The sequence below is a fragment of the Ostrinia furnacalis genome, unplaced genomic scaffold (assembly GCF_004193835.3).
Source record: "Ostrinia furnacalis isolate ACB-3 unplaced genomic scaffold, ASM419383v2 OfSCF0526, whole genome shotgun sequence".
In the NCBI taxonomy this organism is placed as follows: Eukaryota; Metazoa; Arthropoda; class Insecta; order Lepidoptera; family Crambidae; genus Ostrinia; species Ostrinia furnacalis.
Window position 1 is genome coordinate 179,761 of NW_021130765.1, and position 110,239 is coordinate 289,999.

The window sequence follows — 110,239 nt, forward strand, 5'->3', positions numbered from 1 at the left end:
ACTTTCGCATTTATAATATTAGTAGGATTAAAGATTTAACTCCACACAACATTCTACTGTTGATCCTACACTTTTTGATGGGAATTTCCCACCGAAAAACTCCAAGCCTACCTATACCCGTTCTTAGTAATTTTCGACTGTAAATAAATTAGTAGCCAGTTCTTTTAATAAGCAGGCTTAGCTATCAGTTAACGCGAGCTAATTACCGTCTGGACCTAATAAATTAAGCATGGTAAACGAAGAACCATGTACCCCTTCGCTTGGCTTTTATCTACTAATCATATGGTTTCCCGTTGAAGGTTGAATTAAAAGCTACGGAATAGCTGACTCATTCGTCTACTAAACCGTTCTATTGTATTGTATGTTCTATGTGGGTGTATGAGAAAATTAATTAATTGACCAACTGATACGAGATTATGAATATAAATGTTATTGAAGACAGATGAGATAAATAGTGTTTAGATCTATCACCACGGCTAATGTTGAAATGAAAACCTCTCTGAAAATCTGCAGGTCTTGATCCTAAGTAGAGGTAGTAGGGAGCAAAATCTTTTGAGCTGATTATCATATACCCATGTTCGCAAAATAAATATATTTGATTTGATTTGATTTGAATCATTTCAACCATAAGGACGTCCACTGCTGAACATAGGCCTCCTCCAATGATTTCCATGTTGATCGGTACCGAGGTAGCGATAAACAGTAACTGTCGTGGTGTTGCTCCTTCTATGACAAATATTAAAGTACCTAGGTATCAATAGCAGAACAGATGATGCAAACAATTAACTAGAAAGACAATAGCAAAGTTTTGCTATTTTTTCCCATACTTTAATAAACCTAGATAAATATTACTAAGCTAATAAGTAATTACCTAAACACCTCAGTCTTATCTTAGGATCTCACATTTTTAGCCCCCAAGAAATAAGAAGTCACCGAGTGGGCGTAGTTGTTTTAATTACCGAAGCAATTTAGGAATCGGACGAATAATTGCGTGTAATATTTCAGAGAGAACTAAAAGCAAAATGTTAAGGGTCCGCAGTTGTAATTTGAAACTTTGAGGGTGATCATTTGTCAGGAATTCCGGGACACGTCCCGGCGTTTGGGACGTCGGATTATATCACACTGGCTGCTTCCTCAGCATAAGTGGATTAGAAATTGTTATGGACATTTTTTAAATCCTTTGTTTTATTAGCGAGCGTATCTGACTAACAAATTAGAATCGCAGTGGAGTAAATCATTTAGAAAAAAAAAATAGAAATAGAAAAATATTTTATTGACACTTATTAGGTAACCTGAATTGAGAGGAACCACTCTTTCTCACATGAATAGGTAACATAAATATTAACTCATTTCAAAATTACCAACCCTACTAAAATAGGTAAGAAAATCACATCTTACTTAGAAGCTTTGTCTCTGTTCTGTTTCTTTACTCATGTGGCCAAATGTAGAATGATATTAACCAGTATGAGACCTGGTAAATAATTTACTAAATAGGTAACTTACCCCCTTACTCATTAAAGTTCCACCCGCGTTTAGGACTTATCAGAAATGTCATTTTTTAAACTGTTGTTGAACATGCGTGTAACTTTTTATTAGTAAAAGGGGGTAACATAAAAATAATGTATGAATTTAGCAATCTTATACCTAAATAAGACGTAAATATTTATACTGAAAGAGATAGAACTGTCTCAGTGATCTCAATATTCTCAATACATATTTACGTTGCCATCAAATACAGCTTTGTTCACATAGCTAGACTCATAAACAATTCAGTGCCCTTGGAAGTCTGTCTAGAAAGATTTCTATTGGCACGGACTGTACCATATATTATTCTGTCTATTACGTAATCAAAGATGACGAACGAAAACAAGTTTGAAGCCATAGAAGTTAATTTCTGTAACAGCCAAAGCTGTTGTCAGGCTACGACCCACGTCAAAATACACAAACCACGCAACACTTGAGTTGTCTTTGCCTCAGTAACTTTATTTCATCAACGAACAACTCAATGTATTTCTTAAAATATCACGTACAAATCGTGTCTGTACAATCTACCCTCCAATATCGTTCCTCTTTATAAATCCTGACTTCTTAAAACCCTGCAAAAAGCTCCCCAAAATGAAAAGGATAACACGAGGACACTTTAGCCGTTGGACTTCCCAGGGAAAATAGGCATGCCTTTTTAGAGGCGGCCTTCCTCGGAACCAGGCTTAGCGACGCATCAAGGCGTTAAATTAATCTCCCGCTGCGAAAATTCATACAAACGAAGGCAGTATGTACAGACACAGTGAAAAGCTGGGAAGTTGGTTCATTTTTCATAAATATCTACATAATATGCTAGAGTCAAGACGATCACGTACTGCATCATCGGACGAATTACCCAATTTATGAAAACTCTGGTACTGACGGCGTTATCGAAGGAAATAAAATATCTGCTTGATTAATCATATTAGTAAGACTACTTTTAAGTTTAGTAGGTTGACCGACGATCTGGCAAAGGTCGCGGGAAGAGCCTGGATGCGGGCAGCGCAGGACCGTTCATTATGGAAAACCTTGGGGGAGGCCTTTGTTGGACGTCATTTGGCTGAAACGAACGAACGAACTTTTAAGTTTGCTTTTAATAAAGCATAATTTGATTCTACGATAAGTCGTATACTCGTTATTTTGTATTAATATCAACAACAACGGACAGGACATGCTATCAGTTTCAGGAATTTTCTTCATACGAGTATAACACCGTATATTCTATAGAAACATCATTGAGTAATTCCACGAAGTTAAGTGACCGTACGAAAATGGTTTGTACACAGAAAGGCAAAAGGTTTATTCCATAGAAAGTAATACGACAATGTGGCCTTAAAATATTATCCCAATCATGGACCTATAAAAAAAGTCGGACGGATTCTCATCAACAAAATACTGTGACATTAGGATACACCAGCTTGCCTGTACGTACAGGCCGGCACGCACACATTCACACCCTGTTACACCACTTCGAGTGCAAACTTCACACAGTTGACACATTTAAGCAGCGAAAAAACAACACGAATTCGACATGTCTTGTGTGATGAAATTGTGTAAAAACCGTTCTGTTCGAACAAACAAAAATTAAGGAATCACATTTCACAGGCAAAATAATAATCCAATCACTTATTTCCCGACATTAAAATATTGAAATTAATTGAAATCAAACGTCATTCACTCGAAAAAATAATACGTCAAAGACCAGTGTTCTCAGTTATTTACGTGGGAAAATTACCCGAAATATGGGAAATTAATAATAATTTTAGGACTTTTTAGTTATTTATTACGCATACTATGGAAATAAAATAATTTATCATAATAATTGTGTTTTAATGGGATATATTTTCATAGGCAAATTTGATCCTTCCCAAAAATGTGGAACTGCGAAATTCAAATTTTCTTACATTGATTGCAAGTCAGTGTCAGGTTGTATGTTAAAAAAAATCTATCAGAGATAATAATAATATATTGATGATGCATAAGATTATGATTATAATGTACACAAGATTCGTAATTTGTAACTGCGTGAATCATTTTTGATCAACATTATGTACATAACTACATACCCTGACACACTGACTTGCAAACAATGTAAGAAAATTTGAACATTGAAAATTTCGCGCCTACCTCAACGCACCTTTCATCCTTTTAAAATGGCACGGAATAATTCTGTCTACATTTCCAAGTAACATCTGCCGATCTATGTTTTTCTTAAAATAAATGGGTAAAATGTTTTGGCTAACATGGCATCCCTAAATTCACTCACACAATAGACAAACGCCAAAATTTTGCGTCACAGTTTTGTTGTAGCGCGAGTTCCGTCCGCCTTTTTTTATAGGTCCATGATCCCAATTTGATGATCACGTATCAAAAGATCAAAGAAATCATGAATGACAACATCATTTTTCACGCGTCAAAATTATTATACACCGCACTTTCACAATTTATGGGATGAACATTTCGGGCATATTCCTGGATATTCTCCCAAAATTTCCATCGTAAACTGCGTTGCGGACTAATACACAGCTTCCGAGGAGCTTCGTGAAAAATTGGCGGTCGACTGAGTTTACTATGGAAGGGTTGAAACATCGCCGGTCTTCGCAAACAGTACATAAAGTTCCAGCAATCTCTCGGTTTTTCCGAATTAAGCCGTGAAGGGACATCGGGCCGTAGTGTTGTAGAGCGATCGTGAAACTGTCCATTGTTTATCGATACTGTAATAAAACTAAAAAGTAACCCTACTATTACAAAGAAAAAGTAAAAAATACATTTGCGTTTATGATATTAGATTATTCGTATCATACGTATTACCTATACTAATACTTGACATTAAGTTAAACTACTACTATTAAGGAATACATACTAAAAGTCATCAGCATCAATGCTATCGCTATCATAGCATGTGTATTTATTGATTCAATGTTCTGGTTTTTCTAAGTCAATTATTATCGATTTCAAACTATCGATAGTTCACCAGCACTAAAACCCTTTCGCGAATTTTGTTAGTTCCGTGGCGATCGGACGAATATCAAATTCCACGAAAAAAATCCACGAGGTTTGCTTTAAAATTCCTTGCTGTATTGCTTTCAAGTATTTAGGACATCGATTCAGCTTATTGCGCCATTATTTAAACAAAGGCACATAAAACTGAACATTTTCGATAGCAGAGACGCATCGACTTGATTTACTTTCGCATGTGAGCTTTGTATTTCATCTCTTTTACTGGTTTAGTTGGGTAAATAAGAAAATATACAATATACTGTAAAATTTACATCACATCAGATCAGATTTATTTTGCACCCTTTTTACAAACGTAAGAGACTAGCCGCTTTAGGCACTCAAATGATGTATCCTGAAACCTATCCTGAGTTATCTAGCTCTACTTATACTATAATTGGGAGCAGACAAGTACTCAATTAGATTAAATTGGATGTTAAATTTAATCAACACCTTCCTGTTAACAAGCATCTGACTAACCTAATCACATGTAAACACATATGCTGTGGATAACCACTGACATAACCATCTATAAATTCTATACCCCAATCACACACGGTAATCCATACATCAATTTATTTCTGATCGTCATAGTCTGAATGATTAATTTATAGCTAAATCTAGCATTCTCAAGATGCACCAATTAAATACCTCGAAGGAAATATGAGTCAATTCAAATAGTTCACCCTCAGTCTGAGCAGAGCATCCGCAGGCATGCATTGTCCCTTGGAGACGGTCCAAGTGTGCCATTGTCGGGCCAAGCTGGGCCCTAATGAAAATTGGCGGCCAAGGAATTAAATTGCTCTTGACTTTAATGCACTGGGTAATTAACTTTCAACTGTTTGCCTTTTTCGCTCGCTAAGTTAAGGATAAACGAACCGTTGAATAAGCTTGTTGAGATTGTTGGTTTTATCGATTAACAAAAGTTATGTGGTTAACCTAGTTTAAGAAAATTCGTCTCGGTCATTTAGTTTACACCCTGCATAATGTGAAGTCAAGGGTAATCCAAATCTTATAGCTGTATTCAGCTACAAAAAGACATCATTATGTTAAGTTAAAACCATAATAGGTCATTAACATCTTCAATGAATATATGACCCACTTCCAGCCATAGCAACCAGTTTCAAGTATCATCCGCCTTGAACCTCCCTTATCAGTTAAAACTATGTGACTATCAAATTGCACTTTGACTATTAAATTTTCAAATTGACTTGTAAAAACATCAATTTTAAATCCAACGAATTAAATATTCTCGATTGCCAATCATAAAATCGCCTGCAAAATCGAGAGTTAACACTGAGAATGCATGCATTCCCAAAATTGCATAGTAATTGCTATTATGGCGCGGATTGAAATCCTTTACTGAAAATGCACGTACCGCCTTCGTGCCAAGCGCTTTCATATTTCTGCAGCGCAGCATAAAAAGGAATAAATCTAAAAGGAATAAAAGCTTTTGCTTGTAATGAAAATATCGGCTGGATTTACTGAGTCCTCCACGAGAATCTGCCAAAACGAAACTAAGATCCGTATTCACAATCAGTACCTAATTTTGTACCAACGCAATATTATTTCATTTTGCACCTTACAATATTCACATTTTCTTATAGACAAATTGAAGTTGAGAAGGCTTATTTATCTGTTATATTGAAAATTTACTTAGTTATTAGGTATATGTACGTGGAAACAATGTTAGCACAATTTTTTTTACTATTCCCACCTCTCGTTCCCATGGCTGCAACTCCTGTGTAGCCAGGATCTATAGCTAGGCCGCCAATAAAACCAGTGAAGACCAAGTTTAAAATTAATGTTATAAAAAGTATCGATACTTTCCGGAGGAGTTAAACTGAGGATTCAAAAGTAAAAAAGCATTGGAGATAATAAAATGATGTGTCGCCTTAGAACGTGACGTCAAAATCCCCATTTTCCGTAGACAAACGCATACTTACGACACAAAATTTTCTTCCCCTATTCGCCTTAGCAATGAAGCTATTAAACAACACAATTTGGAATTATCAAGCCGCCTCCAGGCGTCGGAGAAACTCCGGGAAACCAGTATCGGTGCCGTGGCCGCGGGCGGAAGGCTCGTTCACGTTCGCTGAAGTTACATATTTGAACAGTGTTTTAAATGCCAAGTACAATCAGATGGTTGAAGCTCTTTAAGAATTCAAGAGAAAGAGGAAGAATAGATTCTTCATTCTAGCAGAGATAATGCGAATGATAGCGAAATGGAATATTGGAAAGAACATTTCATAATTACAAAACGTATTGTTCTTCGCATCTCATTGAGCGCTTATCAAACAACAATATTTTTTAAATGATTTATGCAAATTCATTTTATTTAAGTTAGAATTTGAATGATTCTGAAAATAAGCTCTCAGAGTTTTTAACTTTTAAACTGCGTATATAAACAGAAAACAATCGCCCACATATACAAAATAAACTTTCGTTTGAAAATGTGAAATTGATTTTATATTTAAAGTCTAGTTTTCAGATACGGGTCGCATTGTTTATGGCATTCCCGTCGAACACAATAGTATGTTAATGCCGTAACTCCCAAAACAAATAAACTGATTAAAATAATGTACTAGTTTGAAACAACCTTTTGATATTTAACGTAACATTTGAACATACAGGAACCATAATTAATCATATTTATCGAATAGCAAACTAAACATTTTAGTGAAATGATTACAATAGCAAAATATGCTTCGGTTAATGATAACTAGTTGGAATATTAAGCATCGCTCTTGTATTTGCATTTGGGTTACAATTGAAATAAAACTTAATTAGGCTATTGCAATAATTAGAGCTCTGTTAGAACGTGTGATTTGACAAATGGAACGATCCAATTAGGGAAGAACGACAATCACAGCTGTAATACTAATATTACATGCTTCTAAAGCATTAGAGATACGAGTATGCACAGCCGAGAGCACATTAGACTACAAAATTTTGATACAACTAGATATAGACATAATATTTTTCCTTTTCAACTTCCTCGTGTTTTGTACTGACGACAGCCCATCCAGCTTAACACTGGAATTTTACCTATGTAGTTTTAATACTTAGGGCCATTTAGCAAACAAAAATGAATATTCATAATGTGATGATGTCTTTAATCTTATGTTATGTGATGTTGGCAAAAAGCGAAACTGACCCCTAATGTTCATCAACTCATGTAATACCTGAACCTTTATTGTAACAAGTGACATGAAAATTTTCCTCAGATTTGTTACCGTATTCCTTTTCCTAAAGAACGTAGGGGTAGCCAGACATAATATCTGTGTAGTGCCTAACCTAACCTTAACTCGAATTTTGTTTAAGGCTTTTAATAGATAAGAGTTGAAATACAAAACCCTTTCAAATCTTGTCAATGCTTTGTGATCATTTTGTGAGTTTATAAAGAAGAAGAAGAAAGAGTTGGGATATAAATTCACACATTATTTTTTTCTGACTAAATGTCAACTTAAGTCCTTGATACAGAACGAAGCTTAAAACTACACTCAATTTCAAAAGATTAGGTAAGAATTTTGTTTTAGTGTAAATAAATTAGACCAAACTTAAGACATAATTATGACAGATTAGATCGATATCTGAGAGATGTTATTAATAGGGACCTAAACTGCTGATTACCTACCGTTATGTTTCAAGTTATCTGGCAGATAAGTTCCTAATAGGATATCAGGGACTTAATTAGGAACTCAAATATGCCTTAGGCAGTTGAGATTTTAAGAACTAAAATAATGCGATGCAAAGCACTGTCTTGTCTATGTATTTGCCTGTATTGGTGTGACATCCATTGTAATAAATGTATCTTTCTTTCTTCCTTTCTTTCTTTCTTTCTCTTTCTTTTTTCTTTCTTTCTTTCTTTCTTTCTTTCTTAGTTTCTTTCTTTCTATGAATATAAATCATAAGCAATTGCACTTGCACGTTCCTACTATTTCTAAGGTCTCCGGCTCCCTTTCAAATGCGTATCCCGATAAAGTTGTCCACGGCTGTGTCGCCCCCGGGGAGACATTACTCCGGCTAAGCACCCCAGTCCTCATCTTCATTCCATACTTACCCTGCATAGGGATGGTCGGAATAACTTTAGCATCGATTTGCATCTTTCAAAAGATTAATCCTTATTCTTTACGGAGTTTACGCAGTTTACATTTATGTCGTTGTATTTATCACTCGAGTAAAGCAGTAACAGTAACAGAGGCTTTTCAGATTTTAAAGTTTACGAATACGTCCAGCTAAGTTTTATAATTTCTATCAGGTTTCCCGTTTTCGTATTGTCATTATGACCGGTATTATTTTCTACTTCATGAATATTTCCCAGACATCTAAAAACTCAAAAGTTCTGATCTACTTTTATATTATTTTACCTAGTTGCTTGTGTTTTTTATAATCGAAAATCAAAACATTTTATCATTGCATCAACAAAACTCTCATCAGCAAACATAGTTATATGTATATCGATAAACCACAAAATCGACATGCATCCACATCCCTGTGCTGTCAAAACCCGCATACCATTATAAACCGTCTCCCCACACACAAAAGACGATAATGGAGTACGCCCCAAACAACATCAGCTGTGTATGCTTTCGGCGTGTCCCCCAAATTGGTTCCGTATTAGGTTTCGATACATTTCAGAGATATGACAAACTTAGCATCTATTTGAGCGTATGAATCAGTATGACGTACATTGTGTTCAATTTTCAGGTCAATGAACTTTAACTAGCCTACAATAACTAGTTGGGTTTGATCACGTCATTGTGAACATTGACATTAGGTTACATTAGAACCTATTAAAGGCTCTTATCGGGGACAGCATAAGTGACTTTAGTGTATTATTAGTAAATGATATAATGATATTCGTAAATTATAAATAACTTGAAGAAATCGAACTGCTTAAAGCGGGAATCGAATGATATTTGTAGTAATATAATAGCAACGTGGCTTATACCCTACCTATCTATTATGTAGCACACTACTTTAAATAAAACCGTGTAGGTATTAAATTGTTAAATACGTAACAAAACATATTAACAGTCTCTACTGCATTACCAACTCAACCATTTTATTCTAAATACCCCGAAGTAGGTTCATTACTACCGTTTCTGCTGAATCAGCGTTCCTAACGGGCAATAAACGGGTGAAAATTATTGATTATCGATCAGATACCCAGTGTTCAGTGATGCGACTGTGTAACGACTCTATACACATTGAAAATGACAATAAATTGCTACCAAAATGTGATTTAACAACATATGCGCGTGATAAATGAGGATTTTCCGTCCAAACAACGCTCCTCCTCTGCTTGCCAAACGCTTAATGGCTTTAACGTAGGATATCGGGACTGAGTAATCCCACTTCAATGTACAAACAGCATATTACACTTTACATTTTTGTGGCAAATTCGTCCCTATTGCAACTACATAAGAGACCTCAGTTTTTAGCTTAACGTGCTCTCGTCTGTACACTGCTCTGAATATCTAATGTGCGCCCCGATTCTTTTATGTTCTCGAAAAGAAATCAGCGTACATGCCCTACATTCAATAATAATTGAGCGTCTCCCAAGGCAGCATATTAGGACCATTGCTACTTCTCATTCCATGTTTATTACTCTTCTCTTTCTACTCGAAAAGTTTATTACACTTACTATCTAAGACTGCGTTCACATGTCTTCGGTGTATATTTGAAGCGAATAGCTGAACACTACATACTCATTTATGGCACTGTGTTGTTGTAATAGGGATGGTTTTGCCAAAAATATAAATAGTCTGACGTACTGATGTTGATCATGCTAATGTTATTCCATGTAGAAAATACTACAAAGTACTTTTGAAAGTAGAATAGCTTCTATATTTTAAAAACAATAGAATAATTTTCAGAAGAGAAAACAATGAAAGTTTGCAAATCCGTATGATAACATCATCATAAATTCATTCGTTCAAGGGGTGCTACGGTTCGCGACCCAACTCTGACAAAACTAGAGACTACAAATTATGTTAAAGTACCAGAGCAAAAATTGCGTCAACACAAGCAACGAGCTAGCTAGACTAATTTGGTAAACAGGGGTCCACTGTTGTTCTGGCGTTTCAAAGGTTACGATAACAAAGTAACTTTTATTAGTGTTACAGACAATCGTTTTTGTTTCGAATTTTCATCTCGTTATGGGTGAGATATTACATTAAAACTCATACCGTTCCTTTTTGAAGATCGTGTGTAACCCTGTGATAATTTCTCTGCTCAATAATTCACGAATCACGATTCAACGGATTCGATTGTAACGTGTTCATTATCGTCAAAACGTTCACGAAGATACAAATTTGATAATTCTTGTGTATCTTTAATGACCCGGTTTTCTTAATTCCGCCTATCAAAAAGAATAATTCGAATTTCGGCATTCCTTGGGATAGATCGTTTCTCTGCAATCGTTTAATGCAAACCGCTAAAACAAATTACCTAATTCCACGTCAACCGGCCCGGCGGCAAAGCCAGTAAATATTTTGATGGCTTGTTACATTTTCATTAACTATGACAGCGTCCGCCCTATGACCTTTTACTCCCTGGGGACTTGCGTCTTGTAGAGAAAATACATAATTTGCTTTCAATACATTCCGGTATCAATTTGCCGTAGGGCACAATATTCATTCCGCATGTTTCGATGAAAATACAAAATATATTAACCAAACTGTTTGGTTCTCCAAAAAATAATGAGGCGAAATACCCTCTTCTTAGAAGGATGTCGTTTGACTCGACGTAGCGCAATAAAATGTTTATTTTAATGGCACCATCAAATACTGCGTTCTCTAATAGCTATGCCAAAGGAATATATGAATGAAAATATGGGAAAATGTGTAACTGCTCGCACTTGCATCTTTAAATTCTAGTAACGTCAATATTATATCATTCATTACTTTGAAGTCTACGCAAATACTTTCTACACTTTCTACATCATCTTCCTAACCGAAATAAATACAATATTATCATTTTCATCATTTAAATGTAGATCATGTCCACAAGCATTTACTTAGATGCCCGTTCTCGAGACACTTGATACAATTCGAAGCTCAACCACGCCTATGCAAGTAGTCTGCGGTCACGGCTAGCCAGTTGGACCGTGTATCCCTCTCATCTCAAGGTATGTGGGTGAAACAAAGCGATCAGTCGCGGACAAGGAATGCTTTGCCAATCGAGCCAGTTAGGCGCCTTTGTACAATTATCATCAACCGCTGCTCAGTTCAATCAGAAAACTGCCACCGACTTTGAAGTAGCTCTTCAGACCAAAGACAGCTTATCGCGGAATTACGGCACTTTGAATTTGTCTTTTAGAAGAAGATAATCAAGTATTTCTTTAACTAGAAGTATATTGGGGAAGTTTTGATAATAATCTTCAATTTGAGAAACAAAATAAAGGAGAGGGTGAAATGAAATCCACAACTTAAGTGGATTTTACATTTTCCGATAGCATATTATTACATAACGTGTTTAAAGGATTTAAATAAATTCAGAAGTCACTAAACACCTCTTATGCACGCAGTTAAATTGTAAAAATTAGAGGTCTGATTAAATTGGTATAGTTCTTGAATAATTCAGACTGATTCCACAATCTGGCAAACAATTTTAAAACGTACGATGTCACGAGCACAGCTAGTGTAATCCAAACATCCCAAATACAATACGAAAACAAAATATAGAGACAACGTTATTCAAATGAGGACGCATCCGTAATAGGATGTAATTCATTCCGTCCTTTTTACGTCATAAATAATTTTATCTTGTAGCCGAACAATAAAAAACACCCGTATCTCGCAACTAATTTTGAAACTGTCCCCTTAATAAAATATACTGTATCGCTGGAGGCAATAAAACAATAATTTTCAGGCAATGATCCGATGGTATCTAGGGTGAGGGTAGTTCGATATTTGATACAGACCTCCGTGCCTCGGGGATGGAGCGGTGTTTTAGATTATGTTCGGTTATGAGTTGCGTTATGACTTTAGATGAGACGGTTTATGTGGACTTGACGGTAGAGACATTGTTGCTTACAGTTCTGTATGGTTAATGTCGTGAATTTAAATTCACTCTCTTAATATTATCATCTTTGTTTTAAACGCTACCATTATCTTACATTGATGGTAAATCCAAAAAGAATTCTATAGCATAAATAAATATTGGTAGGCAGAGCGGTCTTTTAGTAGTTTTTTAACAGTATTTATTGATCTTAGCTCATATAAAATAATTAACTCCATGTTCCATCGAAAACAGTGGGTTTAAAATAAATCTACTTTAAAACGCTCTCTAGTGTAGAGCAGTGAAATTTACACTAACTACCATATACTATCCTATCATAATCATTTCAGAGTCTGGGAGTCGATACATTAAAAATACGAGCCCCCAGAGCCTTTGTTATTCCGCAGTCTAGCCTCGAAGACGCCATCGGATTCTTGAGAAAACACTACAGCATTGCGTATTCCGTTACCGTACAAATACTATTGTTAATGGCTTATGGCCCATTGCAACTTTATCGCGCCAGTCATCAAATGGTACTTGCCAGTCACTTTCGCGTTTACGACAAAGGCTGAATTTTTCCCTCAAACTTGGAGCAATTTGTTTTTGATCGGCAACAAACTTTTCTTGATGTTTGATTTCATTGTGGAATTTAAATGACGTCTGATCGAGACCGAGGTTTCAGTTATTTGAGCTTTGCCAATTGATTCGGGCCATATTCTGGGTCTATTAGACTTTTTCGCATAATTATTCATTTTAGTTGTACTTATTAAACTCGGGCTACCATACCAATTATATTATAAAGCAGATTCTTAGCTTTTACGTCCAATTAAAATTGCTGTTATTGTACGAGATAGGCAATTTCTCACGCTTTTTATTCTGTACTTAAACCAGACATAACTTCATTAAAATATTAAGTAGCGGCTTCAATTAATGTAATAATAGGTGGGACTAATTCTTAAACGTGTAGTAAGAAAAAATAAGTTGAGTAAACTTCGTATTAAAGGAAAGGGGTCTTTGTTATGTGGGCGTAAAGGTTCAAATTGCTTGTTTTATGGAGTCATATCAGGGGAATAGGATCTCGCTATTTGCCACTATCTTAAAAACTTAATCGCGACGAGGTCGAGCCGGTCGCCGTTTAGTCAAGGAAAATGGGCAAGTATTTAATTTATATGCTAATATTGTAAGAAAAAGACCGCTTAGCGGAGCGCGCCGGAATAGGCGCTATGACTTAGGTCAAAAGATTACAAATACAAAATAAATTGGGTAGGAATATCATTTTCCAAGTCGGGGGTTTCTTTGAGATTGGGCAGGGTTGATCGAGCGAGAATGTTTCGATGTTGGTGTTAAAAGTGTTTGGAAAGGAATATCCGTTGGCTTTCACAAAGTTCTTTGAACTTAGGTTGTTGTATAACTTTAGTTTTTCGTTTCACTGTATTGTCATCGAAAAATAATGAAAGAAGCAAAGGTATACTTACTAGAGATGAAACGGATATCCGGTAACTATCCGGTAGGCCGGATATCCGGCCTAAATTTACTATCCGGCCGGATACCAGATATTAAAAAACTACGACAATTTCCTATTAATAAAATGAAATACATTATTCTTTGAGGTTCGTTCGTTTCAGCCAAATGACGTCCACTGCTGGACAAAGGCCTCCCCCAAGGTTTTCCACAATGAACGGTCCTGCGCTGCCCGCATCCAGGCTCTTCCCGCGACCCTTACCAGATCGTCTTCAGATTCAGATTCTTTGAGGTAAACATCAATAAAATGGCTTAACTATAATAATGACGGCTTTTATTTAAAGTTCAAAAAGTTACAAAAAAGCCATTATTAAGGCCTTTCAAAAAACTAATTTATTTTTCTGGGCTATTCACTCTAATGACGAATATGTACATAAATAGTAAATATCTGTCAATGTAGAAATATTGCCAAATAAAAAAGGGCGACCTTTTTTTCACTGATGGTCTGATGACATGATGCATGCAGTTCAGTCAGATTACGCAGCAAGTAAAGTAATTTAATTTTCGCTATTCAATCACACACTCACGATAGCAACCGAAATCGCCCGAATTGATCTGCCCCCTAGACAAGTGGCAAAATCTGACATTCTATTCGGATGGATTCGATTTTAGAAAAGTGTGACTAGTCTAGTCTACTAATAGACTCACTGATCGCGTTCGAAGCACCTGTGCTTTGCTAAACTCGTGACGACATGCAACGAGACAATGGGCCAACTATCCGGCCGCCGGATATCCGGCTATCCGGCCTAGCAGTTGGCCGGATATCCGGTATCCGGTATCCGGCCAAACAACTATCCGTTTCATCTCTAATACTTACCCACTTTTATACATATGTCACTCACATAGTGTTTTGGCGAAGTTTTGGCCTTATCGTGTCACTTTTTGCCCTCGGCTACGGCAGGGAGAGTTTCGGTTTCACAGAAAAGACTGTGTATACCCCTTTCAAAAACCAAGAGAAAAGACTACTTACCTCATGATTTTCCCCGGATTCAAACTATCTGAAAAGCTAAGCTTAAATCGGTCCAGAGGTTTAAACGTGGAAATGTAACAAACAGAGTTACTTTCTTATTAATATTATTAAGAAAGTAAAGTAACAAGGGGACAAGTAAACAGTTACCTAAAACTTCAACTTGAATCAACGCCCTCTTCATAAAGACTGAAGAAAGTCAGCTTCATTTATCTGTACAGCGCAACGTTATTTCCTTGTTAAATGAATTAACTTGCCGTAGCTCGAGCCGCCCGGCATAATTCCGTTCATTGATTGTGTTCTAAACCTTAAGGGCTATATTTCACCGGGACACCATGGCGCACGGTGGGCTGATATTAGAGCTTCATAGACTTAGCGTCGCTCAAAAATCAAGCGCCGAATTTTGAAAAAATAAATATGCCAATGTGTTCCTTTACCAAAAAGGAATATTTTATGTTATGTAACGTTTCTTGATAAAGTTATTATTTAATAAGTTATTGACAATTTCCTTTTTTTTTGTATGGAGCTCAACATTTATTTTTATTTTATTCGTTATTCTCAAGCTTTCTTAAGAAATTGACTTTTGTATTATGTAATGCAACATATAAGCTATGTTATCACCAAGTGTCGCATTTCGGAAATCTTCGGAACATTGTCATTTTGGACTTTAAAATAAAAAAAAATAAAAAAATTAAATAACTGCCAAATTTTGTAAATATAACTACGCCAATGTGTTCCTTTGCCAAAAAGAAATATTTTATGTTATGTAACTTTTTTTGATAAAGTTATTATTTAATAAGTTATTGACAATAATTACTTTTTTTTTGTATGGAGCTCAACATTTATTTTTATTTTATTCGTTATTCTTAAGCTTTCTTAAGAAAATGCTTTTTGTATTATGTAATGCATCATATAAGCTATATTATCACCAAGGGACGAATCCCGGAAACCCTCGGAACATTGTCATTTTCGACTTTAAAATAAAAAAATAATAAAAAGAAAACTGCAATGTTATGTACTTTCTTCCGTACTATTCTAACGAGGTGAAGAACTAAGCACGTTTTTTATAGTGGTGTTCCCAGGAGGCCTAATCCACATGATTACTAAGGTTACTATAATACATATAATATTTGTTTTATGGAAATTAAGCCAGTTTGAAGTTAAATTTATTGGTTAGACTCAAGCGCCACTTTCTGAATCTACAAAAGTAAAGTTTTCTTTCTCAGTATCAGCCTAGACATGAAATTGATCATTTATAGTGGACTTTTTGGTGGTGTTGAAAACCTTTCTTGATGGCAATTACGTCTAAATTATTCATTTCTGTTGATATGGCTTTACAAATATCACATCGCTGCTTGTGCCATTTATCAACGATATTATTTTTCTATCTATCAAGTGAGAATCAGTTATTACGAGATTGTTTTGCTTCCAGAATTTTATTACGATCTATTAAATTTTCAATTTCCGCGTCCATTAAGTTTTTTTCATTGTTAACATTAAAATAGGTCGACAATAAATTAAATGCAGCTTATTTTGAATAAAAAAAAATGGGTCTCCTTCATAAATTTGAAAAAGAAATGAGTCGATAGTAAAAAGTGGAGCTAGAAACCTTATTTTCCCGTATCCATTTTATCTGGAGACATCAAACCGAACGTTCATTTAGGCACTTACAAGTTGCCCTAAAACGCTAGAATCATCATTTTCGCAAATTTTGTTTCGCAGACCAAACTATACTACGTACATGAAGCTCTACATACGTACATGCCTGCAAGCATACAAAATTATTGCTCACGGAAAAGATATTTACTTCCAATCAGAAAGTACTACACCACGCTCGAATTTTGTAGGAGAGCAACTAATGAAGATATTTTACACAATTTATTTTTAAAATCTGATTCTCAGATATAGATAATTAATAATATAAACTTCATAGAAAACACAAAGTTTTATCAACAGCAGCAAAAAGTTAATTAATAAATGATCGATTTGATGATGAGGCTGATACTGATACTGAAAGAAAGCTTTACTTTTGTGGACATTAGCCTATTTCACGGTTCAGAAACTGACTCTGAATAACCAATAAACTTAACTTCACACTGGCTTAATTTCCATAAAACATATTTTAATAATCTTACAAGTGAATTAGGCCTCCTGGAAACACCACTATAAAAAAACGTGCTTAGTTCTTCACCTCGTTAGGGTAGTACGGAAGAAAGTACATAACATTGCAGTAATTTTTTTTTTCGTTTTTTTTATTTTATTTTAAAGTCGAAAATGACAATGTTCCGAGGGTTTCCGGGATTCATCCCTTGGTGATAATATAGCTTATATGATGCATTACATAATACAAAAAGCAATTTCTTAAGAAAGCTTAAGAATAACGAATAAAATAAAAATAAATGTTGAGCTCCATACAAAAAAAAAGTAATTATTGTCAATAACTTATTAAATAATAACTTTATCAAAAAAAGTTACATAACATAAAATATTTCTTTTTGGCAAAGGAACACATTGGCGTAGTTATATTTACAAAATTTGGCAGTTATTTAATTTTTTTATTTTTTTTTATTTTAAAGTCCAAAATGACAATGTTCCGAAGATTTCCGAAATGCGACACTTGGTGATAACATAGCTTATATGTTGCATTACATAATACAAAAGTTAATTTCTTAAGAAAGCTTGAGAATAACGAATAAAATAAAAATAAATGTTGAGCTCCATACAAAAAAAAAGGAAATTGTCAATAACTTATTAAATAATAACTTTATCAAGAAACGTTACATAACATAAAATATTCCTTTTTGGTAAAGGAACACATTGGCATATTTATTTTTTCAAAATTCGGCACTTGATTTTTGAGCGACGCTAAGTCTATGAAGCTCTAATATCAGCCCACCGTGTGGCGGCGCAACCAGTCGCCGGCTACCAACAAAATGTATACAGCTCTATAGAGAGTTACTCACCTGGTGTCCGTTTGGTTGCGCAAAGCTGTATACATTTTATTGGTAGCGGCGACTGGTTGCGCCGCCATGGTGTCCCGGTGAAATATAGCCCTAAAGGTAGCCTTTCGAAGCGAGCGTTTATAGAGTCAGTGGCGCCGCGACTGAGCGACAAATTTTAATAGATGTTCTATGCAAATGTGTGAAATTCTAGGGAACGTCATTCGAACGCAGCGACACTGTTGCGGCGCGTTAGTGACGCGGCGTTGGTGGCACTAAAGGTAGCCTTTCGAACTAAGCGTCACAGACGCAGCGTCTTTAGATTTGGTCTTTAATGCCACCAACGCCGCGTCACTAACGTCGCGACAGTATCGTTGCTTTCGAATGTCGTTCCCTAGAATTTCATACATTTGCATAGTGATAGAACATCTATTTGTCGCTCTGTCGCGGCGTCACAGTCGCGGCGCCACTGACGCTATAGACTCGCTTTGAAAGGCTACCTTTAACTGCGCCTACCTCCGTTAATTATACNTCAATAATCATTTTGAAGCCATAAAAGAGCTTTTGGATTCGGGAGCTATTTCTGAATGCAAACCAAGTAGTGATCAATTTTTATCCAGCTACTTTCTGATAAAAAAGAAAAATGATAAATATCGTTTCATTTTGAATTTAAAATCATTAAATAAATTTATTAGGACTGACCATTTTAAATTAGAAGATCTTAGAACAACTCTGAAATTAGTATCCAAAGACTGTTATATGGCTTCTCTCGATCTAAATAATGCATATTTCTTAATTTCGGTAGACAAACGGTACAGACAGTATTTAAGGTTCCAATGGGACGACAAACTCTTCGAATTCAATGTTCTTCCTTTTGGTTTAAGCACAGCCCCTTACGTTTTTACCAAACTGCTTAAACCTGTCATGTCTGTGCTGAGATCATTAGGTTATCTTTCAACCATTTATTTGGATGACGTATGTTGTATAGCACCGTCGTATCGAGAATGTATGATGAATATGGCACAAACAAGGGCCTTGTTTGAATATTTAGGCTTTCTAATTAATGAGGAAAAGAGTTGTTTTATTCCTTCCAATAGATGCACGTACTTAGGATTCATAATTGACTCCAGAAACTTTCAAGTCTGTTTACCTGATGCTAAAAGACATCACATCTTAACAGAATTAACAAAATTGAGTCGTCTTCAACGTTGCTCAATTCGACACTTTGCTCGTGTTGTTGGTCTTCTTACTGCCGCTTGCCCAGGTGTACAATATGGTTGGCTTTACACAAAGCAGATGGAAAGATGTAAATATCTTGCTCTCCTGCAGTCCGATGATGATTACGATGCTTATATGAATATACCTACATATTTACAAGATGATTTTAAATGGTGGATTGGTTCAATTAAAAATGCAATTAATCCAATTAGAGAAGATATTTACACCTTAGAGATTTTCTCTGATGCAAGTAAAACTGGGTGGGGGGTAGTATGCAATGGAAAGACCGCGAACGGACAATGGAGTGCGGAAGAATCAGACAAACACATTAACTTCCTTGAATTACTAGCTGCGTATTTTGGTCTGAAAATATTTGCGGCGAATTTAAACAACACTCAGATATTGTTACGCATTGATAACACGACTGCTATATCGTATATCAATCGTATGGGAGGAGTAAGATTCCCACACCTGAATAAATTAACAAGAGATATATGGAACTTTTGTGAAACAAGAAACATTTTTATATATGCTTCGTATATACGGTCAAAAGATAACGATATAGCAGACGCGGAATCACGTCGGTTACATCCTGACACGGAATGGGAATTGAGTGACTCTGCTTATAATCTCATTGTTTATAAATTTGGAAAGCCTGAGGTTGATCTTTTTGCAACAAGACTAAACACTAAGTGCCCTAGATACATTTCATGGCATCGAGACCCAGGAGCATATGCTATTAATGCTTTCACGGTTAGCTGGAATAATCTTAATTTTTACGCTTTCCCTCCAGTATCGGTTATAACAAAAGTTATAAGAAAGATTATGTCTGACAGGGCCGAAGGAATAGTAGTAGTTCCCTATTGGCCTACGCAGGCCTGGTTTCCACTATTTAATCGACTTCTAGTGACAAAACCCATCATACTTGAGCCAGTTGAAAAGACACTTACTTTTGTCTCCAGCAGTGTGATGGCGCAGCCTCAGCTCAGACTTATGGCCGGCGTATTATCCGGGAGGCGTTCTCCAGAAGAAGTGTACCATCAAGTTCTTTAGATATTATTTGTGCGTCCCTGTCCGATAGTTCTATATCACAATACACTGTCGCATTTAAACGTTGGATGCTTTTTTGTAATTCAAATAATTTAAATTGTTACGAAGCGTCAATTCCAAATATCATTTACTTTTTCACAAGTGTTTTCAATTCAGGCGCACAATATGGAACTCTGAACAGTTACCGTTCTGCTCTATCACTAATAATAGGTTCACGAGTGAGTACCGATGATCGGATCAACAGACTCTTCAAGGGTTTTTATAAACTTAGACCATCTTTACCCAAATACAATATCACCTGGGATACTTCTATTGTTCTTGATTATTTAACAAATCTGTATCCCAACCAAAACCTACCTTTAGAACAGTTAGCTAAGAAAACACTCACACTCATAGCTCTTATTACAGCACATAGGGTGCAAACATTTTCACTCATTAAAGTTCAAAATATTGTGCGCTGTACAGGCATGATTTCCATTAAAATACCCGATACTATAAAAACTTCGAGACCAGGCGCTTATCAGCCATGCCTTACCATTCCATTTTATGATGCGAAACCCGAAATCTGTCCAGCCAAGACACTATTAGATTACATAGAGATTACTAAATTATTGAGAGGAAATATTGATCGTCTATTTATTAGCTACCGGAAACCATACAAACCAGTATGTAGCCAAACCTTAAGTAAATGGATTAAAAATACTTTAAATGAAAGTGGAATTGACACTTCTATGTTTTCGGCCCACTCCACGCGGCACGCCAGCACGTCCGCGGCCAGCAGGCTAGGCGTCAGCATTGACACAATTAGGAGCACTGCTGGCTGGAGCGGGACGTCTAAAGTCTTTGGAAAATTTTATAACAGACAATTAGATAATCGTCAGAAGCATGATTTTGCCATATCTGTCTTAGTTAGAAGATATTAATGATTAAGTCAAAGGTTGTGATTATTTTTAAATAACCTATCATAATTATGAATTACGATAGAAAATATATGTATTATTATTTATTTTGTATTTTTGTGAAGACACAATAAATAATTTCATTGATTATTATATGATTATTTTATTCAAAAATAATATTTCTCAGACTCTCAAGGTCTACAATTATTCTTCTAATTTCGAGGAATGAAGCTCGATGTATAATTAATGATTAAACGAACTTACCTTAGTGACGTTCTATCATAATTATACGAGGGCTTCATCCGAAGAAATTAGAACCCTCCCACCACATACTTACCCAAGAATACGAAATATTATTTTGTCCATGGTGTTATAGTAACTACGACAACATCTGTAGATGTTGTCTTGTGTATCCTACCACTTTCAACTAAATGAAGTTTGAACGAGCTACCGTTATGACGACTGCTTGGGGATACCAGTTTAGGATTTTATTTTACCTTTGTTATTTTTTTATTACTTTAAACTATTGTGTATGATTAGCGAGTAGTTGCACGAAACTACAATTATTCTTCTAATTTCTTCGGATGAAGCCCTCGTATAATTATGATAGAACGTCACTAAGGTAAGTTCGTTTAATCATTAAAAAAGTGGTTTGAAAAATGTATAATATGTATCGAAGCTATTTTTTAAAATAATTTGTTTGAATTCATTACATATTTGCAGCAAGTTACAGATTTAATTACTGCTAAAAGTTACCATTGTGGTTACCGTGTCAATAACATTTGTAATAAATTGCATTGTAAAGTTCAATGTCCAAATTGACACACGCACGGACACGTGACACCGAACTGTAATGTTTTAGTTAGGTATTATGAATAAATGAGTTGGAACTAGAATCTTGTGTTGATCACTTGGTTTCCCTGCCCTACACAACACTTGGCTACACACACGCTCGAAGTACCCACATTGGTGACCCCGACGTGATTTTCAACCGACGTGATCTTCAACCGACGTGATCTTCTCCAGTGCATCATCAAGCAAGAAAATTGCCAACGATGCCAGAGATACCAACTCCACAAGGCGTTTACCAGTATCAACAACAACAACAAGGAACGCATCCCAACGCACCGAGTACGTCATCTGCACAACAAACTACTGCGTCCGAAGTTTCATCCATCAGTGTGACCGCGAGGATTCCTGATTTTTGGATCGAGATACCACGACTTTGGTTCGCACAGTTCGAGTCAATCATGGCACCTCAGAAGCAGGGCGACGAATGCAAGTTTAATCTTGTCATCTCAAAATTAGGACGAGACACAATTCAACAAGTCGGCGACCTGTTACTCAATCCACCGTCCGAGCAAAAGTACAACGTATTGAAACAAAGATTATTGTCTATTTATGAAGAGTCTGCCGAGCGTCAATTCCAAAAACTCATCAGTGAAATAGAATTGGGAGACCAGAAACCATCACAACTCCTCAGAAAGATGTCAGAATTAGCACGGAATGCGAATGTTGCCGAATCCACCCTGCATAGTTTGTGGCTACAACGACTACCAGGCTCAGTCAGGGCGGTCTTAACGGTCAGCCAGGATCAGAAACTGGATAATCTAGCCGCCATTGCCGATAAAATCATGGAAAACGTAAGATTGCATGAAGTGTCTGAAGTAGCAAGCTCAAGCTCTTCAANAGTCAGAACATAGAGGCAAAATCTCGTAACGCCCGAAACGCACACTTTTCGACTCATATTTTCGTTATCCTACATTCTAAGCTGTACAAACTTTATTATTAAGATAAAACAACTAAAAACGGACAGATTAAGGCACTAACATTATTAAAATACTATTTCAAAATACATGAAATTGTTGAATATGTGTGTACGAACGTGACACCCGAAACGATGGAATGACCCTAAAGTTATGATAGTACCATAGTACCTACCTACCTATACCATACTTTAAAGAGCAGGTTGCTTAGTGCATGATTATGAAGGAACTTTGTGAGTTTTTGTCATAGGTACAGAGAGTATACGTTATGGATTATGGAAGGAGTGGTAGGACACCTGAAACTAGGGGACACAACGCGACAGGCTTGATTGAACGTATTGTTATGAAACAATGAAATAAAAAATATTTCACATACGAGTACCTACAATGTCTGTGTACTGTAAAAATAGATGATTACATTTTAAATAAGGTAACTGCTATGAAGCCCTTTTAATAGAATAACCAATATCCATGATGTAATGACATTGTCAATATTGTCATGATCTAGGAACCGGTATTCATTTCCGACCAATCAACATCCAAATTAGCACAAAATCTTGCAAATACCCCTAATTTGTTAGCGAGTCACGTAACTTTTTAATTAATTTATAATTTGACCAACAGCAAGCTTCTAATGGACGACAAACATAATGCATTAGTGACGTGACGTCATAAAGTTTACAACACACCTGGGATTTCCTATTTTAGCCGCCTTACCCACCCTTGACAGATAGAATATAATTTAGATAGTCGCAAACATAGCGTCAATTTTCACTCGACATTGGCAGAAATAAACCTCCCAGAGAGGTTTGGTTGCCATTAAAAAAAAATAGCACTTAGCCTAAAACTTGGAGAATAATGTAATGTCGATTTAATTGTAGTTAGAATTAACCCTTTGACAGGAAAAGTTGTTTTTGTTGCATTTCTATTAAATTAGATAAATTTCAAATTTGATAGTCTACAAAATTTACTAAACATATTGTCAATCAAAAGACAATTTATTAACATTTAGCTATCTACGTCAGAATATTATATGCCTAGTACCTACCTAAACATTATAAATATCTTCGAAGTGATAGCTGTTCATGAACGTGTTTAGCCGATCCCAGTCTAGATAGAAAAAGCTATCAAAACAACAGTTGTTTTAGTTTGCTATTAGTTTTATTAAGCAATTCTCAGTCCACTGAACTCTCTCATTTAGAAGTTTACAGTTTTGATAATTTAGTGATCTCCTAATGAATGTATGGCGAAGAAAGTGTTATTTCCAGTGTTACTAGAATTCAAAAAAGTTTTTACGCTAAGGCACGCAAATAAACGCTCCTGTTGGCGGTTTGCCAAGGGAACCCAAACACTCGGCACACGTAATTTTAAGAGATAAACACGGTATAATCTATGTATGCGGGCTTGCAAGATGAGTTTCTTGACATTTAGATCGCCAAAGAGTTCCTTTACCTCATTAGCAAGTTATTAATTGATTTCGTCAACAAATTATGCGTGATTTCCCATCGGAAATGTTTCTGTAATAAGGCTGCAAGATGGCTGCGTAGGAAAGAAAGTATTTCAAAATAGCCTCTATGCAGTTTTCCAGTACCTATAAGCGAGAAATATTGATGACATCGGAATCTTCCAGGCATCACAGGATGTCGACTACCAACAAGGTGACCGAGTTTTAGGATTCATTCATCTGTTTTGCTCATAGCGAGAAGCTGGCATGAGCAAGGGCTACAAAAGTAGAGACAGACCTTGAAAATACGGAAGCACTTAAGATACGTCCTACCTGGGCCCGCAGCGCAGGTACGAATTTTCAAGGAATGATGGTATTTTAATTCAGTATTTGACGTATTCATATACGGAAAGGATGAGGTCATCAAGGAGTTTTGTATTCTGGTTTTCTACAAAATTCTAAATATTCCACTTCCTCTGCATTCATGTGTGATGATGTGTTAGCAGCAGCGTTTCGTAGGTATTAAACGCTATCAGCGCTAATTTGGACAACATTTAAATTATGTGCGTAAGATTATTTCTCCGTAGTTAGGTATAACGAGATAGATAAAAATGCCAAGAGCACGACCTCAGCAACAATTCCAGATAAAACTCTAGTAGAAATACTGCAGAATCGTAAAACTGTAGAACTCATAACAAGCATAGCGCACGTACGCGGAGACAATGCTCGCAAAAATGCAGAACCCACGTGACGCTGCAGCTTGGAGTCAGCAGATATCGAAAACATCCGTGATGTCATGTTTGTCTCGTCCGACATTGACTCAATACCGGTCATCACCTATTAGTTTTCGTGATGAAAAAACCCGCTGATTCATTTAAGAGGAAAACGGCTACACAGCACTTGCTGTGCCAACTGTGAATAATTTCGAATTAAATTCGGGTCTGAGACCCTTGGCCCTCCTGATTGGATTTCAGATAAATATGCAAATAAAAGAAAAATTAGCCGTGTGGTGACGGCAGAGTAGAATACATTTGTCACCAACCCCTACTCTTCCCGCGGGTGTCGTAAGAGGCGACTTAGGGACTACACATCAAACAGAGAATGGGCAGCAGCGCTCTCTGAAAAACATCAATCTTTTAAACTGCGATCTCCAACCCGCCTGCCAAGCGTGGAGATTATGGCAAAACCCTCCACTATAGTGGAGGAGGCTCATAGTCCAGCAGTGGACTGTAAAGGGCTGTTGATGTTGATGATGTTGATGATGATGAAAAGAAAAATATATGGACGGAGCAACTGAACAGAGCAATTCATGGGTTAATCATATCTGCGTAGAATTTCGGCAGCTTTAGAGAAATCACTTTTTAATAAGAGAATGATATTAGGCATGGACACGGTTTGTAGCGTGTTTTATAACCCTTCATTAAGCTGTATTGAACTTATTATTATGAACATGAATAAATAATAACTATTGATCTTTCGAGCTGGCCTTGTAACATTTTACAACAAATAAAAAACACACGGGCATGGACGCGTAGGTCTGTTCTATTGCAAAAATGCGGGCACATTGTTCGCTATAAGAAAATACCATTAAAATGAAATGTTTTCATGTGAGGTTTCTGCTTATTTACCATCTTAGTAAAGAAAATTCCACAATTTTGAAAAATAAACTGTAGATTTGATCAAATTAAACAATAGGAATTCTGCAATCAAACACTCATTTGAAAACTGGTGGATCCTGATTAAATTTAAAATTTCATACAACAGGTGTGTGAAAAATTGGTTGCTGTCAAGTTCACCGATTTGTTTAATTTAACAGCTAAATTAGTCTGAGCTTGTCGTTTAAGCATAAAGGTTTGAGTTTTAGAATAAGGAAGATCACATAACTTCATCTCTTTTACTTTGTATTGAAAGCATTGCCTGCGGCCACGTAGGGCGAGCAACTTCACTGCTCGGTGACCACGGAGCAACCGTCTACCGTAACAAAACCGAACCGGTTTCCTGCCGCCCTTTATATTTCAACTTACCGCGACCACCAGATTGAAGAAAAATAGCACATATTTCACAAAACTCGTTCCACATCCCATCGTGAATACACTGTGAACGTATCTGAGTCACACAAGAACTTCACAAGTTGACACACGAGGGTCTAAACACGACAACCGCGCACAACCTACCAGCTGTGTAAGCCAAAAGCGACTGAGTTCGGAGTAGTAAAATGAACGTTGAAGGGAGATCGCGTTGGCGACGCTCTCCCCGCGCTCCTCGTAGGTACTCATGAATCGTGACCCCTCATTCACCTGTTCGCCATCTCGCTTGCACTAATTGGTAAGTGTATATTCTTTGCGTGCCGTCTCGCTCTTGTGTTTTCATCTCTAGACGGGATTCTCGGGTTGTGTCGGGCGGGATGTTTTGGATTCGGATTTTTTTCTGAAGACGACTCATGGAAAACACGTTTGGTATTTAATATCGGTATGTACCTATGATACGTCTTGGGACAATACTAAGAATCATTTTGTGTGAAACTCCATAGTAGGTAGGTAGGTACCTATCATAAATTCATAATGATGACTAACCTACTCACTAACTTGAAAACGCAAATAGGTTACCTATACCTACTTACCTACTTACCTACTGAGATAAGTAAAATTTTAAGATGATTATGGAAACAATAAAACAACTTTTAATTATTTCTTTATTTTCATTAGTTATTACTTATTCCTGGTTAGGTAGGTACAAGCTTTATTGCAAAACTTTTAAAAGTTTGTCACTTTTATTCATGAAACAGCACAATAGACAGCACTAGCATAGTACCTACAGTAAATTGAATACTGGTGCTACCCTACCGGTAGCAAACTTAGCAAATAATTAAATAGGTAAGCTTAAATTATTAGTTTAAGTTTTAACATATTTTACCTATTTTTTAGTTACCATGAATGATTTTCACGGGTAGCCTACAAAATGTCCTACAACGCGTAGGTAAAGTTTTCACATTTTGTGTCGAATAGTCATGTGACGTAATCACGTAACGAAAAATTGGCATGTGAGTTTTGTCTGGTGAGGGCTCTGTAAATTGTTTTAAGAACCTGCCCCCCAATTATGTAGGCTTGTCGGCATTCACTTTCGTTGATGCAAAAAGCTGAGTGGACACCGTTGCCATAAAACAACCTGCGCAAACGCAGCAGAGAAAGTCGGCCCACGCACAACACTTTCCAATACACGCGCCCTATTGGGCGTGGCAATGACAATAGCAACAGCCTTACACTGTTTGATGGTCAAAGCTTTTACCTGAGCCCCGATTACGGTAACTTTTATAACGTCTACAATCCAGACGCGTTTCTGATTCTGCGATACGATTGGTCAAAACAGCTGACGTACGCTGTTGAACGACCAATCGAAACGCAGAATCGAGAAGCGTGTCTGGATTGTTGACGTTAAAAATTACCGTAATCGGGGCTCTGATATGGTAACATTATCTCGTTAACCCCTGGTGCACCGGTATTGCGAATGTGCAAGTGCAACTGATAGGGCTGTGACTGCTGTGAGATGCCAGAATAAGCTTTCAATTAGTTGTTGGGCTATCAGCTTCCAGAGTGTAATGTGAGTGTTTCTATGACAAATTATAGGCTTTGCTGCCTGTCTAACCCAGCTTGTGCTGTCTGCACTTGAATGGAACTCTATTACCTACTCATTTGTCAATGAAAATTATTTTGTCCCTGCATCACAGATCCCAATCTCGACAGATCGCACATTGTTTACAATTACAATCGAATAATTATAAATTTTGCAGTAGTTATACCTACGAGGCTAGAATATAAACTGTTTGAAACAATTAAGATGGGCTCCTTACGTAACTGTGCAATAATGGCGAAGGTCACCCGACATTATTATTTTGTGACTCATGGAAGGCTTGAAACAAGTTATTCTTTGAATAAATTACGTAGTTTATGTATTTGTACTACAGCAATAAGTTATTCTAATAATAAAGAATTCTATAACATTCTCGTTTAGGCAAGTGTAACTGAGATTGTATCAATAATGAACGTCCTGTTATTTTGAATACGAAATCTAAAAGTTCCATAGCGAATTAGTCAACAAAAGGTCAGCAGTTAGCGACTAACCAGCAGAGATATAAAATCAGTAGGTACCTACCAACCACAGATAATATAATACTAGTGTACCAACCTACCACAATAACAACACTTGTGTGTGATCGCATTTTTATTTTAGCTGCCCACACAGACAGATAATACTATTTTATCTGTGTATCATAAATAGAGTTTAGACATTCATAATGGAGCCCCATGACTTCCAAGAAGGTCTGTTGTAAACAAAGTCCAGTAGGTAACAGTAAGTTTCATTAACTTTAAATCTCGGGGGATTACCGACCACGAAGAAACTACTTAATATGCTGGGTTGCACCACACCATCATACCAACTGTGATCATACTTTAACTTTAACAAACGTCAAAAATCTGTCAAACTTTACACAAAAAGCACCGGATCGTTATAGTTAGGTACGGTCAAAGTTAAGTAAGTGGTGCAACTCAGCCCTAACAGGTAGGTACTCAAGTTAAAAAAGTACCACAAACATTAATTTAAAATGGACATGGAGCATGGACTACTGGACAAGAATAGCCGGAGGATTGTAATAAAACTGAAAAGTTATCCTTCCTTTTAACATTTGATTAACAAAAAATATAACCGACTCCAAAAAACCACCTATATACCTACATAAATATTAATTCGTCCTAATAAATAAGTAGGTTATTAGTAATTATTTTTCTACTTTTTAATGTTGGTTTTTTGGAGTCGGTTTTATTTTTTTTAATAAAATTTTGCTTATTTATTGCTTTTTAGTTAACTAATTATTACCTTGATGTTACCACTGAAGGTAGGCAGTACATTGAGACCATACTCTTCATGTCTAGTGTAAAATAATATTCCCTACAAAATACAGGTTACCATATAGGAAACCTAAAAAGACCTTAAACCGTCAGCCCACCTTAAAAACATGAAAGAATACAACTGTTGGTCTATTTGTACTTATAATTAGAGATGAAACGGATAGTTGTTTGGCCGGATACCGGATACCGGATATCCGGCCAGCTGCTAGGCCGGATAGCCGGATATCCGGCGGCCGGATAGTTGGTCCATTGTCTCGTTGCATGTCGTGACGAGTATAGGGCCGCACAGGTGCTTCGAACGCGATCAGTGGGTCTATTAGTAGAATAGACTAGTCACACTTTTGGAAAATCGAATCCGTCCGAATAGAATGTCAGATTTTGCCACTTGTCTAGGGGGCAGATCAATTCAATTTCGGCTGCAATCGTGAATGAAAATGAAAATGAAAAAGTGTGTGATTGAATAGCGAAAATTCAACTATACTGGTCATCACAAAAATCGGCCCACCTACGTTTATTACGTTTTACAGGAAAACTCGTTTCTACTGACACAGTCATGGTGCCCCAACAATATTGGTGTTAATTGAAAGCCCAATAAATATCCTTAAAGAAAAACACATTTAATTTCTTAATAAACGATTAACATAAACGCGATATACAATAAATGTGACTTGAAAAAAGACCTCACTTTGGGCTCACCTCTGGGATCAATTAGACCAATTTTTATGGTTATAAAACCAAATAATGATCTCACGTGTCCTCTTTAACATATGGATAGCGATTAATCCCAACTTAACAGTTTTATAGCCATAAAAGTCGGCTCAAGCGTAACTACCTATTTTTTGAAGAAGTGACTCTGGATTCTTCTACAGACACATTTTTGGGGTAAAACCCTTTCCTTTAATGAAATGAAGTTTAGAACTAGGCTTTAATATTGGTGGGAAGTGGGGATGCATACGTTTGAAAGTGCTTGTCGCGGGAGGGTCGATCTTTGTGATGGCCAGTGTAGTTGCATTGTGTCATCAGACCATCAGTGAAAAAAAAAATGGCCTATTTAATTTGGCAATATTTCGACATTAACAGATATTTACTATTTATCTATGTATTCGTCATTAGAGTGAATAGCCCAGAAAAATAAATTAGTTTTGAAAGGCCTTAATATGGCTTTTTTGTAACTTTTTGGACTTTAAATAAAAGCCTTCATTATTGTAAGCCATTTTATTGATATTTACCTCAAAGATTAATGTATTTCATTTTATTAATAGGAAATTGTCGTTTTTTTTTAATATCCGGTATCCGGCCGGATAGTGAGTTACTATCCGGTATCCGGCCGGATAGTAAATTAGGGCCGGATATCCGGCCTACCGGATAGTTGCCGGATATCCGTTTCATCTCTACTTATAATATTTAAAGAATTATCCTCTAACTCCTAAGCATTAAGGAGTTTTACCTTCTATCATCAGCTCATCAATATGAGATGATGATTTCCAGGAGCAAATATATGAATAACTTAAGAAAAAGTTTGAAAAACGATATACGTGCCTATAAAATTTGAGGGTTGCTCTCGATTTCCCTAGGATCCCATCATCAGATCCTGACTTGGTGACAATGGGACCACCTCAGAAGTGTACCCTATCGAACAAAAAAAGAATTTTGAAAATCGGTTCATAATTGGCGGAGTTATCGCGTAACAAACATAAAAAAAAAAAAAAACATACGGGTCGAATTGAGAACCTCCTCCTTTTTTTGAAGTCGGTTGAAAAGCAGTGTCGATTGGCATAGTGGCGGGTAATTGCGAAGACCTTACTTCCGACGCCGGCTAGCAGGGTTGCCAGCTGCTGTGCCTCACTCTATTATGTTTCGCTCTATGATTATTTTGTGTTATCTTATATCAACCCATGTCCCCGATTTGGAACTAGACCCCTGACTGAACTTAACCTCTTGCTTGACTAGCAGGGGTAGTCAAGCAAGAGGTTAAGTTCAGTCAGAGGTCTTGTCCAGTCAAGTCCAGAAGAGTGGTATCTACTGTTTACATATAATATTTCAATAACAAGCTAAAATAATGTTATTCCAACCAACCATTATAAAATTAGGCAGTATCAAATCTATGAAATTTTTCGTTCCACCCCAGAAAAAGACCATTGTTCAAGGGAAGGCGCAGTGTACAAGCCTTAGCACCTGTCTAGGTGGCTATCAAGGCTGTCTAGCCTAAAAGGTTCCCGAAATGCGAGGAGCATATAAACTTTGTCAGGCAATATCTGATCGTATGCAAAAGTTGCCACTTGCCAACCCTGCGGCAAGGTTAAGCCGCTCGAAGAAATCAGCAACATTGACCAATACGCTAAAATGTTGGCAACAACGTTGTTGTGCACAAAACTTGCGTAAAACGACGCAACGTAATGTTAGTTTTCCCTTGCTGTTATTACTTTATTGCCTAATTAAATGAACTATTAGTTAAGTTGATATGAACCTGTTAACGTTAATGAATATTTAATTGCTTACCTGCTACCAGAAACTCTGGTTGGTTAGTGAAATTCGGAACTAGTTAAATAAATTTTTTTTTTTTTGTTGTCCGTCGATCCATATTTTCTACATCATTTTCAATATAAAATCTTGCAAAAGTTGTTCTATTCTCGAGATAAAATTATATAAGCAGATTGAAGATTTGGCATTATTGGAATTTAAGGTTAAAAATAAAACGTAACGTTTATTTCATCATTTATTGGTACAAATAGTTACTATAAAAATCCAAAATACTTTAAAAAACATTTGGGACAACCCTAATACTACACATAACAGCCATAATGCACACAACACACATTCAAATCACTTTAAACCATACAATTCATATAGTAATCACATCATACTAAAAGTTTCTTAAAAATAACGAAAATGAAGTCTTTCACTCCGTGTTTTAAATACTTACTTACATAGGTAAATAATATTTATTTGTGCGCATTTTAATACTACACAACCATAGTTTTATCAATTCCTTAATGTCCAGTCAGTGTGAGAGAAACACACAATACTTATTTTATGAGTAAAGCACTATTTTGTGGTAAAACATTTTGTGACATACATAAACACGGGCGGATTTCATTCAAAGTGTATGGACGAAAGCACATCAGATTATACATTTTTTTTGCAAATTAACATCTATCACAAATAGATAAGACCCCACAATGTGAAGCTTGACGTGCTCTCGTCTACAAAATGCTTTTGGCATTCGATTGAAATATCAAAACAACAAATGCTTTAAGTAACGGATGAAAAAGCACTTTTAAATGAGCTATAAAATATATTTGGGATCGACATCGATACTACTTACGATATGCTTATTTTCCAAAAACTAAAATAAATTCACTATCCTAAAGTCACAGTATAAAAATATCTATCGCCCAGTATTAAATTCGAGTCACCTTTTCCGATTACTTTTTCAGCCCGTATTACGAATTCAAGCATAAATTATTCTGTCATGGTGTGATTTGGTCCAAATAGCTAAGTTGCTGGCAGTTCCACCAACGATCAAAAAGATCGTCGTTGCTTATTTGTATTTTTTTACTTTTTTAAATCTTTGGTCTCCTTTTAAAGTCTTGTTTTAATATCAGACAATACTGTCAATACACTATGGTTAGCTCGATGAGATGTCTTTCTCTACCTTCTAGCATAACAGCCACCACCAGGCACTACAGTCCAGAAATACAGTCCACACAAGCAGTAGTAAGTTGTAACAAGTTAATTACATACTTTAACCAATCAGTAGTTTCGTAATACGGGCCTTATACTCTATAGCTTATGAGCTGGTCCAGATGACGCGTTTTTACTCGCACGATTGTGAGGTTCATTTTCAAAACGCGCGAGCGGCAAAACAAAAACGCATCATCTGGACCTCTGTCAGTTTACTGTCAAAAACTTAATACTTTGGCAAGGTCGCGGCAGGAGCGGTGGGAGAGAGAAGCGAGTCGTCAGGCGCTGAGAAGGTGGACTCTCGCATGGTGCTGGCCCGGATGGAAGCCCGGCGCCTCTTGTGGATGGCTTGGGCTAAGAAGAACGTGCAGAAGATACCGGTACTCTGGAACAATAGGAGAAGTTATTGAGCTGGTGTGAGTGCCATTTGCCTCTGGTACAAAAGGGGGTCGCTCCGGCAGTGGAGACTAAATTTTCTGATTATGATGAAAGTCTAAACACAATGTAGGTATTTTTAATTGGGAACCTTGGTCTGCTTTTGAGGAATCTCAGCATTCTCAGCTGATGGCATTTTGTAAAAGTGCTAAAAGCTTGTGTTACAAATGGATTCACCACAATAGACGAGCGGTGCGGCGGCGGGGTTCGAACCCGCGATCCTCAGACCCCTTCGTCGTTCAGCTATTGTGACCTTAGCTGCTGATAACTGATGATGTGTTGAGATCTTTATAAGCTGGAACTGAATCCTTTGAGTAATCCTGGGAAAACTTTCGTGCTCCTCAGAAAATCTCACACAAACTTTCATGTTCCTCAGAAAATCTGACACAAATATTGCTAGTGTATCGCATTCCTCAACTTTCTGGGATCTCGAAGCATAAAATTATGTATGGTTAGTTTTAAATGCGTTATTCTAGATAATCCTATCAGGGTGCGGGTGTGATTCACCAGTCAGGGAATAAAAAATCAACAATATTAACAACTATTTCATCACTATTTATAACTTGAAGATAACGTGTAGTTGGAATATACAGTTTCACATTGTTTACTCCACTTATCATCATAATTTTAAATACTAACAGTTATCACTAGAGCGCTAAGGTTAAAAAACATATGACCGCCCATAATAATAATAACAAGTATTAAAATTTATATAATTACATAACATCGTAGGAATATTTTTATTTATGCATTTTGACTTGATGAATAGTTTCAAAAAAATTTTAATTCGTAAATCCCCATATGAAACGATAAACGATTGGTTTCTGTACCTCTAGTACGAAAAACTTTCGAGTTCGTTTCGTTTGCGTATTAAAAGTGTCATCGAAAAATTTTGTATGAAAAATTAAACAGCGCCCCCTAGGGCGGCTATAATATAGGGGGCGCTGTTTAATTTTTCATACAAAATTTTTCGATGACACTTTGAATACGCAAACGAAACGAACTCGAAAGTTTTTCGTACTAGAGGTACTGGAAGGAACACGTGTAATGGTAAAAGCAAGGATAATTTTATGAAAAACACCTTCATAAACAAATATTCATAGTAGGTAAGTATTACAGTACAAGGATACCCAATAATCTCAAACCGCACGCACGTTTCATCAAGAAGAGCACGAAGATGCGCATGCGTCGACGATGAGTCAATTTAATTGTCAACTAATGAAGTAAAAACACTTTGGACAATTAGTACTGGCTGTTTTCATTTGCTGGCCACTTTTACTTTTTAATTTTGAATTTAAAATTTGTCTAGAACGCGTTTCGAATGGTTTGTCATTCCTATCAAAGCACGAAGATGCGCGTACGCAGACGAGATGAGTCAATTTAGTTCCTCGCACTCCCTTGGCGCTAATGTCCTTCATTAAAACTAACGAAGTAACGCCCTGCTATCGCTAATTGGCTGTTAACGGACCGAACTGTTCATGAAGATGTCAGAGATGGTAAGACATTCTTCTATAAAGGTCTTAGCTGTAGCTTACAAGAAAAATAAGCCTTGATTGAAAATAACTAAAGAAATAAACCCCACATAATAAGTTAGCTCATGCATATTTTTTTAACCCTAGAATCAATTTGTTGTTCCATGCAATAAGTATACCTACCCAGAAGCTATGCCAGAAGATTGTAGCGTTGCCTATTTACCAGTGCTATGAATGCTTGTTTGATCTAATGCAAATACAATGTCTTATGAGCAAACAACAAGGAAAACTGTAACACAGTTTCCTTCATGATACCTACTATAAGCAGAGTCATTTGTAGGCAATAAATATCATGGAAAAACCTTCTTATGGTGACGTGGTTTTGGTTACAAAAAAACGCCTATTGTTTCTCAATTAGTCGCAATATTCAACAGTCGTTTTTGGACGATCGCATCTACAGTAACGTTTTCAAGTGCCTTCTACAAATAAAACACATTTGTTTACACAGTTGTAGGGTCATTATTCGTTACTACGCGTAGAATAGTATTACTATCACTCACTACTCAATACAGTAGTAACTCTACCAGTGTCGCTATACTGCTGTAGTAGTTCACTAGTGTGAAGCAGTCGCAGTCACAGTACGAGTATTGTTGCAATTCACGAAGGCGAGTGAGCTTTACATGTGAGGTGCTCGCTACTCGCTCAATCGCCTTCGTGAGTTGCAAGAACTACTGACATACACAATTATTATTCAGGAATCAGGAGTAATGACGTAGAGATGTTGGATTTTTATAATGATTCATTAGGGTTATCATCAATGATGATAGACAGACTGACCACAATGTGATCATCATTCTGATGACATTAACAGAGTTCAAATAGGAAAATGCTGAAGGAAATTACAGATGACTAAATAAACAGTAGGTGGACTTCTAGTAGATAGAGACGAGGCAACAAGACGTTTGAATGTAAACTATAGTTGGTTTTATATTTTTGAGCTTCTTAGGTATCTTTATTACTGTCCAAATGCTGATAAATCAATTTTTAACAACGGATCATTATTGAATTCAAACTCTACATGGATCATCGACTGAAACCAGTTCATTATTTTGTATAAAATCGTAATTAAGTATTATTACGTACGCATGTCTTTTACTTCTATAGTTATGTTATCTTAACATGAGATCATGTAGTTTCAAAGAGTATTTTCTTGTCCACCCAATTACCTACTCAACGTTCAAGCTGGTCAGTTGGCCAAGCGATGACGTCATGAACCGACGTAGCAGTTGCATGCCGTCACGCAGCCCCGCTTCTGATTTTTGCTTCATTACCAAGTATGATTCACAACGATCATACTTTACCTGTGTAAAACACAAACAGTCACGTTCACTCATCTTTGGTTTGATAACCTTCTTGTTGATCATTTAGAAGCAACGTTTGTATTATGCTTTTCCTGAATTTTGTCTCTGATTCCATGTGTGGACGGGGAATAACCATCAGATAATCAGAAGCGCAATTACCGACCGTTTGGTATCATAGGTCACGTTGTCATCAGTATTGATGATGACTTCATTGATTTTAAAAATAGCACCCAGGACGATTTAACTTGACTATTAAATTATAAGCAAAACTAGCACAGATTTAATCTAGATGTAACTGGAAATCCGATTTTAAACAAAAGAAACCAGTTACAGATCGTCAACGATTCCAAATGTTGGCCTAATGCCCAATCCAACAAAGATAAAGTGCAAATGTTGGTCCAAACGTGGATCCTGCGGCAAATTCCTGACACCTGAGACGAGGTGGCTTGCTCCAAAGCTTACAACACGTCACGCACGTAGAGCCAACGGACTTTTGGTATGTCCAAGGTCGAGCCGCGAAAACGCTATAAAATGTGCACTCCGGTTCTATATTGGCTCACATAAAATTCTATATCCTATTCTTTGTCTTACTACCGATTTTTGTTCATAATAATCTCTCTTCATAATTTTATTTTTCATACTTTTTTTATTCATACATTTTTATTACTACCATCGGAGCTCATAACAGTTAGTAATCATATTTTTTTTATCAATACTGTCACTACCAAGAACCATTTAAAATACATAATTTTTATTTTCAGTACTTTTTTCTTCATAACATTCATTGATCATATTGTTTTAATTAATAATGTTGTTACTAAGAACATACTTCAACTCATAATGTTGTTGTTCAGATTAATTTACTTTATAACAGACATACTCGTATCTTTAAAAAAATCATATATAATTTAATAGAGTAGATAAGCATGCAGAGCATGCAGCATGAAAGCAAGCATGCAGCATGCATTGGTATCTCCTCGTCTCCGGCGCTGCGGGATGTGCAGCCCTTCCGCCCTTGCGTAACGAGGCTCAGGCTTGAATGATCAAACGAACTTACCAAGTGAAGTTCGATCTAAATTATCCTGTTTTCGCCGAAGAGATTTAAGGTCCCTCCCAACCCGAAGATTTCTATATCTTCTTCCCTGGAGGTAAACGTCAATGTCATCTCTTCTCTAAATATAATGAGACCGCTCGGACACCGAGCCCACAGCGTGGTAGGGGTGGGGTTGCCCGCTCTTTTGTTTTTTAATACTACTACGCTGAATATTGTGTGCGGATTGGGTTGTCGTACAGGGGTACTACATGGTAAAATAAATCTCTTCGGCGAAAACAGGATAATTTAGATCGAACTTCACTTGGTAAGTTCGTTTGATCATTCAATTATAGTTATTTATTCGAATGATTATGAGTTTCGATCATTAGTATAGAAAAATATATGAAAACAAATATTAGTAAAAACTAAGTGTATGATTAGTGATATTATGAATATCAATGATTATGTTTTTAAATATGTAGGTTTTAAATTTTTTATGAAGAATGATCATTATGGTATCAAATTGTATGAGAAATATTTTCGGACCTCCAATGATAGGAATTGAAAAGTTATGTAAGAAAATGCGCTACCGTGCACTCCTACGTTCTTTAGCATTAATACAGAGTCGATATGGCACGTATTCGTGTCAAATCCCATATTTGTCTCGCAATACTTGGTTGGCAATTAATATTTGTATATTCAACTGGGTCTAACTTGTAAAATGTCAAAGCTCTACATGCTTGTGAAATTCACTTTTACGTATCATAAAATTGAAACAAATATCAGTCAATTATAGCTTTAAGTAAACGCAATACTGCTCCATTTTAAGTAGGTATTCACTCTCAAAAGACCCAAATTCCCGGAACACTGAAAGAAGTACTTAAGTTTAATTATAAACCAAGAAACTACTATAGTTAAACTATTACACCGTTGACAGACTAATCAAGCGACTGATTGACGACGGGGAACAGAAAAATTCTCTAGTTAACATTATTTTAATTTATGACTTAAGAACGTCGTTGTTTATAACTCAAGTTTCGTGAGACGTAATGAGAGCCCTCTGTTTGCGATAACATTATGTATGCGTTCGGTGTTCTTTAAAAGGAGCGATAATTAAACATACCAACTGTTTGGTATAGAAAAATTGGATTACTAATGTTTGGCCAAAAAACGTTTCCCAAATTATCACATCGCAAACAACGTTTCGCAAATTTTCATTTGGCAAATTCTCATTTGGCAAAGCAACTTATTGCAAACTTTTAATTCGCAAATGTTGTTTTTGGCATATTATTGTTTAGCAAATTATTGTTTGGCAAAGTATGGTTTGCCAAATGTTTCATTAGGCAAAAATATTTCACGATAAACTATTTACAAAATAATTTGATTGGTGTATAGAATGGTATGCAAATTAGCTTGTGGTTATTATTTTGTTTAGTGGGGAGTTAATATAAAATTTGTTCTACATTAATTTCCTTATTTCATTCTTTGTATCGAAATTTCCAAATGATTCATTAACAATAGAGGTGATTCTAGCGCTCGGCGGCCGCTGCCGCGGCACGCTTCGCTCGCCTTCGCGCATTAAGGGTCACTGTTCTAACCTAACCTAACCTACTATTTTCTGCAATACCTACTTTCTGCAACCATACTATTTTCTGCAATCTCTTTGTTTTACATACAATTCTTGTGAAAACCATGATCATCTGCCTTATGCTTTGATTTGTGGGTGACGTTGGGTAAGTATGTGAAGTGTCAATTTGACCAAACAAATTATTTGGGATATAATATTTGGCAACATAAAACATTTGCTATATAAACATTTGCCAAGTAAAATTTGGCCAAATGATAATTTGACCAAATGAATTAGTTGCGAAAAGTACAGTTGCTAAAAGTTCATTTGGGAAATGAAACTTTGGCGATAAGTTGTTTGCGAAGTGAAATTTGGCGAAAAGTAATTTGGCCAAACGGAAGGATACCAGAAAAATTAGGTGACTCTACGCAAACGAAGGCACTCAGTATCGTTAGGAGTTTTCGAGAGTAAAAGAGTTTTTAATGAGAATGCTTAAAAGAGCAAGTGAGCAACACGTGCTACAGCTTCACCCGCGTGATTTTGTGTGTAACAGAAAGTTTTGATTTCGATAATCGAGACATAAATTGTCCAAAAATGTTATTCTCTGAACCTCAAAATATCTGTACGCAAAATTTCATCCAGATCGGTTCAATAGTTTAAGTGTGAAGAGGAATGTTTATTTTTACTCACTGATTATTTCAACTGTTTTTATTATTTAAAGTCAGTTTATAATCTTTATGCGCATCCTAGCCTTGAATATCCAAATATCTAATTGGCAACACCAATAAACGTCGCCAGTTAAGGCGTAGCGTCAAATTGCGCCGGCGCATCAGGCAAATGTATTGTTCAGCACACTAGCTAGGAAGCAGTGGACACAAACAAAACTAGGGCTGGGACATTAGCACATTTAATGTTAATTATTTATTTGGTTAAATAATAGAATTTCAATTCGGTCAAAGTTTGGGACACACACATATAAACAATTGAACTTCGACATCCGTAGTTTCTGGTTCTCTTTTCGGTTCTCTTTGGGAGATTGAAAGGTGGAAACCGAACGTCAATGTTGCACTGTGAAATATACCTAGAATATTGACTAGAAAGCTACTATTATTTATAAGCAGTTTTTGTTTATTGATTAAATCCAATCTAAATCATAACTCAAACGTAGTAGCAAACCCTAAATACGACGTAGGCCGAGTAGATTTTTATCTAAGCGATCATTGTTTCAAAGCTAGCCGTTGACTCACAGTATCCGACTTCCTTGAAGTGAATGCTGAGTCATAAGTAAGTCTTATCACTGCGACATAAAGTTCAAATTCTAACGATCCAACTCATTAGCGCTAAGCATTCAGTTCCATATAAAAAGGATGATGAGATAATGTGCAGCTACAGCACATCAGACTATACATTTTGGTTGGAAAATAGCGCGTATTGCAACTAACATAAGATACCTGTGTTCACCTTGACGTGCTTTCGTCTGTTGTACACATACAACACTGTTTTGATGGAGTTGTGTTGTGACTGTGAGCGACAAGGATACCGCTTCACAAAGCGCAAAATTTGCCATTGCTGTCTTCTTCCTGAACTAACATAATATTGTAAAGTATCATCACACAAAGATACCAGTAGATAAATGTCAGCGGAACGATTTGTTTGACAAACTACTGATAATTATCATTGTTCGTGTATGCGTGCGAAAATTAACTGAATTAGCGTGTTTGGATAACAAAAAAAATAGTTTGAATTGTTTGTTAGTTGCTAAAAGTTAGTAATCTAAGTATAATGTGTGATCCTGTATTTTATTGAAAAAAAAGAAACTTTAAAATATAATTTGATCTAATATTATTTACATTATTTGACAGCTCTACCAGTTGATAGCTCAAGCTGTATAACCAAAAACGACTCTTGGCCAACAAAAACCCACCTTATCAAGGGTTAAACCATTTCAAGCAATATCGCCACGGGACTATTCCTACCTCTCGGTCCCACCGCTGCAACTCCTGTGTAGCCAGGATCTACAGCTTGACCGCCATAAAAACCCAACCAAAGAAGGTCAAGCAATATCGTTAGTGCCATTTAGACATCTTTCTTTATTAATCGTGGAAAACAGGACTATACTCTGAAAAAGCATTTCCACGAATACGAAAGCTACGACACTACTACGAAATAATGGACAATATAATGGAATATTGTATTGTTTGTAAGATAACAATCTGCACAAATACTGGGCGTGTTACCATGGCCATATAAATAAAAATAATGACTATTTTTTCTGTATGAAGGGTTGGTATGGAACTGAAATAGCAGGGAGTAAACAAATGGAAATGACTATTTAATTTTGTAATTTAGGTGGAAAAACCTTAAAGAGTTTTCGACATGGATTTTGTACAAGTATCGTACGCTTTGTGCAAAAATGCACGGAATCTTCACACGAATATTTTTGTAGAGTCTAACAAGGTCGGGCTATGTTACGAATAATCTCTCTCTGTCTCTCTCTCTCTCTTAGCACTCTGTTTACGAAAAATATCCAATAACTAACAATCGCTAATTTTTATACAAAAACACACTTTAAATGAAGTACATTTGTACATTGTTTTGGAACAAAGCAGACTAAACAACGGGCACTGGATCGTTAAATCACAATGAAGATAGAAACAGTGTGCTCACTCTCCAAAGTTTCATAAAGAACACCCCACGAATTCAATGAATCAGGGAATCCTATGCATCGGAATAGCGATTGTCGATGTTTTTCATTATGTAGAGAAAGAAAGACAAAATGTGATCCTAATTGTTACAGCTTTACGGTAGATGGAAGAAAACTTTTAGCAATATAGAGCCATGATACAGTCTATGAATGATTTATTTAGTTGAATAATTTAGCTGGTAAATTCTTCTTATTCGTTACGCTCTTGGCAGAGCGGTCGTGGTCAGGTTGAGGCGTTGTTCAGATCGGTTGTAGAGGCGGAAACAACTCTCCGTCCGATCTCCCGCCATCTCTCTCTATTGGCAGACTGTCTGGTACAGTTACATAAGCCGTCTCCCACTGGCTCATTATTTTTTATACCTAATTCCACGTTAACCATGATCACAATACGACAGCTTTGCTTGAAGTATTCATTTGAATTTATAAAGTCTGGGTGCTCTTCTTTTTATCCGACTGCGCCAGAAGGAGGGTTAAACGATTTTCTTCAATAAAATAGCACAGCCACAATAGCAGGATAAAATACATCATAGGCATCTAACGACTATCTAACGGCTGTATCAAGGACAAACCCTACTGAAAACACAGTCATCGTTGAGGATAATTGGTTAATTAATACGTCATTAATGAGTCAGGTCGCGTGGCCAGGTCCTTATTATTCACGATGCCATGACGGTGTCTATGTTCGTCCCCGGTGGAAGTTATAACTATGACGCTATTATCCTAGCAATATACATAATGAACTTCCTTTTAAGTTTTAAAGATAATTAATTACTTTTGCCGTTCTTGCTTCAATTATTGGTTTACAACAACTTGGTTTTCTTGGGTTACAACAACTCCTAGTAACAGAGGAAAGTTGTGACATTTTAGATTTTTGGAAACCTGTTAACCATCAGCGAGCTGTAACGAGTAACTGTAACGAACTCGCCAAAAACTCTCCTCCCCTACTGGATAATAATGTGATCTTGAATTATTACTGAGAATTTGAGACTCTAGCCTAGAAAACAATTGCCCGTACGAAGTTGTGGGCGGTGTTTCATTTGTCTAATGCCCATACTCGTACTGTACCCTTTGAAAATGTGACAATGAAATCTAAAGTAGGCATTTTTTTATTTGAGTGCCACTTTAGGTTAAGTTTATGAAATCCTAGAACTAAATCCTCAGAATCAATGTAATGGACATGGAAACTTCGAAAATAAAACAACTAACCTAGAGCAGATGTTTTGTCTCAGATATGGCTAAACAACAATGTGCATGAACATCCTCCAGAACTCACTCCTCAGCCATCACAGCTCATCAGAGCCCCAGCGACCTGTCTAACTATATAGGTCTCTATCTAACTCTACAGGTGTGACCGAGAGAGCCGCCCGCGTCAAAACAGTTATGTCATGCTGCGCGTGAGCACACGATAGGCGCTGGGTACATTGCATTTAATGGCCATTAGAGGACATCCTCTGTTCTCGACCTGAGCCAATTTTCATATTAGAAGCTCGTTTTTTCAATGTCGATCCATTAACGGTGGTTTAGTTTAGAACTCTACATTTTTTTTAGCATTTGATACCAAGTTAGTTTCTTAAAGCTACTAGGCTTTAAAATATCTAAGATAAAATATGAATGTAAATAGGTACTAATCTGCGTTGGGTGTAGTTTGTTAAACTAAACCTCTATGATAAAACGGCTTTTGTACTTCATAAGTAAGTGTAAACGTTGTTAAAGTAGTTTATATAATTACTAAAATGAAGTTATTATTGTGTAGGTACACACTATTTTCAGTGTTAAGTCAATCACCACTACTTAGATAATTAGGTACCTACTTAAATCTAACATTGGCAAACACATTAAAATTGAAGCAATAATATAACATGGAGCAAATTATGTCAATTCGCCCGAGTGACCGAGTAACCTTGGACGCCATTGCTAAAAACGTAAGATTACCAAACCAAAAATAATTCTGACTAAACGCTCACTTCGGAAGCCGGGTGTTGGTAGGCGTTATGATGGTTACAGCTATTCAAATCTGCTAGAGGTTGCCTTTCATTTGTTTTATCAGTTATCCCCATTATATTCCTTATTCCACTCGTAAATAATTAAAAATAATTCCTTGGCTAATGGCATTACAGACTCTACTGAAGGCACTAAATAAGACTCTCTCAGTCGTTAAACGAATGACTCTAGCTAGAATGTTAATTCTGAAGAATATTGGAGTAAAAACACTACAAAGGTCAGCGGTTATCAACCAAATTAAAAAAAAACTTCAATCTCAAAGTTTCTCTGGAATCTGAAGTGCTCACTCTTAAAAAGGTTCAATACTTGTGTGATTTACCTTCCAATTGAACGAAACTGTCTCAAGTACAATCAAGGTTTCGGAAACATTAAACATTAATGACGTAAGCCAAAGCTTTAAAGGAAGTCATTGGAGCAAGAAGGTCAAGGTTCACATAATTGGTAATCGAGGCAAGTTGCAGTGGCCTGCTACCTACTACCTAGCTAGTGTTTCCTTGTATCCTAGGTTTTGTTGGTAGGGTGATGAGTTGAAGAGTAATCTGTATTAAAACTTTTGACAGCATTAACCACAAAATAAGTATGTATAAAGCGAATAAAGTAACTTTAAACGGGACTTAGGGGTGTGATAATATTTCATGAATTTTATGTGTAGAATTTTCTCTGGCGGAAACCTATGATCTAGTTTGGACAGTTTTTCCGCCATTATTTATAAACCTGAACACACCCTTTGGAACTGCTGTCAATGCTGATGTATTTAGTTCGTGTCATAAGTAATTAATGAAAATGACCACTCATCATTTATTAGAGTAAGACTGCTAAGCAAAGTTAGGTATTTTATTACTATCTGTACTTTCCTGTCCTTAGGATGGTTCAGACAGATCATGTTAAATATGAAATCAAAGGACCCACGTCATACTTAAAATAAGGAAATGACTGAAAATGACAATACCGCGTATAAAACCAGTGATAATGACTGAAGTAAACAAGTGAGCAAAGCGCATAAGCCCAACGCAAACCAACCGATGACATATCAAGTGAGTCATGTTCAAACATCCATGGAAACCATTGTGGAAACCTCGTTAATTTCAGTTATAATTTGCCTTTATTTACCGAACAGTTTATGGTTAGAACTGGTTTAAAGGAAAACTGGTTTAGAAATGAAGCTCAAATCTTGATTCATTGAATCAGAGGATTGAATTCATTTTTGAGAGTAGATTCTGTGGGTGTCATTCCGTAACATACGTTTGGCGTCATTGTTTGATATCAGGAAATCTGGAAAACTATGTAGTTCAGCAAAGCCGATCTGTCGCCGCAAGACCACGCCCGATGACGTAACATGCGCGAGCGCATGCTCCAATTTCAAACGAGATTGTCCTGAGAGCCGGTTCACAGAAACGTATTTAATGCACTGCCGTAAATATTTTAAGCATTAGCACGAGCACCAATAAAAGAGTTGTGTCATCACAAATTAACGTTTTAACTGCGTGTTGTAAAATGATCTTTTAAATTATGGTCATTCACATGCCAATATTGAGACAATACTAAAATATAGCGCTAAATAACACACAAATAAATAGTTATAACTTATTCTATATTACCAGATACCAGTGGTTGTACTAAGACTTGTTCTAATTACTTCTTTTAGTAACTTAAATAAACTGTTATAAAATCCGCTTTGTATTGTTCTAAAAAAGCAATCCGTTGTTTCTCATTACTTTTTCAACACACATAATTCTAGATCCATTGTTATTTTCAAAGCTTAATAGATTTTCCAATTAGATAACGTGAAAATTGACATGATAATACGAGATGATGTGCGTTGCGTTTGCTCTCGTTCGTGACTCACCTCCTGATTATAGAGGTTGAGGGTTCAAATCCCACGTAGGGCAAGTGTTTGTGGGGTAAGAAATAGCTTATTATCATCAACATTATTATTACTGATGGAAATTAAATCAAAAGTAGTTACTTGTTCATAGTTTACTTACACGCTAATGGTAGAGTCGAACTGCAATAAACAAGAGAAGAAAAAGGTAAAAATAACTCATACTCGTATCTCGTTAAAAGGGCGGTGTACCGCCGCATTGAAATACAATCGCGCACTTTTCTGAGTCTGAATTCTTCAGATTCTGTAATTTGATAGTTGATAGCAAGATTCAAGGAACAAAAGCCCATTGTGCGCAGGCATTCGGGAAGTAAACATCGTCACAAATCGCGTCAGGAGTGGTCGGTTTGATTTATTTATAATGGTGGCTATTTAATTGGCTCTGCCCATGGAATCCTGGCTCTGATTGCCGGGCGTGACGTAATTTACGTGGCATTTTCCATTCCTGGAATTGTAAATCTGGAGCAAGGGGCGGGACGGTATGCTATGTTAATAGTAAATATTCGAAAAACAAACAACAATACTGTAATTATAGGCATGAAGAATAAAGAAATGGAAGCAGCTTTGAATGTGTATTATTTATCGATCGATAGCCTTCTTTGTATAAAAATACAAACTAACTTAGGAGCATACTGGATGTTACAATATTGAAATAATATGTTATATCTAGAACTTTTAAACGAATATTCATCACGAAGCTCACGCAATTGGGTGACAGCCGCAATTGGTTAACACGCAATAGAACCTTTTATTTTTATTGATAACCAATTAAGTGATGTTGGCAAACAGACCAATTGCGTTCACGAGTTTATACTTACGAGCATATATTTTTATGTGTTGATATGGTAGAGGCATTTTAAATACAGGAAAATATTAATTACCGCAAACTGTCAGTCCCTTTATCCTGCTAAATTGGTAATTAAATAACTGAATTAAGCTCTAAGTAATTGAACAGTTTTATTTTACATGAATATTTTCCTGTAGGTACTTGAACATTAATTATTAAATATTTCAAAAATTGTAAACCCACTTATAGTTTTTGCGACACAGGTCTGCGAGCCTAGTGCAATAACTACTGTTGCCTTGTATTGTACCTAGCTTTTTATGAAAATAAATATTTATTATTATTATGTTTGTACGCTTTGGAGCTCACGGGTCAAAAGTGGCCCGGTCCTTTATAAGGCTTGCGTGGGGATACAGATCCAACACGTAGAGGCCGTTTTAAGCGCAAAATAATCGACAAAAGTGAAAGTGGTGCACATGCTGGATCTAGTCTCTGACTATATCATGGGATGTAGCCAGAGACCAGCCCCAGCCTGTGCACAGGAGCTATTGCAGTTATTGGAGAATGGACTAGGGTTATGGATGAAGGATGGATGGACTGGTTACTGGGCTATGGATGGAGACTACGGGACACCTGCCTGGTTCATAGTCTCGGACTGAAAAAATGGCAGGCGGTGACTAGCCAGCGACTAAATGGGCCCCCCCTGGCGTCATGGGTCGTATAGACCGGACTGAGGGGCAACATTGGCGTCTGCCAGCTCAGGGGTGTAGAGAGGTGTGCTGCGCTTTCTCCGAAGTTACTCGCGGCGTTATGCTCTTTAACACTTCCACCCCTGGAGCATATAGCTCTAGCGACTCCACTCTGGCCGGCCGGTTAAGGCAAGCCAGAGGTGAAAGTCCTGCAGACCCTCTCCGATTCCACTTCGGCAAGCCGAAGACGAGGGTCTTGACCGACTCTCGGGAGCACTCGGATTAACAACTGGCCCCGTGGTGTCGCTACTCACCAACAGCTCGCCACAAAGCTGCCCTGCGGGGCTTATTATTATTATTATTCTCTTATACAACAGAAATACATGTACAAATTACAGGAAGTAACAAGCACAGGCACAATGTAATCGTTTTCTACTAAAAGCTTTGGAATCAATATGACAATTGTTACACGTAGGTATTTCTTTTCCCGACATAAATTGTTTCTATCAACATCTTAATTTGGACATTCATGTTTATTACTCCTTCCTACGATTCCCTCCTACACGGTCAAACATTACGGTGCTGTAGTAGATAAAGGCAATAAACTAAGAATCACTTTCACTGCTATAAGTAGCATTTACTTTCGGTGATTGAACCTAAATTTTGGATAGAGTATTATAGAGTACATATTATTATAGGATTCACATTCTTCTTCTTCTACCTCGCCTTATCTGGCGTCGGTTTTCGATTGCGCCGTCATTTGATTCTATCCTGAACGTCTTATTCATGGAGTCCCTTATACTTTCATGTCCTTTTGGACATTCGTCAACCAGACGTATAGGATTCGCATTCACTTTAGTTTATTTCTAAACTAGCTTTTGCCCGCGGCTTCACCCACATGAAATTTCGTTTGTCACAGATCGTCATAAATTATAGCCTAAGAGCGCTTGTAGACGTCCGTTTTTTCACCGGACGACGGACCGTCAAAAAACGGATATCCTTGGTTTGCTGTCAATTTTCTCGCCGGACCTATGTCCGATGCATGTGCACACGTTCATTATAAACCATACGCCACCGCTAAATCCGGTGAAAAAATCGGGCCGTTGTCCGGTCAAAAAAACGGACGTCTACAAGCGCTCTATATGTTATTCTGGGTTATAAACAATAATACTGTAAAGTTTCATCAAAATCCGTTCAGTAGTTTTTGCGTGAAAGAGTAACAAACATCCAGACATCCAAACATCCAAACTTTCGCATTTATAATATTAGTAGAAAGGATAGGATGGGCAAGATATAAAAAATATTATTTGTATTAAGTACTTATATTCTGTAATGTCTCTGCCCGAAATTCCGAATGCAGACATAAAGTGGGCGTCCGACCGAACTAGCCGCTTTCTATTGCGTATCCGATTGCGCAAGCGCCGAACTTAGGTCACTGCGTTGGTTTGCGTTGATCTAAGCATTTATTGTTGATGAATTATAGTTAGTTACAAAATAAAAACGGCCTTTATACTTACTTATGCTTCGGCACGGAAGATATTAATGTAGTGTTTTTATTGGGACTTGGATTTCGCCTAAAAAACTTGAAAGCGTTTGAAATTCGGGGCCATGAAAAAACCTCTTCGCATGGTAAGAAAAATTAAGTTATCAGAAAAAAAAAATTGTTCAGCTGAAAGGTCCCAAAGCGCGAGTTCTTAAACTTTCTGTGATATCGAACCAATGGTCTACTGATTAAGCTTACCTAATTAAATGAGCCTTAGCTCATCTCTACAATAATTAAACCTCATAAAGCGTCTATTGAAAGTCGTAGAATTGCATAGAATATTGAATTCTCAGTATTATTGATATGAAACCATTTTGTGTTTCACTTAAGACATGAATTATTATTCAGTATTAAACCCGACACTTTATCGCCAACAGGTTCGTGACACAATTTCGGTTCACAAATATCACGATGACCTTTCACAATCAAGCGTGACCCGACCTGACCTTAATCACTTTATACAAAATGGGGGAAGCTACTGAAAAGTTACCTTTCCTTGTTTATCTTTTGAGTGATCGACGCTGGAAATACAGTTTATTTACCACTTAGCCTCACTTGTATTGTATCAACTTAACTTTAACCGTAACAATAAACAGTGTTTTTGTATGGAGTTTGACAGTCTTTTGACGTAATTGTTATAGTTAGGTAAAGTAGGATAGTGCAACACAGGGTTTAGCATTTGAACTGTAACTACAAAGTAGGTAAGTATTACCCTTTCAGAATCCTTATCTAAATTTTCAGAATTGGAATGAGATAAAAGGCATTTGAATGGAAATTGTATCGTAATCTCCATCGCACTTGATAGAAACTGCATGCATTCCAACCACGTTATGTTTAGATTACACCTATGACTATAATGATGAAAAATGACAAAGATGACGATTATGATATTGAATGCGACGCGGGACAGGATAGAATACACACGCCAGTTTACCACTCCCCTCAGGCCGACTGAGGGGAGCTGATGGACTGATAGATGACACTAGGGGAGGAGCGTCCTCTCTGCAAGGCAGGCATAGCATAGATAGTTGGGAAATATTAAAATATCTTCACTTCTTATCTGAAACAGCAATACAACGTCAAGGTTTATTTAAAGTTTCAGTATTAAATTGATTGAATGCATTACGCTTCGAGAAAAAACATTTAGCGTACCTTGATGCCACTACTTTCTGCTTATGGTGTCATCAGAGTACTTATAATCAGCATCGAGATATTCCCTAGGCTGCGAATGGCCCTGGGACTTTTGGACCTTGGATCCGTAAAGGCCGATTCACACATATCAGTGAAGTCACAGTTCAGGCTCAGTACCGGCACAGTGCGAAATATTCTTTCATACAGTTTCTATGAACGCATCCCCACTTGTCATCTTAAGGGCCACCGTGTCTGGTCATCGTTTCACAGGCTTTCCAAGGCTGCGTCTTCCATTTCGTGGTTGCTATTAAAAGGACATTTTCTCCAACAAAGGCGATGAATGAAGCTATAGTTACACAAACAAATTTTTTAACTAACCATCTTTCATCTTTATGCACCTAGGTGTGTGTAAGTAAAATTCGTAATAAATAAATTGAAGCGATCTATTATAGCCCTATTACTATGCCAAGCGTATCGCAATACCTACGCCCAGTGGCGGATTTACAAATTTGCCGCCCGTATTCTTTGTTGTTGGATCTCATTTGACTTTTATCTTCTGAAATCGAGTAAGCGTCCTCTGAAATCTGCCGCCCCTATGCCACGGCCTATACCGCCTATTGACAGAGCCAGGACTGCCTACGCCTAATAATACGCCTAACCTAAACACAAAAATTACCGAAAGTTTACAAGTTGGTAGCACGTTTGCCGCCATTTTTATCGCATTAAGTGGTCAGTTAAAAATAGACGTTACGGAGCCAATTGTGCTTTATGGCGAAGTTTACACGTTGTGGCTGCGCGTGCGCTTGCCTTCAAAAGCATCGAAAAACAGAGTTATTAACCTGTCATAAGGTTAAAAATAGATTGACTCTTTAGATTGATGTTGTATTTTTGGTATTTTTTGCGCTTAGTTTAACCAAGCGAAACAATGTACCGATTAACGATCTTCGAGTTCAATTAATGAATTTATAGGCTTAATGAACAAAAAAATAATAAGCCCTAAGGATTTATTTTTCTTCTCTACGACACACCTGAGTTAGGTGGTGCGTGTCGAGTGAGAGAAGGGTATTGGATGAAAAATCATAATTATAAATTACATCGTTCCGATAGATGTAGATTGTAGGTGCTTACACAAAAATTTCTGCCATGCAAGTTCTGAAGAAAATCAATACGGTCATGACTATGGCACTTTTAAACCTCTAACTACTCAGGCTTCATTGCTCTATACTATAATAGACCTTTAAACCTTTGTATCGCTCGATGACCTAAAGGTCAAGGAAAATTTTTCAAGAACCGTGTGTGAGTAAATTGAAAATGCTAAACTTTTTAAAGCACCATTAAAGTTGCGTTTGAGAAAATCTCTTTTCCCTACCTTCCCTAGAATGATAAATTTAAATAACTAGATGTATAATTTTTAATAATTAATTAATTATCTACTGACCTTTAAATACCTAATAGGCTAGTTGCCTAAAAAAATTTTTTTAGTCCGTAATGTTTAATATCAAAAAATATTGGACACATATATTTTTATTTGTCAATCTAACAAATAATTACATAGTTATGGTGCGTTGAAGTTGCGCACGACGTCACAACGTGCGGCATTTTTAAGCAAGCGTTGACGTCACGGGCCTCTTCTTATGAACTTTGGGGCGCTTTAGCTCTTTAAATTTTCATTAGTTTGAAAAAGTGAAAAATACGTGTAGAGTATTTTTTGATAAGTTAACTGACGGACTAATTAAAACTCTTGCTTTTTGACCCAGGCAACATCCCCATTGTCCTATGAGTCACCAATTTCAAATTAATTGTTTACCACAGTCACAATATGTCATGTCTGACGTCCCCAGTGATGGCATACTCCCTTAAAGGCGTTGTAATTATTTATTACGAGGACAATGCCTATTGTTATTCATAGCGATTAGAGCCTTTCCATATTCAATATTGTCTTAAGGTCACTGAGGCAATAACTAGCGACATCTTTGACTGTATGGCACTGAGGTTCACAGAGACATTATTTTTAAGTAGTTCGACACCAACTTGCATCAATTAGTAATTTGGTGGAGAATTAGTGGAGAGAAAAAAAGAATACTAGAGAGTGTTACAGAAATAGTGGAAGATACTTCTCATCAAATTCTTACTACCTATCCCTAGCCTGAATTATGAAGGCAGAAAGAGATGCACTTCTAGTCATCATGATGATGCTGATGATTACTTACTTGGGCACAGAAAAAGCGGTACTTGCACAGCAATGCTAGGAAAATAATAGCTGTACGGACACCGAACTTGTTGCAGTCAGTTTAGATTAGATAAACGCGAAATACAACTCAATGATTAATCACGAAATCTCAGAAACTAAAACACCTACAAACTTGAAATTTGGCAGGTAGGTTCCATATAGGGTGTTACGAAACTCCACCCCTGAAAACGGGCGTAAAACGGGATCCACGCGGGCGGCCGCTAATTGTTATTATTTTTCTTACCTGCAACACAGAAGCGACCAGCGCAGTCATAGCGATGTACATGAGGTGTTCCCTGGCATAATCGTGCAGGGGCTTCCCACAGCCTCTCTGGAACATGGCGGAGCAGTCGGCCGTGTACGGCTTGAACTGGGCGTCCAGGGGCCCCTGCCCGCAGCAGGAGAAGGGGACTGCGCCCTTCTTGCCAAAGTCGTTGGGCCCACCCACGCCGCAGCATTCGAACTAGAAAGAGCGGGAAAACATTTTAGTAAAAGTCAACCTTGAAAAAACATGAAATACTGACACGAAAATAAGTTAAGAAAGACAGAAAAAAATCTAAAATACAAACGCTGCCCGTCATGGTTTAGATTTCATGTTTTTTTTTCGAAGAGGCTATGGATTTTATGGACGTCGCAGGACCAGTCTTTGTGGAAAAACTTGGGGGCCGCCTTTGTCAAAGTAGATAAATCACTGTGCCGAAAGACGTCCAGCAGTGGACGTCTTTCGGCTGAAACGAACGATGGATTCTGTATGGTAACAACAAACAGAGATGAGTAACTTTATAAAAATGTTGGGATGATAAAAGTGCTATCAGAACAATTTTCTGTTTTAACCTCTAGATAGACTATTAATTCAGGCAAAACCTAGCATCAAAATTTTAAAATCAAGCGGTGTATGTAAACCGTACGTAAAGTGGTAGGCAAGTACAGTAACCACAAAAATAGTAACATCATCATCAACATGCGGTGTAGGTCACGCACGCGTGGTCTAAAACAATCACGCCGACGCTCTCACGGAACACTTCAAGGTCCCTTATCAGAACAATTAAATGAAAAGTGTAGTTTTACACTAAAGTAGTTTGACATCACTCATTTTTATAAAAGTTTAAAGCTTTCAAAGCTACCAGAATCAAATTGTAATAATTAGAATCCATGTCGCACTTTGTTATTATTTTTAAATTGGTAGGTAACAGACTGAAAATTCCTTGTTGAAAAACTCATAACTCTTTAGATATAATGAGAGCACGAGGTTATTTTCATATTGATTAGCTAGATTATTACAATAAAGCGTGAAGGGTTTTCCAATAAGTACTTGGACATAATCTGGTGAAATCCAACGGGATTTATTGTAACCTTTTTTATCATGTTTGTTATCCGTTTCAAAGTCGTTTTCTCTAACTACGATAGAGTTGATATTGGATTAAAACTGTCTTTTAAACTGGATTATTCCTCTCATTTCCACCGCTGCAAATTCTGCAACTGGTAGCCAGAATCTATTGCCGTTAAGTTGTAACCAATAAAAACCCAACCAATGAAGGCCAAGTTTGTTCCAGGGGAAACTTACACTACCATTGGACCCGTAACAAGATGGATCAGAAGAAGAAAACTGTCTATTAGTAAACTCAGTCCCAGATAAATCCTTATTTATTTAGGGCCTAGATAAATAAGGAGTTATGTGGCCTATGGCCCACATATAAAGTGGTAAGTCACCTTGACATGAAGTCTATCCCATCTTATAGCGTCAGCAGACTCCGGCTGGTTGGCGGCCAGCATCTGGTTGAAGTAGCCCGTCATGGAGTTCTTGATGTCGATGTCCACGCTGTCCCACACCACCATGGCCCACACGAAGCACGAGAATTCCACCACCACCACTATCACGATGAGGACGCCAGTCTGGAAATGCCAAAACATAGTATCGTTAAGTCCAATCAATCATTCTATTATCACAGTTTTATCAGCCGTGTGGTTCCGGCATAAGAGAACAGAACTAAGTATCTCCACTCTTCCCGTGGAGGTCTTAGATGGCAAGTAGGGACATTGCAAACATCAGCGGGCTTCCCCAAACCGTCTGCCTACTGCCTAGCGTGAGTGTAAAGCGAATCCTCCATTTGTCTCTAGAGAGAGCCACAAATTGAAGCATGAATTATAGCAGGAATTGAATATGTAATTATGTAGGCATATTTTGGTAATCTCAAATTAATGTATGAATTAATTATAGGTAATTAATTAATTTGATTTGTAGGCGCAATCAGCAAAATACCCACCAATATGACATGGATCTGATGCAAGGACTTGGCTGTCCTCCACCCAATCCACGCTATAGAGCATGTAATGATGGCCATCATCAGGAGCAGGATAGCTGGATACTCCACATTGACTCCGATGAAGTGCCGATACACGAACAACCTGTATAGCAGGTAGCCGCTCGCGCCAAACAAGACCACTGCTGACATCTGTTGAGACACAACAACAACTCTATTAGAACCAAATCATACCCGACTAAAACCGAATGCATTGCCGTTCTATCAAATCTGTAGTTTTTCCTGGTTATACTTGCACGTAAATCCGTAGCTACTAGCGCCACTAACAGGTGGATTTCAGATTTATTGGAGAACTACGCGATTTGGCAGTATTTAATTAATTGAACGTACAATGCACTCATTAATAGAACTCTTCGTGAAACTTTTAACTCATTAATTCTAATTAAAAACCGTGTCATGAGCACAAGGGAATAAATTGGAACAATGTCTAATACATTCTAAGAAACTACAATATTTTATTAGATTCACTAAATCAAATGCATGTTTTCACTGTGTTGTTATGGAAACAAAGCGCGCTGATTCAGCATACAGGGGAACCGTGTCAATCGAGTTCACAAAAGTAGTTAAAACTGTACTCACCGCGAACAAAACATTGAAAGTTAACACAAGATATTTCCAGCAATTTGTCGAGAGAGCCATTTTGGTGTTCCGCCTTCACATATCCAAGATCTTGTTTGAAACTCGAGTAAAAACAAAGAGCGGTCGTTCCACCTCAGAGATTGTTTGTGTATGTCGCCGACCGTGCGCGTGCGTCTCCTCCGAGTGATGCAACTGCTCAGAATTAACCATTCGACATTTATCAAAACTAACTTTATCGTTAAATCTTTTGGCCAGAACTATGGGCGCGCCTATTCTTGGAGCGCTATTAATCTTTTGTTCTTCGGGATTATTCGTATGTCGCGATCAGGTGTTATCGCTATCATTATGTTATCAGATACTGTGTTGAGGTGACGGTGGTTTGGCTAACCTACTTTCTGTCGCTCACTCTCGGTGAAAAGCAATGTTTAGTTATAAATAGCTCAGTGACACCTCTATTTTAGCGACACAGTGTTCCGTCACTGATTCCCACAGGATCTTTTTTAACAAAATAAAAATAAGTAGATAGGTGCAACCTACCTAACTATAAGCAAAGGCTATTTTTTACATCAAAGTAATTGAAATCCCTTGGGCTTCGTTTTTATGATAATTTAATTAATGAAATTTACATTAAGTACTTAAGCATTTTTCATGGAGTTTGATACGCAATAGATAAAACTTATCGTCGTCATAAGTTCATTCTGTCCGTAAGCAGAATTTTATCAACATACCCTAATTCCAATAGGTACCTACATAATGATAAAAACACAACATTAATTTAATTTATTTGCTTTAATCAAGTCATTACAATACGAGAAATAAGAAAGGAGATTAATATTATAAACTCGGACTAAACTAGTAGTAATCACAGAAGCACAAGTTTTTCACTAGCGTATCTGGCAAGGTCTCCACTTGAATAATATCCATGACTTTCTTAACTTCTTCATCTATGTCTGGTGACAAAGGACCAACCTGCTTCGCGGTTCGGAGCATGGTCCTCGCCTTGTTCACGTCCCTCTGGTACATTGCTAGCAAAGCAAGCACTGCCCATCCATCAGCCAACATTGGCTCAGTCTTCACAGCAGCCGACGCCCATCGTTCGGCCAAACCTTCTTCGCCAAGTTTTGCATAAATACGACCAATAGTAAGCGCAGAGTGAGCAGAAGGAGCAATTTTGTGCGCCCGAGCTGCTCTTTGAAGTGCCGCGCCTGGATCTATTTTAAAACCTGATAAAGCAGCCTTCAACAACAATGATGGACACGATTCGGCTCCAGCTCTCTCCGCATCAGAGAGAGATTTCTCACACTCCCCGTCCCAACCGCGAGCGCAAGCCAAACACGTGGCCCTCATTTGTGACATCATTGGAGAGGGACCAAACTTCTGTATGCCCTCATCAGTTATCACCAAGGCCTTCGCTATTTCACGCTGTATCAGACACGCTGCAGCTCTAACGTAATAAACGTCAGCCCCTGTTTTCGTTTTTATCCCGAAGCGAGAACCACGCGTTGCACATCCCAATTCGTAACATTGCAGCAATCTTTCACTAAAAGCATAGCATCGTAAACAGAGGAAAAACGCTGCTGCGATTAACATGGGATTATCAAAAGACACGATGTGTGGAATCCAGAAAGTCTCCTCCTCACCGCTGATTTCAACCCATCTACTCAAAAACTTTTTCCATTCTCTGGGGAGTTCGTAAGCTTTTCTCATTTTTTTAGCAGATACGAAGGCAGCGAACATGTTATCATGATAATGATACAAAGCATGCAAAGCTGCCCAACCTATCGCATTAGTAGTACCTTCGGAATAATCTCCTTTGATTGCGATTCGAAAAGCGGCCGAAGCAGTTTCATAACCTTCATCTCCTTTATCAAATTCAAGAGCTCCAAAAGCCCATAGCAAAAACCTATTTCGTATGTGAGCACTCATAGCTTGAAGCAAGTAGATTCTAGCATCCATTTCGTTCCTTTCTTCTAAGCAACGCAAGGCCTTAGCAAGTAACGGTCTTGGATAATTACAGCCAACTTTCAGATTGTTTTCAATGTGCATCTCCGCAATTCTAGTATCTCCAGCTAAGCGGGATCTAGCGGCAGCAACTCGAGATGTCGCATGGGGTGCTGGCGGTTGCGGAGCAAAGGAAGCAGTCACTGCACGTCTACTGGCTGCGTGCTGGGCTGTCACCGTGTCCTGCCATTCTATGTATGTACAGTCACCAGGAGCAAATTGTTTTAGCATTGTTCTTACTCTCATCAGTAAACGATTAGCAGCCGTTCGCTTTATACCTTGATTCATTGGGACAGCTCCTCGGCAAGCAAGACCACTCAACTCTTTGTGTACAGCTAGCGCTCCCCCTTCCTTTCTTATACGTCTTACGTCAATCAAAGGATCCTCCTGTGGCATTTCGATTTCCAAACCATCAATCGGAAAAGATTGTCCATCTGGTGGTAAAAATCCCAAAATTTCGTACAACCAAGATATCTTAGATTTTGCAACTAGAGGTTCCGTTACATCAAATCTTATTGCGATGTAAGCATTATGGCCAAAATCATCTGTGATTAAATCAGTTTCACGTGCACTGACTTTGGCACTGGTAGGCGGCAGTTCTAACAATGCACCAACATTATCCGGAAGTTCTGCTTCATTATAAAATAGTAACTTGGTACAAGCAATAACACCGTATTGACCAGATTCTAACAGCACTCCAGCATCGACCATACCCATGTATCGGCCACGAACGTCGATCTTTCCCATCCTAGGAACTCCAGCTATTTCGATCAAAAATGGCGATGAAAGCCGTTCACGCAATTCCACAGGATCCACTAATACTCTTTTCATAGCGTTCCAGTATACAGAATTACAATCCTCCCTATCTCGCGGCTCAAAATCCTGCGGGATGAATCTGTCTTTGTAAGGAACATTATACATCGTATTAGCACCTTGACCGGCATTACTCGCCGACGCCCATACTACTTTCGAAGCAGTATTCGTACTCAAAGACATACCAAAATTAACTGCTATGCGATCAGTAATGTCATTTAAACCAATAGCAGCAAGATATACAGTACCTTCTCTGGCAAAGGGTAAACAGTGAGCAGATAACATAGTTAGTGTTAGAGGAACTTTAGTATTTTCACATACTCCATTTGCCTTAGCATACGCTTCCACAACACAGTTCGTGCGTTCACCTGTAGTCAACATAACTAACGAAACGCGGACATTTACTTCATCCTCTCCCAAAACTAAAGGCAACAAATCAACAGTGGCCCCTGCCCGATTATCCATATTAAGCAGAGGATCAGGGTCTTTGGCTCCTTTTCCTCCAATGGTACGAAGAATAAAAATTAATGGTTGTTCTGCTACGAGTTGTTGAAAATAAATATCTTTAAGATCTAATGGTAGAGCCTCAGTCTCAAGTATTAGTCCATTTTGCCATTTACCTTCCAAGACAATCTGACCATTGAAAAAAGTCAAAAATGGCCAATCGCCTGGACCAGGAGGGTCGCCTTCAAGCAGTAATGTTAGGCTCACGCTGCGAGGCGTAACAAACTCACCGTCGGAATCACCATAAGTGCTTGATTTCAATTCCAAGGTAGGGGATTTTAGGCCTTTAGGAGGCATTTTACCTACCGTCACACTTGAACCAAACCTAAAATTATTTTCTTCCTGGGCGAATGGAGGCAAGATTTTTTACGAGACTATTAAAATATCTTACCAATATCTTACGTGTTAGAACGTAAGATTTTTTAAAGTTTTAAGAACTTTTACCTAAAGCATGACAACAAACTTCAAATGTATCTGAAAAATCTGAAGTTCATGTTTATTTAATTTGCTTTTTATTTCAATGTCATGATGTATATTTTTTATGCCCTTGCTAAAAAACGTTAGTGAATAATGTTACGTCATAGTGACACTGTTGACATCAGTTGACTGACTTATTTGCCATGACAATTAAAACGTCTTTCGTTTATTTTACCGAACGTCAAAAAAATATAGTTGAAAAAGATTGTACTTTAAATAAATACCTACTACCTCGCCTAGTCTAGTAATATTTACTTTTCTCTATGAGTAATATTAATGGTAGTCGGCTTTCAACAATACTATCACAATCACTTTTAAATTTTATCACTTCTAATGAATTAATTCCGGTAACTAAAATTAACTGTTGGCATCTTGACGCTCCGTCTCGCTCGAGTAATGACATTAGCATGACATTTGAACGTTAAAATAGCAAACAAATGATTGCGTGTTTATTTTGTGAAGCTCGAGTTTACAATTTATTTATTTAGAAATTCCAAACAATAATGGTCTAAAATGTACACATTAATACATGGTTTCTACAAGTATATTATTCAAAAAGACGAATACTGTGTGTTAATATTAGGTTTGGACAATGCGGGAAAAACTGTAAGCAATTATGGAAATCATTGACTACCTACTTGAATATCAGTTTTCCATTGTTTAATAAATTAATTTACTTTTACAGACTTATTTGGAAGCAGCTAAAACTAAATTTACGAGGAAATATAAAGCAATGAATCCAAACAGGATAACCACGACAGTTGGACTTAACATAGGCAAAATAGATGTGGATGGAGTCATGCTGAACTTTTGGGACCTAGGCGGACAACAAGAACTTCAATCTCTCTGGGACAAAGTAATTAAGTTCAAATCTCACTGTCCACAATAAGTGTTGAACAGATTTGATGAATAATAACTTTAAAACTTTTGTAACTAAAACTTCAATGTTAGGACAAATGCTGACTCATCAATATCTAGACTCTAGACCAGGAGTCTCGAAAAAATTGTTATGCCATATTGGCCATAGTAATTTTTTTGCAATGTTGTAACGGCCTTAACAGTTTTCATTTTTCTGTCCATCTATACAAATATAGGCTTTTATTGCATTTCAATTACTGTCGCGGGCCGGATTGATGTCAGTGGTGGGCTGGATATGGAGACCCCTGCTCTAAACCAATAGCAGCCTTAATTCTATGCTTTAGTTTAAATTAAGTTAAAAAAAGTTACAGTTAAATCTGACTTTTGAACTGAGGTATGTTTATAAATAACAAGTTGCAGTTTGTATGTGTGCCAAGCACCAAGCAGTATAATTTACTGTAATAAAATTATTTCAGATATTGACAGTGAATGAGACACATTTATAACAAATTATTTTTACTGCAAAACTTATGAAATAACTATGTTATTTACCTGTTAAATTTTTGTTGATAAATACAGGGCATTTTTTTTACAAAAATTAAAACATACAACTGTATGGATGCATGGTTTTAGCTTGATCTTCTCACAAATCTGTTTTAGTTTTTATAACTAAGTGATAAGACTGCCTAAATTGTACTGTCCTGTCCCTGTGTATCATAACAGCTCTCCAGCATTGTAACTTTCTTGTTTTGCGTGTGGTGTACAATGTGTGTTATTATTATTAAGGGGCTAAATATTTGTTTCCAGTACTATGCAGAGTGTCATGCCGTCATTTACATTGTGGATTCGTCTGACAGAGAGAGAGTATCTGAATCGAAGGAAACCTTTGGTGAGTATAATGAAAAAGGATTGAGAAACACATGAACTTAATAGGTTTCTATTTCTTACACCGTTAATCTTTGTATTTCAGTATTCTCAAATGTATTCCTATCACCTATTTTATGTATATTTTTATTTTTACTGAAATTATTTTTGAAATGATACCTAAACAATGATTTTGGTATAATAACTAAACTTGATAGTCAAGATAAGTGCTTAAATGCTGTATCACATTGTTAAGTAGTAAAATTATGTATGTTTGACCAGTGTTACTGTAGATAATAATCTATACTAATATTATAAATGCAAAAGTAACTCTGTCTGTCTGTCTGTCTCGCATTCACCGATTTTGAACTGAACCGATTTTGATGAAGTTTGGCATAGAGATAGTTTGAGTCCCGGTAAAGGACATAGGATAGTTTTTATCCCAGTTTTTGAAACAGGGACGCGCGCGATAAAGTTTTTCTGTGACAGACAAAATTTTACGCAGGCGAAGCCGCGGGCGGAAAGCTAGTAACAAATAACTGCTAACTAGTTCCTCATAATGTACATATGTTTTAGACAGGATGATAGCATCGGAGCACCTCTCCGGAGTCCCACTACTGGTGTTAGCCAACAAGCAAGACATTCCAGACTGCATGGGCGTGCACACGGTCAAGCCCATCTTCAACCAGAACGCCCACCTCATCGGCGCCAGAGACATCATGTTGATGGCCACTTCTGCTTTAAATGGGTAATAAATAATTCTATTTTCTTCTTAGTAAATGAAGGGATAGCAAAACAATGGCGACACAATATTTTGGACACCTATTTGATACATAAAGGTTGGCCACCCCTGAAATATTCCTTAACTATAGTCTGGTCTCACTGCGAGCGCCCGTCGCACAGTCGCGACAGCAATATAATTACGCGCGAGCGATAAGGATGGGTAGCTTGGGGTCATTGGACAAAATTCTACGTGCTCACAGACCGGGCTTTAGTGAGGGTTATTGTATTTGTACTCGCCAGTTGGCGCCACTGTAGATTATGGTCCTGTCACTCGCCAGTGATGCCAACTGTTAAGTATAAAAACTAGCCCCTAGCCCTCATTAGCCTATGGACGTCCATCAGCCGTATCCACCGTGGCTCCGATCGCGGCACATCCACATTTGACGTGCGCCTAATTTTTGTTAATCTTTTCAACTTCCCTTTCTCAACAATCTAGTTTTAACCCATTCCACCCCCATCTTCTACTGAGTTCGAGAGCTCCACACGGGATCTATGCAAGGGCTGCGTGCCTTCAAACAAAACAAGTACGAACTAAACTCGTTTTGTGTCCAAAATATTACGAAAATGTCACCACATTCATTTTGATTTTTCTTCATTGATACCGAAAGTTCCGTCTGCGGTATTAAATATTTTAAAACATGCGATTTAGCATCGACACAGTCGTAAAATAGCTAAGCAATCACTGACGATGCGATGTTAAAAGGAACATGTCTATTAAATTAAATTTTATGTAATTTGTAACTCTGTAGCAAATATGATTTTAAAGATAAATGGCGGAGCATACTTATAAGGAAAATTCTACATTTAAACAGTATTGAACAAACCAACATCAATAGGTACTCCAAATAAATTATAGTAAGATGTAAATGATGTAATTCAGTTAGAACTCATGTAGGTTTTTATGTTAATCATGTCTACTTAATTATACCTGTGTATCTTTTATTTGTTTTATGTCTTAAGTGTTTATTCTTTTTTTTTCAGAGATGGTGTAGATGAAGGCATTCGATGGCTAGTGGACTGCATCAAAAGGAACAGCGTTGACCGACCACCGCGGAATCACGACGACAACTTATAGTACGACGGCGTCACCTGCATTTATCACACGTCCACGGCGCGAAATACATTGAATAATAATGAGTTTTCCTATTTAGATAATGCTGTGACTCGATCCATTGTTTTGTACATACTGTATTGACATTAAGAATAAAACATTAGTAAAACTGTGGTTATATTGCTATCCTTTTTCAGTGATAAATTGTACCTTTGATAAGAGATACGTAATTACTGGATAGACGTTCGAGGAGGTACCTGTACCTGATAAACACTTCTGATAACAGTCCGCCTTGCACCGCCGTGGAATACTGTGCCCTAGTTGTGAAATGTTAATATATTTTTAGTGTTGGTGTAAATGCAAATGTTATAGTTATGGCCTATCCTATGTATGAAGTGGATTGGAGTGTATTACCGCCAGAACAAAACAGAAGGTAGGTAAACAAACAATGAATTTGGGTTTAATTCTTTATTTAATCAATTTTATTCAAGTTATTGCTCTCTTATCTCGTGATCTTGTTAGTTGATTGATAGGTCAAGAAAAAACGCAAAGTGGAAAAATTATTGAGAAAGCGGATGTCGACTTTTCGGAAATCAAAAAAGTTTTCCACGTCGCGTTCGTTCAGAAATCATTTTTGGGGCTGTCATCCATTAACTTACTATGAAAATAATTAGAATAGGGGACAGGTACTAGATAACAAACAAAGAGATATTACAACTTTGTTATCGGCCATTCAAATAAATATTAATTATAATTTTGTATATTCTAAATTATACAAAATTATTAAACAGTCTCTGAGTTGACCAAAAAATGGTAAACGTCATGCCCGAGGAGTCGGCCATGTTGAATCTTGCAACGCACCACGGAAATGTCAGCTGGCGAATATCGTAATAATTCTTCGTGTAATTACGTGCTGTGATAAAATATTTTGTCGTCGATTTAGTGTATAATTTAACCGCTTAAATTATATAATACTCAGAACGCATATTCATGTTGAATTGGAAGTGAAAATATGACAGAAGTTAGCCAAAGGTGGCGTGCGATTTCTCTTGCATTTCTATGGTTTGTGACGAGATAAAATGCATAGGGACCTAACTAAAAACCTGTAAATTAGTCCTTAGTTCCTTTCTTTATGTTTTATAAGAGTGTTCAAGTGATAACTTCTGTAAACAAGTGTTTTTTCCCCGCTGATTTTTGTCCTTTGCACCTGCCCCAATCAAGAGCGATTACCTGTGCCACTAGTAATTCAAGACTCATCTAAATAACGTTAAAGGAAAACCCTAACGGACTCAAGATGAACGGCTCCGAATCCGGGTAAAAATTATGTTATTTACGTTTTTTAAAGGTTATAATAAAGTACTTTACTCTGCTTTCAATACATCAAAATTCTTTAGTTCAATCTCTTCTTCCTACGCTTTATCTTAAATTATACTTTCTTTTGGCTGTATTTGGCTCTTTACGTACTTGCTAAAATGTTATTATTTATTTTATTATAACAAGCAGCTACTCTAAAAGTAATAAAGTTTAAATTATTCAATTACATGTAAACTATGTACTTATTTTAATCCTTGAACTTGTCAAAATCTGCAATCTCCTGACAGAGATCTACAAGTCTGCTTTTATATATTTTTTGTTTGACAAATTATCATGTACAAAAATCTGGAATGTAAGTTTATCGATTTATCCAAAGTGACCTTGACAATACATAATTAAGTTACACAAATATTAATACCTTATTAATATATGTAGAGGATTTGACACATGAGCATGTATTTGCCTGTTTGCTTTTATTATTTTAAGCTACTAACAAGACTATAAAGGCACAGATACTTTTAAATTATAAGCTGTGAATGCAATCCAACGTAAACATTATTTTGAGCTTTTTTACAGCCTTACTAGAATCATAAGATTTTAAGAAAATAAAAGAGATAATTTCTGTACAATATAATTATATCAAGAGATGCAAAACAAATGACTTTTCATTCAAATATTTTAAAACCAATGTGATTGTTTCAAAATCTTTAATGGTATATCATGGTCACATTATAACTATTTCAGTCACCAGTAAAATTTGCCATCACTTAATAAAAATCAAATTAATAAAATCATTCTTCTATTTGAACAATTCTGCCTACAATCACCTATAATGGCAGTCAATAGTTCATTCTAATTGACTGTCGTGACATTGTTAGTCATTGTAATTCACAAATCCGAGTTTGGACAGTTGTCACACTCAACTAGCTGTGAGGCTAGCCTAGGGCTGTCTTTGAATTGAACCACATATTGGTAATTTTGTTGAACATCAACAGGTCAATAACAAATCTTTGTTTTATGAATAACTAGCTTTTGCCTGCGGCTTCACTCGCGTGAAATTTAGTTTTCACAGATCGTCATAAATTATAGCCTAATGTTAATCTGGGTTATAAACAATAATACTGTAAAGTTTCATCAAATCCGTTCAGTAATCATCATCCACACAAACTTTTGCATTTACAATATTAGTAGGATCAAGGATAATGAAGTCCAGTTAGTTTCTAAATTTATTTAGGTTCTGTTTCTTTATTCTCTGCAGTACTAATGCCTACATACAATACTACTAATTTTCATAGAATTTATTAATCAAAGACAATAAAAATCCTAATGTTAATGTTTTCTTGCAGGTTTAACCCGGCGTTTAATATTGCTACCATAAAGCAAGTGGTAAATGAGGCCATAGAAAGAGGTGAGTTCCGTTACAAATTATAGTGATAATTTTAACAGGTTAAATGTATTCAATTCAAATTAAATAAATATTATTTAAATTATACCCTATCTAATTAGCTCCAATTAGAAATTAACTTGCATAATTTCACATCTTTTTAGTAAGGTCCTAACACAATGCTTTTCCACACACTTTGTCTGTAACAAAAATTTTATAGAATTCCTTGCCAGCCTACTAACAATATATTAACTACTACTTTTTATACATTTTTATACTTTCGTTCGTTCGTTCGTTCGTTTCAGCCAAATGACGTCCACTGCTGGACAAAGGCCTCCTCCTTATATACTTTACATTAACCAATTATTTCAATGAAATTGTACTGTTGAAATAGTAAAATCAATAACTAAAATAACTCGTACTATTTCTAGAAAACCAATTTATTTCTGAGAACTATTTGCCTTATCATTCTTAATCAATTAGAGGTTAAGGAAAACCAAATTACTAGCTCCACAGAACACTTGCTCAGGGTTCATTGAGAATTAAAATTATAGTTTGAATGTAATCTAGTCATCTGAATATTATTTGTAGTAAAATAGCCCTTATTTCTACCAGATAAGATACTACATTGTGTCTGTGAAGGAATGCCATTTGAACTTGATTGATAAATCAAAAACAGGACGTGATTCCTTAATCGGGCGGGCCCTAGCTCACTTAGGGCTGTGTTAGTGGTCTTGTAATGAACGATAATATATTTGATTTATAATATGGTTCACTTGCTCCAAAATAACTTCTGCCCACGGTATCTCCCGTGCTAATTTCGATCACACAGCACTCACTTTAGAGCGTGTCAAGCGCCGAAGCATAGAAGCTGTGAGAAATTATGGATTCCCCGTAAAAATTATAACATTTTTCATCTTTTCCAGTTTTTTTGCACCAGACCCTGTGTTCTTGTCCCAAGTCCAATATATGAGCCTGATCATTCTGAAGAACCTAAATAATTATATGAGGCGTTGACACGCTACAAATCAACAGTTACTCATTTTCTTCTGAGCTGATTCTTATATCCTGAAACGTTACAAACCAATAGAGTTATTCATTTCCACGGTACAATTTCATACTTAGTCCATAAGAGCACCTAATCAAATGCACTGATCCCCGCTTTATGTGTGTGTGTCGTCCGTAATAGTCGCGCCGGTTTCAGTGCGGATGCCCACTCCCACTCGGCTGCGGGACCTCATCCGTCAGATCAGGGCCGCCAGGACCGCGGCCGAAGAGCGAAGCGTCGTCAACAAGGAGTGCGCGTATATCAGGTCCACCTTCAGGGAAGAGGACAGCGTTTGGAGGTGGGTACTTGTGAACAACTACGAAAATTCAGGGATTTGGTATTTTTTCCCAAGGGTGATCAGTTCACAGCGACCAGCGTCACCCTCGAATCTGTAAAGGTGACTGAGTTTCTTCCGCCACTTCTTCTCAGCTACAGCCCATGCATGTCCAGGAGTGGTGGTAGGGCAAGCTATATTTGGGTCGTGTATAAGTGTCTAAATACTGATTAAAGGCCGTGACCTGACCGTGTTTTCAGAATCCGAACTTTAGTTCGTTTGACGTTCTCTCCATGTTTTATACCTCGATGGTCCGTTTGAGGTCTTAACCTATCAAGGTAATGAGCCGTTGACGCAAAGACCCGTCGCAGTAATCCTTCGAGGTAGCCCGTCGATGTAATAAATCATCGAGGAAATGTCACTCGAACTAAAGTACCCACAAAACTCCTCTCAGAAATAGATTCGAGCCTGTAAGGCTGTGACTGACGTATAACCCTTAATTTAAAAAAACCCCTGAGAAAAAATATCAATAATAACCAGACAAGAATACGAACGAACGCCCACGTACCTACGCGTACACACCCACTCAATCTTATAAAAGATAATAATAGATAGGACTTGCTGGTGCTGGTGGAAATCGCTGATTTAGATGTAAATACTTGAACAGGCTTGCCGTAAGTGATATAATATATTAACTTACTGAAGTAGGTTTGTTGTATACCTTACTTATCATAAAAATTGATTCAGCTGTTTAAAGTTTAAACGAAAAAACGTTAACAGACATTCAGTTTTTTTGTAGATAAAAACTTTAAACTGCATCAGTTTATTTAAACACAAATAGTTTGTCGTACATGTAGGCACTCAAGTTACATTAGAAATCGTCGACTGAAGGCTAATATAACCGCATTAAGCCCGCAACAGTATTACATGCTAAAGGCCATCTGTTATTACTACGCCACATATCTATTAAACAAGTAAATTTCACGCCTTCACCGTATTTATAAAATTTTCGAAATGGCAAAAAACTTTCTCCTTTTCGAAACATTCGAAATTAGAATGTATATTGCGCATAAGCTATGGCATAGGCTTCAGCTTTCTTTGATTTTCAAGTAATGCTTCAACCACACCAACGCGTGCCGATCGCCATCGCTGGCGCGATCATAGGCTAATGACAGGTCGCGTGAACTGTCATGGGTCGCGCGACCTGTCGCGCAAAAGAAGAATGAGACATGTATAGTAGGGTGGTCCTTATTCCTATGAAAAAAATTTTTTTTCTTATATTTTGCGGGGCACCACGTAATTTGAATATATACCATATGAAAGTCTTTCATTATTATTTTTTTAATTTTTAAAAGACATTTAGGGGTCGCTACCAAGGTTTGAATTTTAAGTAAAAACACAAAATCTGTATTTGTTAGATTCATTTATTTTTAGCCAAAGCCAAATAAAAATGTTACAAAATTATTGTTGTTGCTATGAACTAAGATATTATGTACAATATACATTATTTGAATCAATTATTTTTAAGATATAAGAGTTTACTTGTTAGTATCTCGACGCGTCGGTACCATGGTCGGTACAGAAGAGGGGTTGAGGGGAGAAGGGGACAAGAAGCGACTGTCTATTTCATCTATGCGATGTTCATTTGCACCTAAAATGTGATATAAACACTTAAATAAAACATTTATGAAACCATGATTTAAGATCTTCAAAGCTTTTGTAAATATTTTGACAGCTGGTAGCGACCTCTAAATCTTAACCAAAAAAAAAACAAAAAAAGCTAATTTCATATTTAGAGGTATATAATCGAATGAGAAAGTGCCCCGGGGAGAATTCAAAAGTCGAAAAATAAGGACCACCCTAATGTATAGGCTCCTTAAGAGCATTTGACGATTTGCAAGAACTAATTTAATTAGTCTAAACAAATAAAGATAATTTTGATTTTTGATTTGATTTTTTTTTTGTCATTGGCCTATGATCGCGTCGGCAATGACGATCTGCTGGTTGAAGCTTTACAGTTACCTTATAGTTATCCTGTAACATAATTAAAACGGGTGCCTTCGTCATAGCATGATTATAAAATTTTGGGGACGCTGTGGTTCATAATCCATGAGCACTCTTGATTAAGTGCTACTTTTCCCGCTAGTTATCCTCATGAATAGCAACATAACAATGTTACTGTATAAATGGTCTGCTCATAAAGCTATTTTATGTCTATCTAAGAACACAAAGCAACTTTTCAGTCGGCTGGGGCCCTACCTTCCATTGTCTGCGCGGCGCGTAGGCGTGAAATACACCTACATTACCTTTGCTCTTTGTTTTACTACTAAAGCTGCTCTTTTCTCGGTCTCATTTTTAATATTAAACCTCTTTCAACGTACGAAAACGTTGAACTTTAAAAATAGTAATGTTTACTTTACTACTTACTCAAATCGATTTGTCTACTAATTAGTAGTAATTTATTCGAGTATTAAGTTAACACAGTTTAATATTCACGTGTCATTGAATCAACGTGGCCATTCATATTGATAATTCAAATGAGATGAAACAATCAAAACATTTGCTGTAGGTGCGTCACAAATAACAATAGGTTCTGCCTGTACATTTGTTTACTACGCGCAACTGTGTGATGGATGCATAAATGTGATATATTTTATCCGTTACTAATAATGCCAGAATTATCTTTATTTCTAAAAAAAGACCATGGTTATGGTATAGGTATGGCTTACTTGTATGATAGCATCCTATAAAATGCCCAGATAGGCTGTGTGCTATGCATAGAACAGCATTTTTTTTTTATGTTAACGCGCCTTTAAGGCCTGGTTTTTTGATTCATAGTTAAAATAACTATTTGTTAGATTTTGCGACTAATGGTTAAATATTAACAAAATGTTAACCAATAGTTTAAAAATGTACTAAAACTCAAATTAACCATTGTTCGAAAAACAGACAGATGTCAAATGACAAGTGGTTAAATATCAGAAAAAAATGTTTTTCGAACAATGGTTAGCTTGACTTTTAGTACATTTTTTAACTATTTGTTAACATTTTGTTAATATTTAACCATTAGTAACAAAATTTAACGATTTGTTATTTTAACTATGAATCAAAAAACTGAGCCTTAGTCTCAGATAGAAAGAAAACAAAAAACTAACCTTTTGTTCGTTCCAAAGAAGAAATAAAACAAAACACTAACCTTTCACTCATTCCATAGAAAAGAAAAAACAAAAGACTTAACGTTTCCTCCATTTCCCACTTCAAAAATGAAAAAAAAAAAACAAAACACTAACGTTATCTCCGTTCTCCAGATGCCGGAACATCGCAAAGCTCCTATACATCCACATGCTGGGCTACCCGGCCCACTTTGGGCAGCTGGAGTGTTTGAAACTGATCGCCAGTCCGCGGTTCACCGACAAGCGAGTGGGATACCTAGGCGCCATGCTGCTGTTGGATGAACGCCAGGATGTGCACCTGCTCATCACCAACAGTTTGAAGAAGTGAGTAGCCTTAAATGTTACATACATTTATTACATACAGGATAGCAGTCTGAAGCTCTTTGCTAGTCCGCAGTTCAGGAGCAAGACGCAAACTGTCTAGTAAAGGTCTTTACCAATAGTCAGTAGAAATGAGTAGTCTATCAAGGTAACCGGAGTGCTTGGATATCATTGCCCGTCCACTGAGTCCACGGTTCACGGGCAAGACACGAACTGATTAACTGATTTTATCGTTAGTTCGTTTCAGCAACATGACGTCCACAGGTGGACAAAGGCCTCCCCCAACTCTTTTAAATACATTGTGAATTTAGAAGATCCCTATGTAAAAGTACTAGCACTAAAAATGTAGTTTAGTGTGAATCGTGACAACTTTGTTACATTACGATTACATCAAGGTTGCGACGCAGCTGTCGTCATTGAGCAATTTCATCGTGAAAAAGTCTAAAATGCCTTAAATGATTCATAAAAATAATTGGCCTTTAAGTATTTTGCGGAAAAAAAAACTAATTACCTATCCACTTGAAAAATTAGTTTATCAAAGCTTGCTGTATTTTATTTCGTGAATTTTAGGGGCGTTGACTTTTAGATTAAAATGGGGTTTACTTTGATCGCAGATTTGGTAATGGATACTCAGAAAAAGGTCGTTCCTTTGAATTAATAAGTGGACGATCTTATTTGGGAGTCCCTTCGTGTTTTTTGTGAATAAATAATGAAATACGTTGTAAGACCAACGCCGCCAGGCGCTAACCAACTACATCAGTAAATTGATGGTGTCAAATTAAAAATCATGTTAGCCTCAGCCCACGTACTTGGTTCTGACTATTACAATAAAAAATCCAGATCGAGAAAATCCCCGGGTTCGTTCATCAACGCAAATCATACGAGGGCACGGTAATTATTACCGTGACGAGGGCCTAGGTTCAATTCGCAGATAGGACACAAATTGCACGATTTGATTTGCTGTTAATCCTTTTAAAAGATACATATTTGCTCGAAGACTATTTAATTTGCACACCGCTTGTGGTATTTCAATAAAGTCACCTAGTTTTACATGCACACTTTCAGCTGAAAGTTACATAACTCTGCGATAGTTCACTCGATGTCGTCGGACTGAATACCAACGAGGCACTAGTGACAGTATTTCGTTATAATAACAATTTCCAGAGATTACGTGCGAAATTGAATGTCTCTAACATTTTATTAGATTGCTGAAAAGCGGGGAATGTTTTTATTTTTAGCATTTTGTTGTTTTCGAGATGCCAATTCGTTATCAAGTTGCCAAGTTGATATTTGAAGGCTTTACCAAATTTTGTAGAACATAACCGTTTGATTTTTTATTAGTGTTGACGGTCTAGATATCGTAGATTTCGTTTACTAATGTAGTAGTGAAACATATTATTTATTAAATATGGTTTATATTTTATTACTGATTAATATTTTATCATAAACACTCGAGTTGACTCAAAATATTTGCAAAAGCACACTACATCGCAATTTGAGTTATTACATCAACTTGCCTGCAGAACTAGTTACTGCAAATGTTAACCAAACACGGGTATGTAACGTTTACATAAATTAAGCGATAAAAACATGGGCGTATGTACGGGCTGTTAATAGCGGCTATGCGTTAAGGTGCTCTTACATATAATTAAATTACATAATCCAGAGTAACTTTGTCAATTGCTTATGACGTCACGTAAACTAAGAAATACTTATACAATTAAGAAAAACTAATCCCACAAAATTAGAATCATCAAGCAGGTGTGGGTGATTTTTGATTCTTTACCAGAGATAATTATTAAATCTGAACTGAAGTGCTTAGCTCAACTTCTATTAGTTTACGAAGCGGATGAAATTCTGGAGTGAAATTCAATTAGCTAGCGCACACCTAGCATATAAGTATAGAAATACGCTCTTGCTACGGAGCTAAGTTAATTGTACGACCGTGTGTCCGCTTAATAACTATGATTATGTTACATTAACTTATCTATCTAGTAAAAAGTTTTATAGGTGGAGCGCTTAAATGAGTTAGTGTCTGAGGTCTGAGCGGCACGGGATGAGGGATGAGGGTCAAACGTCAGCGAAACTTCAGATTTCTTTCAGATTTGTATGTTCTGTCACGTCATAATTTATGTTAATACTACCCCTCCCATACCTCACGCACTAATGCTCAAATGTGTATGACGATTCTAATTGAAAATTCATTAGAAAAACGGCAATCTAACTCAAACTGCCAACGGCGCAGCTCATTTCAGAGCTGTTAAAATATTCCACTGCTGTCTAACAATGCACACAGCCAATCTCGGTCGGTGACCCGAGCTAGCAGTCTGGTGTAATTCCATCCCCTAATATCGATTGTCAAAAAACCGCGGGCACCTTGACTTACCTTCGGCCACTTGTTTGCGTAATTGCTTTAACCGTACCAATCTGTTATTAAGCTAATGTATTATGTTACTTTTGTCCATAAATAATGAACATTTATTTGTAAGAGTGCTTTCTTGAAGGTGAGTAGAGACTATAAAGAAAGAATAGAAAAATAGACTAGAGCTGTGTTTCTTGACCTGTGGCCCGCGGAGCCCTGAGAGTTAGTAAAGTAACGTTAAATACAGGTTTCGTTCGTGAAAGGGTCACGACACTGACAGTGACATCAGAACACCTCATAGAGCGTTTGTTACGAGTATAATGCTCTAGCTCAGGGGTGACCAATCGGTCGATCGCGACTATTAGTCCAGTCGATCGTGGCAAGGCAAAAAATACTACATGATTGTGTACTAAACTATGCTGTTTCATTTAAGATTTCAAGAAGTATGTAAGTGGTAGATGCCCAGGGTTTCGTTAATAAACAGTGGATCTTATGTCTACTCAAGTTGGCCACCCCTGCTCTAGCTAGTCTAGACTATAACCCACCTTCAGTGAAACATACTGGGTTCGTTTCTTCGTTTTACCCAAAAAACGTTCACACAAAGGATCCTAAGAATTTCCTCAATGACCCATCCTGCGCTGTCCTTTCGTAGGTTCAATTCCTAACTGTGTCCTGATTTTTCACGTCTTAAAATGTGTGTTTGTCCACAGTGACCTCAACAGCAACACTCAATTCGTAGTGGGTCTAGCGTTATGCACGCTAGGCGCCATTGCGTCTCCAGAAATGGCGCGAGACCTGGCATCCGAAGTAGAGAGACTGATCAAGTCTCCGAACGCTTACATCAAGAAGAAGGCAGCATTGTGCGCCTTCCGCATCATCAGGCGGGTGCCGGATCTAATGGAGATGTTCTTACCGGCTACGAGAAGTCTGCTGACGGAGAAGAACCATGGTAAGTCAGACGATATCCATGCGTTGCTCGTGATGCTACTGCTTAGTTCAACTGGTTGTATCACGGGAATTTTAGATTGTCGGTGCGGTGGTACAGTCAGCAACGAAAGGTGCCGAACAAAATAACTTTACAAAAGATTCTAGACACATGAAATGTACATTTAAGTTACTGAACATAGCTACAAACAAAATGTATAACAGTCTTCAGTTACATATGAACCTTTATAGTGTGCAGGTGTTTTGAAAATTTGGATCTGTTCATGGACTTTCGTTGCTGACCGTACCTATACCCATATTTTTCGTTTAGAGGTTTCGCGAATGAAAAATCCGCCAGATGGCAATACGTAGACGCGAGGTCCAAATGCTGCATGATTGGTTATTTTTGACATGACATTGACAGATATGTCAAAATCCACCAATCACGCAGCAGTCAGACCCCACATCCACGTCCCTCCCATTCGCGAAAACCCTCATTCTATCAGGTCGGATTGAGCAATAGGCCCACGGGCTACAAACTATTCTACTACTACTATCATTCATTTTTACAAAGGTCTGTGATTCTGGTATAAACCTGGTGGTTGTAGGATCAAAGCCCGTAGCAGGCAAATGTTAGTGCAAAACTGCGAACAAACACGAGCGTGTTCACTCGGAGTTATGAACGTTAATTTTCTTTATTGCTTGTCAGTATCCGTTTATTGTGTTTGTGGTTAAACTGTACTTACAGTCTAATTTTTTAGAAATCAGCAGAAATGTCATCAAATATGGCCAACTGACATAAAAATATTTTTAGTCTGTGAACTAGTGATGCGACAAAACCTCTCGTTAATCGCGAAGTGAAATGTTGTAGCACTTGCGTATCATCGCCGGGTGATCGTCAAAATACTAAAAATATGCAACAAAGTCGCAACATTGAATGTGAACTGATTATGAAATTTTCGAGAACAGGAAACAAACTGTTTGCACAGATGTAATCAAAAAACACACTGGACAGTAAAACAATCAATGATATCCGTAAAGTTATTAAACTTCTGTTGCTTGCTGCGTGATTGGTGGATTTTGACATATCTGTCAATGTCATGTCAAAAATAACCAATCATGCAGCATTTGGACCTCGCGTCTACGTATGGCAATACGTAGACGCGAGGTCCAAATGCTTGCGGATTTTTCAATCGCGAAAACCCTCATTGAAAGAAGTTTTTTATTTTCTTAAAAATAAACAATGGAACAATACGTAAGCATTAATTGCATAAAAAAGTAAAATAATTTCGTTTAAATAAAACCGACTAAAAATTAAACTGACTCCGAAAAAGTAAACACTAAAAGTAGAAAAATAAATTTACGTTATCTCCAAATTGTCGAAGTTATCGCTGGAAAACTAAACAAAGTATCGTATATTTTTTGTTTAAAATTAATCAGTAATCGGAATAAGTGAATACTTAAAATAATATCGATTAAATTTACAGATTATTGTCTATGACTCACAGGTTACGGCACTGATGTGTCAGAGACAAGTCATAGACAATATGGAGATAACACATGATTTTAAACGTCAAGTCAATTTGACAAGTCTCACAAATTCTCATCGTCCACGTATTTTGCTAAAATAATTTGTTTCAAAGATTGATTTCAAACTTGTATAAACGTGAAAATAAAGTTGGTTTCATGGGCTTGTTAAATAAGGTGTATGATATTATGAACACGTAAGTGATTATGGTGTAATTGTGTATGAAAGTGTTTGTTTACATCTCTGCTGGATTCTAAAAAATCAAGGTATAGTTTTTCAATACATTTATGTAAACTCAAAACTACAATACAAAACTTGCTATCTAATTTTCTGTATACCGACTTATGACTCAGTAGATCATTGTGGCAAGTAACTATTGTCAACATTGATACACAATACAAACGCTGGCTGGAGTCAGCCAGTCAATCAATCAATTAGTGCCATCCATCATTAGTGAACGCAAACAATAGAAAATCAATGACATCGGCGATCAGGTGTATCATTAACAATGGATGAGGGGATTCCCCGAGAAAAGAATGTCGTATTTTGAGAAATATGTTGTTGAGTTACTGAAAACAATCTTTTGAGTACATATTTATGTAATTCTGGAATATTATTGTCACCGCCAACAGCACTTGGTATGTACTTTAAGATAAAAATCTATTAAAACACACTAAACAAACCCAATATTCTCAAAGATAATATCACCATGCCATCAAAAATAGTAATATGCATATCAAGAGTATAAATTAATTTTATTCCGCTTAATTTGTTTGCAATATTGCTCAAATCTATTTGTCTGATTTTTAAGTCATGAGTAATAAATTAATGCTTCTGTCGGTGCAAACTTACGTAACTCTCACTATAATAGTTTCGCCTTCGTTTTCGTGGTCAAAGAAAATTTGTTGACGTCACCCTAGCTTGGTAATAATTATTTCAACAGCCTAAAGTTTTTTGCTGTGGCTGCCCTTGGTAGCCATTTTGAAATTCTACAGAAACTTCTAGCATATAGTTATGTTTCCATTCATAAAGTTTGATTCTAGATTGATAAGACATCTATTACTTTATAAAGTAAAACAGTCTCACAATAAGGTGCTAAATAATTAAATCAACGCAATACCTTAGCATAAGTAAGGCCCAGAACAGACGGTGAAACGAAACTGCAACTGCTAGGTACTTTTGAGTTGCATCTAAGTTTCTGCCATAGCGTCCGTTGAGAGACCACACATGACGCGACCAGTTTGAAACTTTCAGTTTCAGTTTCATTCATCAGAATCATCAGAAAGTTGCAGTTTCGTTGCAGTTGCGTTTCACCGTCTGTTCTGGGCCTAATTATTACGGGTTGAGCGATATTCTCTCCGTACTGAAAAACTGTGTTACTACAGGGCTTACGATATTTATTTGTATAATGACTACGGAGATGCCCGGGCCTTTACTGGCCCGTATCTCCTTACAGGTGCTAATATACCCCAATTTAGTTTAACGTCTGGTCTATAAATCAGCCCGTAAAAGCCTACATTTGCACGAAACAAACGCGTTGTTCGCTAAGTGGAAGTAACAGAGAGAACAGACAAGAGTATACAAAACAAAGTACGAACAAATCAAGCTAAACGTAGAAGCTTCTTATGTAGCTGTAATAAATGCTATCCTACTAATATTATAAATGCGAAAGTTTTGATGTATGGATGGATGTTTGTTACTCTTTACTCAACTACTGCACGGATTTTGATGAAACTACAGTATTATTCTATATAACCCAGAATAACATATAGACTATAATTTATGACGATATGTGACAAACTAAATGTCACGCGGGTGAAGCCGCGGGCAAAAGCTAGTTTTACAATATAACTGTTTAGTCTGTTGTGCTGTTGACTTTACACTAATATCATTACTGCGAACGTTTGTATCGATATTTGGATGCTCAAACTCACGCAAAAACTAATGTGGGACGTATTTTCATGAAACTATGGGCTTTTTACATAATATGCATGAATTTCGCAAAAGTGAAACGTTTGTAGTTGGAAATTCGACTGCCTTTCAAACTTTTTACTAAGCTTATAGCTGTAACCTTGTTTGCTGACACCTAGTTGTCACCTCTATCACTTCGGTGCCCCTGATTGGCTCTCCTTGACATTTCCCCTCAACTACTAAGCAAGTGGACAGTATTGATTCTGACAACGAAGTGGGTTACAAAATGCCACGTGACTTTTTCTAGATTCAGAGTGTTTAATGTAATTTTTAGATTCTATAAAGTAAAGTTAAGTAAGTTCATACACAAATAATTCACATAAAAATCTTTAAAACAAACTGAAGTTGTTAATTAGTTGCATTTATATTATTGCTAGCTTATTAATATGGTCTGATAACCTGTATTGTATAATTGTAGCATTGGGTTTTAGGCATAGCAACGGAACTTTAATTTGTTGAAAGTATCGTGGGAACCAAATAACCAAATATGTGATAGTTCCAACTACATTACTTAGCTGAAAACAATGCAGAAATGAAATTAATAAACGTTTATGACTCCTGCCAATCCTGCCATATCATACAAATATTTGCCCTGAATGGGAATCGAACTTCGCAACTCCAACTTACTGGCCTAGTCCAGTACATAGTCGAAGCCCCAGGCCCACGAAACACATGTAACTAACATTTTCGTATTTCCTCGCAGGTGTTCTTATCACTGGCGTTACGCTCATCACTGAGATGTGTGAAAACAGCCCAGACACACTCAACCACTTCAAAAAGGTAAGTTGTCAACCAAAACTGAACCATATCACCACTGTATAGAGCTCGTTTTGTGTGCTAGCGGTTAGGCTGCGCGCGCGCGTCTGCGAATCGTACAAATGTTTGCCAAAGATAAAAATGTTATCGTTTTGATGCGCGTCATTTTTCTAAAACACACGTCGTTGGTCATTTCAATGTTAGTTACAAGTTCATTGAGAACAAAATGAATATTATTCACTTTTGAAAATGTCATATTCGTTATTCATTCACATTTTAGTGGCGTGGTATGTTAAATTAAAGAAAACTTTAACATTAGCATACATGATTCATAAACGAGTTCGTTGACCTGATCAAGCAAGGCTTCACAAAATTGTAACTCATTATACTTTTAAATTACTGAATATGCAATTATAAATTAGAACAAAACGTTTAAGGCGCCAAGCAATCTGGTACGGACATGATTAATTTATGATATACTAATTTATTAGTTACACAAATATGATTATAATTTTTAATAATTTTTTGAGGCTCCAATCACCAACGCGTATCTGTTTTTTATCTGAAATTGCCTAAACCAGATCTAGTTACTAAATAACTGTTCTTATCAACAAGATATATCTTAAGACTTTGAAATAGGATTTACTTTTTTACTTTTGACGGTTTTTTGCCAAAGACATGGCAAAAAACTATCGATGATGCCATTCCAATGCCTTGCGACATGTCAAACCATACATGACTCATGTACACATGCATAACTTAACGAGGTGAGATCGAAATGAGTGCTGGTTTACATTATGTCGGCCGACAAATTTACTGCTGAACGATTTTACTGTCGTCTGTTCACACCGAAAATCGTACTGACCACTTTGGTGGTCTCAGAGCAAAAAGATGGGTGGAGAGATAGATGCAAGACAAAGAGAGATATCAATTAACCTGGTCAAAGTTCTATAAAATGTGTCGCTATACCTTAAATTGTATGTCTCACTCTAGTTACAACAAACAGTTGAGTTCAATAAAGAATTGCAAACGAAAAAACTTTTTTTAGCTCAATATTTTGCCATTTGCTATTTGGACTATTGATTCTCTAGCAAATGGTATCAACATCTTAAAAACGCCCCAAAATTAGTTATACGGTAGTTACATATTATAGCATCCGACATATTTATCGTCCTCCGGTAAAATTGTCGTCCCAACACAGTCTGAACCGGCCCTAAGATCTACCGATAACAGACCCGATTGGACAAATCGGTCGTTACTCTCGCCCTGTTAGACGACTGCCAATTAAGGCGGGTTTACGATCAAATCAGCGGGCAAGCTGGCCTTTACGTTACACTTTATCTGCTAGTTATCTAGAATATAAAATAGGTATAGACAAGTGAACATTATAAGCAGGATACAATATAAAAGTCTTAAGCTAAAAGTATTTTGTAGAGTTATCTCCAAGATAAGCTAGGTATACAGGTGGACATTATAAATAAGCAAGATGCAATATAAAAAACATCAACTTCACTGAAAAGTATATTTTTTTACAGTAAAAGGAATTTACTTTTCGTATGACGTTTACTGATTACAACAATACATGCCTCAAGAAACAATGTTATCAAGTAAACGTAGAACTATATTAATAAGTAAATACTTCTGTGTATTCAGAACAATCGTACTCGTAACAATCCAAAGTAAAAGTATTAATGACTATTAAATTTTACAGCTACTTCTTGTATAAATGTGCCACTAATAATTATAAATTCTTACTTGCATAATATTTTGCAATACCTGAATTTTACACATAAATAGAAATTATATAAAATATAACACACAATTATTATAACTGTATGTGTGACCGCTTAATTGACAAATAAGTATTAACGATTATAATGAAATCATCATTAGCTTTACCTTTCTGTAAATAAAGGTTTGATTTAACATGTAAAAATATAAATACAGCGATTTAAGTCACTAATCGTTTGTTTGTGTTGTCCCGTAGGAGAGCGGACAGCGCGAGGTAACCACAAACGCTGATCCATGCACTTTGATACGTTATCATCTGATGACATTGTACAAATACTACGACCGAACGTTTTTGATACTTTACGATAAAAAGTTAAGCTGGAATGATATGTTTTGTGTTAAAAGTTGCATTTCTTATCACTGAAATGATAAGAGTAGATTTTATTTATGATGGTTTAGCAAAACTATACACATGAGCGTATGATTTATTATTAGTTTTCTATTCGCAACGTAATCGTTTGATTCATAGACACATATCGAAAACAATAGCTGCGGATACAGCTCACACGATAAAATCACTCGTACAATGTCAACAGAATGACAGCGAGCATGAATGTAATGTATTGTGTTGGTTATTATGGTGTATGTATCGATTTCCAGGGGTTTCTATCGAAAGCCGTATAGACTACTACTTCTGTCTAATGGTGTATCAAAAAGTGACTCACAAAGTTCAAAATAAAAAATACACTCGCGAGCAATGAATTCGAATCGCTATAAAAGGAATTTATACAATGTTTACAAAAAGAAAAATGATGTACCTATCTGCTTCATAGCTTTTTCAACTTAATGGTAACATTTTAACCTTTTTGTTATCGAAGTATAAAACATAATAGCTCCCCGCCAAGCCTTGTTGAATGGAATAAAGCAAACCGCAACATCACGGACTCATTGAATGAGAACTTTTGTTTTTATTTATCTGGCAATCTAAAATGTTTTTATAAAGAAAATAGCGACCCGAAATTTATTGACGGTTAGTGTACATCGTATTTGACTAAATAAATCTACAGTGAGTTGTAGATGATAGTGCGTCACTTATTTGACATACCATTAAACCCTATAAGGCCTTCGATAACGCATTGGGCTGGGAAGATCGATAAAGTGTCATCTATGAGTAGACATAGTACATAATACTAGTGTGAATAATGCACTGTACATTACAACATAATACTCATAGGTAGATAGATAGAACTTTCCCAAAACATCTCGATTCTTCCACACTTACTAACTTCTGTTTGAAAAAAGTATCACGAGGTTGAGTTAGCACTTGAATTTTTAATATGTGACTAATAATCATGCAATGGGGTGTTACGTTTTAGTTTTATAAGCGATTCTTTTTTGTTTCTATTATTTCGACTGTTTATATCCCTTATGTTATCGCTGTTGTATCCCTGTATGGTAATGCCTTTTAATTTTGTATAAATTCATCAAAATTCGAAGTATTTAGACAGTATTTTGGGAACGCATTATGCCTGAAGTGTAATACGTAAAAGTATGGTACTATTATTTTATTTCGCTTTGCAAATTTATTTTTTCTGTGTGCGTGCATCCGGTGCAGATTTGTGTGAATTTGTACTTTGGTGTGGTGGTTATAACTGTTATTTTTGCTTGTAGATTGTCCCGAACTTGGTGAGGATATTGAAGAACCTGATTTTGGCGGGGTATTCGCCCGAGCATGACGTCAGCGGTGTGTCGGATCCCTTCCTACAGGTAGTTAGACCTAAAGGTGACTACACTCTTTGATCGATCGTGGTTGACGCTCGACCGAATATTATGTTAACGATCAACATCGGTTAACTTACTATTATATTCTGAATGCAGTCTCTATTCCATATCTTCGCGAAAAGAAATTTATTTTAAATAATAATCCGTATCTAATCAGCAACTCTATTTATAAAAAAGTTTCCTCATATCAAAACTCAAACATATTGCAGTCAGTATCCACAAATCTATCAAATATGTAGGCACCTTTAACCCCGACATTTATAGCAGCCTCGATATGATTTATGCTGATGACAAGACTGCTACGTCACGTCGTATTTATAAAATAATAAATGGATCGAGCTATTTTCACAGTTGGATGAGTAAATAATTCAGAATCGAAAAATGTATAGAAATAGATTCCATAGATCAATAACATTTCCCCCGTGCATGATATTGTAACGATTGCGTGCAATTCGAACATTAAAAATCCTTACTTAACTAAATTATTTTTGGAAAATTTCCATTCAATGATGGTTTGTTAAATTGTAATACTTATCAATTAGTTAGATCGAAGGCATAACGTGTCTTTCGAGGGGTTAATATGTTTTCTTTTTCCAACAGGTGAAAATCCTGCGCCTCCTCCGGATACTGGGCAAAAACGACGCCGAAGCGTCGGAGGCTATGAACGACATCCTCGCCCAAGTTGCCACCAATACGGAGACCACCAAAAACGTTGGCAACACCATCCTCTACGAGACAGTCCTGTCTATAATGGACATCAAATCCGAGAGCAGTCTTAGAGTGCTTGCTGTGAATATTTTGGGAAGATTCTTGTTGAATAATGACAAGAATATCAGATACGTCGCCCTGAATACTCTGCTGAGGACAGTGCATGTGGATACGTCAGCTGTGCAAAGGCATCGGACGACGATACTAGAGTGTTTGAAGGTAATTTTGACTATTTGGCCATGTAAGCTCCCTTGTCTAAATGGAAACCAACTCTGAAAACTGTTGATGACTACCGTGTTTTCGTTCACCAGTTGGCGCCAATAGCGGTCATCATCATCATTTCAGCTACAGAACGTTCACTGCTGAACATAAGCCTCCCCCAATGACTTCCATGATGACCGGCTGGCAGCGGCCTGCTTCTAGCGCCTACCTTTATGAGATCGTCGGTCCACCTTCTTGGACAACCACTAGCAAGTGACAACCTTCTTGGACAACCACTAGCAAGTGACAGGGCTTTATTTACCAGTTGGCGCCACTAGCGAATGACAAGATCTTACCATAGCGCAAATTAATATGAGTCGTCATTTCTAGACAGGTTCCATTGAGATTTTCATTATTGAAAAAATAAGCAAATCGTCCTACTACTTTCTTTTCTTCTCCAGGATCCCGACGTATCTATCCGAAGACGCGCGATGGAGCTATCCTTCGCGCTGATCAACGGTCAGAACATCCGCAGCATGATGAAGGAACTGCTTCTGTTCCTGGAGCGCTCGGAGCCCGAGTTCAAGGCGCACTGCTCCAGCGCCATGGTGCTGGCCGCCGAGCGCCACGCGCCCAGCAACAAGTGGCACCTGGACGCGCTGTGCAAGGTGTTCCTCAAGGTGCGTGGCTCACAGCACAGCAGGCGGCCGCAGCGTGAAGCAGGAGCCGCTTCTGTTCCTGGAGCGCTCGGAGCCCGAGTTCAAGGCGGCAGGCAGCCGCAGCGTGAAGCAGGGTACTCATCTACCTGTGTAGCATGTAATGTGTCAGATACTGTATCAAGTGAGTACATAGGCACGAGCCCGCTGCGAGCTGCTCGCGCGTGGTTCGCAGGGAGATCGAAGCGACCCGCCGAGTGGCGGTATCACTGCGAGCACAAAGGCGGCTCGCAGTAGGATTCAGGAGCTTGCAGCCAGATACCCGATGACCGTGGACGAGCCGTACTCACTTGAAGGTTGGTTACGTTACGTGCTACATGGCATGGCAGTACCCTGCCTGATGCAGGAGCTGCTTCTGTTCCTGGAGCGCATCATCGTCAGACTTTAGCACACTGATGGACACAGGCCTACCCCAATACCCGCCATTTTATCCTGTCTTTGTCTTGTCATATTCAGCTTCTGCATCATTCATCGTCATTCTACCTTGCTGGAAGGCGTTCTACATTACGCTTCCTGAGTCGCAGTCTCCACTCAAGAGTTTTAGGAGTAATCTCCAACAGTGTCGTTACTAAAGCTGTGACTCTGCACTGCCACTTTAAATCGTTCCATGACCATATCTTGACTCCGAACCAGTTGAGAAACATTGAACCACCACATAAATAAGGTCAAAACTTGATATCGCGACTGTGCGACGGGCGCCCGCAATGAGTGTGCGAGCGCGACAGCAACATAATTACGCGCGAGCGATAAGGATGGGTAGCTTGGGGTCATTGGACAAAATTCTACGTGCTCACGGACCGGGCTTTATCAGAAGATATCTTCTCTTTCCATTGCAAAGTTTCCAAAAATCCCAACAAACAATACAAGTTTAAATATCATTCGGCAGGCGGGAAACTACCTTCGCGACGACACGGTGTCCAGTACCATCCAGATCATTTCGTCGTCGCCAGCGGAGCGTCAGGCCTACGCCGCCATGCGTCTCTGGACTTCCCTCGAGCGCTCCGCTGTCTCAGGAGATGCCACTGAGAAGCAGCCTTTGGTGCAGGTCAGTGAGAATCATGATCTACCTATCTATACTAATATTATAAAGAGGAAAGATTTGTACCTATTTTTAGATGATCAAACGAACTTACCAAGTGAAGTTCGATCTGAATTATCCTGTTTTCGCCGAAGAGATTTATTGAATGATCAAACGAACTTACCAAGTGAAGTTCGATCTAAATTATCCTGTTTTCGCCGAAGAGATTTAAGGTCCCTCCCAACCCGAAGATTTCTATATCTTCTTCCCTGGAGGTAAACGTCAATGTCATCTCTTCTCTAAATATAATGAGACCGCTCGGACACCGAGCCCACAGCGTGGTAGGGGTGGGGTTGCCCGCTCTTTTGTTTTTTACTACTACTACGCTGAATATTGTGTGCGGATTGGCTTGTCGTACAGGGGTACTACACGGTAAAATAAATCTCTTCGGCGAAAACAAAATAATTCAGATCAAACTTCACTTGGTAAGTTCGTTTGATCATATAATTATAGTTATTTATTCGAATGATTATGAGTTTCGATCATTAGTATAGAAAAATATATGAAAACAAATATTAGTAAAAACTAAGTGTATGATTAGATATATTATGAATATCAATGATTATGTTTTTAAATATGTAGGTTTTAAATTTTTTATGAAGAATGATCATTATGGTATCAAATTGTATGAGAAATATTTTCGGACCTCCAATGATAGGAATTGAAAAGTTATGTAAGAAAATGCGCTACCAGACTCGTGTTCTAAATGGATCGAAGCGATAAATATGACAAAGACAACGGCACGGGCAGTAATCTCAGTACTACGGAATTTGTGGTCTAAATTCGGGCTTCCTAAACAAACGGTCAGTGACAATGGACCACCATTTTCTAGTTCAGAGTTTCAGACTTTCCTTGCTCATAATGGAATAGAACATATTTTCTCTGCTCCCTACCACCCGGCCTCAAACGGTGCCGCAGAAAACGCGGTAAAAATTTGTAAGCGTGTGATTAAAAAGGCCTTTTTGCAAAAACAAGATGTAGAAGTAGCATTAAATAGGTTTCTGTTAGCTTATAGGAATACAGAGCACTCTTCTACAGGGGATAGTCCAGCTCGTATTTTACAAGGACGCAGCCTACGGATGAGGTTAGACAACGTGAAACCGGATAGAGAAAGCCGCGTGGGGGCTAGGCAAGCGCGCAGCGAGCAGCGCGCGGGCGGCACACGCCGGCATTTCGCGCAAGGGGCGCAGGTGTGGTATCGTGACTACAGGGCCTCAGATAAATGGCTTGCGGGTACAGTTAGTAAACAATTGGGCAATACTGATTACTGTATTATGTCTAGTTTTGGAACCGAAATTCACAGACATGTTGATCAATTGAAACAAAGATTTACAAGTAACATAAGTAATAATATCGATGATAAAAAGGTAAAAAGTTAGAGCTTAACAAACAATCTCGTAAATCGATGGCTATTCCGATGACCAGTGGCGAGGAACCGGCACAGTGTGTCGACGGTATTAATAATAAGTCTATCACGGAGTCTGAAAGCCCAGTTAAATCCTCGGAGGCAGCGGCAGCGGTTGCGTCTGGTGATGTTGCTCGTGTGAGCAGTCCCTCGTGTCAACCAAGTGTGTCGGTGGAAAGGGTCATAGGTGATGAAAGTGAAGTGGATCATTATAGCTCGGACTGTAATAGACCTCGAAGAATTCGTAAGCCACCAGTCCGCTATGGTTTTCAAGAGATAGATTAAGTACTTACTTAAGTAACATAATTATTAGGAAGTTGTGAAACGTTTTATTCACATTATCAATTATCTAAGAACTTATGTACCTAGTTTTAAGTTATTTATATTGTATAAAATAAGGGTGGAGGTGTTGTGTATGTGTGTGCGGGCAGTCAGAATAAATCACGGTATCAAGCGCACGTCTTTTATTTAGCAAGAATATTAAACTACAAAGGGTTTAACTTAACTAGTATTACTGTAATCGTAAAAACTATGCGGGGACAAATGTGTCCCATATACGTGAATGGGCTAACACCTAATATGTCTGTGGATGCTACTGTCCACGAAAGTGTTAAATCCGTCTTTCTTTTCATTATTAGTGTGGCAAACAACAAATGTATAGCTAGATAGAACTGAGCTGAATGAACAATTTCTTTATTTAAACTAGCAATAAAACAACAGTGGTGGTTGTTCACCCTTTAAGCATTATTAGAGCGTCTCTTCAGGGGACACATGAGTCACTATTCTATTTGAGATTAGGTATCTCATTTTTAATACACGTTTTATGACGATAAAACACAAATTCATTCTCCGCTCCACCATACCAGCGCTTTTAGATTGGGTCCTTCAATTCAGGTAATTGCACAACAATAATCCTGTTTTCGCCTCCGAGATTTATTTTACCATGTAGTACCCCTGTACGACAAGCCAATCCGCACACAATATATAAATCTTTGGACAATAATTTCACACAGCGCCAGCTAGCCCCAAAGTAAGCAACTTAATGCTTGTGTTATGGGTGCTAGCGTAACGGATATACTACTTATATACTTTTTTTTTTTTTAAATACATACATATTATACATAGTCACACCCAGACCCGTCACAGAAATTAAAATTCATCATTTCAATTTCTGCCCGGCCGGGAAAGAATGGCTACTGGGTAACATCTCGCATTACCTCGGAGCAAAAAATGGCTACTGGTTAACATCGCGCGTTAACTTGGAGCTAAAAATGGGTCAAAGTTACGCGTCGTGTCACAACGCTTATAATAAAAATGTACGAGCACTTACACAAAATAGTTGTTACAACCAACCTTGTGTTGGGTCTAATTCTCGTCACTACACTGCACAACTTAAAATAATTACGTTTTTTGTCGGTAAAAACGTCCTGGTGACGTCACTTAAGCATTTTTCTTATACTGCGTGCGGTCGTTGCGCGTGCGCACAAAGGAATGAGACCGCTCGGACACCGAGCCCACAGCGTGGTAGGGGTGGGGTTGCCCGCTCTTTTGTTTTTTACTACTACTGCGCTGAATATTGTGTGCGGATTGGCTTGTCGTACAGGGGTACTACACGGTAAAATAAATCTCGGAGGCGAAAGCAGGATAATTGTATGTTTGTAATGAATAGGCTCAAAAACCACTGAACGGATTTTGATGAAACTTTACAGTATTATTGTTCATAATCCAGAATAACATATAGGCTATAATTTATGACGATCTGTGACAAACGAAATTTCACGCGTGCGAAGCCGCGGGCGGAAAGCTAGTGTTCTATATACACACAGTTCAATTTCCGTTTTTGTCTCGCTCTCATCAAATGGTGATTCTTTGCGATAGAACGAGACGACATGACCGGAAGTGGCTAGCTAAAACTGACCGATAGCACGTCGCTTCAGCCAAATGACGTCTACTTCTGGATAAAGGTTTCCTCGAAGGATTACCACAACCACCGGTTCTGCGCTGCCCGTATCCACGTCCTTCCTGGGTCCTTCAACAGATCGTCGGTTCACCTATTGGAAGGCCTATACAATACATTACGAATTATATGCTTAAATTATTAGCTTATTGAGAAATATTATCTATGATTTGCGGCCAATGTGCTGTGACTTATGGCGTCAAATTAAGAATGACAGAAATCCTTGTCGAAACGTTGAAATAAAGTGGCCTAATTTCTTGACAGGACTTTAAACTAAGGAGCAAGAATGAAATGAAACTAAAGACTGGAGAAGATTACCCTGCATGAGTGTTTGATAAGAGACTTATAACTTATTTTAAAATATTTTTTTAGGTCGCAGCGTGGACGATCGGAGAGTACGGAGATTTATTAGTATCAGAAGCGAGTAATGCAATTTCGATGGTAGATGAAGATGGTGTTGGTAAGTAGATAAATTGATTTGTTTTATTTCTTCTTTTTAGCATCCATTACATTCATTCACACTGCCTATCTCGGGTTAGACTGCGACCCGTGATAAAATCTTAATGATGATTTTAGATGACAAATGTATGGACTTATCGCGTAACATCGATAAATTAGCGCGAGTAAAGCACATCCTAGGCCTACTGCTGACATTCATCCCTCCATACAGTCACAAAAAAAAAGGTTTTTTAATCAGATGACGTTTCAGACGACTTCACGCGGCCGTCCGAGGAATACGTCATCGACGTGTACCAGAAGCTTCTCTGGTGCACGCAGCTGTCCATCACCACCAAGGAGTACCTGCTGCTGTCGCTCGCCAAGCTGTCCACCAGGTTCACCACGCAGCCCAGCCAAGAGTGAGTGACGTTGCAGACACTTGACGCGGCCGCAGAGGAGTGCGTCATGACGTGGACCAGAAGCTTCTCTGGTGCACGCAGCTGTCCATCACCACCAAGGAATACTTGCTGCTGTCGCTCGCCAAGCTGTCCACCAGGTTCACCACGCAGCCCAGCCAAGAGTGAGTGACGTTGCAGACACTTGACGCGGCCGCAGAGGAGTGCGTCATGACGTGGACCAGAAGCTTCTCTGGTGCACGCAGCTGTCCATCACCACCAAGGAGTACCTGCTGCTGTCGCTCGCCAAGCTGTCCACCAGGTTCACCACGCAGCCCAGCCAAGAGTGAGTGACGTTGCAGACACTTGACGCGGCCGCAGAGGAGTGCGTCATGACGTGGACCAGAAGCTTCTCTGGTGAACGCAGCTGTCCACCAGGTTCACCACGCAGCCCAGCCAAGAGTAAGTTACGTTGCAGACACTTGACGCGGCCGCAGAGGAGTGCGACGTGACGTGTACCAGAAGCTTCTCTGGTGCACGCAGCTGTCAATCACCACCAAGGAGTACCTACTGCTGTCGCTCGCCAAACCGTCCACCAGGTTCACCACGCAGCCCAGCCAAGAGTGAGTGACGTTGCAGACACTTGACGCGGCCGCAGAGGAGTGCGTCATCGACACTTGATGCGGCCGCAGAGTGCGTCATCGACGTGTACCAGAAGCTTCTCTTGTGCACCCAGTTGTCCATCACCACCAGAGGAATGCGTCATGACGTGGACTAGCAGCTGCTCCGGGAGACGATTCTCATGCTATGAAAAAAGAAAAAGTTCACATTCTTAAAAAAAATTAAATCCTATTTTATTTTGGTTAAAACACAGTTTGTGCGTTTTAACCGGATGACGTCCACTCCTGAACAAAGGCCTCTCTCACTGATTACCACAAAGACCGGTCCTGCGACGCCCGCATCCAGTCACCTCCTGTGATCTTTACCAGATCGTCGGTCGACCTAGTGGGGGGCCTGCCCACACTAAGTCTTCCGGCTCGTGATTACCACTCGAGAACTTTTCTGCCCCAGCGGCCATCAGCTCTGCTAGCTATGTGCCCCGCCCACTGACACTTGATTTTAGCGATTCTGCGGGCTATGTCAGTCACTTTGGTTCTCCTCATTTCTGATTCGATCAAGCAGGGATCCAACATAGCACGCACCATCACCCTTTGGGTGACCTTGAGCCTTCGAGGCCCACAGTAAGCGACCACGTCCGAGATCCATAAGTTATCCAGACAGTTTGTGCATTCACAGAATCGAAAATATCGATCGGACATCACTCAGACGCAACGAATTTTACGAACCAGTGGAAATAGAAGTGTGTGTAGTTTTAATGAAATCTTTGTATGGCATTTAATTTAAATCTTCCATTTAATTTTCAGCAAAATACGAGTGATCATTGACACATTCGGATCTCACATCCACATCGAGTTGCAGCAACGAGGAGTGGAGCTTTCGCAGTTATACAGGTAGGTGACCAATTATTTTTGATCAATTATGGTATAGAAATAGGTTGGTGGATCTTTTTGTCGCGAAAGTTTAACTTGAAGTGGGAAAATGGAGGCCTTACTTTATGTAGGTATGAGAAACCTGTCATTCCCTCTTATAAAGAAAAACTTTATCGTAGAGATGAGAAAATTGCTTATAAAGAGCATGTTAATTAATTTCTGGCTTACCCTCTTACTAACAAAAAGTTACACAGTTGTTGAACACTGTTTTAAAATGACATTTCCATACTCTAAACGTCACTTTAAACAAGTGTTCAACGAGCGTGTAAGTTTTATTAAAATACCTTATTTTACGGGTTAGTTGACATCATCAGTCAAATTACCCTACCCAATTAATTATTATAGAGATAGAAGCTACTGTTCTCTCTCTGTTTTTGTTGAGGACAAGCTCTTATCGAGATGTGCATAATAGGAATATTGAAAGAAAAACAATTAATCTGTATAGTCTGGTCCGTGAGCACGTAGAATTTTGTCCAATGACCCCAAGCTACTCATCCTTATCGCTCGCGCGTAATTTGTTGCTATCACGCTCGCACACTCACTGCGGGTGCCAGTCGAACAGTCGCGACAGCAATATAATTACGCGCGAGCGATAAGGATGGGTAGCTGCTAGGGATCATTGGATAAAATTCTACGTGCTCACGGATCGGGCTTTAGTAATGTTGTGTATCATTTAAATTTGAATGACTATGTTGTGTTGCAGACAATACGCGCACCTGCGGCCGGCTTTGCTCGAGCGTATGCCGGCGCTGGAGGCGCCGCCCGAGCGCCGCGACGCCGACGCCGAGCCCGAGCCCGCCGCCAGCCCCGACCACCACAAGCCCGAGCAGGTGACACGATTATTCTTCACTTTATTTTGAAACTTATGATTGAGGTACAAAGTTCTAAATTCATTGAGTATAATTGAGATACAGCCCTGACCACCTTAAGCCCGAGCAAGTAACATCATTATGAAGGCTTCGACAGATTAACTTAACATTCTTCAATTGATTTCTTGCTTTATTTATATTAAAGGTATATAGTATGCTCGGTGTTTCCCTGCGTGATCGAATCAGAAATGAGGAGATCCGCAGGAGAACCAGAGTGACTGACATAGCCCGCAGAATCGCTAAAATCAAGTGGCAGTGGGCGGGGCACATAGCTCGAAGAGCTGATGGCCGCTGGGGCAGAAAAGTTCTTGAGTGGCGACCACGAGCTGGAAGACGTAGCGTGGGCAGGCCTCCCACTAGGTGGACCGACGATCTGGTGAAGGTCGCGGGAAGTACCTGGATGCAAGCGGCGCAGGACCGGTCTTTGTGGAAATCCTTGGGGGAGGCCTTTGTCCAGCAGTGGACGTCTTTCGGCTGAAACGAACGATATAGTTACCATATTGTGACGAAATAATACGCTCAAAAGAATTTAACAGAATCAGCCACCTTTAAACGTGACAAAAACTGAATTATCCATTAATCCTTCGGGGATTTCGTCGCAAGTCCTTTCCTGTCGCAAGTTTTACAATACTTCTTGACATTGTTAAGCAGGATTATCTCAACAAAATCAAATTCAATGTTTCTAAAGCATATCATCGAAAATATGGTCTTCAAGAATTTTCAAGAGTAGCTACTGCAACTCGGGTTTACTTTTTACCCTGTTTACAGCAAATTAAACACAGCTCTGGCAATAAAATGCTAAAAGAAAGTCCTTTACATTATTTCGGTTCACCTTTTACTAAACATTTGACGTATTAATTTTATTTTCTTTTTCTTAATTAACTATAAATAACATGTACATTCCAGGACGCACTCCTGGACCTGATCATCGGCTCGGACCCGCTGACCAACGGCGACGTGGAGCCCGCACCCGTGCCCGCAAATAACAACACCTCCAGCAACGTCAGTATTGCCATTCTTAATACTAGTTATTAAGAACCTGATCTCTATCTATCTACAGGGTGGAAACGTTAAGTGATCTCACTCGATTATTTCTAAATTATATAAGATATTGAAAAACTGGTTGCTGATCCTGAAAGTGCTGCAAGAGCTCTTTCAAACGGTACCAATAATAGGTTACAGAATAAACTATATCTTTTTGAAAATTCAACGTTTCCAGCTTCCATACTAAATGTATGCCAGACACACAATATTAGAAGTGTATTTTTTTTTATTTAATAATAAACTCTTAAAAGAAACTCGTAAATTGTATTCTTATTTGAAATTATTCATGGAAAATATTGGTTTTAGGCTTTACTTGCTATAATATTGTCAAGAGATGAGTGTCATTAATGTGGTAGTACAAAATGTATGGAAGAAGGAAACATTGAATTTTTGGATAGATCCAGTTTATTCTGTAACCTATTATTGATACCATTGGATAGAGCTTGTGAAGCACTTTTAGAATCAGTTATAAGTTATACGAAATCATGTGTAGTTTTTAAAATCATGTGACTTTACCAAATGTATGGAAGCTGGAAACATTGAATTTTCGGATAGATCCAGTTTATTCTGTAACCTATTATTAATACCGTTTGATAGAGCTCATGAAGCACTTTCAGGATCAGTAACTAGTTAATTGATATCTTGTATAGTTTAGAAATAAACGAGTGAGATCACTTATCGTTTCCATCCTGTATAGCAGGCTATGGGTTCGCCTTCGAACATAGGCCTCCTCTTCAACCCTCCACCGACTTCTGTCCCTGGCCACACGCATCCAGTTCACAGACGACGAAAGACGAGGATCAGCGACGTGGTGGAAGAGATTGAGAGCCGTAAATGGAGATGGGCAGGGCACATTGCACGGATGAACCAGGATCGCTGGGCCATAAAGACCCTGGAGTGGAGACCCCGTAACAACAGCTTACCCGATAGCAATAGAAAATCCCATTCATTTCAACGTTTTTAAGTTATCCTTACACTTTAAATCTTCTACATTTTGAAAAGGGAACATTTTTATAAAAAGAAGAATATTTTGAAACAAAATACAGACAAATATAGTGTGACTGATCTCAAGTGAAGATATTTATCCTGACGGATATAAAAAAATAAAAGAAAACACTATTTTATCAATTCCTTATAAATGTTGGTTTACCAATAGTTTACTTTCTTGCTTTCCTCTGGACCAATGCATCTTCCATGACTTTTTGCTCTACTTCAAATCGTGAACACCATCACACCTCCACTTATGAGCCACGCTTCACGCACTTTCACGTGACAATTTCTTTGATTGATGGCAACGCACAATGTTGCGTTCAGCTTTTACGAGACGTAATTTTACCAGGCGAGTGTTATGTGAGTTTACATCATATCAGGCAGCGCAAACATGTCTATGTAACGGATGTAATTGTATGCAACATTAATTAAAATGTGACCATTACAGGACATCCTGGATCTGCTAAGTGGGTTGGACTTGTCTGCGCCGGCGCCTACTGTCAACAACAACCTGCCGCCTTCTAGCATGCTGCTGGACGGACTGTTCGCCAGTACCCCCGCCGTGGATGCCGCGCCGCAAGGTAACCTACTGTCTGTCTCTGCTATAGTTGTCTATTTATTCAAATTAAATAAAAAAGGCGTATAAATGCAAGGTGAGAACAGCGCGTAGCGAACACGATAAGATGTGAGCAGCGTACAGTGGGCGCACATTTCTGACCAAGGGAGCAGCCATTACGCATTTTCACACATCTTCGGTGGATATGTTACGGTTAATGTGATAAATTGAAAATTATTAATAATAACCGGTTATTATGAATAATTACCGACAGTCGCGGTAAAAGTGATAAATTAATCACATTTAACAGTGATTATTTAATAATTCAACCTTAGTACTAACAAATTTCATAAAATATAACAACATTTTGTGTACGTGCTCGTGTACAGCCAAACTTTAGAACGTTTTGATATCATATATTAATATAATTTGGCATAATGAGTTTGGAATGTTTCTTGCATAATATTACTTTTCCATAATGCCTATAACATAATGTTTTGATTTAAAGTGAAAAATAGGTTAAGGTGCGGCGGGGGGGGGCCCTTGGGCCACCCCTAAGCCGCCTATTTAGTTTTATACACACATAAATGACCTCATATTAATCACATTCACCAAATCATGCGGTAATTATTCATAATAACCGGCGATTATTCATAATTTTCAAATTTATCACTTTGACCGTAACAGATACACCCTGTCTGAAACACATCTCTTTTTGTCTCAGCTCTGCTTGTCTCGTTTCCACTTTGGGGAAGTGTAAGGCCTACACTAAAACGCGCGGGCGCATGCACGCACGCGGCGAGCGTCCGTGATCCGTGTACAGTCAGAATCAAATATTTGTGACACTCAAAAGTATCCAAAAGTGTGAAACATGTCTTTGTTACAATAGGAATAAGGTTGTATCGTCATTTTAAGTGTCACTTTTTTTACTTTTAGTCTAGAACCTAAGTTATCAAATGATATTTTACATTCCAGCTGCGCTGCCAACAGTAACCGCGCTCGACAAGGGCGGGCTTCGCGTGGAACTAGCGTGCGCACGCGGCTCCGAGGGCGTGACGCTGACCATGCGAGCCGCCTCCACGCGCACGCTCACCGACTTCCTGTTCCAGGCCGCCGTGCCCAGGGTTAGTATCATCTTTGGCTTTTGGGTTCCGTATCATTACCCGAAGCTACGCAGGGCTACTAAGCGAAGCTACTAAGGGCAATGCAGGATCGGTCGTTATAGAAATCTTGGTTAAATTATGTCCACTGCTGCGCAAAAAGGTATCCCACATTTGTCTACAAGTGGACATAATTTGGCTGAAATTAATCTGAAGCTATCTGTCAAAATCAAAAATCAAAATTATCTTTATTTGTTTAGACTAATTAAATAAGTACTTGCAAATCGTCAAATGCTCTTATGGAGCCTATACATGTCTCATTCTTTTTTTGCCCTACCAGCGCTTCGAGACCAACATTTGGCAAGTGCTGAGAAGAAGCGAAGCAACAAACTCAGTCACCACTGTCTGCCGGTTAATATAAATAAATAGAAAAAGCAGTAGTAGGTACATTGATTCAGGAGCAGTTCGCTGAATTTACCACGCATTCTTGTATGGTGTATCTTATAAGAATGGGTATACAAAATTGCGTGGTATATTAAACAAGGTAGTAACGTGCTAATATCTAAACTTACAGATTAAGATACTTAAATACTAGTAGACATGACTCGCATTAATAAATTTGAATAATTTGGATTGACCAGTCCCCGAAAGCAACGCCTGTTCCAGTGATATCATTCTGGTTTTTTGATTCCGTACCCGAAGGACCAGCACGGACCTTGATCACCATTTCAGCCACAAGATGTCACTAAGAATGGAAAGATGCTGGAAATCATTGGGGGAGGAGGCCTATTAGCAGAGTATCGAGCAGCAACCGCTGTTGACAAACAGTGGTTGGTAGCGGCCTGCATCCAGCGCCACCTTGCTACTTTTATGAGGTCATCCGTCCACCTTGTAGATGCTGCACGCTGCGCTGGCCTGCACTCTAGAACCTTGTTGTCCCATCGGCCGTTATTTCTGTTTAATATGTGCCCTGCTCATTACCACTTCAGCTTGTTGATCCGTCGGGCTATGTCAGTGACATGTCTGATTTAACTACTTAATGATTTACAAAATGTGTTTCTATTACCGCTATAACCAATTTCGTTATCATTTCAGGCATTCCGTTTGGATATGATGTCGCCATCGGGCACAGTTTTGTCGCCGCTCGGTGAAATCACGCAGGTCCTCAAAATAGCTAATCCAACAAGGGTAAGCAAATACGTTTTATTATATTAACATAGGTTTTAATTTCTTGTTTACTATTGATATTTTGCAATATTTTCTCAGCTTGTCGCTTGCAGACATTCTAAATTATACTATACCTACTTATATGTAACAGTGCATGTCAATAAATTCGCCATTAGGCACTTATGGCATTGTAAGGTCATAATAAAGTTGTCAACACTGAATCGTCCCAGCTATGATATTGATAGGAGGGCGTTACTATCAATACTGGATTTTTGCCACCTAACGTTTCAGAATCGTTTGATTCTGTCGAATAGTATTCAAAATAATAAACTTATTTCCTAAATCTTTCCAGGCACCCCTCAGACTGCGGATACGCGTGTCGTACAACGTCGACGGCAGCCCGGTGCTGGAGCAAGCGGAGGTCAGCAATTTCCCGGCGGAGCTGTTCAACTGACGCGCGGCCCGCCCGCCCGCCTACGGCCTGTAGGCGGCCCCCCGCGGCCCGGAGGAGGCCCCCCGCGGCCTTTTGGCGGCCCCCCGCGGCCTGGAGGAGGCCCCCCGCGGCGACGGACCGAGTGAACAGTGCAGTGTTGCCAGTGATGTGTCGCGCCCGTGAAAATATAGATGACCTACGCTGAACGTCCCACCAAACTCAATGACAGGGGGGCGCTACCATCGTTCAACTATATGGTTCCCAACATGGCAAAAATCGACACCAGCGATCCGGTATCGACGGTGGCGGCCCACTGTCAATGTCATGGATAGGACAGTTCAGTATTTTGGAACTATACGTCATAATCTACATTTATTTATTATCTGTATCATCACTACACAGATTATGTCACGCCACAGATTAATAAAGTTTTTAAATCTAGCAATACAAAACCAAGTTTGGTGTCAGGATTGTGACTCATTTTCAGGGCAACATGGTATGCAATACTAATGTCTAATATGAACGGAACATCGCGTCAATTCTAAAAGCTGTAGTTTTATTTGAGGAGTGTTTTCTTGTAACTCGCAATTCACAGTTTGTTTTAAGATGGCTTCTTTGAGAGGTTGAGCGCAACGAGAGATTCTTTTGCTATATGTGATATTGACTTAGCAATACAAAGATACAGCAGGTTTAAAATAGTGATCCAATATTTTTCAGAATGATCTACTTGATGTTTGGCTAATTTTCTCTAAGACTGACAACTCGGTATAACTTTGGTCTAATATGTGATTTACAAACGCTCACGGCTGCCACAGCTTTTGGCTATAACGTCTACTTATTGAGATTTCTAAAACATTCCACTAATTTAATAAATTTTGTTTCGGCACATCTTTGATGGAGCGATAGTTGATAAATTACATATGAATTTTAAATATCACCTAATATTTACCGCATGTGTTTTATTTTTAACTCTAATTTCTTGAATCTTATTTCAGTATTTTTCTTAAATTTTTGTGATAGTCTTTTCCCAGTTTTAAAGCTGAATGTAAAATACCTGTCTTGGCAGCTTGTAAAATATGTCCAATCATTTTCTTTTATCAATTATTCTTGTAACCAGAGTGTACATAAAGTTTTATAGCCACTAGACATCTTTGTATTTACTCAAAATTATTTCTAAAGTTGTCGGACGTCGTAACATCGGAAAAAAACTAGCTAGGCCGTCGCATCGCGAGCCGATGCGATGTGTACATTAAAGAAATTGTGACTGTATTATAATGGTATATAGGAAGATGTAAAGAATATGGTATGTACTTAATATGAATACACTATTATTATTGTTTGTGTGATAAAGCACTAGATTAAATGAGTGTCGAAAGATACCTTGCTGTAAAAAATAGTCATTGAATTGGAATATTTCTCCTCACCTGCCTTGTTGAATTGACAAGCAATTAATAACGTCGACGTGCCTGTTTTTCAACTCAGTGCAGAGAATATTTTATTTATTTGAATCAATGTGTTGTTTAATGTAAACTAGTTTGTAGCAAAACGTTATTCCCATGCATTTGGTTAAGTATAGTTATTTGTGTATGAGATTTGTTAATTGCTTCAAATGCTAGTATTTGTAGTTTAGAACTATTCATTTATAAGTCATTGAAAATTTGATATATTGCAAAAAGTGTAAATAAATAAGGCATACATCTCTCATGAAATAGGTATACAATGTGGTTAACCCTAACCCTTCATCCCGATTTTAATGATTTGGGACATTTTAACACTTAGTGCTTAGTTCTTATTTTATTTTATCTTATTTATGTTGTAGGTTACTAACCCGCACTGTTTATGAAATATTAGAAACGTATAAATTAGACCCACTGAAGGAGTAGTTGACGCACGCCCCTAGTTTTATACAAACTTTACGACCACATTTGTGTAATCATGGATATATATTTTGTTTTCCATTATGTAAAGAGAGCTTGGCAAGATATATCGTAATTTGGTGCTTGTTTTATTATAAAATATCTGATTGAATAGAAGGCCCTCCACATGTTATGTGAGATGTTATGATTTTGTGTAACTAAAGCTATGTGAAAGATGTACATAATGATTATAATGATTTTATGTAAATTGGTTAATAAATATTTGAGAATGTTTATATAATCATCAATGTGTTTTGTTTTTGTATCAGCCTTACATATTTTTATCCCCATAATTTACTTCTGGCCTTTGTGGGCGTTCACTTGTGACCTTGTCTCAAAAATAAATGAAGTTAAAAATAAGAACTAACTCCTAGGATTATAGCTAATGGCGGTAGATTTATTTACACTCGACGATCATCTCTCATCTTGAACCATTCACAAAATACACTAACGCCCCCCTTGAAACGCCATTTGTTACGTCATAGTACCAGGAACACATAAATATTGAGGATATGGCGGTAGATTAATTTTATTTTCCATCTCACACACTGAAACATTCTCTCTTTTCTTCTGCCCCTTACCCTTGGACGAATCCCAAGCCCTTACCATTATGTTTGAAGAGATAACAGAGGAAGTAGTTTTGTCTCTTTCACACTAGTGGGGTTGTGCATGTATGCCGTCTCACGCGATGTTGTAATGACATCGCATTGTGAATCTACCGTCCATATCCTTGTTAATTATGCGCTCCTGGTACCTTGATAGCATTTCGAACATGTTTGAAGGGACAATATTGCGTTTTTCAAATGATAGTATTTTAGGCTGGGTTGCATAATCTCACTTCTTTAACAACGTTAAAAATCTGGTGAACTCCATAAAAAACACCGGTTTATCGTTATAGTTACGGTTAAAGTGGTACAACTCAGCCCAAGTTAAATAAAATTAAGTTTTATTACCCACAAGACTCGAATCTGAAACTATCCTCATCATGCGATTCATTACACCAACTCCGATACTTTTTATCAAGATTCTTTGAGCAAATCAACCCCCTAATAACTATTATCATTTATCACAATATTTAAAACAAATGTCAATCAAGCAAAAATCTTTTTTAAGCTACGACGTAGCTTTGCGACGAGCGACGAACGAACACGATTGCACTAGCCAGCCCACTGACTAGTCTGATAAGTTTCAAAAAGCATCCCGTTGGTGGATCCTACTTTTGTTGGTCAAGATAATCTCAATGAAAAGTTTGGTTTCCCTTCAATACGTATAAATCTAAATCTCAATGAAAAGTTCGAAGTTTCACCAAGGTACCAGGATAACATGAACATTAAGGATATGGGCGGTAGACACAAATTAATTCATTAAAAGATTACTGTTCGCCCCGCCCCTTTCACACACACCTTTACAATTTTAATTGCCATTTCTTTCTATCCGTATTTTGTCCTGTATCAGCATTCATTCATTGAATTAGAATGTTTTCGTACTACCCTCATATCCTTAGCACTTGTGTCCCTGGTACTTTTCTCGTAATTCATGAGTTTCGAGAACACAAATAACAATGTGAGAAACTTCTTGGCGGGAAATCGAGGCGTTATTTTAAGCAGTTTTGTTTCATTTTCTATAATGTGTTTAGCCGACTCTTAATCCATGATGTGTTCGTGAACGTGCATAGGCAAACGAAACAAAACAGTGCTACATGATGTTGATCTCAATAGAGTTATTGAGTTATTAGAGAGCATTCAAATTCAAGGGAATTGGATAGTGTGGGAGAAATTAAAGATTAGATTTACTGGACATGTTTACTTAAAAAGAGTAAATATACTGCTGAATATTCTTCACAAGTATTAATTGCATTACATTTAGTTTATGTATACAGTCAGCATCAAAAGAAGTGCCATATCACAATAAAAAAAATCACACACAGGAAAACTGTTACATTTGTTGTAGTCATTGGAAATATGTATCTCAATTGGGTAGGTATATTTTACAACTTTTGATGCTGATTCTGGAACTTTATGCTGAAATTCACTCAATCATAGGAGTGGCGGGCGAGGGCCGGCCACTTACACTGTTGAAAAGCCTGTCTTTTATCATCTGGGCCATCAGTCCGTGGATCACTTCTATGGTCGTCTTGCAAGCATCCTTTGTGGCCTTCCCGAGCTTATCTTCAGTGCGTTTCTCGTGAGGATCTGATCCAGCTACTATGAAGCCTCCACGACCTGCAAATGTTCACAATCAAATAAGGATCCAATAGCCATTAACGGCCATCACTTTAGCCTAGGCGCAGACCACCGACATTTAGTTGGCCGATAATTGGATTGGGGTGGTAATCTATATGAAAGTGCGCACATTACAATGATTTTGTATTGGCTGATTCTTCATAAAATTTATAATCGGGCCCAACTATTGGCTAACTAAAAGTCGGTGGTCTGCACCTAGGCTTAACTAATCATTGTCTATGACATATTATCTTACCTAATGAAACCTCACTCTGTTCCAATTTATCAGACAGGTCAAATATCTGTCCAGTCGTATAGTCAGCATTTGTGATCAGGCTGGAGCTGCTCAATGTGTTTACCCAGTATTTGTTCCACAGTGAATCTAGCAGTCTACGGTCCAATGAAGACTTGAAGTATGATACTTCTAATGAGTAATATTGCTTGCAATGCACGCCAAAGTCCTCGATTTTGTTCAGTGGGATTGTTTGGTACTCTGAGGGCTCTTCATTTGCTGGTTTATATCCCTAAAGAAAATAAAAAGTGATAGCATTTTAATGACCTCCAATATCTCACTATCACAACTTTGAAACCATTTAGTAGTTTACAAAACACAAAGTAAAAATCTACCAATGTTTGCTTAAAATTTCTCACCTTAGGATAAGTCCTGAAAGCGCCAAGGCATACTTTTCCAGCCGAGATAGTTCTGACGGGGTCAATAACGATTGCCACAAATGGTTCCTGGAAATTCTGATTCAGCATCTGTGTGGAGACGTCAATGCCTGAGAGCCAGCAACCGTAGCCAGGGTGACTGTGGTACCATCCAATAGCATTCTCATGTCTGCCTACCTGTATAACAATAGATTAGTATTTGTTTATCAGTAAATAGTAAGCTTTTAACTAAATAGCATTGTACCATAACACTATAGCACCAGTTCTTCCAATAAGAAAGTTTTTAAAATGGAGGGTATTTACTTGGTTACTGTTTTAAATAAGGGTGGTACTAATAAATCAATATTTATTATAAGATACAAGTAGATTCATTCATACTTATAAGTTGTTAGGATAAAGTTATCCAATTTACCTGCTTTGCAGCTTCAATATAAGCAGTCATGTACTCGTATGCCTGAGCCTGAGCATTCACTCTAGTTTCTGTCCCTTCAACGGGCAACGCAAATGAATCCATCACTATCATGGTATTGGCATCCACTTTCCCTAAAAGTGAAAAAATGCAGCATGATATTTGAATTTTCTTTGGCTTTGATCGTAAATATTGAATTCATATTGTAATTTAACTTACCAAGTAACAATCCCATAACTTCTAGAGTCCCACCAGACCGTGCATGCATCACCATCTTCAACAAAGCTAGAGCTGAGATTTTGATATCTTTGAAGAAGTGTGGACTGAAAACAAATATGTATTTTAGGTACACTGTATGGCTAATCAGTAATATGTAAACTACTGGGCTGAAACTCACTCTTTTTCCCATGGTTTTGCCGCTAGGATGTCTTGTTGTTGCTTTTTATCGTAACGATAAATTTCGTCAACACTGGAAACAGTCTCTATGTTATTGGACATGACCCAAGTCTTTTGGGCTATATTGGATTGAGAATCTGCGCTTGTAGACGCCATTTCGTTTTCAAAACAGTTTTTGAGAGCAAAGCGAATAAATAATCACAAAAGATTACAATTTTAATTTTGGTTATATTTTTGACAGTCACAGATGACCGACTGTATTTGTTTCACAGATTAGAGAGCATACTTTTCTCTATGTTAGAGAGTATGTCTGCGCTAGTAAATATTGCCTGCTGTAAAAATAAGAAAGATTGCTTTTTTTTTCTTTCGTTCCAACTGGTGAGGGGTCAAAGATCATACTGCCTAGTCATTAGGAAGAGAATCTGAAAATCAGAGAATTAAGTCCCTTCCCTGTATATTACATACAGGGTGTTTGGTAAAGGGATCCGTAAGACATGCGTTTAAGCTGGGTCTCCAAAGCCCCTTATTCCCTGCTTATTCAACAAAAATATGTCAGCATTCAATATTTTTTAAATGTTGAGATGTTTTTGGTGATTGTGTAGGGCAAAACACGCGCTGGAGACCCGGCTTTCTTAATGACTCATAAGTCCGCCAGTGCCGCCGATTGATACCCTAAGCTAAGCAATACACACCTCTCCTGTACTCCACTCCATTCTTCTTAGTTCTTTTGTTATTTAACGTCTTTTTCATTATTTTCTTTAGCCAGAAATTATATAAAAAGCTACTACTTTATGTAATAACTAGCTTTCCGCCCGCGGCTTCGCCCGCGTGGAATTTTGTCTGTAACAGAAAAACTATATCGCGCGCGTCCCTGTTTCAAAAACCGGGACAAAAACTATCCTATGTCCTTTCCTGGGACTCAAACTATCTGTATGCCAAATTTCATCGAAATCGATTCAGTGGTTTAGGCGTGAAAGCAAGACATACAGAGTTACTTTCGCATTTATAATATTATTATAGATTATACCTACCTACCTATAATATGTAATAAGTAAGTCACAAAATGACGCAAACAACGATCCGTCTACTCACACTGTAGGTCACGGTAAGCTTTGCGCTTATTGCATCAGATTCGAATGTACTAAGTAACTTTAAATAAAATCAGATTATGTAGCATCTTCAATATTCTAAGATTACCATTCATTTGTTATAATAAAAAAACAAAAACTGTGTTTTTGATAGTGACGCGACGCCGCGCCGGTGATGCAATATTATTTGTGTACCATACAATACATTACTGCCTACATTATGCAATTTCGCCGGCAGGAATGAAAGTTAACAACAATCGAGTACAACTTAGTACAAGCTCATAATATTGTAATAATTAACGTATAAAGTTAATAATGTGTATGATAAGCTATTTGTTGTTAGTTTAGAATTGTTATTTATTTTATTAGGAACCTATTTCAAGTTTGGGAAAGTTAGCAGCTGCGTTTTTAATTTGAATGAGGCGCCAATTCCCGCCACTCAATAGAGGGTGGTGACGTGATAGTGTGATCTCTTTCTAACTTCAACATAATATCATTCTAGCTCTTTCTCACATAAACGAAGGTGGTCACGCCCACTCATAAGTTGACCAATCACAAAACACCACATACGCTTTTGAAATCCCCCAGCGAAAATTTTATTTATTGACGTGAGCTCGATAATGTACGACGCAATCTTTCGTTACTCGCTCGCGGAGATATATCGCAGAAAAGTGGTCTAACAAATGGTGGAAAACTAATTAAAATAGCATGACATCAAGACATTAGAGCCTAATCAGTGGTGTGTGGAGTGTTTTTTGTTTTGAAGCTGTACTTGAAAAAGGAATCAAGATGAGTACACCGATCATCATCACTGTGCCCAACAACTACTTGACGGTGGATGATATGGACTCGAAGGTCGTAGTCGACGTTTCATCGCAGCCACCGTCAAGGAAGAGGCGCCTGGACCATTTAACATGGGAGGAAAAAATGCAAAGGAAGTGAGTACATTGCTTGCGTGTCCGCTTATCACAATAACGGTATCGCAGTTCAGCGAACGCTGGACGTTCTAGTAAATTCATTGCGCGACAAATTCCCCCGGATCTATCGACCCGAGACCAAGTTATGCTGGTGGTTCAGCCAGCTATTGCATGTCCAGTAAAACTTGAGCCGCACTTGTTTCTAGAAAATGAGTAATCACGAAACAATGTTTTTAGGAAGCTGAAGAATCGTGTGGCGGCGCAGACGTCGCGGGACAGGAAGAAAGCTAAAATGGACGAGATGGATCATCGGATAACGCTTTTGGCTGAGGCCAACGAGCGTTTGACGAATGAGGTGGCGAGTTTGAAGGCTTTGAACGAGCGTTTGTTGAGTGAAAACGCGTCGCTTCGCAGCGAAGCCGCGGCGCGGACCGTCGCGGGGGCCCCAGGACCAGCAGAGTCTACTCCTCAGCAGAAGGAGGGGCCCCCGACGGCGATCCGCGCGGCGCGTCTGCTGCTGGCGATGTGCCTCCTCTCGCAGACCTCCTCGCTCACCTCGACTCAGAAGAATACCTCGACACCCTCAATCAACTTGCAGAATCCCTCCTCAAAGAAATTGATGCAGGTTCTGCAGGAGCGGTTGAAGATGTAAGTTAAGATTTTATAACATTTTATGTTACGTACAATGTTGATTTGCTATGTGCGTGATAAACATGATCAAGGAAAAACCGAGCCCAACAAACAAGTTTGGGTTTAAGGAAAAACTTGATTTCCCCATACATTATTTGTTGAATCTTATCTAATTCCAGAGGTTTTGATGTAAAAGTACCTATTTATTTACCTGTTAAATTTTGAAGCAAGAATAGGATGATGCAATATTATGGGTCGAATTGCATCATACTCTACTGCACTACTAATTATACTGGGGCACACATGTTTGTTTTATCTAAGCAGGTCAAATTAAGTAATGTGTAGATAAAAATGCAAGCAAGTCTTTTCTGTTGTCTATAAAGGTCTCATTTTCAATACCAATAACAAAAATAACCAAAATTACTTGTAATGGGGAAACCCACATGATCTTATCTAACATACAATACCAGAGATAAACGCTTAATCATTCAGCAATAATAGCGATGTCAGCACCTACAATGGATAAAAAATATCAACGGTTCAATATTTGTCCATTCCAATTGTACAACAGTGAAAGGAAACTAACATCCCTTTTACTTGTTACAGGTCCCAAACCGGTTCCCTGGAGAGTGCCCTAAAGGAGCTCAAGTGGTGGGGCCCGCAGCAGAGCAACTGGAATCCGATGAAGGTGCAGTCGTAGACCTGAAACACGACGTCAACAGGATACTGGCACAGCACTCGTACGCGCACCGATACACGCCCGACGTAGTCATCACGCCCGCACCTAAAGAGGAGCCTGGCAGCGACAAGGGAGATATCTTCTACGCCAGCTGCGACGAAGCAAACGACTGCATTACCATAGAAGTGAAATGCGAAGACCAGGTCGTCGAGGAAGTCACACCGATCAGAGTTGACACAGATTTCACAGACAACACTGTGTCACTCGAGTGTGACCTCAAGATGCTGTCACCCATGACACTCTCCCCTAAGTCAATCGAGGACAATCTTCTCTTATCGCCCACGCACACTAGCCTCAGCTCAGACCTCGGGTACGAATCCCTGGCCTCCCCCCTAAGTGAGCCCGAGTCCATGGACTTATCAGATTTTTGGTGCGAATCATTCTCAGAATTGTTCCCTGGCCTAGCGTGAGGGAACAATTCTGCATTTGTTCTCGCCAAAGACTGATTAGTTTCTAAGCTAGTGTAAGACATAGATCTATTAAATTGTTAGGTTTATTTATTATTATTAAATGACAAATTTAATTATTGTAATCAAATGTTTTTATTATTAGGCGTGTAGTTGTTGTACGTACGAAGTGCTGTAAATAAACACGTGTTCTGTGAACTTGTTGGCTTTTCTTTATATCCAATAATAATTTAATCGATGGGCCCAGAATCTCTATCAATAAGCATCAACAGCCTACTGCTTGCACAAGGCCTAGCAGACAATCAAAATTAAATATTAACAGTTTTAATTTTAAAATCGTTGTGGATAACGATTTCAATATAAAAATGAGGCGTTATCGACTGTCGGTCTGAGCTACTATTCAGAGTATGACCGGCGTTGTCCCACATCCATTAATTACAATGACGGTCATGATAATTTAGAACAAATCAATCACATTTTATATCTTGATAAGTGGTAATAACACTAACGACAATATAAACTTTCTTCAATCAAAAATTTAGGTATGGCAATAAAGTGTAATGAAAGTAAAAAAACTGAATTAGTTATTTGTTATATCATATTCTGTAGGTATTGGTAAGTATCGCGGTATGATGACTTACTGATTTGCATAATTTGTTCAGGTGCAACTTTCCGTAAAAATTAACTTACTTATCGTAGAAAAACAACGTGACCTTCGTTTCTATAGCTTGGCAACAACAGTTAAGTGTGTGTATATCGTAAACATTTCCACGAGCTGATAAATATTAATTGATATTGAAATTCTAGAAACTATGAAATACTTATTCATGATGGTGTTACTTAGCAAATAAAAAGACACGAGTAAAAAAACATTAAATATATTTGTTAAAATATTACAGATTCAATAAAATCTTGTCTTAGATTAATACATAATTACAGCTATCTCGGTTAATGTAACCCACACTCTGTCCGCGTTATCAAGCCATCGAAGCGCGGAGCAATGGCGGCCGGTCTCGGCGCGACAAATAATTTCCTTTAGATATTTGTAAACGAGCAATATTTAACAATATTTCCCGGCAATATTACGCTGGTTTGGCAATATTCGTAATTCTGAATATTGCTACGTTGATTCGGTATATCAAACTCGACCATGCTTGCTGGCAAAACAAATTGGGAAATAATAGCCAGTTTACACGCACCTTTAGGGCATTGTTATAGCTCATTATCATGAAACGACTTTGTATTTTCCAATTCAATGGAGCTGATAAGATGAGACAAGTGGAAATTTCAACGAGCCGATAATAAAACATAGGTTTTAAATGTGTTTTTTCAACGAAACGCCTACTCAATTCAACTCAATTTATTTTATCGGAGAGCAATTTCAATTTTAACTTGTTTTAGGTGTAAACTCATTTCATAGGGTTCACTTTTATCGATTTTGCTGTGACACCTATTAAGATGTGGGTTTATACAACGCCTCGATTGGCGGCCATTACTGGAGCCCGATAATAGTTTGGCACTTGCACCTAACGAACTAATCATAAGCGATAACATAATTGGGAGCGATAAAAATATATCGTAAACAACAACGTAGCGACTGTACAGCATAATATAACGCTAATGGAAGAATATAGAACTTAACAGTAATCAGCGAGTCTACAAAAAACATTATCAGTATTATCGACTATACTCGTCTCTCTTACACGTTCGAGAATAGTCATGAAAACTAGAGACAGATAGACTCGAAAATAGAGATAGTGTAGCGATGTAGACCTGCAGATATCAAAGCATACAACAAAAATGCGATCTATACTGTCATAACTGCACAGAGTAACCTCACGTAGAACTATCGTGTTAAAACTATAGATCAGATTTATAACAATATACTTAACATCTAAAATTGTCTGGGACATTTTTAAATACCTATCCACACATCACGAATTACAATTTTAAAGAGAAAATCTTCTCTAAATTTAGACGAGAACAAAATTTTAGTAAAACTTACAAATTAGTTTGTAATCACATGCATAGTTACTTTTTACAATAATACACGAATTTCTACTTCTTATCGGACACAAGGCCAATTTCGTTGAATTAAAGATACATTACAAATACATACCTACATTTTATAATATTTATGGCTTCTCTTAAAGGTTATAAGTTCTTTATTGAAATACTTATGATCAAAATATCATTCAGATTTGTACACGTCGAAAGTTATTCTCTACAATAAAAATTACAATAACTTCTCTGCAGTTAACTTATCTATATTTTGTTACTTATTGTTTAATATAAGTAGTCGTGATTTTTATGGAATCAAACGGAAATATTAAGGTATCATTTATCAGACATTTGATTTGATTACATCAAGGAAATAAATTAGATCAGTGTTCTGTCTATAAATAATAGTGATACAACAACGTAGATAAAAAAGTTGAATCATAACAGCATATTTTTATGTTTTTATCGTATCAACTAAAAATATACCTAACATGTAATATACTTATTTCTTGTTATATTAGGATATTTCTCAGTTAGTCAAGATGATGAAACAAGACGATACTTTAAAACTTTTCGCTTAGTCATCGGTCATCCCATGTTGTGTGCAAACATTGGTTTGATGACTCAGAGTACGGACAAAAATATTCTCATTGGTTTTGAACTTTAACACATCTCAGTAAAGTTCAAAATATAGCTGCAAAAAATCATCCACCACAAAGGGCAGCTCGTCACAAGTTTCTATTTTTCTGATGCAAGTTCCATCGCGATGTGAACATAAACTGTCGCAGTGTCACGTATGACGCATCTTTTGAGCAAGGAGTTACCTCCTTCGAATAACTAGAATTTTAAAACTAGAATAACAATATTTTTCATGACAAGATAACTATCACGTAGTCATTCTACAATAGTGCTTAGAAAACTGTTAAGTATATAATACATGAAGATTCTATAAATATAAATTTCTAGCTCTTAGAAATAAGATCGAGTCCAAATACTAGACTTTTTTATATTGCCTGTATGCCTATGCATGTAATACTTAAACTATGTTATTTTTTGTAGATTTTGTGAAATAAATATTACAAAATATTAATCAATTTAAAGTTTCGTATTTAGGCTTGTGCGTGTTCTTCGGAATACATTTGAGTAAAAGATAAAAATGGAAGTTACATATAGCCACATTCATCTTTAATTACTTAGTTAAGGGGTCATCCATAAAGTACGTCACACGTAAAGAGGGGGGGAGGGGGTTGACAAAGTGTGACATGGTGTGACAAGGGGTGGGAGGGGTCCTAAGTTTCGTGACATCACATTTCAATTGTTTCAAATATTTGATATAATGTTGATTTCATAAAAGAAGTACTTAATTTAAATGGAAATAAAACTAATTTCGGAACTGCTGTTAATTTAATAATTTTTCGATGTGAAATTGCAAAACATGTGACGTCACACTAGGGAGGGGGGGTCTCAGAAATGAGCCCACCTGTGACAAGGACGGAGGGGGGGTCAAAAAATTATGAAATTCGTGTGACGTACTTTATGGATGGCCCCTAAGACGTAGATTGATGATTTTTCACATCGCAGTAGTCATTTCCTCAGTGGCGTAGCGTGGCTTTTCGCCGCCCGGGGCCGTCCGGAAATCCGCCGCCCTTTATATTAATTATAAATATTTTAAAGTTTAAATATTATATTGATTGGACTTCAGGTACACTATTTACCTTATTTGTTGAAAGTCAAAATAAACTACCACACACTGCTTCAGAAGGAAAATACATTAAAGAGAAGCAATTGCTGGAAACCCACAGGAAGTTTGATTTTCTTAAATAGCTCAGCTTTATTATGTAACACTAGGTGTATAACAATAAACAATAATAACAAGCATTTAAGTATTTATTTGTCAATTGAGAGTAAATATTATCTTAAATTATATACAGTGTGAGTCACGTTAAAGTGTACATATGAAAATAGATGAAACTAGACCTATTTTTATCGACAAAAAGAAGGTCAAAAAATTTTGGAGATTTTTTTTAAATTTTTTAGAGAATTTTTTTTCTTCCAATTACTTATTGTAAAGAAAACGTATTAACTTTTAAACTAAGCGGTATATCCTGATAAAATAAAAACAATAATAATGCTAAATAACAGGCGATACTAAAAAAATACATAAAATACACAAAAAAGGCCAACAAATAATAAAAAACTATACTTTTTGAAAAAAAAAACTGCTTTTAAATTCGTGTTTTTTTGGTTATTTGATAAATTTCTCCAAAAAATGCCCCTATAACAGGTGGTTTTTATTACTTTGTATTATTCTCTATCGTATTATCTTTGTAAAACCAAAAATCGCATGTCTCTATCCCTATCACAACATTTGCTATGATCGTTTGAACAAAGGCCTGCCACAACATTATTCTCCGCTACAGGTAGAGACAATTTTAATTTTAACTAAAATGCTTATTTTACTTCGAAATCTTTTGTTTTTATTTGAAATCTAACTTGTCTTTATCAAAATTATAAATCTAGAGCCATTTTCAGTTTCGTTGTTAACGAAGCGTTGAATGGCGCGCCCGGAGAGGCTTAGTTAAAACGATCATTGCAAACGTTGTGATAGGGATAGAGACATGCGATTTTTGGTTTTACGAAGGTAATACGATAGAGAATAATACNCACCATATTTTTTCTTGATTACTTTTGTTATAGACCGAAATTAAAAAAGTGGTTTGAAAAATGTATAATATGTATCGAAGCTATTTTTTAAAATAATTTGTTTGAATTCATTAGATATTTGCAGCGAGTTACAGATTTAATTACTGCTAAAAGTTACCATTTTAGCTAATTTTGAATTTCGAACTTGCAGAATATAATAAATACACGGTTTTAAAAGTAGTTTAGATATGGCTTTAACTATTTACAAACCACTTTTTTATTTCGGTTTGTAACAAGAGAAATCACGAAAGATTATCTGTGGCGCAAGTTTTAGAGGGGTAAGTAAGCTCCTTAAATATTTTTGTTACTATTACTTTAAAAAATAGATTAAAAATGTACTCTTCGTGCTTTTTTCAAAGCAAAATCTTTTACACAATCGTCGATATCAAATTGTATCTCATTTTCAGTTGCCAGTATAGCTAGATTTGTTAGTCTCAACGTAGACATAGTCGACCTTTTTTTTTCTTGTTCATGCAATGTTTTTTTTCTCATCCGCCGCCCCCTTTCATATGCCGCCCGGGGCCATGGCCCCCCCTGCCCCCCCCAAGCTACGCCACTGCATTTCCTTTTATATCTTACTAAAAAGGTTGACTACAAAGTTAAGTCAATAAATACGTCGTTTATTTCTTGCCATAATGGGCTAGAATCATACTTATTTACTTGTAGTTCAATCAGATAGAAGGAACCGTAAAATACAATCTCACATCAATTTCAATGCATAGTCACTAACGCCATCTATCCGTACGCTGTTTTATTGTGATGTGATTAGTGTATACTATTTTCACTAGATGCCGCTTTATAAGACTTGTCTAGTCTTCGTAGTCGAATCAATTAAAAGGTAACTATGGCAACCAATAAGCAACATTGGGAATGTCAAATGCGTCTGTCAATGTCAGCCCTTGCGCCGTTTTGATGGCAATATTAAACTGTAAGTATTGTCGGTTTTATTGTGTTGTGTTACCTATGG

General features: G+C 37.6%; 8 protein-coding genes across 8 annotated transcripts in view; 4 read left to right on the forward strand and 4 right to left on the reverse strand.

Annotated features, from left to right (window-relative positions):
* Positions 1 to 576, reverse strand: part of LOC114366081 (E3 ubiquitin-protein ligase COP1-like) — a 3,787-nt gene extending 3,211 nt beyond the window's left edge. Inside the window, exon 1 of the mRNA XM_028322863.1 lies at positions 573 to 576. Coding sequence (XP_028178664.1) covers positions 573 to 576 — 4 coding nt within the window. The remainder of the gene's footprint in view (positions 1 to 572) is intronic.
* Positions 577 to 22,174: 21,598 nt separating this feature from the next.
* LOC114366082 (uncharacterized) lies at positions 22,175 to 22,822 on the forward strand. The gene has a single exon (XM_028322864.1). It carries the CDS (start codon positions 22,175 to 22,177, stop codon positions 22,820 to 22,822), a length of 648 nt encoding a protein of 215 aa, XP_028178665.1.
* A 9,115-nt stretch (positions 22,823 to 31,937) lies between these two features.
* On the reverse strand, positions 31,938 to 55,024 carry LOC114366071 (23 kDa integral membrane protein). The gene is made up of 5 exons (XM_028322849.1): positions 54,650 to 55,024; positions 54,014 to 54,202; positions 53,460 to 53,642; positions 51,994 to 52,212; positions 31,938 to 33,302 (listed from the first exon to the last, which is right to left on the reverse strand). Exons 1-5 carry the CDS (start codon positions 54,707 to 54,709, stop codon positions 33,144 to 33,146), a joined length of 810 nt encoding a protein of 269 aa, XP_028178650.1. The 5' UTR covers positions 54,710 to 55,024; the 3' UTR covers positions 31,938 to 33,143.
* A 450-nt stretch (positions 55,025 to 55,474) lies between these two features.
* LOC114366074 (uncharacterized) lies at positions 55,475 to 58,300 on the reverse strand. Its single transcript, XM_028322853.1, has one exon. The coding sequence runs from the start codon at positions 58,262 to 58,264 to the stop codon at positions 55,502 to 55,504; it is 2,763 nt and encodes a 920-aa protein (XP_028178654.1). The 5' UTR covers positions 58,265 to 58,300; the 3' UTR covers positions 55,475 to 55,501.
* A 569-nt stretch (positions 58,301 to 58,869) lies between these two features.
* Arfrp1 (ADP-ribosylation factor related protein 1) lies at positions 58,870 to 62,174 on the forward strand. Its single transcript, XM_028322868.1, has 5 exons — positions 58,870 to 59,050; positions 59,130 to 59,300; positions 60,110 to 60,191; positions 60,743 to 60,914; positions 61,931 to 62,174. Exons 1-5 carry the CDS (start codon positions 58,958 to 58,960, stop codon positions 62,022 to 62,024), a joined length of 612 nt encoding a protein of 203 aa, XP_028178669.1. The 5' UTR covers positions 58,870 to 58,957; the 3' UTR covers positions 62,025 to 62,174.
* Positions 62,175 to 62,263: 89 nt separating this feature from the next.
* AP-1gamma (adaptor protein complex 1, gamma subunit) lies at positions 62,264 to 97,243 on the forward strand. Its single transcript, XM_028322869.1, has 19 exons — positions 62,264 to 62,433; positions 64,661 to 64,722; positions 65,888 to 66,044; positions 69,329 to 69,517; positions 72,587 to 72,825; positions 77,003 to 77,079; positions 80,458 to 80,553; positions 81,169 to 81,495; positions 81,939 to 82,157; positions 83,080 to 83,238; positions 87,006 to 87,093; positions 87,343 to 87,490; positions 88,891 to 88,977; positions 89,720 to 89,846; positions 90,792 to 90,887; positions 92,368 to 92,500; positions 93,451 to 93,599; positions 94,671 to 94,763; positions 95,095 to 97,243. Exons 1-19 carry the CDS (start codon positions 62,375 to 62,377, stop codon positions 95,194 to 95,196), a joined length of 2,607 nt encoding a protein of 868 aa, XP_028178670.1. The 5' UTR covers positions 62,264 to 62,374; the 3' UTR covers positions 95,197 to 97,243.
* A 1,636-nt stretch (positions 97,244 to 98,879) lies between these two features.
* Positions 98,880 to 101,048, reverse strand: CSN5 (COP9 signalosome subunit 5). The gene is made up of 6 exons (XM_028322867.1): positions 100,789 to 101,048; positions 100,611 to 100,714; positions 100,395 to 100,525; positions 99,965 to 100,159; positions 99,570 to 99,837; positions 98,880 to 99,313 (listed from the first exon to the last, which is right to left on the reverse strand). Exons 1-6 carry the CDS (start codon positions 100,941 to 100,943, stop codon positions 99,120 to 99,122), a joined length of 1,047 nt encoding a protein of 348 aa, XP_028178668.1. The 5' UTR covers positions 100,944 to 101,048; the 3' UTR covers positions 98,880 to 99,119.
* A 1,365-nt stretch (positions 101,049 to 102,413) lies between these two features.
* On the forward strand, positions 102,414 to 104,766 carry Xbp1 (X box binding protein 1). The gene is made up of 3 exons (XM_028322848.1): positions 102,414 to 102,813; positions 103,030 to 103,440; positions 104,029 to 104,766. Exons 1-3 carry the CDS (start codon positions 102,665 to 102,667, stop codon positions 104,120 to 104,122), a joined length of 654 nt encoding a protein of 217 aa, XP_028178649.1. The 5' UTR covers positions 102,414 to 102,664; the 3' UTR covers positions 104,123 to 104,766.
* Positions 104,767 to 110,239: the final 5,473 nt, after the last annotated feature.

Excerpts from the sequence above, each read along its gene's own strand:
- Xbp1 (XM_028322848.1), top strand. The coding sequence starts at position 102,665 with ATGAGTACACCGATCATCATCACTGTGCCCAACAACTACTTGACGGTG. Across the intron at positions 102,814-103,029 it reads GAGGAAAAAATGCAAAGGAA|GAAGCTGAAGAATCGTGTGG; the intron begins GTGAGTACATTG and ends CAATGTTTTTAG. Across the intron at positions 103,441-104,028 it reads CTGCAGGAGCGGTTGAAGAT|GTCCCAAACCGGTTCCCTGG; the intron begins GTAAGTTAAGAT and ends TACTTGTTACAG.
- Arfrp1 (XM_028322868.1), top strand. The coding sequence starts at position 58,958 with ATGTACACATTAATACATGGTTTCTACAAGTATATTATTCAAAAAGAC. Across the intron at positions 59,051-59,129 it reads TGGACAATGCGGGAAAAACT|ACTTATTTGGAAGCAGCTAA; the intron begins GTAAGCAATTAT and ends TTACTTTTACAG. Across the intron at positions 60,915-61,930 it reads GCCACTTCTGCTTTAAATGG|AGATGGTGTAGATGAAGGCA; the intron begins GTAATAAATAAT and ends TTTTTTTTTCAG.
- LOC114366074 (XM_028322853.1), bottom strand. The coding sequence starts at position 58,264 with ATGCCTCCTAAAGGCCTAAAATCCCCTACCTTGGAATTGAAATCAAGC.
- LOC114366071 (XM_028322849.1), bottom strand. The coding sequence starts at position 54,709 with ATGGCTCTCTCGACAAATTGCTGGAAATATCTTGTGTTAACTTTCAAT. Across the intron at positions 54,203-54,649 it reads CTTTCAATGTTTTGTTCGCG|ATGTCAGCAGTGGTCTTGTT; the intron begins GTGAGTACAGTT and ends GTGTCTCAACAG. Across the intron at positions 33,303-51,993 it reads TGGTCGCTTCTGTGTTGCAG|AGTACCGGTATCTTCTGCAC; the intron begins GTAAGAAAAATA and ends CTATTGTTCCAG.
- CSN5 (XM_028322867.1), bottom strand. The coding sequence starts at position 100,943 with ATGGCGTCTACAAGCGCAGATTCTCAATCCAATATAGCCCAAAAGACT. Across the intron at positions 100,715-100,788 it reads GCAAAACCATGGGAAAAAGA|TCCACACTTCTTCAAAGATA; the intron begins GTGAGTTTCAGC and ends ATTTGTTTTCAG. Across the intron at positions 99,838-99,964 it reads CTTTCAGGACTTATCCTAAG|GGATATAAACCAGCAAATGA; the intron begins GTGAGAAATTTT and ends TATTTTCTTTAG.
- AP-1gamma (XM_028322869.1), top strand. The coding sequence starts at position 62,375 with ATGGCCTATCCTATGTATGAAGTGGATTGGAGTGTATTACCGCCAGAA. Across the intron at positions 64,723-65,887 it reads AAATGAGGCCATAGAAAGAG|TCGCGCCGGTTTCAGTGCGG; the intron begins GTGAGTTCCGTT and ends CGTCCGTAATAG. Across the intron at positions 77,080-80,457 it reads CACTCAACCACTTCAAAAAG|ATTGTCCCGAACTTGGTGAG; the intron begins GTAAGTTGTCAA and ends TTTTGCTTGTAG.